General features: G+C 41.7%; 1 protein-coding gene across 3 annotated transcripts; it reads right to left on the bottom strand.

Annotated features, from left to right (window-relative positions):
- Positions 1 to 65,871: 65,871 nt before the first annotated feature.
- Positions 65,872 to 131,913, bottom strand: tmod2 (tropomodulin 2). 3 transcript variants are annotated; one of them, XM_048562896.2, is made up of 11 exons: positions 131,800 to 131,913; positions 105,244 to 105,449; positions 103,438 to 103,594; positions 92,385 to 92,408; positions 76,438 to 76,560; positions 75,015 to 75,089; positions 72,705 to 72,835; positions 71,334 to 71,441; positions 70,269 to 70,412; positions 69,513 to 69,657; positions 65,872 to 67,638 (listed from the first exon to the last, which is right to left on the bottom strand). In XM_048562896.2, exons 2-11 carry the CDS (start codon positions 105,367 to 105,369, stop codon positions 67,604 to 67,606), a joined length of 1,068 nt encoding a protein of 355 aa, XP_048418853.1. In that variant the 5' UTR covers positions 105,370 to 105,449; positions 131,800 to 131,913; the 3' UTR covers positions 65,872 to 67,603. The 3 variants fall into 3 exon arrangements, with proteins under 3 accessions (XP_048418853.1, XP_048418854.1, XP_048418856.1); XM_048562897.2 differs by having other exon boundaries at positions 105,244 to 105,446; XM_048562899.2 differs by lacking the exon at positions 92,385 to 92,408.
- Positions 131,914 to 144,179: the final 12,266 nt, after the last annotated feature.

Raw genomic sequence — 144,179 nt, 5'->3', positions numbered from 1 at the left:
TGCTGAGGAGTTCCACTCCTTTCCTCTACATTGTCACAGATCTTCTCTTCCCCAACCAGGTTTCTCCTAGCATTTCTCTCCCCCACCCACCCACCCCCAGCACCCAGCACACGTTTTTCAAGCCCTCAAAATGGTATCACAGAGGGAAGCATTTCAGGAAGCATCATCAATCCATCAGAGATGAACTAAGGCAGCACAAACAAAAACGGTTGATCCTGGGTTGCAGATCATTGCACCTTACTTAGTAAGCTTACTGAGTAAACTGGCTGGGCCCATTTTAGGGGGATAGGTTAGCACAGTGCAAGAGGACTTTGGTGAGTGATTGAAGGGAGCAGTCAGCCTCAATCACAGACCCAAGGGAATTTTTCCCAGCTGTCAAGTGACTGCTTAAGAGGGGAGTTGGGAGTACATCATGGTCACAGGACGAAGATGAAATCCTGGACCTGCGAGAATCTCCTTGATCCCTACAGAGACAGGAAAGATGAAGCATTCTCTGAGGGTCTTTTGCCACCCACTGGATCTGCTTACCATTTAAAACTATTGGAAAGCCCAAATTTAATGTTTAGAAAAAATGGGATCCGAATCCCAGTTGTTTTGTAAGACTGTACCGTTAGTAGAGTTAGAATGTCTTGATCAGCTCTGAAAAGTAGGCAGTTAAAGTTATGTCAGGGGAGGGGTATGTCAGGAATATACCTCAAAAGCCAATCACACACCTGCCTGATTCCGCTTGGGTGGACAGGGCTAAAATGGAAGTAAAGATGTAGACCTTTTAGTTTGCCTTCATTCATGAGCAACCTTTTGTTGGCACTAATCACCGGCCCTTTTTATTGCAATCTCCAAAAAAGAACAGAATCCAAAGTTAAAGCAAAATACTTCAGATGCAAGAATTCCAAGGTGAAAAAAGCCAGCACTGAAAGTACTCTGCAGGTCTGGCATCATCTGTGGAGAGAGAAACAGATTGAATATTTTGAGTCAAATATGTCTGGTGTTTTGAAGAAGCATCATATTCAACTTGTAACATTAACTGTTCCTCTCTCCACAGATATTGCCAGAGCTGCTGAGAAATTGCTTTGAGAATAGACAACACCATTGCATATTTAGCTTACAACTGATGCCTTGGAGCAAACCTATCACAAGGGAAAGAAGAGCTGTCTTAAAATCCCGAATATGGTTTCAATTGCTAAATCATATCAGAGGCTGTTTCCATTGGTGTAAAGAATGTCAAAGATCAGAGTTGATAGCTGATCTTTCCTAATGCATTGGTGACAACACTTACATGAAAATGTAATTCTAAATGTGTCAATGTAATCATCACTTTGTCATGGTCACATTGTAAATTGGCAGGTTTTTCGAAGAGCTCACTGCCAAAAAGTGCAAACATCTCTACAGAAAGATGGCGATGGAACCACATGTTAATAGAATTGTGCAGAAAATAAATACTAGATTATACATCAGAGCCTATTAAACTACAATGGCATGCAATCAGATGGAGAGTGCTTTTGTGCTTGTACAACTTCTAATTCTTCTTACGCACAAAAATAAGGCTGATTGAAACAGTACTGCAAAGTAAAAAACAACTAAATGCATTTTACAATGTCCAATTAGTTTTGTTAGAATATCAAATATTATGTTTATGTAGAAAACGCTAACCTTAACACAATCATTTCAATGTGCACATGTTGTTGGATGGGGAGGGGAAAGGGACTGCACAACTCAATGAGATTCCCAACATGCTAATATTTGCCAACACCCAACTTTTCAGCAGCCTCCAGTTTGGACAATTCCCCACTTATATGCATCATCTAAAACTGGAATGTGCCAATTGACACATTCTTCCCACAACATTCATTACAACATATTGTTCCTAGAATAAGAGCTACTTTTGGAAAGGATTATGGAGGTGCCCATTTAACCCCTCAAGAATGTACTATCCAATTAGATCTTTGAGGCAACTCATTGTGGCTGTCTTTGGCCATATTTCTTTGTAGCATTATTTAGTCTGCTAGTTAAAGTCTCTCCAACTTCAGTTCTTCTTGAAGTAACCAATTGACAATATTACTTTTGTATTTGCCCTTCTCAACAATAGAGAACTGAGCTGATGCCCAGATTTCAGCCACTGGAGCCATGAAATGAGCAGAAATTCAATCCCATCACACTTCCACTGGCAGATGGCAGAGATTTTACTGCTTGGATTTTCATATTTCAAATAGCACAAAGGTGGAGAAGACTTCTATAAACCTTAATTCTGCAGGTGGGGGTGGCTGAAAGCAATTTATGTTTATTTAAAACTAAAGGTAAAATCACCATAGTCTTACAGACAATAGGGCTGCTCTCTCATTAGAGACAGATGACTGATGGGGGTTTAACCTGAGGGTCACCATGCCTTAGGCGAGGGGAGTGTTAAGAAGGAGAGTCATTTAGAGTAACCTCAGCGGGTGTGGGATTCAACCCATTCATCACAAACCTGCTGTCCAGCCAACTGAGCTAATCCTTATTTAAAAGTCAGACCAATTAAAATCAAAAATAGCAAAATATTGGAAATGTTCAGAAGGTCATGTAGCATTTGCAGAGAACGAAACAGTGTTAATATTTGAGACTGATGATTTTTCATTATTATTCGGTTTTTCTCTTTCTGCAAATGCTGCCTGATCTGCTGAGAATTTCCTGCAATTTCATTTCTTTTCCTCCGTATTTCTTGAATCTGCAGTTTGTTTTCATTTTGCATGTTTCATAAAGATGTTGTTTGTGGAGACCACAGAAGATAGCGTTCCTGTGTTACAGGTACATGACAACTAAAGTTGGGGAACATTATTCTTCGTTCTTTCTATCATAACTAGTCTAACACAATGTACAATACAGTGCGGTTAAGGAACAGGCCCTTTTCCAAGACTGTGCCAATTCCTAAACTTTATTAAGATCTTCTACTAATTCCCCATACATGATTTCTAGCCCTCAGTTCATGTCCCATTCAGGTGTCTATCAAGATACTCCTAAACATTGCTAACATGCCTGCTTCCATCACCTCCTCTGCCAGTATGTTCCAGGCACCAACAAACTCTGTGTGAAAAATTTTCCCTGCACTTCTCCTGTAAAATTTCCTCCTCTCACCGTTAACCTGTGCCTTCTTGTAGTGGACCTTTCCACCTTGGGAAAAAGCCTCTGACTATCCTCCCTATCTATGCCTCTGATCATTTTTCTAGGCCTCTGTCAGGTCACCCCCTCAGCCTCTATCTTTCCAGTAATATCAATCTGAGTTTATACAACGTCTCCTCATTACTAAAACCCTCCATACCAGGCAAGAAACTGGTACACCTTCTCTGTACCATCTCTAAAGCATTCATGTTCTTCAGGTAGCACGGCAACCAGAACTGCACACAATATTCCAAATATGGTCTAACTAACGTTTTATACAGCTGTAACATAATTTGACAACTTTTATAATTGATGCCCCAGCCAATGAAGGCAGGTGTGCTGGATGGTTTCGTGACCATCTTATCCACCTTTGTTGCCACTTTCAGACACCTGTGGACCTGTGCACCCAGATCCCTCTGCATGTCAATGCTCATTAGGATTCTGCCATTTATTGTATAATTTGCACCTGAATTTGATCTTCCAAAATGCATCACATTGCATTTGTCTGGATTAAACTCCACCCAATACTTGTCTGCCCAAATCTGCAACCCATCTATATTCCGCAATCCCTGCGATCCTCGTCACCAATTTTGGTGTCATCCACCAGTTTACTAATTAGACCACCTACATTTTCCTCCACATCATTTATATATATTATGAACATCAAAGGTCCCAGCACTGATCCCAATGGAACACCACTAGTTACTGATCTCCATTCCAAAATGCCCCCTTCCACTGCTACTCTCTGTTACCTAAAACCAAGCCAGGTTTGTGTCCATCTAGCCAGCACACAATGGGTCCTAAGAGATTCTGCCACAAGGTACCTTATCAATGCCTTACTAAAGTCCATGTAGATAACATCCATTGTTCTTCCTTCCTCAATCATTCTTGTCACTTCCTCAAAAATCTCAATCAAGTTGGTGAGACACTCATATGTCAGATATAGATTTACTCTCAAATAGTCGCACCCAATCTGCAATCTCCAATTCTTGCCGAATTTGGTTATGGTTGACCTTCCCCCAATTTAATGCCTTCATCTAAGGGCCACTTTTGTCCTTAGCCATAAGTATCTTAAAACTTACAGAATTATGGTCATTATGGTCTGGAATTATAAAATAATGAATTGTCTTGTCTTCTGTAGGCGTTTCCTCAAAAGTGAAATTCTCAGCAAGTTCTATTCCAGCGACAAAATCTTCCATATATGTCTTTTTAACATGAAGTAGACAAGATGCAATTACAACAATATTTGTATACCCAATGATGAGGTAGGTTTAGCAAACAAAATGTGTCAATGTTAGTTCCATGTCAGAATTGACAAAGCTATGACAGTACATGAGGCCTTCAAAGTAACATAATATATCATTCATGAAGAACTGGCAAAGATTAAAGTGCATTCGAGTTTTGGAATTCCAAAAGGTTAGTTATCTCTAATCACCAGGCAAGGGAAACCTTAGCAGGATAAGAAACCTTAACAAGTATAGTGCTATGATATCTGGATGAATGGGTCAATAGCAATACAATGATGTCAGCAGCAACCAGCAGCAGTCAGGCACATATCTGTCAGTTGATGCGTGGGAAACATAATATGAATCATACTTAATCCTTTATGTTGCAGAGCAAGTCTGCCTGCTGTTTTATATTTAATAGTATTATACTTTCCGTTTTTTCCATTGTCACAGAAAGGCAACCTTAGATAATTAATGCTTATCCGACCAACACGTGAATTTAGGCAATCGTTGGAGAGGTGAACTTAGCTTGAAGATGAATCTAATAAAGCTCAATATGGTCTACTACTTTTACAAACTAAAATTCAATCATTTCAGAAGGTTGGGACCACCTAAACAAGCATCGATTAGATAGGAAGTAAATAAAATAGATATCATTTTGGTGGCAAATGTGAATTGAGAAAGCAATGAAAATATTCAATCTATTTGACGAGTTCAAACAAAATCCTTCCAGAATTAAACAAATTGCCAATTCACCTTTGTGCTGGTATGTGATCAGTTACTTTCTGAAACATGTGTACATAGAATATGTGTTACTTAATTACTCTGTGTTTGTCCAACTGGGAATTTTTCTTAATTGTATCAATTGAAGTTGATTGAGGTTGAGGACATTGGTTAGATTGTTACTCGATCACAGCTAATAGCCTGTGGCACGGTATTGGGGCCTTACATCTGGGTAGGCTGTAAGCATTCAAGTCCCATCTGCCTGGAGAAAAGCCACAACATTTACAAACAGGTTGATTAAATAAATACAACGTGTGCAATCAGGTTGATTAAATTATAGTTCTCCTATTATACGATAGTTACATTCTCGTGTGACCTCATGCTATAGAAAATTGTCCCAGAGAAATTCGCGTTATAGGGAAATTGCTATTGAAATTCGTTATATTGTACAGTAGAAAGTTTGCGTTATCCTGACAGCAACCATTATTCATCAATCGAATTACGGCTAATTTGCGTTAGCAAAACACGTGGTATAGTAAGTAAATGCATACACACAACAGACTCTGGTGCAGTGTTAGAAGCAGCAATAAACACCAGAGTGTGAAGCATTTGTAACGTTGTTGTGACATCTGATAGTGATCAATGTGGTGGTGAGAAGCAGCTTAAAGTTGTCTGATTAATATCTGGTGTACCACCAAGTTGGTCATTCACCACCTACTCACTGTGGAGGAGTTAAATGCCCCTCTGGACGCATTTATGAGAAGAGATTCGGGCATACTGGAGGATTTGTTGGAAAATATTATAAAGAATTCAGTCACTGACACTGAACATGCTAAATACAAGTCCATTATTGCTGTGAATATGGTTTACACCCTCAAATGTAAAGTGTGACTGACTATGGATTTGATGAGTGAAAACTCTTAAAGACGGGAGCTAAAAGAGTATAAAGGGGCACTTGCTGAAACGAGAATTGAGTGGACTCAGGAAGAATTCCTTGGTAATGTTCATTGCACTCTGTAAATTAATCTTAAGTAAAGTCTGGCTTTGTTTCTTCTTTCACAAACTGGCTCTCAAGAAAAAACAGTTATTGCTAAGAAAAATATCTTAAGTGACACAAAGGGCTGGCAGTAATGGGTCTGAATTTGACAATGGAACTTAAATAGAATTACATGGACTCAACAGCACAGAAGCAGGTCATTCAGCCCACCATTCCGTGCTTTCCTATGTAATTCTGTCACCCCAAACTGCCATTTCCTTCTCCCTCATTGCTTCTCCAGCTAACTGTTAAATGCATCAAAACTATTCACCTCAAGTACTCATGTCTTCAAGTTCAAAAAGAGGAACATAGATCAAAACAGGATCTCACACATCCTCCAAATATCCCAAAGAATTTTAGATTTATTGAATTAGATTTGAAGAGGATTTATTGTCTCAATATAAAGGAACTGCCTATATCAAGTTGTGTACAGCAAGATTTGGAGAATGGTGCTGAGAAAAATGATCAATTAATGTGCTTTTGTTCGGGGTCGGTTGAGAGAGGACTATTAACAAGGACAATGTGAGAACCTTGTACTCATCTGATATTGTCTTTTGGCATCCTTAATGTCCATGTAGACAAGATAAATTTCCTCAGTTTTTTCTCTCATTCAAAAGCGCTTCCAATATTCAATGTTCCCTCAATTACTCTGCTGAAATTCTATCACTTGATGAGTCCATGTTATATTATGATCAATACTGGAGTAGAAAAGATACCTACAGTGCACAGAATTGACTGCATTCTGTCGGCTTTTGTTTGGCTATTGCTAATATCTCTGAAACAACCTGAGACTTGCTGTGAGGTTAAATGTTATGACGACGACTTGATAATGAAACATTAAAAGCAGTGTACAATGTTATGAAGCTTCATTGTGTATGTGTGGTTATGACCAGACCCTGGGTGATGTTCTCCAAGTTATTACTGTTCCAGACAAATACCCCAAATTAGGCTGTCAGAAGGAGGGGTGAACTGGCTCTCCTTCTTCAGGTAGCTACCCCCTTGGTTAGTTGCATTCAGACTAATTTGAAATAACTTCCATCACTTGCAAATACCTGTTTATGAGACAAAATCAATTTACATTTTAAAAGGATCGAGCTTAACTAGGCTTCTTTAAGTTGACCGAAGACTGATTTAATTAATTACTACAAATGAAAAAAATTAATGATGCAATGCACATACATACAGATTAGGAATAAGAAGTGAGTCCAAATAAAAGTTATAAATGAAAAGATGTAGAGGTCAGTCCCTCTAGGTCATTTGTGAAGAGTCCAGAGTAGAATGTTGATAATTGAACAGTCAACTTCAGGAATCTTGACTTTTTCAGTCAATTGAAATCTTTTTGTCCTTTAATGGGGTTGAATGACAGCAGCCAGAGTGAGAGAGACTTTTGATTATCTTGTTTCTTGCTGACTGGCCTGTTAACCAGCTGGCATCTGCCACCAAGAGTAAATGATTCCTTTTACCTGCAACACAGAAGTGATTAATGTTCTTCAACTGTGACCTTCACAGCACATTAGTACTCAACCCAAAACATACAGACCTCAGTACACAAGTTTATCTTGCCCCACTAGTGCACATAGACTGGGTTGCATTTTGTTTTTAGCCCCGTTATTTTTATATTCTTGGAAGGGCAAAGCACAAAAAAATGCCTACATGAGGTGGCTTCCTGCTGTGAGATAGCCAGGCCCCTTACTTTCACTTCCTGTTGTGCTTCTCTGTCTGAAGATTCACTGACACTCTGCAGGTGTATCGCTCAATGGGACATGCACAGGACTTTGCCAGACAGCACTACATTTACACCTGCAGTCTTCCTTAAACTAACTCATTCTGAATTTACTAAGTGTTCACTGTAACTTATTCTCAGGACTTATTGAATTAAAAAGTGATGACAATTGAATACTGAGAGCTATTTGTAACATTGAATTGTGTAGTCACAGTGAGATGTAGAATTAGAAAAGCAATTTGTTTATGACTATTGAGAGAATTAAAGGTTGCAAAAGAAAATATTATGGTTTATGTTCTATGAGCTGAGACACTGATCTACAAAATATTTTTTTTAAAAATAGCAGAACTTTAATCAGGACATATCAGTCAGTTCAACAGAACTGGCAACCAACTAATGCTTCAATATATTGGAGGCATAAAACTAAAAAATATTGGCAATATTAGGCTTTCTTCACTTCTCTAAATGTTTGACTTGTCTGAGTATTTCAAGCTTTGCCTACTTTTAAGCATCCTGCAGAGCTTTGTTTCACAGGTACTGAGTAAAGTTCCCACAGTCCAGGGGACTCCTTGCTCTCTAACCTGAGGGACACCACAGGTAAGAGGTGAAATTGTGAAGGCAGGACCTACAGAGTCAGGAAAAGAACCCACACAAATGGCATTACTCTGCTTTGTAAACCAACATAGGAGCAACAGAGTGAACTGACACAAGTATTAGCTTGATGCCAGTATTTGTTCTTAAGTGCTCTACATGTCAGCTGCATTGAATGATACTGTTGAGGCTGTACTAATTTTGGGTGTGAGAAAAGTACCTGAGCCTATGTCCCTGAATCAGTCATCTTTGGAGATCTCAATCCATTTAGATAGTGGAGCAAAGTAATTTCACTTCACATTTGCCATAATATAGCTACAAATCCTAAATGAAAGTAGCTTCAAGTTCTAATGTCAGTAAAGAGCACTGTTGCACCTAATGTTTTTGCTAAAACAGGAAGGTAATTTTAGGTAAGTGTAGTGTCATGACATTGATAGGGTACATATTATTCCTCCGTCATAGATTCTCAGTGACATGGTTTTAGGAAATTGCCCTGTGAATATGATTTTAGTGTAGCTGCATTAACGAAAATCAATTTGAAGATTTGGGTGAAATGGAGATTCGGTTTTCCTTAGTTAGATTTGTGCAAGTGTCCCTTGCCTCAATCATTTCTTCCAAAAGTATCTGTATTAGCTATCCAATCCCCTTACCATTCATTCAGCAATTGAAATTGAGGCATTAATGAAAACAATCTGAAAGACACAGACAGCATTAATATTCACAGTACAACCATTATTCAGAACAGCTGGCAGGTATTGATGAATAGGCAGATTCCTAAGAAAACAGTAATAAAGGTACTTATTAAAATATAGATAGTATATTAGCCTCACTGGCACATACAAAAAGAGTATGGATCATTATCCATTTATATCTACATCATTCTCCATTGGTCATTCGTGCTAAGAGAATAAGCAGCAGAAATGCAGAAAGGTTGAGTTCTTCCTTTATGTGAATTTGGTGAAAGAGCTACAAAATGCTAGGCAGAATTCTTTTATAAATCACTATGAATCAGGGATCACATCCCAGTATATCATCATTTCCATCCAAGAAAGGTGATAATTCCTCCTTAAAATCAAGCTGAACAAGCACTGGATATCTTTGCAAATGTGCAATGTTCTTTGGATCCGTAATCTGTAATCAAAGAGGCAAAGTTGTGAAGTTTGATGAAGAAACATTTCTGCCTTTCAGTGCCAGATATCCCAAACTGCAATACAACCAATGGAATACATCCTTGAATTGGAATCCCAGTTGTAATACCGCAAAAATTATAGTCAATTCTGTGCACACCAAGCTCCCATAAACATCAATTGACAATGGTCAGACAATTAGTGTTTATAATGTTGAGGAATAAATATCGGTTAGAATAAGGGGGATAGTTCTCCTGCTCCTGCTCATGAGCAGATAATGCTGCAGAATTTTTGTTTACACCTTGAAGAACAGATGGAGTCTCAGCTTAATTTTCAGCTGAAAGACAATGCCTCCAGCAGTGTAATGTTCCCTCAATACTGTGTTGGATTAGTGATGTCATGCTCAAGTCTGGTTCTCTAAACAACAATCCTCTCATAGGTTTGGGTGCGTTACAAATTTTTAGTTTGAAATGTGACATTATAATGCATGTTACAAACAAAGTTTACACCCTAATGAACATAGAGGCTGTCTTTTAGAAGGAAATTTTTTTTCTAACATGGCAAGTAGTGAATGTGACTGAAATGATAGTGATAATTTCAACCGGGTTAAGGTAGGTTGTTGTCATTATGGAAATTAGAATTTGCGTATATACATTTGGGGATTACATACAACTCAAACCTTCGACACCTGGCAACATCCTGGTAAATCTCTCCTGGACCCTGTCCAGCTTAATAATGTGTCTACATCAACTTTAATGACGTCTTCAACAAGGTTGTGCTTGGTAGGCTGGTTAGTAAAGTTAGATCATATGGGACAAAAACAAAGTTGCTGGAAAAGCTCCGCAGGTCCGGCAGCATCTGAGAAGGAGAAAACAGAGTTAACGTTTCAGGTCCGGTGACCCTTCCTCAGAACCGGTCGCTGGGCCTGAAACGTTAACTCTGTTTTCTCCTTCACAGATGCTGCCGGACCTGCGGAGCTTTTCCAGCAACTTTGCTTTTGTTCCTGATTTAGAGAATCCGCAGTTCTTTTGGTTTTTAGATCATAGGGGATCCATGGACAATCAATTGGATTTAAAGTTGGCTTGACGATAGGAGACAGAGGATGGTGGTACGGGGTCATTGTTCAGATTGGAGGCCTACAACCAGTGGTGTGCCGCAAGATTTGGTATTGGGTCCACAGTTGTTCATCAGATATATTAGCAATTTGGGTGAGAATACAAGAAACATGTTTAGTAAGTTGTGGATGACACTAAAATTGTTAGAATAACAGACAGTGAAGACGGTTATCTGACAATACGGTGATCAGCTGGGCCAATGGGCTGAGAAATGACAGATGGAGTTTAACTTAGATAAATGCAAACCAGGGTGGGACTTATACATTTAATGGTATGGCCCTGGGGAGTATTGTTGAGCAAAAAGGCCTAGGGTTGAAGGTACATGTTTCCTTGAAGGTAGACAGGGTGGTGAAAAAAATGTTTGACTTTCTTCCTTTCATCAGTCAGAAAATTGAGTTAGGAGTTGGGACATCATGCGACGACTGTACAAGATATTGGTAAGGCCACATTTGGAATACTGTGTACAATTCCGGTTGCCCTGTTATAGGAAGAATGTTACTAAACAAGAGTGTGAAAAAGGTTGACAAGGATGTTATTGAGACTGCAAAGTTTGAATTATAAGGATTAGCTGGGACTTTTTTCCCTGGAGCATAGGAAGCCAAGGGGTGACCTTACTGAGGTTTCTAAAATCATGAGGGGTATAGATGAGGTGAATAGCCAAGGTCTTTTCTCCAGTGTAGAGGATTCCAAAACTAGTGGGCAGAGATTTAAGGTAAGAAAGGAAAGATTTAAAAGGGATCTGAGGGACAACTTTTTCCCAAACAGAGTGTGGTGCATATGTGAAACAAGCTGCCAGAGAAAGTGGCAGAGGTGGGTACAATTATAACATTTAAAAGACAGGAGCATGGATAGGAAAGATTTAGAGTGAAATTGGCCAATGCAGGCAAACGGGAGTGGTAGGATTTAGGAAATCTGGCCAGCATAGGCATGTTGGGCTGAAGAATCCGTTTCTGTATTCTATGACTCTACGGCTCATTGTGTAAGATATCATAATACATTGGGCAATGTGACACCAGTCTGCAAAAGGAACATTCATCCACCATTTAACAAATGAGTATGTTACAGTATAAAGTATTGAAAGCAGCATTCCTGCTATTATGTTTAACTGTTGAATCGCCGTCACATTCTGCCTTAAATGTAAAGGTTTTGCTCCAGACCTCTGAGCATTTACTTGAATTCACAGTTGTTTATCTAGTCCTTTACTAGTAGCTTGCCAGTTTTGAAAGGTTTGCACCCACACAACCCATGACCATTTCTTCCTCAGTGAACCTTCTTCAATGTTTTTGGCCAATGTTCAGTTTCAGTTACATTAGTGATTCATGAAACAGGGTAGTTCACAAGCTGTTTTGTGCAAGATTCTGAAGCAGGATTAATTATGGGCATTGTCAGGAATGCTGTCAGTATTGCATGCAGCCCCGACGGATGGGTTGTCCCAATGGAGTGCTGCCGGGGTTACTTATCCATGTACAGCACTCTAGCTGAACTAGGTAAACCACTGGTCCTGTAGGCAGATTGTCAGGCAGCTTCTATATCTGCAGCTATCACAGAACCAGACTCAAATCACAGTGATCTCGGCCATTGTCCACGTGACCCAAACATGTTGTGATGATACAGTGCCTTGAAGAGATATATTCTGTCCTGTTTCTCTTGCAGAGTAGTATTGTCACAGTGTTTCCAACACACCTCCTTCAGACAGGCTGCTGGCAAACAACTTTGAGTTCTCCCTGGTGCTTTTTTTCAGTAATCATGAGTGGGCGGGGTCAGGCTCACAAAGACCCAAAAGGACTTTAGATTTGACAGATATGTACAAGATTCTGACAGCTTAAATAAAATAGTTTTAAAAATGCTGTTCTCATTAGGTGACAATGCAAGGATTAGCGATACAGATTCGACATTTTGGGCAAAAGGTGCAGACGAGAATGTGAGGAAAATCTTTTTTATGCAGTTTCTGGTAATAACTTTGAATTTGCTGTCTGCAAGGATAGTGCAAATGGAAATGATGAATGATATCACAAGGAAATTGACAGGCATTTTGAGGAATATAACCACACAGGGCTCTTGGAGCAAGAGTTTGAGACTATTTGGATTGCTCTACCAAGAGCGGGCATGGACTCAATGGGCAAAATGGCCTTTTTATGTGATGTAATGATTCAATGACTGCCGGTTTGGAAATAATGGGAGCAGGTAGTCAGAAAGCAGGGTTTTTTTAAGAAGTTATCTTTGGGACATTTTAAGCATGGGTTTCGATGAGGAGAAAGGAGTGCAGATGTGGGCAATGTTGCAGAACTGTAAGAAAAGAATTTTACTGTCAAATCAGAACTGTAGGAAGAATGTGAATTCAAGTCTAAATAATACACCAGCATCTATATGTTTAAACTGAATTTGTGGTGCCTGCCTGTGAGAAATTTAGTATGTGTGTTACGCTGAAAACATTGAATTCAATCCCTTTACTGCTTCACTGGTTCACAGGTAGGTACTAGCGTGTTAAAGTTGGATCATCTTTTAAAAATACTTACAAAAAGAATATTCACTGAACCATTGAACCAATCTTATACTATTTGACATGATGACAATCATAAAACCTGCCTTAAATTTTCCAAAAACAATTTTCATATACATGGTTTAAAATACATTTCAGTTTACTTCCATCTTGAATGTCATTCAATTTGCTAGTTGATTAATTCATCAAATATTTATCACAATTTGCAGCATTTAGTAAAATAGAAAATATTTTTCTTTAGACATAAAAAAGGATACATCAAGCCTGAGTTTCAAAGACTGCAATTGTTCCATTACATTGGAAATCAATTTCAATGTTCTTGTATTGTCACGTATAGGAGTAGTGAAAAGCTTTTACAATGTCTGCCTTCTTATGGTAACGTTTCAGCTATAAGTACCTAGGTATAATTCCTGGGTACAGCAGAAGATTAAAAGTAGTTGCATTACTTACACACTTGAAAAGCAAATTAAAAATAGGACAACATTAAAGGGTTGATGTTACAGTAAGATAGGAAATTTCAAATGGACATTACGGTGTAACAGCTGAGTGCAGAGCCTCTGCATGTGGTCTGATTGCCCACTCCAGACTCTAGCCCAACAGCCGGCCCCGCTCCACACCAAGCCCTAAACTGGTCCATACCAGCACTCCACTGCTCTGAGGTAAGTGCCAGGCCTGTCTCCCCTATGCCGGCCTCCACCTGGGACTCACTGCCTGCGCAATACTCCAGGGCTGCTTTCCTGCACTGCTCTGAGGCTCGTAGCCATATGTGCTGCTCCAGGGCTGGTGTAGATATATGGCTTAGATGCATGCCATTTGGCCCAAAAAGCCCATGCTGGCAATTATGCTTTCTTGCACAGGGGTTAGCACTGCTGCATAAAAGAGGCAGGCACCCAGGTTGATTCCACCCTGGGACAGCTGTCTGTGTGGAGTTTGCACATTCTCCCCACGTCTGCGTGGGTTTCCTCCCACAGTCTAAAGCTGTGCAGGTTAGACTAGTTGACCATGTGAAATTGTTCATAGTGTCCAGACTAGACATGAAAATACAGGGTTACAGGGATAAGGTAGAGGGTTGGGTCCAGCTGAGATAGTTTTCGGAAGGTCAGTATAGACTGAATGGGCTGAATGGCCTGCTTCCACGCTTTAGGGATTGTATGATTCTAGTCTCCTCTAAATTTATTATCTCCCTCATCTGCTTGTCTAGTTTCTCCTTAAATGCATCTATATTGGTCAGTTCAACCATTCCCTGTGGAATGAGTTGATTCACTCCTCCAATTTACCTCTCAAGCAGCAAAGGCAAAATTTACCCACATGAGACATCACATCAAAGTGGCGACTGTTGACGCTGTAGCCTGCATTGCTAATTGAGCATTGGTACAAATCTGAAATTGCTCAGCATTCAAGTTTCGGTCGAAATGCAATCCTACTCATTACATTTAAATTCCAATATAGGCAAAAACATCACGTCTATATCACAATAGACTGATGATGCTATATCCATATCCATACAGGTTGTGGTCACTAATTGATGTAGCAATGATAATAGAACATTTTCCTGTGTACAACAGACCCAGTTTTCCTTTCTAAACACAATTTTCCAGCCATCACCTTTCATCAAATCTCCTGGACACCTTATAGCTGAACACATTTACTGAAGAAAAAGAAACACCTGTGTGCTGGAGGTGACAACAGTTCCAATAACATTTAATAAAATGCTCCTTGATGACTTGATTATAGGGGAGAAAGGGCAGCTGCAGTGGCACACTGAAAAATCACAAACTCTCAATTCTGAAAAAGCAGCCACGATTTTTCAAATCTCAAATTTAACAAAAGAGCACTTAGCAAAACATTTGCCTCTGCCACACAGGCTTCTAAATCTGGCTTCCATCTGTCAAACAGCAACATCATGCCAAGCTCCTGACAACACTAATCACTTCAGAAGATGTAAACCCACACCCAGCTGTCAGCCAGGTGATATCCACAGGTCTGTAACTAATGCCCACCTTTCACTCTCACCCTCAAGGCACAAAGGAGCAAGCTCTAAAACTGAGAGTGGATGGAGAGATAAAATATAGTTTGAAGTTGCTAAAGATGTACGTGCTTAAGATTTACTCGGTAACGAGATTGAAGATTTGACCTATTTGATTCTTCTGTGCATCAGAACTAGTTGTCAAGAAGAAAGATTATGTTTGCCAAATGGTTTTACTATCGCTTTACCAACAGCAAACATTTATTATGTTCTTAAAATATTTTACTGTCCTGTTTTCTTACTGGAGTATATCCACGACTGTAACAACAAGTTAAATAATTTACATCAAGTCCCAAGTTGATCCCATTGTTACTTGTACTCTGTTGTGACTATGAGGTGCACTTCTACAATATGGTCAGTGAATTGCAGTAATACCTCTGAGGAGGAGCCTGATCAGATTCAAAATGTTTACTCTGTTTCTCTCTCCATTGATGCTGCCTGAACTGCTGAGTTTCTCCATGTTGTTTCAGATTTCCCATGCCTGCAGTATTTGATTTCAATTAACTTGATTAATATAGCTAATACAGCCCTTAATTTGCAATGATTCATGTTAAAGCAAATCAGAAGTCATGTTTCTCCTTAAGCAAGTTAAAGGTTAGTTTATTACAAGATTTTATTGAAAGTCACTTCGTGATAATATAAAGTTATTGATAAGAAAGTAAAGATGTCAAGAATAAAACAAATACTGAAAAAAAAGCATATTTATAAGAAAACAAATGGACTGCAGTCGTTCTGGAAAGGACCTCACCACCACCTTCTCAAGGGGCAATTAGAGAAGGACAATGAATGCTGGTCCAGCCAGTGACACCACATCTCATGAAAGAGTTAGTTCCAATACGGATCTGTGGTGTCCTGTTGAAGCCCATTCCTCAATTTTATTGTTGCAGACACATTGCGGATGCTTGGCCTGCTGTGTTCATCCAGCCCCACACTTTGTTAGTTTGGATTCTCCAGCATCTGCAGTTCCCATTATCTCTGGATAAATCAGTTGCGTTGGCTTCTGCGGCTCAATATTTGCTATTTCTTAAGGTGAACACAGCAGAACAACATATTTCAGGAGACAGGGAAAGAAGATCCCTGGCTCCCAGCTCTACTGGTGTGGTATTTTTAGTTGCAGTTATGTTACAGCAGACCACTAGACATTTAGTGGTGAGAGGAAAAAATGTAACATTTGGAAATGAATGTACTGGTCATATTGGAGTACTGTTCTGAGGTATACAAAACAAGGTGAATCAGTGTTCATCATTCTCAAGTTTTACTGGTTTTCCTTTGGGGCTGTCATACCCTCTCAGCCTGGAGGGCTGTTTATTCTGCATGGTTCAAACTGCAATCTCTCTTTATCTAGGCAGTTTGCCTTTCTGAATCATACATAGCTGCAAGCTAAATGACTACAATACTGCACAACAGAAAGAAAAGCCAAATTAAGTTCCATACACGGCATGGGCATTCCAGAGACAGTTCTTCTGTGATTCTTAGTTTTTGTCCTGAACAAAGCCTAACTTACATTCTCACAATGCCTCATAAAGGATATTGTTTTCTCCCAGACAGTCAAGAGTCGATATATACCTCGATACATCTCACTGTGCACCACATAGCACATAGCCAAATGACTTGTGGGAACCATGTTTTACTTCTGAGATAACAAAGTGTAGAGCTGGATCAACACAGCAGGCCAAGCAGCATCAGAGGAGCAGGAAAGCTGACGTTTCGGGTCTGGACTCTTCTTCAGTAAAGCTTCTTTTTTCCAGTTATGATCAGATTAATTTTTTAAAAATAAATCACCAGCTTTCAGTTTTATCCCAAGAATGACTGGACCACAACTACACCGTCATGACAATGGTCTCATGTGAATTGGAGCCATGTAAATGAGGGAAGCCCCAGGCTCAATCAATTCTCCTCTGCCTAACCCTAGGCAGAATAGTAATGAGCATGCTGGAATTGGCCCCAGTGCACTGTGTTAGAACAGACAAAATAATCAGCCATCACTTCGAAGTAACATTATAAACACAGTAACATGGCACAGCGGGTAGTGACCCTGTTCAAGTCCCACCCCGGTACCTGATGGCCAAGGAAGGTGTGTCATACCATGGTCAAACAAGCCAACCATAAATCCTTCCAAGGGCTAATAGCTGGAGGTAAAAGTGGGAGATGTTTCTGGTCAACCCTTTATGGGAAGAAATTGGAGACTCCATAATCACTACACTTTGCTCCTGGCTAAAACAAATATGCTAAAAGCAACCTGGTGCTGAGGATGGCAGTGGCGGCTGCTTGGCTGGATATCAGGTGTGAATCTGATTAATGATAACAGCATTGAGTCAATCCCCACTCAGGTAGGAGGAATTAAGGACCTACTGCCTTACCTTACCCCTGGTAGAAGTTGCAGACCTGTATTCAGGCAAAGAACTCAAGAAGAACATAGGGTGGAAACACCATAAACAACATTAATTCCAGTTGTGGATACGCATCTCAGGAAGGATACATTGACCCTGACATGCATCGGAATGATACCAGGGTTTAAGGGGTTATGTTGCCATCTAGTTGCATAATTGCAGTTTGTATTCACATAGCTTAGAATTTCAAGGGTGATCCAAACAAGGAGTTTAAAAAGATTCAACAGTGTAAGAATCTAGAAAACAATTTCCTCTGTTTGGGTTTGGCTTACAGTTATAAGTAAGCCATCCAGCAGTGAAATTAAGGTTTAACACAACCTCAACTGAAGTCTTGAACTGTCACCTTCATTGACCACCCCTTCTCTGTCTCCAAATGCCGCTCAACGAAGGGATCTAAACTAAAGGATAGAAAAGATAGACTGGAGGATTAAGCAAAATACAGATTCCTGGAGAGAAAGAAGTCTTGTTAGAGTTATGGCTCCAATATGTACCTCCTCTCAGTGCATTCTCATTTTAGACTCGGCCAGTTTACTCCATAAATGCTGCCAGACCTATTGGGTTTCTTCAGCACTTTCTATGTCTATTTCAGAATGGAGGGCTTGGGGTCTCAAATTACTGTAGATAATGAAAGAACAGGAAATGTTGGTGAACAAGAGTTGATAGAGGATGGGACACAGACAATGGTGTTTTGAATGGGCTGCAGTATAGAGGTAGGAAATTGAAAGGTCATCCCAGATAACATTGGAATTGTTGAGACCAGAGGCGATACCGTCCAATGAACAACGCATCAACATCAAGTCTATTAGCAGAATGATCACTTTGATGAAGAACACCCAGCATGCATAAACATCTTTTGGAGAGGAAAGATGAGAAGACGTACACAGTGGAAAGGCATTTATAACAAGACTATTTTTTTCTCTACAGGAATCTCATTTTTACAACAAATAGTCTGCTTCTTCATCCATAACAGTAATATTGCATTGCACTTCCCTGATAGATGTGAAATAATGCAATTCATCATTGAATTGCCTGTGTACTTTTACCACTGCTCATCAGATATAACACCAAGCCTTCAAGGGAATTATTTGAATTATTCAAGGGAAGTATTTGTCTTGTCTGGATGGACGTAAGATTTATGAGATTACATGTCACAACATTTCTGAAAAAAATCTTTAAGGGATTTTGTACCTGCAAGTCTTTTGCTCAAGAAATCTGGCCTGAGACATGGTTAACTACATACACAAGCATACTTAATTTAATGTGATCATCACACTCCTGGTCTCTCTTTAATACTTCAGACTGTGCACTAACTGAATACTAATGAGAATTAGTAACTTGTTTGCTGATATGGTGCTAAGTTCAGCCCTGACTCTCCACTTCAAGGAGCTGAAAGAGAAGCTTTGATCTAATGGAAAATTTATAAGTCCATGAACAAGCGCCAATCTTCTATGTTATTGTTTCCCAACAAATCTCCCAGCTCTTACTTCAGTGTGCAATTGATAACACCCACAATTCTCTGACATGTAAGCTTTACTGTAGGAAAAAGGAGCTAGTGAAATCAGGGCACAATCACTCAATGAAAAGCATTAAAATACAGGGTACGGCAGGCTCCAATCATGATTGCATAGATTTAAGATCCGAGTTCTGGATCCCAAAGCCAATCTGCCTCTTTTTGTTTCAATCAGTCGTTGCGACTAGTGCAGGTCATTCAGTTGGTCAAGGACACAAAACATTTACCATTCTTTTGATATCATCTACTCCTTAAGTAAGGACATTAATTTAAGAAATTGATTTGCTCCCATTCAGTTTATTACTAGCATAATATGTCTGGTTGTTAATGTGATGAAAATAAAGAGTAACATAACTACTGAATCATTTACTATCCATAACGTACCATTAGCCTACCTTAAGTGCTGTCTGTCAGACCATCATTGGAAACAAGAACAGAAGTTGCTGGAAAAGCTCAGCAGGTCTGGCAGCTTCTGTGAAGAGAAATCAGAGTTAATGTTTTGGGTCCGGTGACAAACCGGGTCACCAGGCCCGAAAGGTTAACTCTGATTTCTCTTCATAGAAGCTGGCAGACCTGCTAGGATTTTCCAGCAACTTTCTGTGCTTGTTTCTGATTTACAGCATCCGCAGTTCTTTCGGTTTTTATTCATCGTTGGAAACAGTTCATTTTGAGATGCTTCAACTTGAAGATGGCACAAAGATTCTTCAAACTGAAGTAGGTAAGAAAAATTGTATTCCCTTTCCACTTCAAAAAAAACCACGCAAATTTCTTTAAACTAAGGCAACTTTATAAAACATTATAGTGAGTTCCTGGTCATTGAGTTGAGATGATTCAAAAGCAACTATGAAATTTAGTATTAAGTGCTTCTAGTTTAGGAATAGTTAACCTCACTTAATATAGCCCCAACAATCCAACACTGTTTCACACACACCTTTCAGCAATTGCAGTTATTTTTAGGAATCACTATTTCAGTCACAGTTGCATTGCTAATTGCAAGCATATCTGACATGTTGTCTCATAATGATTCTATACTGACATATTTTGTTAATTACTAGCAAATTACTTTATCAGTGAAGATCACGGTCAACTGTACAATTTTCCCTTTTTACTAGTGGTACATTATGACAGTATTTGTTAGATATTGAAGAAAAACACAAGATAAAAATATATCATTGATGGTTAAAAATACATCTCTGCTAACATTAGTCACACACTCACTATGACTCTGGGATAAATTATGTAATTTACAACCATGAGTGTGGGGAAACTTTGCATGTGATTGGTGACTAAGCTGGTCTGCTTTTCCATATGTTGAAATAAATCACTGTGGAAACATTTCAAATATTGCAGATGATGTGTGGAGATCAACTGTCAACTTGGAGTCAACTGGATATGAAACAGATCTTTCATAACAGAGGAACAGAAGAGAGGTGTGTTGCATAATAAACAGTTCTGGTGAACTTAAACTATTTTCTTTATTATTATGTAATTTACAGTATGTGGGCATCCATGACAAGAACAACATTTATTGCCCTTTGGAGATAGTAGGAACTGCCAATGCTGGAATCTGAGATAACAAGGTGTGGAGCTGGAGGAACACAGCAGCCCAGGCAGCATCTGAGGAGCAGGAAAGCTGATGTTTCGAGTCGGCAGCCTTCTTCAGAAAAGTATTATTTATTGCCTTTCTGCGCCCAGTTAAGTGGCTTGCTGGGTCATATCAAAGATAATAAAATGTGAGGCTGGATGAACACAGCAGGCCCAGCAGCATCTCAGGAGCACCCTGAGATGCTGCTGGGCCTGCTGTGTTCATCCAGCCTCACATTTTATTATCTTGGATTCTCCAGCATCTGCAGTTCCCATTATCACTGGGTCATATCAAAGGCTGGTTGAGAGTCAACTACGTTGCCATGGGTCTGAAGTCAGATACAAATCAGACCAGGTAAGGACAGCAAATTATCTTCCCTCAAGTCACTGGGCAACTAGGTTGAGGCTGACCAAGCCTATTCACCTTGAGCTTTTACAACCAGCTATCAAAAAGAGAAAACTATGGCATGAAGACTGTGTGGTAACTTGACAGCTTGTGAATGAAGAAAACCATAAATAAGTCATTCTCTGCAATATGGTCGAAATACAAACCATTCCTTATGGATCTCTGTGAGCTGATCTGTTTTATAACAAAAACTAATAAGATTAATCAGTCAATAAAGTGAAAAGAAGCAACAGATTTAACAGTGCACAGAATTTCCATTGTGCTTTTGTTTCGGCTGGTTTGCTGTGAGTTTTGCCATTGTTGCTGTGTCTGTGAACACACAAACAAGGAGCAGGCTCATCCCCTCGAGCAAACTTTGCCATTCAGCAGACTGAGGTCCAGTTAGCTGGGCAGCTGGTTTGTGATGTAGAGCGATGCCTACAGTTTGGGTTCAACTCCCACAGGTTAGTTACCATGAAGGACTTGCCTTCTCAACCACTCCCCTCACCTGATGTGTGGTGACCCTTAGGTCAAACCACCACCAGTTGTCTCTCTCTAATGAGAAAGCAGCAGGACTACGGTGACTTTTCACTCAACAAGATCATGATTGATCTGATTGTAACTTCCAATTCACACTCCCAACTATCCCTGATAATTTTTCACTTCCTGTTTGAGAAGAATCTATTTACATCCACATTAAATATATTCAAGGACTCCGTTTCCACCAGCTCTTCAAGAGTTCCAAATAATCATGACCCTCTGAGAAAAATGGGCGACCCCCAAGGGGATGAGCCTGCTCCTGCATTTTAAACAGTGGCCTCTCCTTTTAGATTCTTACATAAGAGGTAACATCCTCTGTTAAGACCCCTCAAGGATCTTATATGTGATGTTAATGATTTACATTATCTCTCCTCATTGTATCTGTGCAGAGATAATGGTCAGCCACAGCAAGTTACACATCTGTTGCAAATTATCTTTTATAAAAGGTAATTCCAGAAATTAATATGATGCCAATCACCAGTGATGTTAAATTTTAAAAATATCATAGAAGTGCTATCACTTACATAGTGAAGCCCGACCTATGCTGGCCCTGTAAGGCTGAATTTTAACTAAGGTCATAGTAAAAAGGGACTACATTCAGTTGTCACTAGTTACACCTGACCTTCTCAGTGTAACTTTGCTGTAGATTGGCAGAAATCCCAGAGAAATGGCTCAAAGCCACCAGGATATAGAAAGAACAACAGTGGAAGTTCAGTGTAAACAAATAGAGCTTTATAGAGAAATATCCTATTGGGTAGCATTGTTGAAATGCTTACTTGACCATGTTTTTAGGATATCGTATTTTCTTTCTTCCAAATTCACTGAAGATCCCTCCTAATTAGTCATATTCCTTAAAGCATTAGGTAGATATGAACCAGTGGTTTGATATTTAACATCAACAGTAAAAAATCATAGTGGTTGACCTTTATTTCTATGTAGAATACAATAATGAAAGGTCATAATGGAAACATAACATTCATGTCTAGCAAACAAGCTCCATTCTTGAATACTTATTATCCACAAGTTAGACACAGATATTTGCTTGATGTTTTGACAAATTTATCCAGCAGCTGTACAGGACAGAAGTTCGAAGGTCTGCAGCAGAGGGAGTTAGCTGATCTCAACTACACTGCAAATGGCTTTAGTATCCAATGACCTATATAATTCAGTCATGCTATGATGGTTTTGCTGTTATGTGACATATAAAAAGAGGCTTTTACTTTGGTTTTAAATAGCTGCATTCTTAAAGCAGAGATTCATTATTTTGTTGGGGTAAACAATTAAATCTATTTTGAGCAAATCAGGAAATGATTGCCTATTACGGAAGTATATAAAAGTATAAAATTATGCTTTTAGAGCCATGGTTGTCATAGCAACCCCCACTGCTCTGAGTCATCTTCTATTCCTGCTCTCTATAATGATATCCACTTACCTAATGACAGCTTGGCAACTGTGTCCGAAGATTAATTTGTTGGCTTTGCATTTGCTTGTTTTGTATTTTACTTGGAATTGGACACCACTGTTAGAAAAGGGATAGGATATATTCTTAGGTCATGGTGCTGTGTGCTCTGTGGAATATTCACTCGTGGGACGGACCAGCATTTATTGCCCATCTCTTATTATTTTAGTTAGTGGTGTTAGTTACTTGAGTTACTTTCATTTGGTCGATTCTGACTCTTCCTTTATTTCTAGAATATCCTTTATCTTTTATTATCAGGTGTACTCAAGTAACAAGTACAGAAGTACAAGAGTACAGTGGAGAGTTAGTGGTGCGTTGCCTTCTCAAATCCAACTGCAGCTCATTTAGTCTCACAATGCTGTCAGGGAGGGAGTTCTAGGATTTTGTCCCAGCAATACTGAAAGAACAGGAATATAATTCCAAGTCAAGATGGCTCCATGAGGAACATGCTTCTTCCACCCCACATGAATGTCAAACAACATTTTTTACAATCTCCATTAACTTATTCACTTTTCCCTAAGAACATCTTCCATCTCTAATTTATTGGCATATGTGTTAAATCCTTAGTTGTTGTTAAACGCTTGCAACTTCCTTCTATTCCTTTTGTTTCTATTTGATATTGAACTTTTGGACTTTGCTTTTGATTTTAATGTCATGGTTTGTGGAAAATCTATGTCATGCATTTTGTTCGCTGACACCACACCAGAACTATAAAGAGGAAAAGAAGCAGCATTCTGTCTTTAATATTAACAACAAAAAATACTCTTGCATTATAGTAATGATCCAAAACTTTGTTCATCCCTTTCAAAATCACTGAGGAATCATTGGGATAAATAAAATTTGTCCAAGAAAATAACTAAACCCTCCATGATTCTGAGAAGCTTCCACTTCTGAGATACCATCCATCACTCTGACAGCTTCTAATTTCTGGCCTCCCTGTCTCCTTGTCAGAATGGACACTCTGGCTGTCTACACTCCAATCCCTTAATACAACAGTCTGAAGGTCCTCCATTTACCCCTTGAAGTGTTTTCCAAACAGAGTTCCATTGCCCTCCTCCACTTGTTCAACTTGTTCTCTCATTGAACAGCTTCTCTTTCAATTTTTATCACATCCTCGAAATAAAGGCTATACTTTGGGTACACACAAGTGTGCTAATTATACCTGTCTTTGGTAGGAAATCTGGACCATTCCTTTATCCCGTCTGACCCCTGTCCCCTCCTGCAACTCTTTTTTCCACTACCTTGTGGACTGTGCCATTCTTGCCCTGGATTAGAAAAGGTCACCTACTTATTTTCCAAACTTTTATCCTTCTCTCACTTTCACTTGGTCTGCTCTGACTCTTCCTTTACTTCTCGAATATCCTTTATCCTTTATTATCAGGTGTATTCAAGTATAAAAGTACAGGAGTACAGTGAAAAAATTACACCATCACTTTTTATTGTGTCATCTTAGGGTACAAAGTACCCAGGCACAAATCTTAGATACAAAAGAGGAATAAAAAAGAAAAAGTAGCTGCGCTATTTTACACTGATTCATAGTATAAAATTAGAAATAAGGCGTAGTTAAAAGTATGGACTGTACAGTCAGATAAACAAATTACAAATAAACATTACATTGCAGTAACTCAGCACAAGGACGTCCACACAGGGTCTCACCGCCTGTGCCAGACCCAAGGCCCACAACCACCCCCACCTCGCTCCGAGCCACCAGTCTGCTCCCCACTGGCGCTCAGCTGCTCCAAAGTAAGTTTTCTCTGGGACCCAGTTCCCTGTGCCGGTCTCCGCTCCAAGACCCGATTCCCCCGTGTCAATCTCCACTCCGGGATCCAATTCCCCATGCTGGTCTCCACTCTGGCACCTGGTTTCCCGTGCCAATCTCCACTCCGGGATCCAATTCCCCATGCTGGTCGCTGGTCTCCACTCTGGCACCTGGTTTCCCGTGCCAATCTCCACTCCGGGATCCAATTCCCCATGCTGGTCGCTGGTCTCCACTCTGGCACCTGGTTTCCCGTGCCAATCTCCACTCCAGGATCCGATTTCACATACTGGTCTCTGCTCCGAGACACGCTTCCCCGTGCCGGTATCCGCTCGAGGATAACTTGCCTCAAGGACTCACCAGGAGAGACCTCCAGTCTGGAGTTGCCTCCTCCATCCCCTCCAGATAAGTCAAACATGAAAAACAAACTATAGAAAAGGAGAAAAAAGAGAAGAAAGAAAGGAAAAGAATGGACGGAGCAGAGGAGCGCCGATTGGAACATCTTACTCTGCCACCAACTTGTCGGAAGTATCCTTCTCTCTCCTTTTCTGCTGACAGGCTGTCGTCTAATATTCAATTATAAGCTGATTCCTTCGCACCTTGCAAGGATTCTACTGTACTCCCACAGTTCCTTTTGCTTCATCACATCCATCCCAATTATGCAATCTTCGACATTAGTGCTGTTGAGATATCTTCTCCTTTCCACCACCACGAAATCCCCTCCCCAGTCTATTGTTGATAAACACCATCAACCCCGTATATTACATTTCCCCACTTCTGTTCCTTCCCAAAACCTACAATAATATTCCCCTTTTCTCCACTTCCCATCCCGCCATACTTAGCAGATCATTTTCCATCACTTCTGCCATCTCTAATGCAATGTCACTCCCACACAATGTTTTCTCTCTCATCGGCATTTTGAAGGGATTGAATTGTATTGAATTGAATTAGCTTTATTGTCAACATGTACTCAAATGAGTAACAGTGAAAAGTTTATAAGTCAGCACTTATGGCACCATCTTAGATACAAAGGTACCTTATTTACAGAATAGAGAATTGAAGAAAAAAGAAGCTACATTACAGCTATACATGGTCAGAAAAACAAGATGCAAAGTTAAAAGACAAACAACACAGTCTCTCTCCAAAGCTTCTCTGCAGTAATCCAGCACAGGTGGTCCCCATGTGGTCTAAACGCTGGCTTCCACCACACTCCATACTGGACCATTGCTGATTGTTCCCTCAGTGACACCTTATCCACTCCTCATAAGCTCTAACACCCACTCCCTTCCCACAGCACCTTCCCACATAAGCACCGATGTAACACATCATCTTACCTCCACTCCACAATATCCAAGGTCTCAAACATTCCAAGCGAAGCAGTGATGTATATCTACTTATTTCAATTTACCACAGTGTATTTACTGCTTACCATACTCTCTTTTACATGCCTCTTCTTTGTATGTTTTAGGTTATCTATTTTTTAAATTTTTTTTATCCCCATGGCCAGTTCCTTTGGTCCTGAAAGACTAATGTTGCAATCATTGAATCTTGCCTTTTTTCTACCCTATTTCTTTTGATTTTGACTTCCCTACCTCAAAATTCAAAACATCTGTAACTTCTCCCATTTCTGATGAAAAATCACCAGTTAGAAATGTTAATTATGTATCCTTCTCTTCAGACACTGTCAGACCAGAGTACTTGCCAAATTTTCTATTTTTAATTCGGATTTACAGCATGCACAACATTCTCCTTTTTGATTACTGTCTGTAAAACATTGTTGATAGTTCAAATTTGAGCCCCACTTGGAAAGTAGGTGGATTGGGTGGCTGCATTACAAAAGATTAATTTGCAGCATCTATTATTATATTCTGTACTATGTTGCCCTCTGGAGGTTCTAAAATGTAATACATCATACTCGCTGGTAAATAAATCACACTTCTCGCAGAAAGCTGGTTAAAATTGTGGTGAATTCTTAGTTTTGAAAAGTCTTTTTTTTGTAGAAATCAGAAATATGTCAATTGTAGCAGTCAGAGTGCACACAGATTCCAAGAGTTGCTAAGTGACTACTCAAATCTGCCTGGCAAAAGGGACAGTGTTTTGGTTGTAATGAAATCAACCAGGTGAACCTCATAGAATATAAATTCCCTGATTGGGACTATTAATCCGGTTCAATCAGGGAGCTCTCGCAGACAGATATGAACAAGAACAAAGAACAATACAGTCCAGAAACAGAGCTTCGGCCCTTAAAGCCCACGCCAACACATTTCTCCTTTCCATTTTAAAATTGTCTCTACTTACAGGATCCATATCCCTCTATTCCCTTCCTATTCATGTTTTCAACCAGGTGTTTCTTGAATGCTGGCATTATGTCTGCTTCCACCACCTCCCCTGGCGGTGCGTTCCAGGTACTCACCATCTTTTGTGTGAAAAATGTGCCTCGCACATTTCCCCCCTTGCATTTTGAACTTGTGTCCCCGAGTAATTGACCTCTCCACTCTGAGAAAAAGCCTCATACTTCCCACTCTATCCATGACATTCACAATCTTATAAACTTCTACCAGATCACCCCTCAACCTCCTGCATTCCTGTAAAAATAAACCCAGTCTATCCAACCTTTCTTCATAGCCAAAATCCCTCACACCAGGCAACATCCTGGTAAACCTGTTCTCTACCTTTTGCATGACAGTTCCCATCCTCCTGTCATGCTTCCTTCTTCTTTTTGACCAAGGTCATAACATCCCTGGTTATCCAAGGTTCACTTAACTTGCCCATACCTATCCTTCATTCTCTCAAGAACATACCTCTCTTGAACTCTCATCAACTGCCATTTGAAATACTCCCATGTGTCCAATGTGGATTTACTCTCAAACAGTTACCTCCAATCAACACTTTCTAGTTCTGCCTAATATTGTTGTAGTTCATCTTCCCCCAATTTAACACCTTCACCCGATAACTGCTGTTATCCCTATCCATGAGTAACTTAAAACTCATGGTATTATGGTCACTACTCCCAAAATGCTCCCCCGCTGAAACTTCATTCACCTGGCCAGGCACATTTTCCAAAACTAGGTTCAGTATTACTCCTTTCCTGGTTGGACTGTTTACATACTGTTTCAAGAAACCCTCCTGAATGGTACTTACAAATTCTGCTCAAAGTAAGTCCCAATCAATACAGGCAAAGTTAAAATCACCCACTCCAACAACCCTGCTGTTCTTGCTTCTTTTTAAAATCTGTCTACATATTCTTACCTTGATCTCCCACTGGCTGTTGGGAGGCCTGTAGTATAACCCCAGCATTGTACCTTTCCTATTCCTGAGTTCTACCCATACTGCCTTGCTGCACGAGTCCTCTGAAGTATCCTCCCTCAGTACAGCTGAGAGATACTCCTTCACCAGTAATGCAACTCCGCCACCCCTTTTACATCCCTTTCTACCACACACAAACATGTAAATCCTGGGACATTCAGCTGCCACTCCTGTCCGTCTTTCAGCCAAGTCTCCATAATCACAATAATGTCATAGTTCCAAGTACTAACCAACACTTCAAGTTCATCTACTTAGTCATTTATACTTGTTGAATTGAAGCACAAGTATTTCAGACCACCTCTCCTGCTCTTTTCAACAGCATTTCCCTGCCAGTACTTAGTCTTGCTTGCCCTAGTTTCTACCTGTCCTTCATATTCTGCATCTAATGCTCTACTCCTCAGGCACCCATCCCGTGCCACATGAGTTTAAACCCTCCCCAACCACACAGAAGTCAGCGTCATAAGTTCTGTTCACACGAGAGCTGGCTCTGAAGAAGCTGGATTAGTGTCAAGGACTTTCCATGTGTAAGTAAAGGTTTACTCAGTGACAGGATACCTGCCTGATTTATTTCAGTGGCAATGAGAGAAAAGCACACTCCTGAAGAAATTCACTCACGACAGTCATTTTTGAGCTGGAGAAAGCATTTCTGGCATCATGCCATTATTTGGAAAGCCTGACTCATTCGATCCTGCCATCAAAGATTGAAAGTATGTGGAAAGAATGTGTTATTTTTTTGGGCAAATGACACTGGGACAGATGAAAAGCAATAAGTAATTCTGCTGATAGCTTGTTGACCCGCAGCTTTTTCAGTTATTCGGAGCCAAACTTACCCTGAGGCAAGGATTCTGCAAGGCCCACCCAGTGTCATTTGCGTTACGGGCAAAAGTAGGGTCAGAAATCAGAAGGCTGGAAAGTGAAGGAATCATCAAACCTGTCTAGTTTGCAGAATGGGCAGCACCTGTTGTATCAATTGTGGAGCCTAATGTGTTGGTTCACTCTTGTGGGGATTTTAAACAAATGGTAAGCTACTTTTTACAGCTGGACAAATACCTAATCCCTCACGTAGAGGACTTATACACAAATCTAGCGATGGGGGTCCTTCATGAAGCTGGGCATGGGCCATGCGTGCTTGTAATTGCAGTTAGATGAGAATTCCTGGAAGTATGCAACAATTAATACCCATAGGGTTTGTATCAGTATACCAGACTGCCATTTGGAGTATTGTCAGCCCATGCAATTTTTCAGTGGACAATGGAGAACATTTTACAAGGTCTGCCCCAGGTCACTCTTTATCTAGATGATGTGCTAATAACAGGGAAGACCAATAAGGAGTACTCAGGGATCTTGGACATAGTACTTAGACATTTTTCCTAGGTGGGTGTATGCCTTAGAAGGGAAACATGTGTGTTCCAGGCACCCCAAGTGACCTACTTGGGCAACGGAGCTGACAAGACTGGGTTACATCCGTTGGATGATAAAGTGAGGCCAATCAAAGTGCCCTGGTTCACACATCTATGTCAGAGCTTAGGACCTTCCTTGGGCTGGTGAACTATTATGGAAAGTTTATCCATAGCCTGGCCTGTATTTTGGCACCTTTGCATCAACTCTTAAAAAAGAGTCAGCCTTGGACATGGTCACATAGCCAAGCCATGGCATTCAGGGAAGTGAAGAAACAGTTATAATCCACTAAAGTGTAGACACACTATAATCGCAAGCAAGGTCTGCCATTGACAAGCCATGTCCCCCTGTCAGCATTGAGCTAGTATTAGCTCACAGGTGGCCCAATGGACAGGAATGCCCAATAGCGTGTGCATCCAGGACTTTGGCCAATGTAACACTTCAAAGCCCAGATAGAGAAGGAGGGTTTGGCAGTCATATTTGGAGTCAGGAAGTTACACCAATTCCGTTACAGATGTAAATCTGTAACAGTAACAGACCCCAAACTCCTGCTAGGTCGATTTAAAAAGGACAAGACAGTGCTGCCCATAATTTCAGGCCAAATTCTGCAGTGGGCTCTGATAATAACCGAGTACAGCTAGAAATTGGAACACCATCTGGGAGACCAAGCAGCGAATGTGGATGCACTGAGTCACCTCCTGCTGGCAGATAAATCTCTGGGGGCACCGCCACTGGGAGAGCCAACTGTCTCAAGGCCAAAGTCCATTTCCACTTTTTGGAAAAACAGACCACATGTGTGATCAGTGATGCAGCTTCAGGATTGGGCTTATCAGCTACACAAGAACCTACTGAACCAATGACCAGTGATGCAGGATTTCCCATGTAGGCAATTATATTCATTAGCAAGTGATTGCTAATGACAATAATCCAACATTAAACACTGAAAACATTTAGTTCATGGAACCATATTAGAGTAGAGTTAAGTGGAGGAACAATCATTTGGGCCAAGATGAAATTAAATTTAAATGCAGATGCATATGAAGCAAAACAAATGGTCCATGCATTGACTATAGTTGAGATGCCAAGTTGCGCTGTACAGGGCATTGGCTAGGCCATTTTTGTAATACTGTGTTCAGTTCTGGTCTCCCTGCTATAGCAAAGATGTGGTTAAACTTGGAAGGATGCAGAATAGATTTACAAGGATGTTGCTGGTATTGGAGGGTTTGAGCTATAGCGGGACACTGAATAGACTGGGGCTATTTTCTCTGGAGCATCAGAGGCTGAGGGATGACCTTACAGCAGTTTATTAAATCCTGGAAGATGAATAGGCAAGGAATTTTTCCCAGGGTAGGATAGTCCAATCGGTTTAGGTTAAGAGGCAAAAGATTTAAAAGGGACCTAAGGGGCAACTTTTTCACGCAGAAAAAGTGGTGTGTGTATGGAACGAACTACCAGAGAAAGTGGTGGAGGTTTGTACAATTACACATTTAAAAGGCATGTGGATGGATGTATGAATAGGAACAGTTGTAGAGGGTTATGGGCCACATGCTGGCAAATTGCACTTGATTAATTTAGGATGTCTGGGTCAGCATGGATGAGTTGGACCAAAAGATCAATTTCTGAGCTGTACATCTCTATAACTAAAATAACTTTGATTTACAAAATGCTTTTTATGTAATATGCCCTAAGACACTTCTCAGGAGCAACATTAAACAAAATTTAATGTTCAGCCAAACAAGGAAGTTAGGCCAAAAGACCAAAAGCTCGGCAAAATGTAAGTATTTAAAATGCCTCTTAAAAGTGTAGAATGAGGAAACTTTGCTGAACAAGTCAATCTCGGGCAGATCAGTGATGATGTACTAGTTAACTGCAAGACTCAAAAAGAAGGATGGGTCAGATTATCTGCTCCTCCCACATTCCGGCATACCAACACATGCACAAGAGTGACTGAGAAACATTGACACAGTGTATACATAGGAAGGTCCTCTATCCCAACTTCCAATACCTAAGGGAGACAATGCAATAACTGCAACCACAAAAAAGCCCCACATACATAACACAAGTAAGTCAACAAATCCAGAAATCTGATAAAATAGGTAAGAAATCTGATGGTTTTGGCCATGGGCCAAACTACAGGAATGAATGATGGAAAGCCTGCTTTTTTGTTGATGTAGTTTGCTAATGTCAAATGGCTGTAGTTTGTTTCATGCCATGACCCCATTAGTTGATTGTAATGAAAAAGATCTTTGTGGAGATTAGTCAGTGAAGTTTATATCCCATCTAAAATAAGCAAAATGTCAAGTCCATCAGGATTATGTTTGTGTGCATTCTCAATTGTAATATCCAAATTAGATTTAAAGGACTTCTACAATGTGTAGTTGCAAAATGTTGCCTGGGGCCATCAATTAGAGCAATATATTCAAGAAATGTGTACAAGAATAACACTACCACAGCCCTGATTCTTACCCACAGCTCAGCAGCAAATTAAAAACAGAAACATTCATGTGAGTTCTTCAGTTTGTTTCACTAATTCTTTATACATTTTGGAAGCTGTTTAAAAATTACTGCAATTGTGTTCTCATGACATACATTTCTATTTTAAAATTGGTCACAGCATAATCTGTTTAAGATGTATGTGTTCTTTGCATTTCACATCCAAAATCCTGTTATTTGTAATGGTTTACATCACAATTGCTAAAGTAATCAGAATTTCAAAGGAATGGTGGGAATTTACATGGCAATGTGCCAATAATGGAGCTAAGACATGGCATTGGGCTGCAAATAATCATTACCAAATTCAAATCATCCTTCAAGGCAAAGCTGGTCTGCATGAAAGCTCACAGGCCTCAATACAGTTCCTAGGAAACAGGTAGGCGAAATTCCACTGCATCCGGAAAATTGTCAGTTTCTCCCTTTAATTATTTTCTCTACAAATAACTGAAAATAAAAACAGACTACTTTTGTGCCCCTTACCAACATGTGAATGTGTGTGTGTGTGTGTGTGTGTGTGTGTGCTGTTGAGCTGGTCGGGGAGAGAGCAAGAAGAGGTAGGAATGGGAGAGAGAGACAGAGGGAGGGAGGGAAAGTGAGCAAGGGAGGGACAGACAGAGAGAGAGGGAGAAAACAAGGGGTCACCAGGTCGTACTGGTTTGATACCTGGATTGATTCTGATAAGGAAAGGCTGGACAGACTGGACTTGTTTCTTTGGGAGTTTGGAAGAATAAGGGGTGGCTTGATTTAAGTGTACAAAATCTTAAATAATCTTGACAAAGTGGATAAAAGTGTGAACACTAACTGGATCATAGAATCCCTACAGTGTGAAAACAGGCCATTCAGCCCAGCAGGTCCACACCACCTCTCTGAAGAGCATCCCACCCTAACTCATTCTCCTACCCCTATATTTCCCCATGTCTAACCCAAACATCCCTGGACACTACAGGCAACTTAGTATGGCCAGTCCACCTAGCCTACATATCTTTGGACTGTGGGAGGAAACCAGAGCAAACCCACGCAGACACAGTGGGAATGTGCAAACTCCACTTGAGGCTGGAATGGAACCTGGGTGCCTGGTGCTGTGAGGTAGCAGTGCTAACCACCATGTCACCCTAAACCCTGGATTCATCCAGGAGTTGAACCTGGGACCTCTCACACATCAACACTGTATAGCATCCTAAGCGAGAATCAGATCCCTAGACCAAAGAGCCATTCCCTGGACATGGAAAGTCCACACTTTTGGGAGGGGCTCACTGCTTAAAAATTAGGGTTGACACTTTTAAGACTGATGAGGAGAATTTTGTTTTTCTCAGAGGGTTATACAATTTTAAAACTGCCTCAGGTGCCAGTGAAGGTGGAATCATCCCATGTTTTTAAGATGGAGGTAGATGAGTGAACAACAGCATTGTTATGGTGTAGGGGCAGCATTCAGCACATCATGCCTGCTATGGTTAAGTATTTTAATCCATAATCTATCTCCTTTTCCCATAACCATGCACATCGGATGGAGATAGTAGGAACTGCTGATGCTGGAGAATCTGAGATAACAAGATGTACAGGTGGATGAACACAGCAGGCCAGACAGGATCAGAGGAGCAGGAAAGCTGACGTTTTGGGTCTGGACACTTCTTCAGAAATGGTGGGGGGGGAGAAGAGGACTCTAAATAGATAAAAGGGGGAGGAGATGATGGAGGCCGATAAAGGAGCAGATGGGTAGAGAGAAGATGGACCAGTCAAGGAGGCAGGGATGGAGCCAGTAAAGATGAGTGGGTAGGGAGTTGTGATGAGGGTTGATCAATTGAGGGAAGACGGGAAGGTCAAGGAGGTGGGAATATTGTTGGGCTAGATTTGGGATGAGGTCGAGGTGGGGAGATTTTGAAGCTTGTGAAGACAGAATACCCTTCGTCCTCATGTACCACCCCACCATCCTCCAGATTCATCCTTCACCAGTTCTGCCACCTGCAATCTGATCCCACTGCCAGGAACATATTTCCCTGCCCACCCTTATCTGCCTTCTGGAGGGACTGCTCTCTCCATGACTCCCTTGTCTGCTCCACACTCCCCACCAGCCGCACCACACCCGGCACTTTTCCCTGCAACTGCAGGAAATGCTGCACCTGCCCCTACACCTCCCCACTCTTCCCCATCTCAGGCCCCAAGAAAACCTTCCACATCAAACAGATGTTCACCTGCATATCCGCTAATGTGGTATACTGTATCTGCTGTTCCCGATGTGGCCTCCTCTACATCGGGGAAATCAAGCGGAGGATCGGAGAGCGCTTTGTGGAGCACCTACGCTTGTTCATGACAAACGACAGTACCTCCCAGTTGCGAGCCACTTCAACTCCCCCTCCCATTCCTCAGACGACATGTCCATCCTGAGCCTCCTTCAGTGTCACAACACTGCCACCCAAAGGTTGCAGGAACAGCACCTCATATTTCACTTCGGAACCCTGCAGCTCAATGGTCTCAATGTGGACTTCACAAGCTTCAAAATCTCCCCACCCCCGATCTCATCCCAAAACCAGCCCAGCTCGTCCCTGCCTCCTTGGCCTGTCTATCTTTTCTTCCATCGATCTGCTCCTCCCACCTCACTGACCAACCCTCAACCCCTTGTCCTACCTACCAGCCTCATACCCGTCTCCTTGACCTGTCCATCTTCCCTCAATTGACCAACCCCCACCCCACCTCCCTACCTACAGTCACCTTTACTGCTCCATCCCTGCCTCCTTGACTGGTCCATTTTCTCTCCACATATCTGCTCTTTTACCCACCTTCCATCATCGCCTCCCCTCTTCTCTCTATTTATTTCAAAGCCCCCTTCCCCTCCCCCATTTCTGAAATAGGGTCCAGACCCGAAACGTCAGCTTTCCCGCTCCTCTGATGTTGTCTGGCCTGCTGTATTCATTTAGTTTCACACCGTGTTATCTCATACACATTGTTTCTATTTAAATGATCACCCAATGACCCTTTGAATGCATCAGTTGAACCCGACTCTACCACACGTTGCAGTAGTACATGCAAGCATTAAGGGTCCAGAGGTAGAAGATAACAAGGGAACACGGATACAATAAGCAACATTAGCGGATGTGCAGGTAAACATCTGTATAATGTGGAAGGTTTTCTTGGGGCCTGGGATGGAAGTGAGAGGGGAGGCGTAGGGGCAGATGTAGCACCTCCTGCAGGTGCAGGGAAAGGTGTCGGGATTGGTGGGCCTAATGGGGAGCGTGGAGCAGACAAGGGAGTCACAGAGAGAGCAGTCCCTCCAGAAGGCAGATAAGGTTGGGGAGGGAAGTATATCCTTTGTCATGGGGTCAGATTACAGGTGGCAGAAGTGACAAAGAATGATGCGTTGAATCTGGAGGTTAATGGGGTGATACATGAGGACAAGGGGAATTCTGTCTTTGTCTTTACTGTGGGGAGGGGGTGTGAGGGCTGAGGTTCGGGGAAACGCAAGAGATGCAGTCGATGGCATTTTTGACCACTGAGGTGGTGGGGGGGTAATCATTTTTCAAGGACCGCCAATCAGAGACTGAGTTCTGTAGAAGGGTCACTCGACGTGAAAGGTTCACTCTGATTTCTCTCCACAGATGCTGCCAGACCTACTGAGATTTTCCAGCAGCTTCTCTTTTTGTCTCTGCTGCATTACGTGTTTACATTTCAGTGGAAGGTCACTACAGTAAATTAGAAGAACAAAATATAATCTGTCAAGCCAAAATGTCAGTCTGACATCTGACATTTCCAGTAGAAACATCAGCTAGGTTCCGAAGAGCCTTTTCTATTGTTTCTCCATGTTCTTTGTACCAAAGTGTATCACCTCGTATGTCTCTGCATTAAACTTCAATTGCAACCGCTGCTCACATCATGAACTCATCTTTGCCTTTTGAAGTTCTACACTGTCCCCCTTTCAGTTTACAATGCCGGGGGGTTTTGTGTCATTCACAAACTTTGAAACTGTCCCCTGCTCATTGAGATCTAGATAATTTATATATCAAGAAAAACTAGAGTTCCAAAACTGACACCTAGACTACTTCACTACAAATCTTCCCCAGGCTGAAAATTAATCATTACTCAAAGTTTTCTATTTCACAGCCAATGATGGATTTTTGTTCTTGCTATCCCTTTTATTTCATGACTGTAACTTTCCTCAGAAGTCTATTGCCTGGCACTGTTGAATGTCCACATACACCACATCAGTAGCTTGCTCTTATTAATCCTCTACCACCTCTTCAAAAATCTTGAAGTTAGACACAACGTACCGTCAACAAATTCATGCTGACTCTTCCAAAACAACCACATTTTTTCCATATGATGACTAATTGTCCCTCGAATAACCATTTCTAGAAGTTGCCCCATAATCTCTATCCAGGCATCTCAGTATTCCACAAGTATGTCTTAAACAAGGGGGAAAGTAAATACATTTTGAAGGCTTCCAGTATTGCCTTTAAAGACTACCAATTACGCTTCTCGATGCTTGGAGAAAATATGACAAGCTTTTGTTGTACACATTGTGCCTAATTCCTATTTAGATCTTAATTAGTTTCTGACAATGAGCATCCCACTTAGGGCTACCTGGATCTGGGTGTTGACTTAAATGTGGTCAGAAAAATGACCTCGGGCCAACTTTTAAATGTTTATCTTTTTTTTTCAAGAAAGAAATTGTGACAACCATTTGAAAAGCTTCTAAACCTTGTTCCTGGAATTAACTGTTATAAAGTTGGCTTTGGTTTTCCAACCAGCAACTCCGGGGAAATCATAGTTTATATAAATAAATTATCTTCCACAAATGTGCTTACCAAAGCTTTGAAGTGCTTAATTACATTAAAGGGAGGAGATTAAGGCAGATTGCTATTTAATACAATACTCAAACATGAACTCTGTCAACGTGCAACATGTGAAATTAAGCAACTCAATTCTATCATGCAGACAACAACAGGATTGTGACAGTTCCAAAAATAATCTAAATAAATCTGCTCGGAATGGTACATTTTGGCCTAATATTTTCAGAGTAAAGAGCATTAGGGTATTCTAACAGTCCTAATTATTTTGTTTGAAACATATATTTACTTTTTAATAAATTTATATATTTTTACCAACAGCTTTTCCAGGTCTCTTTACTACATGAAGGTACCCGTCCTATACAATCCTGATTTGCCTCAAATATACCCTCACTTTCAGTCATTCCTCTTCAATTCTCAAACCTTCAAACTTATTTCTCAAAGAGAGAGTTCACCAAGATCCCAGTTATTTGGTTGCTTTCACTATTCTGATATGAACTCACACTTACACTAAATTTGCCCCTTTTTTTGAGTCAAAGGATGTAGGATAAAGGCTAACCAAGCACATATACTACATGGCACCCTCAAGTTCTGCCTCATTATCTTCATTAATTCCTACTTAACAGGTATGTGTGCCATATTATCTTGTCAAGAAAGCAGAACAGATATTTGCTACACAAAATACAAATGATGTCCTTCTCAGACTACAACACTGTCTCCTGACTGATTTGAACAGAGTTGGCAAATTTCTAACATCAAGCATGCCTTCCCCTAATCAGAACAGTTCTCAATCAACCCTTTGACTATGGAGTTTGACGAATGAGTTCAAATTGTTTAAGATACTTGTTCTTTTACATATTTTACCCTTTTCTGGCAAAAAGAAAGAATTATCTTTGATACTCTCACTTTTGGAGCAATTTCAACCAGCGTAACTGGGAGTACACATAACGAGAGCTCAGAAAAGGTGATCAATAAAATTGGAGTAGAGAAATGCCATACTTGGAGAAGAAAGTAAAGAACTTGAAATGGTACGTACAATTACACACACAAATCAAATAAGACTCTGTTCATATTGTGCAAGTATAATAAATCATGTTATGACTTGCTGAGTTTATAAGTCATTGCCCATGCAGTTACCTCACTGTCAGAGAATTTAGCAACCTCTGTGAAACAGAATCCAAAATGAGGTCAAACAAATGAGTTAACAAGCCATATAAGGAACTGTTGAATGTTTATCTTTTCATCAGTGCTAGGAACAAGGTCAATCCATATTATAAAATACATATAGAATATATAAGCTCATAATAACTTGAGTGGGAGCATGAGATCCCAGAGTGAAATCATAGCCAAGCCAGTAAATGATTGGCTGTTTGAAGGCTGAGTGTAACTCTGTTTTTCTTACTCTAATCAAATAACCTATTGAAATTACTATACTTACTCTTTAATGGTTAGGTTTTTTTTTAAGTGGGTAATTTTTTTGGATTAATTAAAGGGATGGCAGGCCAGCTCCTTCAATTGGGTAATGCTCCATCTGGAACACGTGGGAGTTCTTGGATGCTGACTGCATCGATGAGCAACACGCATGCAGGGAGGTGCTGAGAGTGCCTCCCACTCAAGTTCTGGGTTACTGAGCTTGAGCAAGATCTGGAGACACTGAGCAGCATTGGGAGAATGACAATTATGTGGATAGCGCGTGAAAGACGATGGTCACCCACCAGTGTAAAAGGGTGCAGGAGGACACGGGATGGGTGTTCATCATATGCAAGCGTAAAACAAGGCAGGTAGTGCAGGAGTCCCGTAAGTCCATCACAATAGCCAACTGGTGCTCTGTGCTGAGTTCTGGCAATGGTAATAATGCCTCAGGGAATTGCAGTCAAAGCAAAACCACAACACCACGGGTTGCTCAGCTGCACAGGATGGGGAGAAAAAAGCAGTTAGGTCTGTAGTAATGGGGGACTCAATAATTAGGGGAACAGAGAGACATCTCTGCAGCTGTTCTAGTGACAACAGGATGGTGTAGTGTCTCTCTGGTGCAAAGATTCTACATGTTACCAAATAGCTGCACGTCATTTCGGGAGGGGGGGATCCAGACAGTGGTCATGGTACATGTTAGTAAAAACGACATAGGGAAGAAGAGGGATAAGATTTCGAAGGTTGAATTCAGGGAGTTAGGTGCCAGATTGAAAGCCAGGCCCTTAAATGGTAGTAATCACTGGATATTTATCTGTGCCACACGTTAGTGAGGCTAGGAATTAGCAGATTAGGCAGTTTAATACTTGGCTGGAAGAGTGGTGTAGAAGGGAGGGCTTTAAATTTCTGATTAATTGGGGCCTGTTCAAGAGGGATGGTCTTCACCCAAACAGAGACGGGACCAATATTCTTGCAGATGGTTTTGCTATCACTGTTGAGCGTACTTTAAATTAGTTTGGCAGGGGGACGGGAACCAAAAGGGAGGGTCCGAGTTAACTAGGCTGGATGAGGGCTTGCAGAAAGGGAGAATCAAGACAGTAATTAAAAAGCAGAAAGTAGCTGAGCAGTGTAGTACTAAAATGAGTGGAAAGCAGGTCGTGACAGAAATGGAGAGAATGTATAAAAACAAAGCTTCTTCTGGTAGAAGTGTTAAGATTCAAAAAGAAGGTATAAAAATTAGCATAAGGGTACTTTACCTGAATGTCCATAGAATTCAAAACAAAGTGAATTAGTTGATGGTGCAAACCAATGTGGATGGGTATGATTTAGCGGCCATCACAGAGACATGGTTGCAGGGCGATCATGACTATGAGCTAAATATCCAGTGGTATTGGACTATTCAGAAAAACAGACAAAAAGGAAAGGGAAGTGGTGTGGCTCTGATATTTAAGGATGACATCAGGGCGGTAGTGAGTGATGACATTGATTCGATCGTTTTCTCCATAGAACCCATGTGGGTGGAAATTAGAAATAGTAAGGGAAAAATGTCACTGATAGGTGTTGTCTATAGGCACCAAATAATATCAACAGAGAAATAATGTTATGGGGGATTTTGATCTACATATTAATTGCTCAAAACAAGTCAGTCAAGACAGCCTTGAGGAGTTCATAGAACATATCCATGATCGTTGCCTCAAACATTATGTAATGGCACCTATGAGGGAGCAAGCTTTCCAATATCTGGTCCTGTGTGATAAGACAGGAATAACTAATGATCTCATAGTTAGCAAACCTCTCAGATAGAGCATCACAGAATAGTTGAATTTAAAATACAGATGGAGGGTGAGAAATTAAAATCCAATGCCAGAGTCTTGTGCTTAAACAAGGGAGATTACAATGCGATGAGGGAGGAATTGGCTAAGCTAGACTGGGAGCAAAGACTATAGGGTTGGACAGTTGAGAAACAGCGGAGGACTTTCAAAGCAATTTTTCACAGTGGTCAGCAAAAGTATATACCAGTGCAAAAGGAAAGGTTTCAGAAAAAGGGATACTCAGCCACGGATGACGAAGGAAAATAAAGGAGAGTAGCATATTGAAAGCTAGGGCATACAAAGTGGCAAAGATTTGTGGGAAACTGGAGGACTCGGAAATCTGTAAAGGTCAACAGAAAGTCACAAAAAAGAATCAATAAAGGCAGGCAAATGGATTATGAGAGTAAACTAGCTCAGAATATAAAAACAGATAGAAAATGATTCTAAAAATATACGAAATGAAAAGAGTGTCTAAGTGACATTGGTCCTTTAGAGGATGAGGAAGGGTATTTAAAAAGTTGGAAATGAGGAAATCATCAATGTGTTGAACAGGTATTTTGGGTCAATTTTCACAGGTAGAATATACAAATGACATGCCAATAACTGATGACGAGGAGGCTCTGGCAGGTGAGGATCTAGAAACAACCAATATCATTAAAGTAGTGTTGGGCAAGTTAATGGGGCTACAGGTAGGCATGTGTCCTGGCTCTGACAGAATGCATCCCATGGTATTAAAAGTGATGGCAGGAGAAGTAGCAAATGTGCTTGTGGCAACTAAGCAAAATTTGCTGTACTTTGGGGTGGTTCTGGCAGATTTGAAAACGGCAAATGTGACACCACTGTTTAAAAAAGGAGGTAGACAGAAGGCAGAAAACAAATTGGCCTGTTAGCTTAATTTCTGTAGTGGGGAAAATGCTTGAATCCATAATGAAGGAAGAAAGAACGAGACTCTGGATAGAAATTGACCTATCGGGCTGACACAGCATGGGTTCATGAAAAGCAGGTCATGTTTAATTCACTAGAATTTTTTGAGGACATTACGAGGCTGGTTGACATCAGGGAACGATTGAATGTGCTTTATTTGGATTTCCAGAGTACATTCAACAAGGTGCCACACAAAGGCTGCTGGAAAAGATAAAAATGCATAGTGTTACCGGTAATACATTGGCATGGATAGGTGTCTGGTTAACTAATAGAAAGCAAGGAGTGAGGATAAATGGGTGTTTTTCTGGTTGGACATCAATGGCTACTGGTGTGCATCAGGGATCAATGTTGGGAGCCAAGTCTATTTAAAAAAAATCAGTCATGATCTTATTGAATGGTAGATCAGGCTCATGCAGTCAGAAGGCCAACTCCCGCTTCTACTTACACACAAAAGTGATCTCTATTTACAAATACTGTAAAACAAAATGAGAAGTTGTAGTATTCTGTGTTTAACATTTTAACCTATGTAGGCTTATTCCACATGAGATCAAAGAGAACTTTTTTTTAGTGATTATTCTTCAGATTAACAGGCAATTTATCAGGGAACACGTCATTATGAAGTACTAGTCTGTTCAAAAACTGATGAAAATTGCATCATCATTTATATACCACTTCCAATGAACATTCTGATACTATTTTACCAGCTAAGTAGTTCAAAAAGAAATTCAAAGAAAAAGCAAGAAAATAGTGTATCAGTAAAGAATAGAAACAATCTATTTAACCTCTCTACAGGAAGATTTGTTACTGTTGTACTTAAAGAATTTCTTAAATTTGTCATTTTGCTCTTGAACTCATGTAGTGCATATAGCTGTCATAGAATTCCTAGAAGCATGGCATTCCAACTGGAACTCCATCAACAAACACATTGGCTCCAAATCAATCTACCATCTCCTGAGAAAAAGAACAGGAAATGACATCACCAATGCAGGAAATGACATCACCAACCCAAGGAAACCTAAACAGATAAATAGAAAGCGGGACATAACACCAGCCCCTCATTGGAGGCTCACTGTTGATGTTACGTAGAATGGTGACAAAACATCTGGGAACAAACCTTCAAGCTCAGTGAACCAGCTTACATCTGGAACAAAATAAAGACCCACTCTCTTGTGGACTGAGAGGAGGAGAGCGCTATGTTGGAGGTGGAAGGAAGACGTCGGGTTGGCTGTGCACCCTTGCAACCAGTGGATCTTAATGCTGGCTTCGGCCTAACGCTGGTTCAGGGGAGCAGCCAACCTGCAACGATGGCTGCAGCAAGTGCTCGTGCCCCAGGTCAGGGGGTCCGGAACACCATCCGTGTTTCCGTGAAGAAGGTGGATGAAGGTGCACCTGTGGATCGCACCCTCTTCGTGAAGAGGGTCCTGTTGGACTGTTGTGGGTTCGCTGCTGCGGACATTTACTGCCTGCAGGATTTCCCCGGAGGAGGTTTTTACGACGTGACCTTCAGGAGTGCCAAGCTTTGCGAGCGCTTCCTGGAGGTTTTCAAGGAGAAAGGAGGTGAGGGCCCCCTCTCTGTATTGACCGCTGTCCCGCTGTTTGTGATGCCAGCGCAGAGGAGCCGTATGGTGACTGTACACATGTACAACCCGCATGTGCCAGCAGTTGATGTCCTGACCTTCCTTGGAAGGTACGTGAAGGTGGAAGGGGACCTAACCGACATCATGGACGCCTTTGGCATCTGGACCAGTAAGAGGTAGGTCAAGGTGACGCTGAAAATGGGCATGGACGGGAATGTCGTACACCCACCGTCCAGCTTCGCGATCGGCGGGAGCAAGGGCTACCTGACCTATGCAGGGCAACCTAAAGTCTGCCATGCCTGTGGTAGGTCAGGTCATGTGGCGGCCGACCGCAAAGCCACCATCTGCAGGAACTGCAGGGAGGAGGGACACCTTGCAAAGGATTGCCCACAAGAGAAAAGCTGCAACCTTTGTGGGGAAGCGGGCCACCTCTATAGGGCATGCCCGCAGCGGGGGACCACCTACGCCCAGGTCGCCGGCAAGGGCAATGCGGGGCCAGCCCGCCAGGAGGAGAAGGCGGCACCAGGGCCCTGCAAGGACCCCACTAATGTTCAGGAGGGCCAGGTCATGCAGGAGGGCCCAGCCCCGCAGGATGGGCCCGAGGCCAGCAAAGCGCCCCTGCAGGCTCCGCTCCCCCCCCGACAACCCGGAGTCGATGGAGACGGCGACAGGCGACCCAGGGGAGTGGACTACAGTCCGGAAAGCGAGGAGGAAGGTGCGTCGACGGGCCCAGGAACCGCAACAATCAGGAGGGAAGAGACAGCTACAGGGGGGCTATAAGAGCTCCTCTGACTAGGAGGATTCGGAGAGGCCCCACCCGAAGCAGAAGTTAAAGGTCTCGAGGGGGAAGGAAAGCAGCACCCCGCTTCCAGGTGACGGGAGGCGTCCTGAGGCTCACTCCGACACCCAGTCAAGTGCCGCTGGAGCACTGGAGGGCCCCCCGGAACTTCCAGGCGGGAAGGAGGAAACAGCACGTCCCCAGCCTGATCCGGAGCCGGACCCTCCTGCCTCCGCACCCCTGACGGGGGGATGCCACCCAGAAGGCAGCACAGACGGTTTCCTGAGCCCAGAGAGCGTCCAGCAGTTAGCCCGGGCAATGGGCATGAAGGGACAGATGGAGGGGTTGGACCTTGGTCTTGGGGAGGGTACTGCAGTCACTGCCCACAATGGGGGTATGAATTGCGAGCATTAATGTGCGCAGCGTCAAGTCAACCGCGAGATGTGTGTCCACGTTGGCCTACCTGACCACCATCAAGGCGGACCTCCTGTTTCTGCAGGAGTGCGGGATACCGCACCTCGGCAGGTACGGGAAATGGTCCGGCGCCTGGACCTGTGGGCCTTCGATCTGGTCGGGGGGTAACGACTGTCGCTCCTCGGGCCTGGCTATTCTGCTGCGGGGGCACAACTTCACCATCTCTCAAGTTCAGGAGGTGGTGGGGGAGGCGCCTCCTAGTGGCTGACATCACCTACAGGAATGCTCCCGAGGCTGATCACCGTGTACGCCCCAGCGGTACGGAATGAGCGGTTGGCCGTCCTGCAGCGGCTTCCACCCCTGCTGGCTACGTCCAGGCCGGTCATCCTAGGCGGAGACTTCAACTGCATCATTGATGCAGATGGAAGATCCGGCGTGGGGACAGCGGGTGGGGGGATTCAACTGGACGTCACGTCCAGATTCCTGATGGGCACAGTGAAGGACTCCAAGCTGCTCGACGTCTTCAGCACCCCTGCAGACGGAGCGCAGCAGAGGTACACCTGGTCGCGGCCAGGCGGGTCTATCCGCTCAAGGATAGACTTCCTGTTTGTGTCACGGACGTTCTCGGTCAGATCCACTGGTGTCGAGCCGGTGTTCTTCTCTGACCACTGCCTCCTGTTGGCCGACTGTCACTTACCGGACGACCAGCCGGCCGGCAAGGGGACGTGGAAGCTCAACACGACTCTGTTGACCCCAGAGAACGTCGTGGAGCTTAAGAGGGAGTACACCGGTTGGAGGACCATGAAACCCCTCTTTGAGTCTCCAGGTGACTGGTGGGAGACGGTGAAGGAGAACATCAAGAGGTTCTTTGTCCTCAAGGGTGTTCAGAAGGCAAGAGAGAGGCGGGGAAAGCTGTCGCGACTCCAGAAAAGGGTGCAGAACCTGCTCCTTCTGCAGTTGATGGGGGTCGATGTCACGGAGGACCTCCGCGAGGTGAGGGGCCAGCAAGCCTCGCTCTTCGCCGCGGAGGCCTCCAGGATAATCTTCCGGTCCAGGGTCCGCTCTGTGGAGCAGGACGAGACGTGCTCGCGTTTCTTCTTTCAGAAGGTGCACAAAGAGAGCTCTGTGCTTAGCCGGCTGAAGGAGGACGACGGCTCGGTGACATCGTCTCGGCCCGACGTTTTGAGGATCAGCAGATCCTTCTATGCCGGACTGTACGACACGAAGCCCACGGACAGCACGGCCTCCGAGTCGTTCCTGTCGTCTATCACGGAGGTCTTAGATGACGGCACAAGGGAGTGGCTGGACCGGCCGATATCCCTGGACGAGCTGGCCAGAGCGCTTAAGTCCTTGCAGAGGAAAAGGGCTCCCGGAAGTGATGGCTTACCGGTCGAGCTGTATTCTGCTCTGTGGGGCCTGGTCGGCCAGGACCTGCTGGAGGTGTACGATAGTGCGCTTCGGGCAGGGGAAATGTGCAAGTCCATGAGGAAGGGCATCATCACCCTCATTTACAAGAGGAAGGGGGAGAGGGAAGAAATTAAGAATTGGCGTCCCATTTCACTTTTGAACGTGGACTACAAAATCCTGGCCAAGGTCATTGCCAACCGGGTCAGGTCTGTCCTGGAGTCGGTGAATCACCCTGACCAAACCTGTGCTGTGCCGGGCAGGAAGATCGCTGAGAGCCGCGCGCTCATCAGGGATACGATCGCCTACGTACAGGACAGGCGGGTGGACACCTGCCTCGTCAGCCTGGACCAGGAGAAGGCCTTCGACAGGGTCTCTCATGCTTACATGAGGGACGTCCTCTCCAAATTGGGGTTCGGGGAGGGCATCCGCAATTGGATCCGGCTGCTCTACGCCAACATCGTTAGCGCAGTCTCGATCAACGGGTGGGAATCAGACAGTTTTCCTGTTAGATCTGGAGTCAGGCAGGGCTGCCCGCTCTCTCCTGCCTTGTTCGTGTGCTGTGTGGAGCCCTTCGCCGCCTCCATCAGGAAGGACGTGAGCCTGAAGGGCGTGACTATCCCAGGCAGCGGAGGCCTTCAGGTCAAGACCTCCCTGTACATGGATGATGTCGCCATCTTCTGCACAGATCGTTGGTCGGTGAGTAGGCTGTTGGACATCTGCGGCCAGTTTGAACTGGCCTCGGGTGCCAAAGTCAATAGGGGTAAGAGCGAGGTCATGTTCTTCGGGAACTGGGACGACCGCTCCTTCATCCCCTTCACCGTCAGGATAGACTACCTGAAGGTGCTGGGTGTTTGGTTTGGTGGAGCTGGGGCATGCACTAAGACTTGGGAGGAGCGTATCTCCAAATTTAAGCAGAAGCTGGGCAGGTGGACGCTCCGGTCCCTCTCCATTGCGGGTAAGAACCTGGTTGTCAGGTGCGAGGGGCTTTCGGCACTGTTGTATGTGGCGCAGGCCTGGCCTATTGCCTGGACCTGCGCCGCTGCGGTCACCCGGGCCATCTTCCACTTCATTTGGGGGTCAAGGATGGACCGGGTCCGCAGAGATACCATGTACAAAGACCTGGGAAATGGGGGAAAGGGCGTACCGAACGCCACCCTCGCCCTGACGGCTACCTTTGTGTGTGGCTGCATCAAGCTGTGCGTAGATCCTCAGTACGCAAACACCAAGTGTCACTACTTACTGAGGTTCTACCTGTCCCCGGTGTTGCGAAGGATGGGCCTGGCCTCGTTGCCGCGGAATGCTCCGAGTAGTTGGACCGTTCCGTACCACCTGTCCTTCGTGGAGAAATTTTTGAAAGGAAACACCTTTGACCACAAGGCCGTCAGGCAGTGGTCAGCACGTAGTATCCTCAGGACCCTTCGGGAAAAGGAGAGGTTGGATCCCGTCGTGTGGTTCCCCATGCAGACTGCCAAAGTCGTTTGGCAGAATGCCTCATCGCCAGAACTTTCAAACAAGCACAAGGACATTGCTTGGCTGGTGGTGAGAGGGGCTCTGCCAGTGAGATCCTTTATGCATGCCCGGAATCTCTGCGCCACCGCACGCTGCCCTCGAGGTGGCTGCGGGGGGGGACGAGACTGTCGATCACCTCCTTCTGGAGTGTGCCTATGCGCAGGAGGTCTGGAGGGGGATGCAGTGGTATTTGTCGAGGTTCGTCCCGAGCAGCTCCGTGACGCGGGACTCCGTGCTCTACGGGCTGTTTCCGGGGACGCACACCGAGAGCAACATCAACTGCGCCTGGAGGACCATCAATGCGGTGAAAGACGCTCTTTGGTCTGCCCGCAACTTGCTGGTCTGCCAGCTGAAAGAACTGACCCCGACCGAGTGTTGCAGACTGGCGCACTCCAAGGTCCAGGACTACGTGCTGAGGGACGCGCTAAAGCTTGGGGCAGCCGCCGCCAAGGCGCGGTGGGGAAAGACCACCGTATGAGCCCCCTCGTCCAGAAAAGGGAAAAGAATCCTATCTGGTAACTGGGCCCAGCTGGCGCCTTCCCCAACTGGTCAGGGGGCCAACTGGGACTGTGCGGGGTGACGACTGCCGGGGCGGTTTCTTTGCTTTGTTTTTTTTTCTCTGTTTTGTTTTTTTTTCCCTTTAGTTGGTGTACGTACCCCCGGGTAACCTGGAGTGGCTTGCATGACTGGGTAGGTGTATAAATGTTTTATTTTTTGTACATTCTATGAATAAAGTATATTTTTTCAAATAAAAAAAAAAGGTGACAAAACATCTGGGAACAAACCTTCAAGCTCAGTGAACCAGCTTACATCTGGAACAAAATAAAGCCCCACTCTCTTGTGGACTGAGAGGAGGAGAGCGCTATGTTGGAGGTGGAAGGAAGACGTCGGGTTGGCTGTGCACCCTTGCAACCAGTGGATCTTAATGCTGGCTTCGGCCTAACGCTGGTTCAGGGGAGCAGCCAACCTGCAACGATGGCTGCGGCAAGTGCTTGTGCCCCAGGTCAGGGGGTCCGGAACACCATCCGTGTTTCCGTGAAGAAGGTGGATGAAGGTGCACCTGTGGATCGCACCCTCTTCGTGAAGAGGGTCCTGTTGGACTGTTGTGGGTTCGCTGCTGCGGACATTTACTGCGTGCAGGATTTCCCCGGAGGAGGTTTTTACAATGTGACCTTCAGGAGTGCCAAGCTTTGCGAGCGCTTCCTGGAGGTTTTCAAGGAGAAAGGAGGTGAGGGCCCCCTCTCTGTATTGACCGCTGTCCCGCTGTTTGTGATGCCAGCGCAGAGGAGCCGTATGGTGACTGTACACATGTACAACCCGCATGTGCCAGCAGTTGATGTCCTGACCTTCCTTGGAAGGTACGTGAAGGTGGAAGGGGACCTAACCGACATCATGGACGCCTTTGGCATCTGGACCAGTAAGAGGTAGGTCAAGGTGACGCTGAAAATGGGCATGGACGGGAATGTCGTACACCCACCGTCCAGCTTCGCGATCGGCGGGAGCAAGGGCTACCTGACCTATGCAGGGCAACCTGAAGTTTGCCATGCCTGTGGTAGGTCAGGTCATGTGGCGGCCGACCGCAAAGCCACCATCTGCAGGAACTGCAGGGAGGAGGGACACCTTGCAAAGGATTGCCCACAAGAGAAAAGCTGCAACCTTTGTGGGGAAGCGGGCCACCTCTATAGGGCATGCCCGCAGCGGGGGACCACCTGCGCCCAGGTCGCCGGCAAGGGCAATGCGGGGCCAGCCCGCCAGGAGGAGAAGGCGGCACCAGGGCCCTGCAAGGACCCCACTAATGTTCAGGAGGGCCAGGTCATGCAGGAGGGCCCAGCCCCGCAGGATGGGCCCGAGGCCAGCAAAGCGCCCCTGCAGGCTCCGCTCCCCCCCCGACAACCCGGAGTCGATGGAGACGGCGACAGGCGGCCCAGGGGAGTGGACGATGGTCCGGAAAGCGAGGAGGAAGGTACATCAGCAGGCCCAGGAACCACAACCATCAGGCGGGAAGAGGCAGCTACGGAGAGCGCTATAAGAGCTCCTCTGACGAGGAGGATTTGGAGAGGGCCCGCCCAAAGCAGAAGTTAAAGATCTCAAGGGAGAAGGAAAGCAGCACCACGCTTCCAAGTGACGGGAGGCGTCCTGAGGCTCCCTCCGACACCCAGTCACGTGTCGCTGGGGCACTGGAGGGCCCCCCAGAACTTCCAGGCGGGAAGGTGGAAACAGCACGTCCCCAGCCTGACCCAGAGCCGGACTCTCCTGCCTCCGTACCCCCGATGGGAGATGCCACCCGGAAGGCAGCACGGACGGTTTCCTCAGCCCGGAGAGCGTCCAGCAGTTAGCCCGGGCAATGGGCATGAAGGGACAGATGGAGGGGTTGGACCTTGGACTTGGGGACGGTACTGCGGTCACTGCCCACAATGGGGGTACGGGTCGTGAGTATTAATGTGCGCAGTGTCAAGTCCACCGCAAGATGTGTATCCACGTTGGCCTACCTGACCACCATCAAGGCGGACCTCCTGTTTCTGCAGGAGTGCGGGATACCGCACCTCGGCAGGTACGGGAAATGGTCCGGCGCCTGGACCTGTGGGCCTTCGATCTGGTCGGGGGGGTAACGACTGTCGCTCCTCGGCCCTGGCTATTCTGCTGGGGGGGCGCGACTTCACCATCTCTCAAGTTCAGGAGGTGGTGGGGGGGCGCCTTCTAGTGGCTGACGTCACCTACAGGAACACTCCCCTGAGGCTGATCAACGTGTACACCCCAGCGGTACGGAGTGAGCGGTTGGCCGTCCTGCAGTGGCTTCCACCCCTGCTGGCTACATCCAGGCCGGTCATCCTGGGCGGAGACTTCAACTGCATCATTGATGCAGAAGGAAGATCCGGCGTGGGGACAGCGGGTGGGGGGAGTCAACTGGACGTCACGTCCAGATTCCTGATGGGCACGGTGAATGACGCCAAGCTGCTCGACGTCTTCAGCACCCCCGCAGACGGAGCGCAGCGGAGGTACACCTGGTCACGGCCAGACAGGTCTATTTGCTCAACAATAGTCACGGGCGTTCTCGGTCAGGTCCACTGGCGTCGAGACGGTGTTCTTCTCTGACCACTGCCTCCTGCTGGCCGATTGTCACTTACAGGACGACCAGCAGGCCGGCAAGGGGATGTGGAAGCTCAACACGACTCTGTTGACCCCAAAGAACGTCGAGGAGCTTAAGAGGGAGTACGCCGGTTGGAGAACCGTGAAACCCCTCTTTGAGGCTCCGGGCAACTGGTGGGAGACGGTGAAGGAGAACGTCAAGAGGTTCTTTGTCCTCAAGGGTGTTCGGAAGGCGAGAGAGAGAGGCGGGGAAAGCTGTCGCGACTCCAGAAAAGGGTGCAGAACCTGCTCCTTCTGCAGTTGATGGGGGTCGATATCACGGAGGACCTCCGCGAGGTGAGGGGCCAGCAAGCCTCGCTCTTCACCGCGGAGGCCTCCAGGATAATCTTCCCATCCGGGGTCCGCTCCATGGACCAGGACGAGACGTGCACCTTCTGAAAGAAGAAACGTGAGCACAAAGAGAGCTCTGTGCTTAGCCGGCTGAAGGAGGACGACGGCTCGGTGACATCGTCTCGGCACAACATTTTGAGGATCTGCAGATCCTTCTATGCCAGACTGTATGACACAAAGCCCACGGACAGCACGGCCTCAGAGTCGTTCCTGTCGTCTATCACGGAGGTCTTAGACGACGGCACGAGGGAGTGGCTGGACCGGCCGATATCCCTGGACGAGCTCACCAGAGCCCTCAAGTCCTTGGAGAGGAATAGGATCCCGGGAGCGACGGCTTACCAGTCAAGCTGTATTCCGCTCTGTGGGACCTGGTCGGCCAGGACCTGCTGGAGGTGTACGATAGTGCGCTTCGGGCAGGGGAAATGTGCAAGTCCATGAGGAAGGGCATCATCATCCTCATTTACAAGAGGAAGGGGGAGAGGGAAGAAATTAAGAATTGGCGTCCCATTTCACTTTTGAACGTGGACTACAAAATCCTGGCCAAGGTCATAGCCAACCAGGTCAGGTCTGTCCTGGAGTCAGTGATTCACCCTGACCAAACCTGTGCTGTGCCGGGCAGGAAGATGGCTGAGAGCCTCGCACTCATCAGGGATACGATCGCCTGCGTACAGGACAGGTGGGTGGACACCTGCCTCGTCAGCCTGGACCAGGAGAAGGCCTTCAACAGGGTCTCTCATGCTTACATGAGGGACATCCTCTCCAAATTGGGGTTTGGGGAGGGCATCCGCAATTGGATCCGGCTGCTCTACACCAACATAGTTAGCGCAGTCTCGATCAACGGGTGGGAATCGGACAGTTTTCCTGTCAGATCTGGAGTCAGGCAGGGCTGCCTGCTCTCTCCTGCCTTGTTCATGTGCTGTGTAGAGCCCTTCGCCGCATCCATCAGGAAGGACGTGAGCCTGAAGGGCATGACTATCCCAGGCAGCGGAGGCCTTTTAGGTCAAGACCTCCCCATACATGGACGATGTCGCCGTCTTCTGCACCGATCGGTCGGTGAGTAGACTATTGGACATCTGAGGCCAGTTTGAGCTGGCCTCGGGTGCCAAAGTCAATAGGGGTAAGAGCGAGGTCATGTTCTTCGGGAACTGGGACGACCGCTCTTTCATCCCCTTCACCGTCAGGACAGACTACCTGAAGGTGCTGGGTGTTTGGTTTGGTGGAGGTGGGGCGTGCACTAAGACTTGGGAGGAGCGTATCACCAAATTGAAGCAGAAGCTGGGCAGGTGGATGCTCCGGTCCCCCTCCGTCGCAGGTAAGAACCGAGTTGTCAGGTGCGAGGGGTATTCGGTACTGTTGTATGTGGCGCAGGCCTGGCCTCTTCCCTGGACCCGCGCCGCTGCGGTCACCCGGGCCATCTTCCACTTCATTTGGGGGTCGAGGATGGACCGGGTCCGCAGGGACACCATGTACAAAGACCTGGAAAATGGGGGAAAGGGCGTACCGAACGCCACCCTCGCCCTGACGGCTACCTTTGTGTGTGGCTGCATCAAGCTGTGCGTAGATCCTCAGTACGCAAATACCAAGTGTCACTACTTACTGAGGTTCTACCTGTCCCCGGTGTTGCGAAGGATGGGCCTGGCCTCCTTGCCGCGGAACGCTCAGAGTAGTTGGACCGTTCCGTACCACCTGTCCTTCATGGAGAAATTTTTGAAAGGAAACAGCTTTGACCACAAGGCCGTCAGGCAGTGGTCAGCACGTAGTATCCTCAAGACCCTTCGGGAAAAGGAGAGGGTGGATCCCGTCGTGTGGTTCCCCACGCAGACTGCTAAAGTCATTTGGCAGAATGCCTCATCGCCAGAACTTTCAAACAAGCACAAGGACATTGCTTGGCTGGCGGTGAGAGGGGCTCTGCCAGTGAGATCTTTTATGCATGCCCGGAATCTCTGCGCCACCGCACGCTGCCCTCCAAGGTGGCTGCGGGGGGGACGAGACTGACGATCACCTCCTTCTGGAGTGTGCCTATGCACAGGAGGTCTGGAGGGGGATGCAGTGGTATTTGTCGAGGTTCGTCCCGAGCAGCTCCGTGACGCGGGACTCCGTGCTCTAGGGGCTGTTTCCTGGGACGCACACTGAGACCAACATCAACTGCGCCTGGAGGTCCATCAATGCGGTGAAAGACGCTCTTTGGTCTGCCCGCAACTTGCTAGTCTGCCAGCTGAAAGAACTGACCCCGACCGAGTGTTGCAGACTGGCACATTCCAAGGTCCAGGACTACGTGCTGAGGGACGTACTAAAGCTTGGGGCAGCCGCCGCCAAGGCGCAGTGGGGAAAGACCACCGTATGAAACCCCTCATCCAGAATAGAAAAAAGGGCGCTATCTGGTAACCGGGCCCAGCTGGCGCCTTCCCCAACTGGTCAGGGGGCCGACGGGGACTGTGCGGGGTGACGACTGCCGGGGTGTTTTCTTTGCTTTGATTTTTTTCTTCTTTGTTTTTTTTTCCTTTAGTTGGTGTACGTACCCCCTGGGTAACCCGGAGCAGCTTGCATGACTGGGTAGGTGTATAAATATGTTTGTTTTTGTACATCTTATGAATAAAGTATATTTTTTCAAATAAAAAAAATGTGACGAAACGTCTGAAAACGAACCTTCCAGCTCAGCGAGCAAACTCACATCCACAACCTCAACCTGAGCTACAAATCTTCCCAAAACTCGCTGTCATAGAATACCGCCAGGTTTGGTAGCTATCCTGATAATGATATATTGAAAGCTGATACCAAAAGTCAGTCCTCAACACATTCTACTGCTTTGAAAACCAAGTCATCAAAACAAAAGTAACTTCAGCATAGAGTAGGGAAAGAATGGAAATATGTTTGAGAATTGCATTCGACTTAATGAGTTTTTGGAATTTTTGGAAAATATTTTTTGGAATATAGGACGAGTCAAGTCGAGCATTATTGTGTCTTAAGATAGTGAATCACCTACTAGTGGTGAAATGTCAGATCAAACGGAAAGCAGTAATCAACTAGAACAAGATAACAAAGTGTGGAGCTGGATGAACACAGCAGGTCAAGCAGCATCTCAGGAGCACAAAAGCTGACGTTTCGAGCCTAGACCCTTCATCATCGGTCTAGGCCCGAAATGTCAGCTTTTGTGCTCCTGAGATGCTGCTTGGCCTGCTGTGTTCATCCAGCTTCACACTTTGTTATCTTGGATTCTCCAGCATCTGCAGTTCCCATTATCTCTCATCAACTAGAACAAGTTGAGTTTTAGATAGTGAGATTATGTCAGCTTGTGATACAATTTTAATCCTGAAAGATGTAGAAACTAACAAATGAGAGATCCATTTCCAGTACTTGAGACACAAAATGTTACCTTGCTGAATGATGCATAGAAATATCCACCACACCTGCAATAACAGCTGGGTTTTTCTAACAAATTAAAGATATATTAAATAGGAGCAACTGTTTTGTAATTTTCAGACTGTATGCTCTCCTTATTACAAACTTAAAGACAGGTGGTTTCACAAAAAAAATTGCTTTTTTTTTGGAAGAAAATCCTAATAAATCTGGATTGAAAAAATAGAAGCCAGTCCAAAAAGCAAAGATAAACCTTTCAGGAAATCAATTAGCTAAATATTGCTCAAATTAAATCACAGCAACAATCATGCTTAATCAAAAAGAATAGAATGGGCAAGTACATAGTAAAAAGAATTTATCTGGAAATAAATGATTCTATGCTGATGATAGGTCAGCTGAGGTATTTCAAAATGTGAGTTTTGCACATGGTAATAATTGCAAAAACAAGAACATGTAAACCCTTACCTCAGGGAAATCTGTGCTGTATGAAAACATTTTACCTCCTGTTCCTTAAAGGTTGAGAATTGCTAATTAAAGTAATGCTGCTGAGACGTTCACTTCGTATTTAAACAGTACTAAGCTATTTTTAAAAAGTCACCTTCTCTTGCAAAATGTTTGGTTTTGTGTTAGCAACCACAGAATGATAAATGTAGACTATGTCAACATTTCTCCCTTAATTTTGTTGTAATACATACCAAAATGTAATGTCTCAGATTTCTTCTAATTCAGCAACTCATTATGCTTCAGTCATAAGCCTCAACAATTTAATAGCACCAAATAAAAGCCTTCAAAATTCAAAAATCAAGACTAATGCACCTCAATCTTTGCTCTCTCAAATTTACTTACTTTCCTCCCTTTCCTACAATACACCAACCAATTGTAATGTCAGGTACACTTTGCTAAAAGCTCTACCTTAATTGTCCAAAACATGAGATTGTGTCCTTGGGTTTTGTTTCCTTGAGGACTTTTTTTTGGCAGAATGATGAAATTCATCAGAGGCTCGTGATCAAAAATTGGTTACCCCAAAGGATTGGGAAAACATGCAACACTGCAAAAATGCGCAACTACAGTATGAATATGGGTAGCTATACTAGAAACACAGGTGGAGGGAGAAATAGAAAGATGATCAAATAGCTTAGCTTGCCTACTTAAACTTTCCAAAATTGTACCAATGGAAACATTAAAGAAAGCATTGCAATGAGGAAACATATTATAATTCACTGAGCCTCCTCACTCACACCCATCTAATTATGGACTCTCCGCTTAGGCTGCAAATCAATTCCCTTACACACAAGCAGGTCTGCCGAGAAACAGGTAGGAACAAGATGGCTTATGAGCACACTAGATATAATGTAACCAGTCAGGGCCTTCCAGCACATTTGTAAACACAATATGAAGAAATAAGAAATGGAAGCAGAATTAAATTTGCTTTGGCACAAATACTCTGTTGATCACAACTTAATTTGAAAGTTAACAATGAGACAGTTGTGGGATGATGTACATTCTTTATATTGAACAAAGAAACATATTTGAGAGGCATAGATAGAGTTGATAGCCAGAGACTATTTCCCAGGGCAGAAATGGCTAGCACGAGGGGTCATAGTTTTAAGCTGGTTGGTGGAAAGTACAGAGGGGATGTCAGAGGCGGGTTCTTTACAGAGAGTTGTGTGAGCATGGAATGCGTTGCCAGCAGCAGTTGTGGAAGCAAGGTCATTGGGGTCATTTGAGAGTGTGCTGGACATGCATATGGTCACAGAAATTTGAGGGTGCATACATGAGGATCAATGGTCGGCACAACATTGTGGGCTGAAGGGCCTGTTCTGTGCTGTACTGTTCTATGTTCTATATGCATCAGTCGATGGGTAAATGCGAGAGCCCATTATTAAGAAGTAAATGGCATGACATTTTTTTAAAATTCATTTACAGGATGAGGGCGTCACTGGTACAGGTGTTGCAGACGTTCCACTTAAAGAACTGTGTACAGTTCTGGTCCCTGTGTTTAAGAAAGGATTACTGGCATTGGAGGCACGTCAGAAGAGATTCACTCAACTGATTCCTTAGACGAAGGGATTGATTTGTCAAAAGTGGTTAAACTATTTGATCTTTACATATTAGTTTAGAAAAATGGGGGGTGATATTATAGACTCAGATTTGTACAGTACAGAAATAGACTGTTCGGTCCAACTCATCCAAGCTGACCAGATATCTTAAATTATTCTAGAGCAATTTGCCAGCATTTGGCACATATCCTTCAAAATCCTATTCATATACCCATCCAAATACCTCTTAAATGTTGTAATTTTACCAGCTTCCACCACTTCCTCTGGCAACTCATTTCATACAAGCACCATCCTCTGCATGAAAAGTTGCTCCTTAAATTCCGTTTAAATCTTTCCCCTTTCAGCTTAAAGCTACGCTGTCTAGTACTGGACTCCCGTACCTCAAGGAAAATGCCTCAGCTATTCACCCTATCCATGCCCCTCATGTTTTTATAAACCTTTAGAAGGTCACTTCACAGCCTCCAGCACTCTAGGGAAAAGTGCCCTGCCTATACCCTCTCCCCCGTAGCTCAAATCCTCCACCCCAGGCAATATCCATGTAATTTTTTGAACCCTTTCAAGTTTCACAACATCCTTCCCATAGCAGGGAGACAAGAACTGAATGCAGTATTCCAAAAGTGGCTTAACCAATGTTGTGTACAGCTGCTACATGACCTCCCAACTCCTAAATGCAGCGCACTGACGAATAAAGGCAAACATACCAAACACCATCTTCACTGTCCAATCTACCTGCGATTCTACTTTTAAGGAACTATGAAATTGAACTCCAAGGTCTCTCTGTTCAGCAACACTCCACAGGACATTAGTAGTGTATAAGTCCTTGCCCTGATTTGCCTTTCTAAAATGGAACATCCACATTTATCTAAATTGAACTCCATCTGCCACTCCTTGGCCCATCTGATCAAGATCCCATTGTACTCTTGAGGTAACCACCTTCACTGTCCACTACACATCCAATTCTGGTGTCATCTGCAAACTTACTAATCATACCTCTTATGTTCACATCCAAGTCATTTATATAAATGACAAAAAGCAATGGACCCAGCACCAATCCTTGTGGCACACCGCTTGTGGAAGTGTATAAGACATGAGGGGCTTGACAGGGTAGGCGCTGAGAAGAGTGAGGGAATCTCAGACTGAGGGGTACTTAGTTAAAACTGAAACGTGAAGAAATTTCTTTTCCTAGAGGCCAATGAATGTCTGGACTTCCCTATTCCACAAAACTGTATGGGTGAGATCACTGAAATTTAGAGGAGGTAGATAGATTTTTGAAATGGCAGGGCATTCAGGGCTATGATTGGCTGGTGGGAAGAGGACTTGAAGTCTTGGGTTGAACAGAATTAACTTGTTCAATGGCAGAATATGTTGATGAATCAAATGGCCAAATCCTGCTCCTATTCAGAGATAATGGGAACTGCAGATGCTGGAGAATCCGAGATAACAAAGTGTGGAGCTGGATGAACACAGCAGGCCAAGCAGCAACTCAGGAGCACAAAAGCTGACGTTTCGGGCCTAGAGGCTCTGACGAAGGGTCTAGGCGGGAACGTCAACTTTTGTGCTCCTGAAATGCTACTTGGCCTGCTGTGTTCATCCAACTTCACACTTTGTTATCCTGCTCCTATTCATGTTCTTTTATGAAAAACATCTAGTCATCCAAGAACCCAAGGCAAACTAGATTTTCTTTACAAAGCTACAGGAATCTACCTTTGATAAAATTGTACAATTGCAGTTCCCCAGAGAACCTAAAATTATACAACATTTTTAACCATACTTAAAAGCTTTCCAGCGATTTTACCAAATAAAAATTTAAAATCAGCCACATATTGAGGTGACTAAAAGGTTAGCCCAGGAGGTTGGTATTAAGGTGTGCCTTGAAGGACAGGTGGGTAGCAAGTTGGAAAGGGGGACTTTAAGAACTCAGGGCCTAGATACATGAAGGCACAGCCAGTAATGGTAAAGTAACTAATTTGCAGATATGCAGGAGGCCATAACTGTAGCAACACACAGATCTGAAAGGGTTACAGGCTAGAGGGGGTTACAGAGGGAGGGAGAGCTGAAGCTGTAAAAAAATTTGCAAAGAAGGAAAAAGTGGAAAAGTGTGCCAAATTGGGAGGCAACGTTCATCAGCGTGGTGACTACCCATTTAAGAGTTGATCCAATTTGTAGCTACTCTGAAACTAACTGCTGAATAACTTCAAGCTTAGATTCAAAAGCTTGATTGTAATTTAAATTTAAATTTGGAACACTAAAAATAACTGACCCAAGGGACACTGTCCAAAGAACAATGTGCAGAAGGTGCAGCTATATTCAAACAATTTCTAAATATAGTATACATTAGAATAGAGAAATATTTGCACAAGGCATTTGAATGCTCACAATTCCAAAATCATCTATTCCATTTCTTCACCATCATAATGCTTTTCTCAAAAAAAGGCAGAATTTACTAGTTTATTACATGTATTGATTTCACACAACTCTGTGGCCAATTCCATGTACAAATTATTTGCACAAAAACAAACTGACTCCAGATAATTCGGAGTGCATTGAACCATTTTTAAATTATTCAGATTACAGAGTGCTTGCAGACACCTGATCACATTCTCATAAAAGGACTCTTTCTCGTTTAGATAAATTCCATAGAACAGCACTGTTAACAATTTAGAATAGTTTCATAACATGTCCATATTCCAAATATTTCTCTTTCTTCTCAGTGGCATTTGTTCGAAGGCTCAGTTGTCGGCCACATGCGGATCTCTATTAAATCGAAGTGCTGGAAAAACTCAACAGATTTGACGGCATCCAAGGAGAATGAGTGTTAGTATTTTGAATATTAAATAACTCTTCATATTGGATTGGAAATGATAAATCTGCTCTCTCTCCACAGAGGCTGCCAGGTCTGTTAAGTTTCTCTAGCTTTTTATTTCAGATCTCCAGCATCCACAGGATTTTGCTTCTGTTTCTGTATGTCAGGCATAGCTCGGTATTACCAAACTCTTGCCAATAAGTCAAAGATCTGTGTGCTCACTCAAATCATTCAAAAACAATGTGTAATGACTTTGATGCCTATCAGATGACATGCTCAATTTATGTGCAATGTAAGATTTAAAATATAATAGGAATAATCAGTGTTAAATATCTATCCATGACGTTAGGACCTTAATACAAACGTAATCTTGAAGCAATTAATCTTGGTGCAATTAATTCATTACTTTCTCCAAAAGTAGAATGAGCAGTGAGACTTAGAAACCCAGGTGGAGATTCTAAACAAACAGAAGTATGGAATTTTAAAATGAAAACCATATGATACCAGCTATCCAGGATAAAATTAATTTTTGTTTACACTTGGCATAAGTAGGAAAGCATGAAAGTAATTACTTTATTTAACCTGCAATTTTTGCCTTTCTTGAATAAAACAACGTCAATGACAACAAAATTCAGTAGAAATTCAAAATTAGATTGACATTGAATACTTACTATATCAAAACTATTCGAAACGTTTAGTTGGCTAACAGCGTAATCTCAAATCATTTTTATACAGTGAATTATTCAGTCCAAAAGGGGTTATTGCCACAAATTATCCACTTAAAACTTTCATTCAAATATATTTTAATTCACAAGCAGGCTGTCTCTGTTCTCCCGATACAAAATCTTGCATTTTCCGTCGGAACTCTTCAGCTCCTGACTCAATATTGTCTTGGTCCAAGTTCAGACAAAACAGCTGAACTTAGGAGGGAAGGACAGTGGAACTGCTCAACATCAAGATGACATTTGACTGAGTTGTCACATCAAAATGCCTGAGCAACATTGAAATCAATGGTAATGAAAGAGAAGACATTCCACTGGTTGGAGTCATGTCTAGCATAAATGATACCGGTTCCGGTTGTTGGAGGTCAATCATCTCAGTTCAACAGCATTACTTCAGGACTTCCTCAGGCTGATGTTCTAACTATGATCCAGCAATAGATTTTCCTCCATCATAAGGTCAGAGGTGGAGACATTCGCTGATAATTTTGTAAAATGTTCAGCACTATTTGCCACTCCTCACATTGAAGCAGTATTCACACGCAGCAATACCAAGACAACTCAAGCTCATGCTGATAAGTGGCAAGCAATCTTTGACATGCAACTATCAAACAATGACTATCTCCAAGAACAGAGATTTTAATGACCTCACCATATCACTCAATGTTATTACCATCACTGAATCAACATCTCAAGGGATAATATTGACCAAAAACTGAACTAGGCCAGCCATAAATATTGCGACGACAACAGCAAGTCAAGAGGCTTGGAATTCTATGAGAAACTCACTTCCTGACTTCCAAAGCTTGTCCACTACCTACAAGGCACAAGTCAGGAGTATGATGAAATACTCTCCACTTAGTCAGATGGACGCAGCTCCAACAAGAGTTTGACATCCAGGACAAAGCAATTCACTTCAGTGGCATCCCATATGCCACCTTCAACATTAACATCCTCCAACAATAATTGTACAGTAGCAGAGTACACCATCAAAATGTACTTCAGCAATTCACAGAGTGTCCTTTGACAGCACCTTCCAAACATTTGAACTTTACTGCTTAGAAGGATAAGGATTGCAGATGCATGGAAACACCAATCACCGGCTCCCCACCAAGCCACACATTACACTCTCATGGCATTATTTTCTGCCCCTTCACTGTTTCTGAGTCAAGAAACTGGAACTTCTTTTCTAATATACTGTGGGTGCACCTACATGACATACGTGATAGCAGTTCAAGGTGGTGGCTCACCAATGTCAAATGGGGATGGACTAAAAATATAGGCCAAGCCATTGAGATCTACATAACCCGATATACATTCTTTTAAACAAAACACCTCAGAAGCAGTGAAATATCACATCAGTGTGAACAAAATTGGCACAGTGGCTCAGCAGTTAGTACTGCTGCCTCACACTGCCAGGGACCTGGGTTCAATTTCAGCTTTGAGTGACTGTGTGCTGGTTACACATTCTCCCCGTGTCTGCATGGGCTTCCTCTGGGTGCTCCGGTTTCCTCCCACAGTCCAAATATGTGCAGGTTATGCTAAATTGCCCATGGTGTCTAGGGTGGAGAAAGGGTCTGGGTGGGATGCTGTTTGGTGGGTCAGTGTGGATTTGATGGGGCTGAATGGCCTGCTTCCGCGCTGTAGGGATTCTATGATGAAAATTAGCACGACTGACCATATAGTCTTTGTCAAAGAGGTTGGTTTTATGCAGTATTGAAAAGAATCTAAAAATGCGGAGGATATTCCAGAACTTTGGGTCTGGATAGCTGGATGCACAGACACCAGTGGTGTAGTAACGAATATCATGGACATGCAAGAAGTCTGGGCTGAAGAAAATCAGACAAATTGGCAATGAGGCTCCCGAGGGATTTCAAAACAAGGAAGATTTAATTGCTTAAACTGACAAGAACACTTATTTAAATCAGTAGCTAACGAGGCTAAGATTAGAATACTAACTATTAAAAGGACTGTTCCAAGTACTCTTTCTGAAGATAGATAACACAATTAGCCCAAATCTAATGCACATATTTCATCTGATCCTGTCAACAACTTAAACTAACTGATCAAATAATGTATGGCAAAATTATAACTTAAAAGCAATTTCATGAACAAAGTGAAACAAGATCAGTCTTGAAGAAAAAATGCTCAACGAAACAATATTTCAAACAGAATTAGCAGTGAATGATAGTGTAAATAAGTGATTTTTATCAAAGTCAGATTTACTGGTTCTTAAGTGCAAGAATCATTATTTTCAGTTTGTAAATGCATTAATTAATATTTTAGACCAAAGGTCCATTTATTTATCTCACTGCACAAGCAAGTCTATTTGTTAAAAAAAGTATTTGCACAGGAAGACTTGTAACTGCATGACAGCGAGTAATTAGACATTTAAAATCAGAACTCCGTTGAGTGTCTCTGCCCTTTGAGCGGCTGAATGGTATCTGCTGTGCTTACAGCAGGTTGTTTCTAAAATGAAACTAAAGATAAAATAAAATTTGAATTCAATAAGAAAAGCTTTACTCATAATAATCAGATGTTGGATAACAAAAAGATGCCTACATCAGTGTCCTCCTTATTGACTACAGCTGTACCTTCAACACTAATTCTAACCAAACTAATCTCCAAAGTCTGAGACTTGGGTCTTTGCTTCATACTGTGCACCTGAATCCTCAGCAAGGATGCATACTCAGCCCCTTGCTTTACTCCCCGTACACTCGTGACTGTGTGGTCTAATTTCATCTTAACTCCATCTACAAGTTCTGCTGATGACACTGCTGTTATAAGCCAGATTTCAAACAATAACAAGACAGAATACAGGAAAAAAAAGTGTACACTTGGCGGAATGCTGCAAAGATAACAATCTCCCCCTCAATATCAGCAAAATGAAACACCTAGGTATTGACTTCAGGAAGGAAGGTGGAGGGCATGGTCCTATCTACACCAATGGAGCAAAGGTAAAGATATTTGAGGCCGTCGAGTTCCTAAGAGTGATGATTATCCACAATCTGCCTTGAGCCACCTACACTGATACAACGGTCAAGAAAGTTCAACACCTTTATTCCTCAGTAGGCTAAGGAAATTCAGCATGTCTGTAAAAACTCCTAGCAATTTTTATAGACACACCATAGAAACTTCTGTAAATGTAGAAACACGAGACAATTTACACCAGTCAAGGATGCCCTCCCACCCCACTGAAACCTGCTTGTGTTCCACCGCATTCTGTTCGGATGAATCGCAGCTTAGGATAGCAACTGCTCTGCCCAGGACTGCAAGGAACTAGAGTATTAAACACAGCCCAGACCGTCACGCAAGCCAACCTTCTATCCATTGACCTGATTATACTACTCACTGCCTTGGAAAGGCAGCCAACATAAATCAAAGACCCTTCCCACCCTGGAAATCTCTCTCTCTTCAACTTTGTACCAACATATTCGGAGCAGCTTCTTCACTGTTATTAGATGTCTGAAAAGGACTTCTCAAATTTTAAATTTAACGTTGACCTTGCTCTTTTGTGCCTTCTCTGCTGCCGTCACATTGTATTCCTCACGCTGTTGTATTACCCCTATGTACTTTGTATGGAATGCTCCACCTATACTGCACGCAAAACAAAACTTTTCACTGTATCTAGGTACGAGATAATAACAGTAAATAAAATCAAATAATAAATCAACTGCTGCATTTAAAATTGGTACTTAGCTCTATACTGGTCAAATCTTACACAAAATGGTCCTGCACTAGAGATAGTAGGAACTGCCACTGCTGGAGATTTTGAGATAACAAAGAGCTGGATGAACACAGCAGACTAAGAATCATCAGAAGAGGAGAAAAGCTGACGTTTTGGGTCTAGACCTTTCTTCAGAAATGGGGGAGGGCTAGGGGATTCTGAAATAAAATGGGAGAGGGTGGTGGATAGAAGATGGATAGAGGAGAAAACAGGTGGAGAGGAGACAGACAGGTCAAAGAGAGAGGGATGGAGGCAGTAAAGGTAAGGGTAGGTGGGGAGTTAGGGAGGGGATAGGTCTGTCCAGGGAGGACGGACAAGTCAAGGTGGTGGGATGAGGCTGGTAGGTAAGAGATGGGGGTGGGGCTTGAGGTAGGAGGAGTGGACAGGTTAGGGAGGCAGGGATGAGCTGGGCTGATTTTGGGATGTGGTTGGGAGGGGAGATTTTGAAGCTTGTGACGTCCACATTGATACCATTGGGCTGCAGGGTTTTCAAGCAAAATAGGAGGTGCTGTTCTTGCAATGTGGCACTGCAGGAGGTCCAGGATGGCCATGTCTTCCAAAGAGTGGGAGGTGCAGTCGTTTGTCACAAACCAAGCATAGCCATTTCACAAAGCAGTCCCCAAGCATCCACTTGGTTTCCTCGATGTAGAGGAGGCCACATCGGGAACAGCGGATACAGTATATCACATTAGCAGACGAACATCTGTTTGAAGTGCAAGGTCTTCTTGGGGCTTGGGATAGAGGTGAGGTGTAGGGGCAGGTGTAGCACTTCCTCCGGTTGCAGGGAAAAGTGCCAGGGGTGGTGGGGAGTGTGGAGCAGACAAGGAAGTCACAGAGTGATCTCTCTGGAAAGCAGACAAGGGTGGGGAAGGAAAAATGTCTTTGGTAGTGGGGTTAGACTGCCGGTGGCAGAAGAGCCGGAGAATGACGCGTCGGATCCGGAGGTTGGTGGGGCGGTATGTGAGGATGAGGGGGATTGTGTTTTGGTGGTTATTGCAGGTCGGGGATGTGAGGGATGAGTTGTGGGAAATGCGAGAGACACGGTCAAGGGCATTTTCAACCACTGTCATGGGGAAGTTGCAGTCCTTCAAAAACGAGGACATCTTGGATGTCCAGGAGTGGAATGCCTCCTCTCGAGAGCAGGTGAGGGGGAGGCAAAGGAATTGGGAATGGCATTTTTGCAGGAAAGTGGGTGAGAGGTGGTGTATTCCAGGTAGCTGTGGGAGTTGGTAGGCTTGAAATGGATATTGGTTTGCAGGTGTTTGCCAGAGATGGAGAGGGGGGTCCAGGAAGGAAAGAGGTATTGGAGATGGTCCAGGTGAACTTAATGTTTGGGTGGAAGGTGTTGGTGAAGTGGATGAACTGTTTGAGCTCCTTTTGGGAGCACAAAGCGGTGCCAATACAGTCATCAATATAACGGAGGAAGAGGTGGGGTTTAGGGCCAGCCCTAGCTACAGAACAGCGATTGTTCCACATATCCTACAAAGAGGCAGGCATAGCTTGGACCCATGCAAGTACCCATGGCCACCCCCTTTGTCTGTAGGAAGTGGGAGGAATTGAAAGAGTAGTTGTTAAGGGTGAGGACAAGTTCGGCTAAGTGGATGGGGGTGGTCAGTGGAGAGGGGCTGGTTGGGCCTCGAGGAATAGGAAGAAGCAGAGGACCTCTAGGTCATCTGCTTGGGGAATACAAGTGCATAGGGGCTGAACATCCATGATAAAGATGAGGTGTTGGGGACCAGGGAATCGGAAGTTTTGGAGGAGGTGGAGAGTGTGGGTGGTGTCACTGACATAGGTGAGGAGTTCCTGGGCCAAGGGGGAGAAAATGGAGTCGAGATAAATGGAGATAAGTTTGGTGGAGCAGGAGCAGGCAGAGACAACAGGTCGACCACAGCAGCCAGGTTTGTGGACTTTGGGAAGGAGATTGAAATGGGTGGTGGGGGTTTGGAGAATGATAAGGTTGGAGGCTGTGGGTGGGAGGTCACCTGAAGTGATGAGGCTGTGGATGGTTTGGGCGATGATATTTTGGTGGTCAGGGCTAGGGTAATGATCAAGGAGTCAGTAGAAGGAAGGATCAGACAGCTGGTGTCTGGTCTCAGTGATGTTCAGGCCAGTGTGCCATACTAAAACTGCACCTCCCTTGTCTGTGGGTTTTATGGTGAGGTTGGGATTGGAGCGGATGGAGCGAAGAGCTGCACATTCTGTTGGGGGGGGGGGGGGTTGGAGTGGGTGAGAGGGGTGGAGAAGTTGAGGCAATTGATGTCTCGACAACGGTTGGAGATGAAGAGGTTGAAGGAGTAGGAGGCCTTGGGATGGTGTCCAGGAGGGAGTGTGTTGGAGGTGGGAGAAAGTGTCAATAGAGGGAGGTTTAGGCTCACAATTAAAGTAGTAAGTGGGGAGGTGGCAGAAAAACTGTTCAACGTCCAAGCATAAGCGGTATTCATTGACGTTTTCCTTGTTCTTAGCACAGTGTTCAATTTACCGCAAATTGAAGCCTTGTTGGCATTATACTAATTTCCTGTGGGACAAAAAAGTGGAAAAAAATGCTTTATTTCAGATTCTTCTTTTCTTCATTTGTTTGAGTGTCCCAATGTAGCTGTTGTTAAGAAATACAATGCAGAGCTTTTGGGCACATCAAAGCATGGAAGAATTTACGCTAGACAAGACTGTCATCCCTAATACTGGAACCTGCTTTTGCGCTCCATTGTGTTATGATGTAACTGCAGCATTCATTCTGACATGGCTATAATTTTGGTAGTGGAGTTGGACAAAATTGGATATTTCTGCTATACACAACCACATTGCCCTCCACAGCACCACGGAATGATGCTAACAAGACTCCACAAATCCATGTACACACCATAGCATATATCACAGAATGCAAAACAACAATACAGCAAGCTTCATATTTCCATCATTAAAAATGAATGTTTTAGCCCAGTTAGTGTCACTAATAACAAATTGGATACCACACTTCTTTCAAATTCTTCCAAACGATCAGTATCATTACAAAAGCTGTGCAGCTTTATTATTAAACATCATTGTTTTGTCTGAGTCTTTCATTAAATTACCAGTTAAAACAATTAAATGAAAAAGACAAGCATTTAATTAAAAACTTTATTATCCCACAGGTTTCATTTTAAAATGCTGTACATGTTAAATATATACAGCACTTTTTACATAAACATACCTCAGATTAATTCTTATATGCACTTTACGTGATAGGTTGTTAGCCATTATTTATTACGACACAAAACAACCAAACACCTCTTGTAAGGAGTGATCTTTTTAGCCTGTTTAGTTACAAGGATAGGCTATACAAATAGTTTCAAAATCAAATTTTAATTTGTATTTATCACAAGTCAAATTTCCATTATGATTAAACAAGACTTTTTGTATAACGGAGGAGCTTAAACATTAACAATTGAACATTTATAACAATTTCTTTACATGATCCCATGATAATTGTTATGTTGAAAAAACAACTCAATGCAACATATTAGATTTGGAGCAGACAACAGACATGGGCTACAAACACTGACACAGCTTTTCATCATGTTATCATAATATTGCTTAACAGTACAAATACCCAAGTCTAGGACTTTCAGACAACATTCACAATAGTTTGGTCATTTAAGCATACTACACAAGATACTGGCATGCGCATGGATGTTTTAGTATCCAGAAAATTTCCTGCAATATTAGTCATGCTGCCACAAAATTTTCTAAGTAGGTGAAGTTAGACAAATTCCTAAAATAATCAGCAAATAAAATCTATTGAGGGGGCATTAAAAGTTTAGATACTTTTAACTAATGCACACAGCTTTATCAGTGTGTTGGCTTGGATTTTTCAAACCTTGATGACTTAGTGTAAGCAGATTTGTTTTCCCAATATTAGTACGTATAGCAAACCAACATACTCAACAGGAAAGGTCTACTTAATACGTTAGGTTAACAAAACTGCAAAGAATCCAGATCTGTAGATCTTTGGTTAAACAGTTACGACTATTGCCAACTAGTATATTCCTTCCAGAACAATCTACAAATGTGAAATTATAATGCTCTTGTAGAATTTTTATTGATACAAGTCATTTCAGTAATACATTGCAGATTTAGCAGGGACTGACTATGGCTGAATTTAAGTAGTACAAGTGGCTTTTTTGGCAGACAGTCTGAAGAAATATTCCTGTGTTAAGACTTGATTTGAACTGTTCTCATCACAAAGAGGTATGCAGAAGAGTGACAGCTACCTCGATGGCCACGGTTTAGTGCTATGCAACATGGCCAAATCAGCAAAATAAATCCAAGTCCCAAGACAAACTTCATAGTTGCTTCTTTTTCAGTTAATACAAAATTTGTTTTTAAAAAAAGTTTTAAGTTTTCCTGTCTTGGTCCTGATACACTGGAACATTAACTGCAGCATAAAAATGACGCTCCACTGCACAACACACTGCTACTTAGCACGATTTTCATTACAATATATAAAAAAGGTTAAAAAAATACTTGACGTGGGCACAGTGCAAATTTCAAGTCAAACATTTTCTCCTGTCTTGGATACTTTAATATCTAACATTTTCAAATAACAATATGGGTTGGTGCTAGTCATGAGATCCCCTGAAAAATTAAAAAGAAATGTGATTTTTATGGGCGAGTTATTACTAAATTTCAGTTTCTGCTACAACAGTGGAGGGGTTAAATTCCAGTCTTCTCCCTTCTACCCAGACAGAAAATGTGAGAATGCCTTGAGCTAGGCTTGGCAACGTGCCCAATGCACTGTAGTGGGTCTTCCATAGGATGAAATACAGCACCAGGCAGGCATAGACTCCAAATTCTCATTAGTATGCATCTCTTTCGACTCGCTTTTTGCGGACTGTATGAAAACAGCAGGAAGATAAATAGTTAAGAATGATATGGCCAACAGGTAGTTTAGAATACATGTCACAGATCCATATCTCCCCACTTCTGGAGATCTAACCTATAGATTCTTATAAATTCTGGACATGCATTCAAACAGCTTTAAAATAGAGGAAAAGGAGTGCAGTAAGTTAGATGAAGACAAACTCTGAAAATAGCAGTTAGTGAAATGCAGAAAACTTTTAGTAATTAGTTCAACACTTCCAATTCTCCATTCTCGGCATGCTAAGTACCATTTGAAACTTCATGGCTGGACAGCTGGCAAGGTCTATGAAGAATTTACTCATATTCCAGACTGAAGAAGCAAGATGATAGCAATTAGCAGGAATTAAAAATAAACACATGTAACATTGAAACTGAGCAACAATTATTCATCTCAAAGCTTTGTAGATGTCCAGCGGTTGCAAGTTTGGTTTCAAGGCCAGATGCGTCATTTTTGCAAAATCTTTGCTGATATTAAAAGTCTGTAAAAAATATTCAGCACAAGGAAAACCTACAATTTAATTAGACCCAAGATCTGAAAGGAAGATGGATAGCATCAGCAGATATACAATAACCAATATTTTTCATAATGGCAAAGAATCATTAGCAAAACTTCCCAGAGAAGGAATCAGAATTACATTTCTGTACCAATAAAATATGAAATTTACATTAACAATTAAAATATAATGCAAGACAACAGTACTTCTATTTTTCATTTCAGGTATGGCAAGAAAGTGGACTTTGAATAGAGCAACAAGTTTAATTTTCAGGAATCACACAGTGCCAAATATTCTACTCTTGCTGATTAGAAGCACTGGGTCAGCAGTGATTACATGAAGTAAATGCTCCTCATTTCCTATTGGCCCTCAGTGGGGCTGCTGAAGCTGACTTTTTTTTCCAGCTCATAACTACAAGGTGGTAATATCTTGGAGATCTGTTGTAGTACTACTATTTGCCACTGTCTTGTTAGCATATACTACAGTGGATGAATACTGTATATTGCAGCCAAATCAAAGCCACAGGGTCAATCTGTTGACAGAACAAATGGCAAAAATAAACTACAAAACAGGGTCTCCCCTAAATGAAAATGTAAACAAAGTGAACATTTGGGAATGTCAAACTAAAGTCAAAACAGATGGGATGCAATAATCAGATGCTCCATTCCTGAAGGCATTGTATTACCTGCAAGTAAAAAGCAGGAACAATAGTCTAGTCAAAAAACCTTAGCAAAGTTTTGCCAGCCTGTAGGCTGTGGCTGATTGGAAAGAGGAGCAATAAATATCTTGTTTGCTGGCACCTTATGAACCAGTACTTTTAATAAACCAGCAAAACATGTATACCTGGAATACCATAAGTTTAATGTATTATCACAATCTCCACAATGTCAGTAGTCATTTGAGGGTGCAAGCGAGAAGCTTCTCTATCGTTAAGTTTTATCTAAGGCAAAGTTGTATTATTTGTTATTTATGACGTAAATAACATTAGTGATGTGTATACACCCTGCATTATGTTTCTATAACTTAGTGTGTTTTTACATTATGTAGACCTGCTGGAAACTGCTCAGCATGACAGGCAACATCTGTAGAGATTGGCACAACTGATGTTTCAGGTCAATGACTTGATGAAAACCCAAACCATTAAGTATTTTCAACATCCACAGTATATCGCTTCTGTGACACAAGAAAATATGCATTTAGGAAAATTTTAGAGGATGACTAGAGCCTTTGGAATTATATTCTCACGTCAGGAAGGGAATAAAATTGGGGATGGGGTGCAGGGTAAGAAAATCTAAATTCCCTTTGGAAACAGGATTTTTGGGATAATGTCAAAAGAAGTCACAAATCTTACCTAAATCGTTATTTTTGGTTATGGCTGCAGCTGCCCTCGTTCGTGGTCCTTGTTGCGTGAACTGATATCCAAACTTCAAGATTGAGGAGTTTGTCTCCAGCATTTGCGCTATTTCCATTTCAACTGTGGCACCTAATTGTTGGCGCTATGAGCAGAAATAGCCAAGGTAACTAATGTTGACTGATGACGGACAAGCCGCTAAGTAAACTCATTTTAAAATTGTCATCTTGAGAGAGTCATGCAGCTTGATCGAACATCTTTCGGGGTGGGTGCAGAGTGGCTTACAAAAACATTAGTAAAGCAATTCTAGCCCAATAGTTGTATATAATTATTGTTGTTTTTCAACTTTATAACAGATTAGGGGTTATCATTTCAGAACTCAATATTATAATCAATGTTGCAAATAATACATATTTTGTTCTTTCACATGAGACAACAGTTCAGAATAAGGCTGCAACTTCAACAATGTAATTCTTAAAAATGATACGAATAAATCTAACAACATGCATCTATCAATATCTTCAAAACTTTAAATGAGCTCGATTCAGAACAGGTTATCTTGTTAAACTGACTGACGAAAGGCAATACACTCAATAAGATGCAGTAACAATTCAGCTATGGTGCATGAAGCATCATGACATTTTAGTGTTGTGGCCTGAAGGCATTACATATTGAGAAAAAATAACAAACTGTCTTGGATTTGTGCCAAGGATACACAAGCAGAGATTTCAAATAATTTCAGGCTAAACAACTTACCTGATTATCAATCTTGATCTCCATTAATGTTTCATTCTCTTTCAGTGCATCTACAATTGCTTGCATACCAACACCAGTGATGAAGTTTGACTCAAGATTTAGGCTTCTAAGTGTTTTATTAACTCGTAGCATATCTGCAAAAGCCTTCGTGACAAAAATTTGGTTTGAGTGCAACAAGCAATTCAAAATTAAGTATCTTTAAAGCACTTTAATACAAATACGTACAATGCTGAGATAAAAATCAGAATTACTTTAAACAGAGTTAATGTTGTCATTCCTATTAGCCTAGTGACTGAAACACTTCTGTTCAGGTGAAGGATACTTTAGAGTCATACAGCAAGGAAACAGAACTTTTGGTTCAACTAAGATAACAAAGTGTGAAGCTGGATGAACACAGCAGGCCAAGCAGCATCTTAGGAGCACGAAGGCTGACATTTCGGGCCAAATGAAGGGTCTAGGCCCGAAACATCAGCTTTCGTGCTCCTAAGATGCTGCTTGGCCTGCTGTGTTCATCCAGCTCCACACTTTATTATCTTGGATTCTCCAGCATCTGCAGTTCCCATTATCTCTGATCACAATTTTTGGTTCAACTAGTTCAATTTTATAGGCCCACACACCATCAAAAATATACCATGATCCAAAATGTGTTTATGTACGTTTTGGTTTAATGATCACTAACCACTATTAACTTAACAGATTCAGAGATTACATTTACATTAACCAGCATACAGATTGTTCAGAGGAGCCCTCTATCTGAGAAGGGAAAATCATAAACAGTTGCTTAAAAGCATGTGACTTAAATTGCTGGCACGAAAGTGGTGAGTATTATGCTCCAAATGTTCAGGCCCACATATTTATAAATATAGGTTATTACAAGTGGGGCAGAATTTTGTATCATGTCTTATTACCACCATTTAGATGAGCGGGGAAGTTGGGCTAGGATGGATGCAGGGCTGTGTGCGGCTCACTAATTTGGAATTATGTATCGAGCAAAACATTAAGTTAACTCACTGGAGAGCAAAAGAACACTTCATGAAAACAATACCAAAGTAAAACTGAACTTACAAAAGCAATGGGATCATTGCTCCGAGTTGCTGCCAAACTAAATTTCTTCAGGTGAGTATTTTTCTTCAAGGTTTCCGCAAAGTCTTTTAATGTTGGAATTGGAATATTCTATGGACAAATGCAAATCCAGGATAATAATTAAAACAATGCAAACTGGAGCCCCAGCTAACCTGTTCCTTATGTTACCAAGGACTCCAAAGCAGTTACCAAGGACTCCAAAGCAGTTACCAATGCCCCATGTATATCACAGGCTGTTTTGCCTTTCTTCAAACAAATGCTTGAGTTACCAGATGAGGAACTGTCAGAAAGTGTGTCTTATTCATGCACTGCATCACTAGATGGCAATTAGGTCTTTGGTACATATCAATTTAATATATATTGCCCACTATTGTCCTTAGCTCCATTCTCCTTTTGAAGTATTTTATGATGTAGTATATGCCAAAAACTAGATGGTGCAAGACTGAGGACAGTTAATCCAATTGGACTAACTTGTGGAATGCAAAAATAGTAATTACCCCATGCCATAATTTTCTTTATTTCACATTACCAATCAACACCTTTATTAGCAATAGCTAAATAATTCTGACTTAAATCAAACCTCTCATGCAGGGATTCAGTCGCTGAAAACCTAGCTTTTGTAGCCACTACTCCAACTTCAGTAAAGTGAAAAAACTGTGGACGCTATAAATCAGAGAAAGACAGAAATTGCAGGAAAAGCTCAGCAGGTCTCGCATTATCTGTGGAGTGAAAGCTGAGTTAACATTCCAGGTCGAATTACTTTTTCTGAGAACTGACGTGAAACGTTAACTGTGCTTTCTCTCCACAAGTGCTGCTAGACCTGCTGAGCCTTGCCAGCAATTTCTCTTTTCTCTATTACTGAAATAGGAGATTAAAAAGTCCAATGTTGACAATGGTCAAAATACTGAAGGAATTGAAATATTAAAATTTAAATTAAAGCAGTGAACACTAGAGGTATCATCAAAATCAAGGAATAATGGAGGCAAAGAAGTCATTAACAATTTGGGATATCATTTTAGTAGCAGCTTTTTAACCATAAATCAAGTTACTGGTATATGTATAGTATTACTACAGTGTTGAATTTTTTAACAGCACAGTTCATGAGCAGAGTCTTGCACTTATCCTTCAGAAGTGGTAGAATTTCATGAGGTGGTATTAAAGGACTTTATTACATTAAGCAGTTACAGCCTTTTAAAATTTTGAAAATATGATGATTATGAAATTTAATCAATTGAATAAATGGAGACTTTCACTGTTAATTTAGTTACTGGTTACAGATGTCAGTTAGTTCCTTCAAAGTGCAAAAAGAAAGATGCATTCAAAAAAAAAGAAACGTAACCACAACAATCCTACCTTTATGTTATTCAGATTAACCTCTACAAGCCCTGGGTCATTGGCTTTTATTCGCTGTAAGCTTTCTTCTACATTTGTTGGATTGGGAGGTTCATCAAAAACTGGTTTAACCTTCTCACCTTTGACAACATCTGAAAATCATCATTTACAGCAGTTATCAACACCTTTTAATATTAAAGAGACATCTGTTAAGAAGCTGAAGTGTACATATGTGGGCAATTAACCCTCTTCAATAATGAAAGTTAATACATTAACCCAGCGTGGTTGCAACTGGTTGGTAAAGCAATCTCTGTACTGAATCAGTTTTACATTCAGAAGTCAATACATACACGAAATGGTATATAAGCAGGGCTGTAACACGTACTGGTTTTAGTCTTGCTTCACTGACGAATTGTATCTGTTTAACATTAAGTCCATAAGACCATAAGACATTGGCCTTACTTCCACTCCTTTCAGCCTGTCAAGTCCACTCCGCCATTTTAAAATCATGGCTGATGGGCATTTCAACTCCACTTCCCTGCACTCTCCCCGTAGCCCTTGATTCCTTCTGACATCAAGAATTTGTCAATCTCTGCCTTGAAGGCATCCAACGTCCTGGCCTCCACTGCACTCTGCGGCAATGAATTCCACAAGCCCATCACTCCCTGGCTGAAGAAATGTCGTCTCATTTCAGTTTTAAATTTACCCCCTCTAATTTTAAGGCTATGCCCACGGGTCCTAGTCTCCCAGCCTAATGGAAACAACTTCCTCGCATCCACCCTTCTAAACCATACATTATCTTGTAAGTTTCTATTAGATCTCCCCTCAACCTTCTAAACTCTAATGAGTACAATCCCAGGATCCTTAGCCATTCATCATACGCTAAACCTACCATTCCAGGGATCATCCGTAAGAATCTCTGCTGGACACGCTCCAGGGCTAGTATGTCCTTCCTGAGGTGTGGGGCCCAAAATTGGACACGGTATTCTAAATGGGGCCTAACTAGGGCCTTATAAAGCCTCAGAAGCACATCGCTGCTTTTATATTCCAACCCTCTTGAGATAAACGACATTACATTCGCTTTCTTAATTACAGACTCTACCCGCAAGTTAACCTTTAGAGAATCCTGGACCAACACTCCCAGATCCCTTTGCACTTCTGATTTGCGAATTTTCTCACTGTTTAGAAAATAGTCCATGCCTGTATTCTTTTTACCAAAGTGCAAAACCTCACATTTACTCACATTGAATTTCATCAGCCATTTCCTGGACCACTCTCCTAAACTGTCTAAATCTTTCTGCAGCTTCTCCACCTCCTCAGTACTACCTGCCTGTCCACGTTGAGGCATATACTAGGAAATAAATATTTTAACTGAAGTTTTACCCTACTAGCTCAGAATATTCTAATAAACAAATCAATGCAAAATAAGAATGATAACAGACCAAACTTTACTGAGTGAAATATGAAAGTTCACTATTAAAACAGTATTGGATCAACTGACTTTCTTGAAGGCACGAGGGAAGGGGAAGAAGAAAAGAATAGAAAGAAACAGCCAAGACAATTACTTCTGTTACCAGGATTCCAAAAAGAGCCTAAATGATGAACCAGTGAAATTTTTAAAGTGTGTCCAAAATATCTAGTACCAATTATATACTTTAAACACAAAGTGCTCCTGGAAAGAAAATTGAGCGGTGTGTTGCGCCAAGGTGAACTATTGGGGTGGTTACAGATGATGGAAAATTTTGCACAGAATTAAGTCTGTCATTCAAAAAAACTACACTGACTTCAAACAAATCATCTTTTCTACCCACTGTGCTGTTCCAACATTATACATTTGAGTAACTGGCACTTAATCATATGGTGTTAATCTGCTGAATGAACTATTGCAGTCCATGATCTGAATACTTTAGAGCATTTGAATTGTGGATTTTTAGAAAATCCAATTGAGAGGAACGTTTTAAATTGATAACAGCCAAAGTGATTTTTTTAAAATTACAACTATTAAACACTTACTGGCTAAATTATTTTACTCCATATTTGACTCCTTCACTGATATCTAATGTTTAAAGTACTGATATTTTACCCAGACAAATTGGCATCCTCATTCACCTCACTCCCAAGCCATGAAATGAATACTCAGTCAGAGAATTTCACTATTCCAGAAATGAAAATATGCCAAGATATATTTGAATGCCAAAACTTGGTTTCTTTTCTTAAAAAGAAAACACTACAAAACTGCTTCAACTCTGCGAAATATTGTCATACTTCTAACGTAAACAAAGTTGTACAAGTGAAACAGTTACTAAAAATAGTAACCTTTTGCCAACTTACTGTTCAAGCCTCCTTTGCTTCCAACAGAATCTAAGTAATGTGTGTTGCTCACCAAAGTGTGCATCCCTAAAATGGCTAAAAATAGGAAACGCAAATTAACGACACCTTAAAACCAGATTCACTGAATTCTCAGTCAAATATAATACGCAATAAATGTTACAAAATAAAAGGGACAGCAGGAACATGTTGAAACAAATTATTTAATTCAGTTACTGCAAAGATTTTCCCTTCGAATTCCTCCAAGTCTAAGAGGACAATCAAAATTACATATAATGAACAAAAATTTGACATTAATTGCGAATGGATAAACAAAGGTTTTACACATTTCCTGCTGTGCAATCAACATGGAATTTTCTAGAAATGCGTTACTGAACAGAAACACAACCATAGAAATTAGCAATAGCTTTCTAGATGAGAAACCGCTCATGTACAGTATTTGCAAGAAACTTGTAACCAGCACCAAGTTCCTCAAATGCCACAAACAAACACAATGAAACATTGCCAGAATGATGTTTTGGAACTGAGTTTCAAGTCAGTTCAAGGGAAGATACAAGAGAAAATATTTTAGGCAAACTACTTTAAGTATAGTGTGTTGACATCCTAAACCTGTCGGGAAAAAAAATGGCAGCTATAGTTACTGAACATCATTTTAAAGTTATGGTTTGAGGGCATATTGTCTGGTTTCCTTAATTTATTCATTTGTTGGTTTCCACTAGATAATGCAATTCCCATTTCATAGACAGAGCAGGGACATTCCCCCCATAAGACCATACGGTCCCAGTTTAGCTAAAAAGTCAGGTAAAAGTGCCTGTGAGATTCTCTTTCTCCACTCCTCAACTTGTCCCACTGGAAACTTCCATCAATAGCAGAATGATCAAGAGGAAGAATAAGTAGAATTTAGAGGATCAAAGTTATAACCTATTGCTCTACAAAATTGTTATTTTATTTGCACAAAGTTTACACAATACAATGGCTAGGAATCATGCTTAACACAGCTCACTGAGCTGTGCAGATATTCAATTTTGTGGAGGCAGCAAATTAATAAACTGTAACTGCAGATAACCAAGCTGCAAATCATAAATACCTAAAGACGAGAGTTGAGCCACAATAGCAGTGCTCAAATCACTAAATCATGGATAAAGATTTTAACTAAATTCCATAGGTGTGATTCTGGAAGCATCCGACTCCAAAATTTTCCGAATTTTGCTAGTATTATATAGTAGATCCTTAGTCATTCTTTCATGGCAAATTTTATTTCAGTTATTGTTCTTAATTAAAACGAAGTATAATTATAACAAAAACAAAATTCTCATTTTAAATATTTTGCACAATTCCATCTCCATCTCTATTCAAGACAAGAGCAAGTTAATTAAAAGTGTAATGAAATAGACATCAAGGGAATGCTCTGCTCACAATGGTTTACCTGCAAGGTCACAGAGTTCTGTATCTGTTGCACTGGTCAAGGCTTCTTCCAGTTCTGGATCCAGGGTCACTTTCTCTTCCACATGCTGCTCCACAGGTTTCTGCTTAGGTATCCACAACTTTCCTATAACCCCAAATGATTTATAAATTATGCTCTAATGTTTTTTTCAACCTATTTTGTCAAACTAGTTTCTAGTTTTAATAGCAGCTTATTGCAATAAATCAAGTTATTGGCATATGCATAGTGAAGAAGAATTTTTAAACAGCACAGTTCATGAGCAGAATCTTGCACTTATCTTTCAGAAGTGACAGAATTCCACGGGGTGGTGCTAAGTACTTTATTACACTAAGCACTTAGGTTTTTAAAAATTTTGAAAATAAGATGGTTATGAAATTTAATCAATCACTCAAACCAGTTTCTAGTTGATGTCTGTAACAAGGATAAAACAAATCAGCTAATATTGAAAAGAAAACTGAAACTGAAAAGCAATTCTATACTTCATTCCTGATAAAATTGGAGTTGATGCCATGTAAGCAAAATTAGCAGATATTTTCATGTTTACATTATACTAGTGCATTTGTTAAAAAAGCGCTAGAGTGATCCAATGCAGCAACACATCACTTGCTTCACACACAAAAACTTGAGGTTTTGTCACAGACAGCTTACATTCAAAATACCACCTATTTCAGCTAGTTCACGAGGTCAGTACTGGGTTGGTAAATGGAGGCATTTTACAATCCATATTACCAGCCATTCAGTTGTAAAAATTAAAGATTGCTTTCAAAAACAGGCAGCAGGGAAAAGAATAAGATGACCATCCAGCATTTACCTGTAATTAAGTAAAATGTTTTATTGTTCATGCCTTGGGAGAAAGTCAGACATATGGATCAGGAGAAATTAAAACAAATAAGCGAAGATTTGGTCAAAGAGATATGTTTTAAGAAGATTCACAAAGGAAATGAGATTATGGGAGGAATTTCAGATCTTGAGACCAAGGCAGCTGAAGACTCAACTACTGATGTTAAGTGATTAGGAATCGAGACCAGGAGCACAGGAATTTACCAACATGATCCCATACAAGGTTGTAATCTTAAAGACCTGACACGCTAACAGTTGCTTTCCATTGTTTCCAGCATTGTGTTTCAACTTGCATACAATTACACACAACTTGTGAATGGTCTCCAGAATGATGCTGCGAGTCTGCTCTGCATTTTAATTCTGTCTTCACTAATCTGCATATGCTCTATACACTTGCCCATGCCCTAAAACCCTTATTACATATGGATAACACAAACTACAAATCTCCAATCTAAAACTGATGACTGATTGAGCATCTTTTGCTGCTTGTTGCGTGCATAGAAGTTCCACAGTAGTAATGGCCTCTAGGCCACGAGATCAGGGTACATGACCCACCAGCCCAAGAGATGAGTCATAACACATCCAGACAAATTATGAAATAATTTAAGAATTTCTAAGCCATAGTTCTTTTTAGCATGTAGAGGCTCAAGTTTTTAGACTCTGCTTCAGAGATCCCCATTCAGCAGAAATAGCTTTGCTCAATCTATTCACCTTAACATCTTGGAAATTTCATCATATTATGTTTCAACCTCCTAAATTCTACAGAATATAACCTTAGCTTGTAAATTTTTTTCCCCACATGAAATCTAGCTCTTGGAGTCTTGGTATAATTCTATTAAATCCACATTGCATTTTGCCAAAAGTCAATACATCTTTTTTATGTCCGATGCCCAGAACTGCTTGTACAACCCAGCACTGTGCCCAGAACTAGACCACATGTGGACCATCACAAAAACGTTGTATAACTAAAGCACCGCTTCTTGCGCACATTATTAATTTTAATAGGGATATATCAGAATTGGAGGAGCACACAGCTGTGAGGGTTATGAAGCTGGAGCATATCACAGAAACAGGAAGGACCAAGACGATGAAAAGATGTGGAAAGAGGAGCTAGAAAGTGAAAAATCAGATGCGTGACTGACAACCAACATAAAAGGACAAAGCACAGATATGATTGGTGAGTAGGACTATGAAGATTCGATTCGAGGTTGTTCCCTCCAAGAATCCTAAAAATTCAGTGCAATCCAGCTCATCTTGATTTTACTGAATTATAATGCATTCATATTGTATTGACTGCAAGGTTTTCAACCAATCATTTCTAGTTCTAATGCCAAACTAAATTTGAAACACTGGAAATCCAATGTAGGCTAAAACAAACAGACAATAGACAATAGGTGCTGGCGTAGGCCATTCGGCCCTTTGAGCCAGCACCACCATTCATTATGATCATGGCTGATCATTCACCATCAGTATCCTGTTCCTGCCTTATCCCCAGAATCCCTGATTCCACTATATTTAAGGGCTCTATCCATCTCTTTCTTGAAAGTATCCAGAGAATTGGCCTCCACTGCCTTCTGGGGCAGAGCATTCCATATATCCACCACTCTCTGGGTGAAGAAGTTTTTCCTCAACTGTTTTAAATGGCCTACCCCTTATTTTTAAACTGTGTCCTCTGGTCCTAGACTCCCCATCAGCAAAAACATGCTTCCTGCCTCCAGTGTCCAATCCCTTAATAGTGTTATACATCTCAATCAGATCCCCTCTCATCCTCCTAAACTCAAGTGTAAACAAGCCCAGTCGCTCCAATCTTTCAACATTGATAGTCCCACCATTCTGGGAATTGACCTCATGAACCTATGCTGCACTCCCCCAATAGCAAGAACGTCCTTCCTCAAATGTGGAGACCAAAACTGCACGCAACACTTCAGGTGCGGTCTCACCAGGGTCCTGTACAGCTGCAGAAGGACCTCTTTGCTCCTATACTCAATTCCTCTTGTTATGAAGGCCAGCATGCTATTAGCTTTCTTCACTGCCTGCTGTACCTGCATGCTTGCTTTCATTGACTGATGTACAAGAACACCTAGATCTCGTTGTACTTCCCCTTTACCTAACTTGACTCCATTGAGACAGTAACCTGCCTTCCTGTTCTTGCCACCAAAATAGATTTATCCACATTAAACTGCATCTGCCATGCATCCATCCACTCACCTAGCCTGTCCAAGTCAACCTGTATTCTTGTAACATCATCCTCACATTTCACACTGCCACCCAGCTTTGTCTCATCAGCAAATTTGCTAATGTTACTTTTAATGCCTTCATCTATATCGTTTATGTATATTGCAAACCATTGCGGTCACAGCACCGAACCTTGCGGTACCGCACTGGTCACCGGCTGCCATTCCGAAAGGGACCCATTTATCACTACTCTTTGCGTCCTGTCAGCCAGCCAATTTTCGATCCAAGTCAGTATTTTGCCCCCAATACCATGTGCCCTAATTTTGCTCACCAATCACTCTTCCACTGAAAATACCTGGATTTCTTTTATAAAATTGCTGCTGGGCAGGAACAAAAGTTAGCGCTGGGCATATACAAAAACTCTTGAAATGCAAATTTGCACGTCCTAAACAAAAAAAAAAGTTAATTCAACATATTTAGATATAAAACAGTCCATGCCAATGCAGAGGGGTAAGGTGCATTTTATATTCTTTACTTTAGATCATAAATGAGTTTATCAGAAAATCCAAACAAAATACACTTAACATTGTAGTCAATAAAGTAGAAAATACTAAATTCAGCATCAAAGCCATTCAAATAAAATTTCCTACACTGTGGTTGGGTTAGGGTCCAAGAATACTTGACTGACAATAAGCCACTTTGGAACAACCTAACAGTTAGATATTAACTGGTCTAAATAAGGAAGAGTGATCAGGAAGCTCAGAGAAGACTGTAGCTGTTGTAATAAAGATACCAGGCAGAGGTTCATAATTCAGGAGAAACCCAAGTACAAGAGATGGTACTTAAATAACTGCAAAGACAAAGATTAAATGGCAAAAGCAATAAACTGAGAAGTTGAAATAAATGACACGCATAAACTGCAGCTTTAGAAAACTCATTCCGAAAGGTAGATGGTCATGTGCATTAGGTCAGTACTCCTTCTGATGGCATCAGGGATCGATGACACAGGGAATCATTGAGGGGCTTAAAAACTCAACATTAAACACTGTTCATAGAAAGGTTCGATGGTTCAGTTCCTGTCATTAGAAAAAGATGCTCCAGAAAATTGCGACAATGAGAGCAAGTAATTCTTTTTTTGAACTGAACTTTTTTGAACAATAAAGACTAGCACAAGAGAAATGGTCTGTACCTAATTACAGCAGAAACAATGCAAGATGCAAAGAATCTTTAATGAGATAGGTGTGAGAAAAAAAATTGGAAAAGGAAACTGGATACTAAACTACACTGATAATGTCCACAACATCTCCAAGACCCAGATATGTTACAGGCAAATAAGGGCCAACACAGAACAAATCTGCAATAGGGCTCTGTATACATGAATGCTTGAAGCACTCAGAATAATGTGGCTGTTGTAGTAACTATTATCGTGGTAGGGCATAAAGGGAGAAAAAGATTAGAATGCTACCAGTTAAATGATATGGAATACAGTCAATACGTAATGTACCTGGTAAAGCGTAAATATTTTTGAGGGACAGAGGTCCTAGTTAGTATATCCAAAAATGCACTGGCAAGACTGATTAGACACCCTATGTACCAAGAACAGCTTAGATAAATAAATTAGCTCTCATACCATTAATCAAAGGATGTCACCAAATGATAATCAGATAAATAATAACCCTAAACCAAAAGGAGATGGTCCACCGGTTCTAATTTACATTACTGACTAGATACAGTTGATTAAATTTGATAAACTTGCATTTGTATTGCACTTGTTACAGAACTAGTCACAAATCAAGTGGAAAATAATTGGATTCACAAGTGCCCCTGAAGATAAAATAGATAATTGTAACTTTAAAAATTTACAACAAGGACAAAGTGAGTACAAAAAAATTGAACGTTGAAAGTTGAAATTTGAATGCTGACAATAGCTACAGGAAATTTAAAGCAATTTCAGCACCAAAGATCAACAGGTGCAAACTTGAGGCATTAAGGTATGCAAAGAACAAACAACTAAGTACAGAACCTAGCATTAGAGTCTCTCAGCGCAAGAAAAAAGGCCCTTTCAGCTCATCGAGAATTATCTACACTAATCCCACTTTCCCACACTTGGCTCACAGCCTTTAACATTATGACGTTTAAGCACTCATCTATATACCTTTTAAAGATTGAGGTTTTCCATCTCTACTACCCCCAAGACAGGGTATTCCAGATTCCCATTATCCTCTTGGTTAAAATCTTTTTCTCAATCCTTTCTAATCTTCCTCCTCTTCGCCTTAAAATGATATACTTTCATTACTGACCCTTCAACCAAAGGGCACAGCTACTTCCTATCCAACCTGTCCACACCCCTCAGTCTTATACACCTCTATCAAGTCACCCCTCACCCATCTCTGCCATAAATAAAACCACCTGAGCCTATCCAACACACTTGACAGCTAAAACGCTCCATTCCAGGCAGCATACAGGTGAATCTCCAATCTGATCACATCCTTCCTATAGTGAGGTGACCAGATGTGCACACAGTACTTCAGCTATGGCCAAGCTAAAGTTTTGTACAGCTCCAACATAACCTCCCTGCTCTTACAATCAATGTCACAACTGCTAAAGGCATATGCATTCCTAACTACTCTAGTAATCTGTCATGCTGCCTTCGGGGATCTGTGGACGAACACCCCATGATCCCCCTGTTTATTCAAGCTCCCTAATACGACGTCATTCATCAAGCACACCATTATCTTGATGCTTCGTCCAAAGTGCATCACCTCATGTTTGTCAGGATTAAATTTCATCTGCCACGGATCTGCCCCTCTGACCAACCTCTCCATAGCTTCCTGTAACCCAAGACCTCCTCCTTCACTATTAACCATCCAGCGAATCTTCATGTAATCTACAAACTTACTCATCATCTCCCAGCACATTTTCATCTATATCATTTATATATATGTATCACAACTAATATTTCGCAACTGATGCGAAAATGACTTCATACAAAAAAATCCTTGCCTTAGGTTATTTCTACACCTTGCTCTGAGTTTTAGGTAGATCCCAGAAACAAATTACTCTTAACTCCTTCAACCGTCAAAACATTAACTTTGTTGCTCTCTCTACAGATGCTGCCAGACCTGCTAAGTTTCTGTAGCATGTTGTGTTTTATTTCAGATCTCCAACATTTTGTTTTTATTCCATCATTATGTTACTTTCAGAAAAGATGCTATAATTATTTACTATTTTTCCTCCTCACAAGCCAAACAAGTTTGTAGTTGTAAAAAAAAAATAACTATTCCTACTGAGATGTGCATTGGGAGAGGGAGAAAGAAGAAAGGTGAGTTTAAATGTGTCCTGAGAGGAAAGGGAACAGGTTAAATTTAAAGCATCTCCAAACAATTCCAAAAAAGTCACTTATTTTGCCTTATAAAAATTTGTGATTCCAGGCATATTTGCCTTCAAGAAAATATAATGTGCATTCTGGAGTCTTTTCACACAACAGTTAATAAGCAATCTAAGTACATCTTCCAAGTTACATAGACAGTTCAGTTGCAACTTAAATGTTTGCAGGTTCACAGACTAGAAATGGGCTTAAAAATGCATCAAAGAATGGAACATCGGATGAACTATTTTCCATGACTTTACTGTAGAACAAAAAGAAATCCCAAAATACTCCCATCTCAACTTGAGATAAATACTCTTCTGTTCAAACACATGGCATTGTGTAAAGCTGGTTGAAGGGCTTTAACACAGAAAAGATGTCTGAAGACGTCTATTTAAATAAACTAAGTAGTATAACTTATATTATTGGTTACAAGCTCTTGGTCAAATATTCCATGCAAGCATATTTAAAAAGCATTTCAGTATGCACCTGAGGTGTGGTGACAGCATTGAACCAATCCCCATACTGGTTGCGATAGTTCATGGGCAGCTACAACCTTAGCTTACCCCACACTTAACAGTGGTGACCCTCAATCTATTGAGGCACATGTCTCTAATGGAGAGAGATGGTATGATTCCCTTCACAGAATTAATAATCAAATCCAAAGTGATGGATTATGTATTCACCGTATGCTACTAAGAATTTATTCCAAGATGTGCTTTTGATTTTTGCTTGCTTTCCGTCCTGGCCACACTTACTGAAAAGTATCATATTGAGCATACTATATCTATCCAGATGGCTGCATAAACACACAATTTTTAATATAATCTGCTAACCTGCAATTTCAATAACTTTGGCCTTTCCTGCTTGAACTATTTCTGCAATAGTTTCCTGCTACCTATTGGTATTTTGTTTGTGAACAATTTTGAAAATATAACACAGTACAATCTATATAACTTAATTTGTTGCTACAAGAAAATCCAGAATTATATCCAAAAATTGAATTACTTGATAGGTATATTCCAAAATTTGTGTTTCAACAATCAAATTTTCAAGAGCAATAGCACAAAGTCTAACTTTTGAAATCTCAACATTTGGACTAACAAATGTGATGCAGCAGTGAAAACTAATTGCTAGCAAAGTGCAGCAAGTCAATGAGCACTTGAAACGGAAAAACAGGTTACACATTCAGTAGAATACTGTTTCTTGGGAATGCTTATGCATAATATTACACATTTATCTTGTTCAGCTTTACAAACGCACAATTAGATCATCATGTGTTTTCATTCACAGTGTGTATTTTAGGGGTCAAAATTTAGAAGTATGTTTCTCAAACTGACCTAATGGCCAAGTTAAAGTATTACTCCCTCTCGAGGCATAAACCTTAAGTGCACATATAGGGTTATCAAATGAATTATGCTGAAAACATTAAAATATTGACCAACTGTATGTTTCTAGCCAGAGTATTTTCTGTTGGATAAACGGCAAACATCAGAAAAGCAGTCCTTCCTAAACAGAGATAATGGGAGCTGCAGATGCTGGAGAATTCCAAGATAATAAAATGTGAGGCTGGATGAACACAGCAGGCCAAGCAGCATCTCAGGAGCACAAAAGCTGACGTTTCGGGCCTAGACCCTTCATCAGAGAGGGGGATGGGGAGAGGGAACTGGAATAAATAGGGAGAGAGGGGGAGGCGGACCGAAGATGGAGAGTAAAGAAGATAGGTGGAGAGAGTGTAGGTGGGGAGGTAGGGAGGGGATAGGTCAGTCCAGGGAAGACGGACAGGTCAAGGAGGTGGGATGAGGTTAGTAGGTAGCTGGGGGTGCGGCTTGGGGTGGGAGGAAGGGATGGGTGAGAGGAAGAACCGGTTAGGGAGGCAGAGACAGGTCGGACTGGTTTTGGGATGCAGTGGGTGGGGGGGGTGGGGTGGGTGGGGGGGGTGGAGAAGAGAGCTGGGCTGGTTGTGTGGTGCAGTGGGGGGAGGGGACGAACTGGGCTGGTTTAGGGATGCAGTTGGGGAAGGGGAGATTTTGAAACTGGTGACGTCCACATTGATACCATATGGCTGCAGGGTTCCCAGGCGGAATATGAGTTGCTGTTCCTGCAACCTTCGGGTGGCATCATTGTGGCAGTGCAGGAGGCCCATGATGGACATGTCATCTAGAGAGAATGGGAGGGGGAGTGGAAATGGTTTGCGACTGGGAGGTGCAGTTGTTTGTTGCGAACTGAGCGGAGGTGTTCTGCAAAGCGGTCCCCAAGCCTCCGCTTGGTTTCCCCAATGTAGAGGAAGCCGCACCTGGTACAGTGGATGCAGTATACCACATTGGCAGATGTGCAGGCGAACCTCTGCTTAATGTGGAATGTCATCTTGGGGCCTGGGATGGGGGTGAGGGAGGAGGTGTGGGGACAAGTGTAGCATTTCCTGCGGTTGCAGGGGAAGGTGCCGGGTGTGGTGGGGTTGGAGGGCAGTGTGGAGCGAACAAGGGAGTCACAGAGAGAGTGGTCTCTCCGGAAAGCAGACAGGGGAGGGGATGGAAAAATGTCTTGGGTGGTGGGGTCGGATTGTAAATGGCGGAAGTGTCGGAGGATGATGCGTTGTATCCGGAGGTTGGTAGGGTGGTGTGTGAGAACGAGGGGGATCCTCTTGGGGCGGTTGTGGCGGGGGCGGGGTGTGAGGGATGTGTTGTGGGGAATACGGGAGACGCGGTCAAGGGCGTTCTCGATCACTGTGGGGGGAAAGTTGCGGTCCTTAAAGAACTTGGACATCTGGGATGTGCGGGAGTGGAATGTCTTATCGTGGGAGCAGATGCGGCGGAGGCGGAGGAATTGGGAATAGGGGATGGAATCTTTGCAGGAGGGTGGGTGGGAGGAGGTGTATTCTAGGTAGCTGTGGGAGTCGGTGGGCTTGAAATGGACATCAGTTACAAGCTGGTTGCCTGAGATGAAGACTGAGAGGTCCAGGAAGGTGAGGGATGTGCTGGAGATGGCCCAGGTGAACTGAAGGTTGGGGTGGAAGGTGTTGGTGAAGTGGATGAACTGTTCAAGCTCCTCTGGGGAGCAAGAGGCAGCGCCGATACAGTCATCAATGTACCGGAGGAAGAGGTGGGGTTTGGGGCCTGTGTAGGTGCGGAAGAGGGACTGTTCCACGTAACCTACAAAGAGGCAGGCATAGCTGGGGCCCATGCGGGTACCCATGGCCACCCCCTTAGTCTGTAGGAAGTGGGAGGAGTCAAAAGAGAAGTTGTTGAGTGTGAGGACGAGTTCAGCTAGGCAGATGAGAGTGTCGGTGGAGGGGGACTGGTCGGGCCTGCGGGACAGGAAGAAGCGGAGGGCCTTGAGGCCATCTCCATGCGGAATGCAGGTGTACAGGGACTGGACGTCCATGGTGAATATGAGGTGTTGGGGGCCAGGGAATTGGAAGTCCTGGAGGAGGTGGAGGGCGTGGGTGGTGTCACGGACGTAGGTGGGGAGTTCCTGGACCAAAGGGGAGAAAATGGAGTCCAGGTAGGTGGAGATGAGTTCGGTGGGGCAGGAGCAGGCTGAGACGATGGATCGACCAGGGCAGGCAGGTTTGTGGATTTTGGGAAGGAGATAGAAACGGGCCGTGCGGGGTTGGGGAACAATGAGGTTGGACGCTGTGGGTGGGAGGTCCCCTGAGGTGATGAGATCGTGAATGGTGTTGGAGATGATGGTTTGGTGCTCGGGTGTGGGGTCATGATCGAGGAGGCGGTAGGAGGTGGTGTCGGAGAGTTGGCGTCTGGCCTCGGCGATGTAGAGGTCAGTGCGCCATACTACCACTGCGCCACCCTTGTCTGCGGGTTTGATGGTGAGGTTGGGGTTGGAGCGGAGGGCTGCCCGCTTTGCAGAACACCTCCGCTCAGTTCGCAACAAACAACTGCACCTCCCAGTCGCAAACCATTTCCACTCCCCCTCCCATTCTCTAGATGACATGTCCATCATGGGCCTCCTGCACTGCCACAATGATGCCACCCGAAGGTTGCAGGAACAGCAACTCATATTCCGCCTGGGAACCCTGCAGCCATATGGTATCAATGTGGACTTCACCAGTTTCAAAATCTCCCCTTCCCCTACTGCATCCCTAAACCAGCCCAGTTCGTCCCCTCCCCCCACTGCACCACACAACCAGCCCAGCTCTTCCCCCCAACCCACTGCATCCCAAAACCAGTCCAACCTGTCTCTGCCTCCCTAACCGGTTCTTCCTCTCACCCATCCCTTCCTCCCACCCCAAGCCGCACCCCCAGCTACCTACTAACCTCATCCCACCTCCTTGACCTGTCCGTCTTCCCTGGACTGACCTATCCCCTCCCTACCTCCCCACCTACACTCTCTCCACCTATCTTCTTTACTCTCCATCTTCGGTCCGCCTCCCCCTCTCTCCCTATTTATTCCAGTTCCCTCTCCCCACCCCCCTTCCTAAACAGGAAGTCTTGCATAGATTTGATTTCATATGATCAATAATTAAACCTCAAATGTACAGCTGCCAGTCACATTGTAGCCAAAATACTGAATTCCAATTTTATTTGCAACAGGATGCACCAGGCCCTTGCAACATCATTTAGTTCCATATCCCACCTCACAGGCTGCACTCCTTTGAAGCACCAATCACCAGAGTGAACTCAACACTTTTAGCTGCAAAATAAAAACCAAAAGAACTGTCGATGCTGTAAATCAGAAACAAAAACAAAGTTGCTGCAAAGCCCAGGAGGTCTGGCAGCATCTGTGAAGGAAAAAACAGTTAACATTTCCGGTCCGGTGACCCTTCCTCAGAACTTCTAGCTACTCCCTTACCTTTTTAATCTAATGGATCTCTACTAGTCTTCACTGAAATGTTTCAGCACACACACCACCAAAAACTGAAATCAAACTGCATTTTTTCCTTGAAGGTAGAAAGTCAAATTCTGCAGAATATTGCTTAAACATTATAGAACTGATCGGAATCTGCATTTTCCCATTCTAAACATTTTCCAACGTAAAATGAGGTTGAAATGCATATACACACCTTGTTGCTAGCCACTCGAAGAGTGTACAAGGGGTGCTGTGTTGATACTGAAAGTTTAATCTCATGTTTTCAAGTTCAAGCTATCTAAAATCATCTTTCTTCCTTCCTCTTGGCCTACAGCTCCCTAATCTTCCTTCTAATATCTGAAATACATTTTCATCCCTTAAAATACGGTCAGTGCAATCTAGTTTTAAAACAGGTATGCAAGCATCTTTCCTCCTTCAACATTCTGATATCTTCTTCACTGCTCCAGTGTTCTCGCTAATTAAACCATTCCACCCTTCCTCAAGAATCACATTTTACAGCTTCCTAAGCTTTGGATGTCATATTTTCACATGGCTTCACCCACGTATAACAGATTAGACCAAATGGCAACTTTGATCATTCTTTTAAGATTTCTACTCATTCTTGTCAGAGCAACCCCGACCCCCAACTGGGGACAAAAACTCTGGAGGTAAGCAGGATTCAGGCAAGTAGAAGAAATTTATTCAAGCAGAAACCAGTTGATGCAGAGTGAGGGCCAAAGAATCTGCCAAATCGGAAGGAGATTAATATCACACTCTGATTCTTACAGCAAAAGCACAGCATTTTATATATTTTGTTACAATGATCAAATACAGCATCGTCACTGTCCTTGCATCTTAATCCATACATCCAATCCCGTGGCTCACCTAATCAATGATGGGCATTCCTATGGACAGCCTCAGGTTCGCATGGCTTTATGGCATTTATAATCTCTATGCCTTGGGACTTTTCTATGCATCCTATTCATCCACATTCCAAATGTTTACTGGCTACACTCCTGTAGATTTGTCTCAGGCTTCTTATCTCCAAGGACAGTGTGAATTCTATTGTCCATTGTACATGTGTTTTATTTTATCAAATTCAGCCATTCTGCTAATATTTCCCACTGTCCCAATTACATAATATAAAAATAAAAAGTCAGTTAGTTTTAACAAATTGCTACAAGGTTAACTTCTGTTACAAAGCTAATTATATTGCTTAACATTATACAACAGCTTCTACTGTTAATATTTTGTAGTTTACAGGTTGTGAGTAATCTGTCTTGTTCAAATCATGTGAAGACTTTAAGGCTAGTCAACCTTCACATCTAGGCTTAAATACTTTTTTTAGTGCTTGTATTATATTCTGGTTATGTTCTGAAATCAACTTCTATGATTAAAGCATTTTTAACTAGAGATAATTTAATATGCAGGTAGATTCAAAGAAGCAACTATTTACTACAAAATAACTTCAGATGTCATCCCTGTAGCTGCGTAGGGACTTAATCAAGCACCTGACGTTAATCACTTACTGGGACATCCTTTCGTTATTAAGGCTAGATTTGGTCATTTATCTGTCTTAAGGCATTCTTTATCAGGATTGTCTCTGATTAGAACATACAGCATTCTTTTACTGACTTTCTTGCAGTTCTGTTCAAAGGTACCATTGTATTTCACTGTGTGAGCAGGCTGCTTAGTTTTGCTTAGCTTCTGTCTGCCATCCTTTTAAGCAGGCATGGGCTGCTGGTGTGGTCAGGTCCAGGTCACCCCTACTGTTCTAATGATGAGCAATTCTTAATACTTGAGCTAATTAATTATGGCAAGTCAGAAAAAAATAAGAAGCTGGTAATTCAGCTTACATTCCATGTGTAGATAGAAAGATATGCCAATGGTATGACTGAAAGGCCAAACAGACTCTAGGTGCTGAATGGCTTACTCTTGCACCAAAATAAATGAAATAAGTTCAGGCAGTGCTTGAAAGGAAAAGTCAACTGCAACATACATACAAATTAACAGCACTGCAGAAAACTGGCATTACCTCACCCATGATCAATAAGGATTGGCAAGAGTATACTATTCATATTCTTGCAAACTAAGCCCCTATCATATACTCAAAGTCCTTCAAACTGTTTGCAGTTAAGTGTCAATAACTCATAGTAGCCAATTTGAATGTCACAGTACTAAAACACAACTTTAATTGGTTTCTAGTTGAATTGGGGTCTCCCTATAATTGCCCATTTGTAGTCTAGATCAAGACATCAAAAATATACTATCAGCTTCAAATTTCCAACCCTTCAGAATTTTAAAATTTCTTCAGTTATGATCTATTTTTAAAATTTTTTTTTTTCAAAATATTTGCTGTTCCTCCAAGGCATAGGCATGGTTATTAGCAATCTCAAGCTAAGCTGTTATTCACTTCTGCAATAATCAATTTTGGCATTAAAATAATATTACTTAAATATTGCCCAAAAGTAATCAGGTTTGTGAAAAGAGAAGTGCAGTATATGCAGGCTACATCCTGTGGAATGCAAACCAAATATGAACTCCAAAACAGAGGTCATTCTATAGACATAAGCCAGACATCGATCAGTCATTCCAATCAGCTCAAATATTTGAACATTAAGAGTCATCATTTTCCTGACCCATGGCTGACTAGGATGAGACTATTTATGTTAATTTCTTTATCTCCCCCCAACCCCTATTGACAGTGCAACAATTTGCACTTCCCACTGACTAACATTTTTGTAGCTATTTTCCCCTCAATTTTTCTATATTTTACATTTTAAAAATGCCAGATATCAGCCTAACAGTCTGCATCACCTACTCATATGGAGTATTAATGCGTACATATATCACAAACTGAAAGCATATTTCTGCCTTACTAATAGGTGAAGAAAAATGAAGACTCCCCGGTGACATCTGTTATGAAAAGATAAGCAAGATAGAGATTAAAAACTAAAGAGGAGTGAGGTGTAACAGTAAAGCATGTTGAAAATGAGTATTCCCTACTTCTTTCAGTGGTTATTAATAACACCAACAACCTGGAATTTGTTGATTCAGTAGGGCTTTTTAATCAATGATTATTTATAAATTTTTCAGGTGGACACCAGAATCGTATCCGTTTTATTACATTCTGAATCTATTTAACCTTATAAAGATTAATCAAGTATCTAGATCTTTAAACCAGTTTGAAGATCTGATCAAGTCATCTGAAATCCTTGCACTGTGAATGTAATGGTCCTAAACTTTAATATTTGAAAGTTATAAAATGTATACAAGGACTATTCACAAAAAAGCTCAAAAATTTTCCCTACACTAATCGGCAAGAACTGATAACACCATCAACTTAATTACAAGGAATTCTCACTTCCAGCTTTCAACATAACCACTTTCGAACTAGTAATGTGCCTTCAAGGAATTTCAACCATAACCATCAGCTGAAATTGGGAGTCAAAATTCTATCATTTTAAAATGAAATCAAACCATGGCCAAGGAGGTAAGTGTTCAAAGACCATGAAGAATACTGTTTTTGCCAACACTAAAAAATACAATTGCCAACTTAACATTCATTCAAATCACATTAGGTTACATTACATTGAACTACAAAAATCCTGCTGAAACATGTGTCCCATATTCCAATATTAATTCATTTCCAGCTTGAAATTTAAGAGTCAATTCAAATCACTAGCATATTATGTTGATGACGCAAGACAAATTTCCTGTCAAATCCCATCAGCATTCTAACTACAAACATATGCGTCCGTTGAATAATTTTCCCATTCTAGTCTGGTTTAGACAGTAGATTAACAGTAAATGAGGCTGTAAAATTATATCCAGATTATTGGTAAGAGTAACAATTCAGATAAAGTACCACCCTCTTAACAACCCACGTAACAAAAGTCTGAAAAGAATGGCAAGGATTGGGGCAGGTGAGGGAGATAGGAAAATAAAAGACAAAACATCTCTCTCTGGGAACTTCCTGCACTATGAGAAATTATAAGCATTTTTAACAAATGAGAATGGGAGTTGAATCACTGAGCAACTCTAACAGCAGGAGGATACAATTCCAATCCTAACTAAATTTAGGAATCTTTAGTTAATGAATAGTCCCTACCAAATCTAACCAACTGCAATCGCAGACTTTCAACTTCAACAAACCAAGGGGAGGCAATGGCACATTTTATCAGTATACTATAAATCCAGAAACTCAGCGAATGTTTTGGGAATCCAGGTTCAAATCCTGACACGGCAGATGGAATTTGAATTCAATAAAAACACATGGAATTAAAAATCTACTAGTGGCCATGAAACCATTGTCAATTGTCAGAAAAACACATCTGGCTCACTAACATTCTTCAGGTAAGAAAATCTACCATCCTCACCTGGTATGGCCCAGTTGTGACTTCAGATCCATAGCAAGCGGATCCAGCACCCTTTGAAATGGCCTAGCAAGCCACTCAGCTCAATGGAAGCTAGGGACGGGCAATAAATGCTAGCCAGCCAGTGACACTATAGTGTCATGAGTAAATAAAAAAGCAAAACTCATGTCACAGACCTGGCAGTTTTCGCTTCATTTTAAAAAAAAGACTAAAAATAGTTTTAATGAAATGATTTAAGGAAAAATATTAATAAAAGAAGGGTCTTTTTTATTTAAGCTCAACTGTGTCACTAATAACCCCAATCACTGCCAAAAGCAATCAAAATAACAATCAGAAACAAAATTTTTCTACTGAACAAGTCTCACCTGAGGCAGCGGCAGCTGCTGCTCCTGTGGTTGGCGTAAGGACGAGCAGCAGAGAGCAAAGGTTAGCAAAATACAGAAATCCAGTAAAATAAGGACAACAGATAAGAGGAATAGCAGAGACATGCAAAGTATCCAAATTAAAGGCTGCTTTTAATCAATCAGAAACAGTAAATTTAAATACAACACTAGGTTAGCATTTAACAGTTCATGCTTCACCATCATAAATCATGAAAAATAATGCTACGATATCAATCTAACCAAGGCAAACAACATTATACCAAATAGATACTCCACACATGCCATGATCTCCTTTATTTAATACATGCAGCACAATTTCTGTAATTCAGGGAGGGTCTGTTAAGATTCTTTTTCCTGTGTATCACAATCTCAATGAAAATCTATTTATTTGTGCAACCTAGTTACTTTGTCCCACACAGAGGAAGAAAACACACGTAAGAGAAATGCTGCACTGATACTGGAAGGAAAAGCATGGTCTTTCCCATTAGTTAACTACTGTAGGTTAAAAAGAACAGATTGCTAGATAGTACTGTTTACATTCCAGTGGTAGAAGGAATTAAGATACAGATCGGCCAAGATCTAACTGAATGGAAAAACTTGAGGGGCTGAATGGTGCACTCTAATCCAAAATAATTAAATGGGAAAGTTTTACATGCAATGTTAAAATTCAGTTCTCTAAACAGCAGAAAAAAATGCTTTCTTCCCAGTAGCTACTTAACTCAAAAATCAGATATTTGATCATTAGATACATGGCATACCTATAAAATTAGTGGTCTAAAAGAAAAATACCACATTTTGTTTGAATATGAAGGAAAACTGAGAAATATAAAGATTTGTATTCATGATAAAACAATAAAAGGTCAAAGCTATGGAATTAAAATTAGCAAGGGGTCATCCAAAACACTGCTCGATGAGCCAAAGTAGGAAAGCATAGGTACAAATTCAGAAATAGCAGAAAATATATCTTCAGGAGTAATCCTGAAAAACATTTAGGACAAACCATACATTTATGATAATGCAGGTAAGAGGAAGTCAAGCTGGAAACTACAGCGGGGAGACAATACTCTTTCCTTCTTGACAGAGCTTCTCATCCATGTCTGTATCATGAATTTTAAGGGCAACTAATAAATGACCAGCAATGCCAAATCTGTGAAAGGATAAAATAATAAGGAATCACTTGAACAAATGTCAGGCTCATAATTAGAAAGACTGGTTGCTTCTGTTTTTGAATATCCCAAAGTACTAGACAGTTAATCAACAATTTTAAAACGCAGTCGCTGTTACATAGATAACTGCTGCAGCTAAATTGTACACAGCAGAATGATGGTATTGGTTGAGATTTTAATAGCTGGCTGGGACACCAGAGGAGGAAAAAAAAATCAACTGCTCTTGTAATCTTTTACATTAACTTGAACTGATAGATTTGAATGCTTGGTTTAACACCGCCAAGAGAAAACACCAGCTATGCCCTGCGCATGAAGAGCTGGATAAATTCAATCTGGTCAACTACCACCTCATTAATCCAATCTTGTAAAGAGATAGGGGATGTCAACAGTACTACCAAGTGGCACCTGCTCACTGATGTTGATCTTGGATTGAGGCAGAGCCACTCAACTCCTGATCTCCTCCACAGCCTTAATTCAAACATGAACAAAGGAGCAGAATTCCAGCAATGAGGTGAGAGAGTACCCTCGGCACCAAGGCCTCATTGGATCAGATACGGCATGGAAGAACTCTTTGACAAAACAGGAATCAATGGGAATCAAGCCTTCCACGGACTGGAGTCATACCAGGCACAAAGGAAGATGGTTACAGCTGTTGGGGGTCAGTCATTTCTGTTCCAGAACATTGCTGCAGGAGTTCCTCCAGGTAGATGGATTAGAAAACTCTCTGTTCAGAGATGTTATAACACACCTCTGGAAATAGATGGGTCTCGAACTTGACTTTCTGGATCAGAGGGAGAGATCATACTATTGTGTAAGAAGAGTTCTAGTTCCTAAGCCCAATGCTTCACTAACGTCCTTGCCACCATCATAAGGTCAGAGGTGAGAGTGTTCGCTGACAGAAGTGCAATGTTCAGCACCCCTCGCCACTTCTCAGACACTGAAGCAGCACTTGGAAAACAAGGGAAAGATCAAACACAGGTTAGCACAGATTTACAAAAAGGGAAATCATGCTTGACAAATCTACCAGAATTCTTCAAACATGTAACTAGTTGACTTGATGATACTGAGCCCATAGATGTGGCTTATTTGACTTTCAAAAGGCTTTTGACAGAAGTCCCACAAAAGAGAGTAGTGCATGAAGCTGAAGTACATGGGACTGGGGTAGAATTGAAATGGACCGAAACCAAAGAATAGGAATAAGCAGAGATTACAAAGTGTGGAGCTGGACGAACACAGCAGGCCAAGCAGCAAACGGGTCGTTTTCTGAAGGCAGGTGTTTGTTGATACCAATTGTGGGCAGTTACAAATATGCACTCATTCAAGAACACGCATGTGCATGGTTCAAAATTACATCACACAGCGTGCACATGTGTGATGTAATGCTCAAGTGCCAGAGGCCTTCTCCACCCATCTCTTTTCCACACACCCCTGCAGCTCTGCCCCAACTCATCCCTTGCATCCCTTCCAGATCCCACCCTCCCAAACCTGTCCTGAACGCTCATTCCCCAATGGCAATTTCTCCTGAAAGTCTGCACATGTACAACTTAAAATGGTAAAAGCTATGCGCAATGCGCTAAGTGGCAGCAAGTGACTAGTAGGGTAGTGCAGGAATCAGGGCTAGGTCCCCCGTTACATTTATATTTGGGATGAGACAAAGCTGGGTGGGTGACCTGCAATTATGACGCAGAGATGCTTTAGTATGATTTGGAAAAGTTGAGAAGGTGGGCAAATGCATGGCAGGTACAGTATAATGTAGGTAAATGTGAGGTTATTCACTTTGGTAGCAAGAACAGGAAGGCAGATTATCTGAATGGCTATAAATTGCAAGAGGGAAATTTGTAACAAGACCTAGATGTCTCTGTACACCAGTTGTTGAAGGTTAAGTGCTCAGGGGGTGACGGTAGCAAATGATATGGTGGTCTTCATTGCAAGAGGGTTCAAGTGCGGGAGCAGGGATGTTTTGCTGCAATTATACAGCACCGTAGAGAGACAAAATGAGAAATATTGCATGCAGTTTTGGTCTGAGGGAGGATATTGTTGGTATACAGGGAGTGCAGTTGAGGTTTACCAGACTGATTCCCTGGTATGGTGCGACTGAAGGTTGCATCTGCAAGGATAATATTCACTGAAATTCAAAAGAGTCAGGGGAATCTCTATCAAACCTATAAAATTCTCACACGAAGCTACAGGAAGGCTGTTCCCGATATTGGGGAATCTAGAACCAGGGGTCTCCATCCAAGGATGCAAAATAAACCATATAGGTCAGCGATGAGGAGAATTTCTTCACCCAGGTGAGCTGGTGGAACTTGCTACCAGAGGAATAAAGTTGAGGCCAAAGCATTGTATGATTTCAAGGAGGAAGTGGATATAGCACTTGGGGCTAAAGGACATGAGGGGAAAAAGTTGAAACAAGCTACTGAGTTGGTTGATCAGCCACCATGTAAATGGCAGAGCAGGCTTGAATGGCCTGCTCCTGTTCCATGTTATGTCCAAATACACCAAGATCTGGACAATATCCAAATTGGCACTGAGAAATGACAAGTAATATTAGAGCCACACAAGTGCCACATAATGACCATCTGCAACAGGAAAGAAACTGACCATCATCTTCAACATTCAATGGCATCATCAACGTACCCTCTAATATTAACATGCTGGCTGTTACCACTGACCAAAAACGAATCAACTAGCTATTAAGTACTGTGACTAGGAATCTTGAGGCAACTAACTCATCTCCTGAGCAACATTTCCTATAAGCTGTGATGTTTTGTGCACGCCAATTAACATGCCATCACACCGCTTCAGCTCACAGACCTCTATTTTCTCTGTGCAGACCTGAGGGAACATTGGTCCTGACTCTGAAACCTGAACACCATCTACAAAACACAGGTCTACAGTGTGGTGTAATATCCCCACTTGCCTGGATGGGTGCAGGGCCAACAGTCAAGAAGCTTTACACCATCCAGAAAAAAAACAGCCTACTTGATTGGCACCACATCCATAAACATTCACTCCCTGCACCACTATCGACAGAGCACCAGCAGTGTGTACTACTTACAAGGTACACTGTAGAAATTCACCAAGTCTCCATAGACTCAAAACCCCTGACCATGACCATCTAGAAAGACAAGGGCAGCAAACACATGGTAAAACTTCCGCCTGCAAGTTTGTCTCCAAGCCCCTCACCATCCAGATTTGGAAATAAATCACTGTTCCTTCAGATTTATACCTACAGTATAAATCCCTTATGGTACTGTGGCTCCATCAACAAATAAACTGTAGCAGTTCAACAAGGCAGCTCACCACCACCTTCTCAAGGGCAACCAGGGATGAGCAATACATGCTGGCTCAGCCAGTGCCCAAATCCCATGAAATTAAGAAGAATGAAATGAACTCAAAAAGGACAGAGTGCTGTGAATGTATTAAGTTAATAGAAATGAACATTTAAGTACCTGGATCAACTTTGTAACGTCCCATTTTGAATACCCAGAAGATTGGGGGACAGGGTGGGGTAAATGGAAGAAGAAATCATGCAGCTTTAAAACGCTGGCTACTGATATTTTATTCACTTGCCAGCATTCCTGTAGTCAGAAATTCCATAACTAGTTTTTTTTCAGCAGTACATATATGGCAAATAGAGCTATTTGGCATTTTGAATCAAGTAAGGAGGTGCTGCCTTACCTGGGTTAGGTACAATAATTTCCAAAACAAAATAAACCTAAAGAACTGCCGATGCTGAAAATCAGAAGCAAAAACAGAAATTGCTGGAAAAATTCAGCAGGTCTGGCAACATTTGTAGAGACAGAGCAAGTTAACATTGAGCTCAGTGACCCTTCTGTAGCACAATGTCTCTTATTGTATGAAGTGGCAAGGTAAGTTGGAAGTATAGTACATTAAGGTGACTGAGGTTTAATTCTTGAAGATGGGCTAGGTTAGGAAGTCAGGGAGAAAAGGAGACAGTTTACAAAGAGGGCAAAGACATATGTGCTGAATCATTGTCTAAGGTAATATTTTTGTAAAAATCTTTTACTGATTAGAAGGCCAGTGGTAGGTTAGCCCAAAAAAACCCCATTGTATATAAGGTTATTAATGGAAAAAAGGCAGATGTTAAAGGAGGCCTGCTTTCACAGCAGAGGAAAAAGGACAAAATACTTCAGTAAAAGGAAACTTAAAAATACATCAAGCAGAATGACATTGATTTTTCAATTTAATAATGTTAATGGATTTTGAAAGGGAAGCTGAGGATATCACAGGTAATAGCCTACGTATAAACATTTCCTTATCCTTTCAACCTGTCTGCAGTCATACAAGGTTGGCTTCTCAATGCTGCTCCAACATTCTTTGCTAACCACACTTCATGTCAATCCAATTATAAACCAGAGAACCACAAGTAACAGCTACTCTTCCCATTAGTTCTCATGCCTAAGGATTCATACCTAACCTCCTTCTATTTCTCAACAACATACCACCCCTGAGGCAATACCATCCAAAAGAGAAACTCTGCTTCCATAATTATGCGAACAGCACCCAGCTCTACATTGCTACCACCTCTAGGTTGTCAGATTTCTTCCTCAGATGAGATAATCAAGAATCTTCTCTAACCGAGTGATAATAGCCCCAAGCTATTGCCTTCAAGTTTCTCTACAAACTCTGCACTTTAGCAAAACTCGGCTCTTCCTGCCAATTGCCGGATGACGAGTCAAATTGTTTGCAATGCAAGTTATCATATTTGAGTCTGAGATTCTGACCATATTACCCTACCCACAATATTATAACCATATAGTCATCAATAGGACCACCTTTTTTGATCCAACATCACTGGACTTAGCTCATCATGGCTTTGATGAGAGGTATCTAGTATCATGGAAGAAAACGAGATTCAATCAAATTCAATGTTTAGGTCTTGGAAGGTGACAGCGCATTCACTTGAAATTGGGGAACTTACCTTATACAAAAAAAATCATTCACAGGATGTGGGCATCTTTGCCTGGGCCAGCATTTATTGCCAATCCCTGACTGCCCAATGTACAATTAAGAGCCAAACACATTGCTATGGGTCTAGAATCACATGTAGGCCAGACTAGGTAAGGACGGAAATGTCCTTCCCTGAAGGGATGAGTGAACCAGATGGGTTTTCCTGACAATCAACAATAGATTCATGGTCATTGCTGGTCTCTTAATTCCAGATTTTTACTGAATTCATCATCTGTCATAGCAGGATTTGAATCCAGGTGCCAAGAACATTATATCTGGGTCTCTGAATTCACAGCTCAACTTTTAGGCAACTGTCTCTCCACTTGGAGATTGAGCAACAGCTTGCAACACTGGCAGGGGCAAGGATTGGTTTTACAAGAAAGGGGCAGTTATAGGAGAATTTGTGGAGAGGGTACATCACTCGAGAGAGATAAATTAACAAAATCAGCTAAGATGGGTGCTAAGACATAAATCAAGTGGTCTGCAATTTAGTGGCAATCAAGTTTCATGGGCAAGCTGAGACTGAAAATGGCATGACTGAAGATAGAGGAAATTGTGCAAATTAGAGTTAATGGCAAGGGCAGAGGTGTACTTTGGAGAAAGTTTGGCCTGGTAGCTAGCCAAACAGAGGAAAGCAGCTGGTTCTGATTTCAATTTTGATGATAAAAATCCACACACTTGAATTTGAGAAAGGAGGAGATAGTGGAGAGGAATCCTCTAGAAATCTATAAGGGGTCTCAGGTTTTTAAATAACAATTAATGGTTATACTTGAAAAATACAATTAGAATATTTTCTTAGCAATGAGTAACTAGGAGGTGTGGAAGAGCAAAGAATTTGTGCGTCCTTGTACTCAATGTAGTATTTGTTAGTATTGAGAAAAGTTAATAGTATGCTGATCTTTACCTCAAGGCGGCAGGAAATCAAAAATGACAAAGTGATGCTTCAATTGAGCAGGTCTCATTTGCAATAGTGCATTCAGTTTTGGGCATCTCTCAGGAAATCTCAGAATACATCAATCTTGGAAAGTGCACTATGTAAATTCACTTGATTCGAACAACAGTTAAAGGATTAAATCCTCACAACAGATTAGGAACTAAAATTGTGTGGAAGGAAGCTCAAATTTGGATAAGAAATTTTATATCAGTGCCTTTGGCCATGATATTAGATCATGTAGTTTTCTCCACATGTATGGAAGCTTGTATTGTCAATGTGATGAACATGATAGCCCATAGTCTTTTCCCCAGCACAGTTTGCAAATCTGGTTGAAGTACTTTTCTTGTATTGAATGGCACTGGTATTAGATCACTATCTTTGCAAAAAAAAAATTGAGGTGCTAATTTGACCTTAGCACAGAAAAATAATTTCCATTCACTGCAGTATTGAGAAGCATTCAGGCCCTTAAGTATACTTGGCCTCAATGTTCATTATGGGCAAAATTTTTCATCTTCAGCTTAACACTTATATGTAGAACTCAATAATTGTCAAAAGGATTTAAACCACTTGTCAGCTGCAATTTCAAAAGGAAACATTTATACCACGACTGCTGTTTCAGCACTTAACTCTGCAATGCTTTATAAAAGAATATTAATTAGCTCAAGTATAATAATATGGAAGCCTGTCTGAAGTAACCAGTGTAAAACAGTGACAATGTAGAGCCACACCAACTTTGTTATCTCACTTACACAAATTTGTTCCAATCTCTTCAGATTTCAGAAAAGCGAATGGCCTTACATAAAATAGTAATTAGTAATAAGGACAGGTTAGATTTATTTTTGCTAGAGCTAAGGCTGAGCGACAGCCTGATAAAAATATGTAAAATTATGAAATGCCTTTTTAGGGTGAAGAGTCTTTTTTCTCCAGCTCGGAAGTGCCAAATACTAAGTGACATAGGTTTAAAGTGAGAGGGGGAAAAGTTTAAGGAAATGTGCAAGACAAGTTTTTTTTTTAAAATACAGAGGGTGATAGGTGCCTGGAACACACTACTGCGGAAGTGGTAGAAGCAGACACAGAGGAGTTTAAGAGGCATTTAGACAGGCACGTAAGCCAGCAGTGAAGAGGGGAATCTGAACCATCTGCAGGCAAATGGGATTGGTTTAGAATGGTACAGCAGCCAGCATAGACATACTGGGCTGAAGGGCCTGTTCCTGTATTGCACTGTTCTATATGTCCGATACAATAATTCAGAAAAGGCAACAAGAGTATGCTCGATTGCTTACAAAAGATGCATTTTTAATTCAATGTGAAGCTTTGAAGGAAACAGCCTGATTTTTGTAGCAGATACCATATACCAATAAAAAGAGATCCGAGTCGGTCTTGTATGGGTGCAGGATATCGCTCCGGCAGTTCTGCTCACGTGGAAACCTTCAAGGCACCCATACAACGTGAGAGCTAAATCACTAAAGTGTCATGATTTGGCATTTTAAAATTTCATTCCAATTCCATCTTGTGATGGATTCTACAGTTTCAAGGTTTGTTTTCTTTTGAGAAAGACTCTAATTAGAAGAGAAATTGAGAGCAAAGCAGAGAAAGGAAACTCACCCTTCCGGTTTCTAAGGAAACAAAAATGGACTGAGATTAGAAATCAAAACTCCTGGGAGATAAATTGGCTTCTGCATTTGGAAAGGAAAAGTATAGCCTTCAAAGTTCAGTAGAAATTGAGAATTCAGTGGTACTGTAGGCGAGCAGAAAAGAAGGCAATTCATAATCTAAGAGCATACAAAGGTGCAGCGGCTGCAACCATTTCTGTTGCTCAAAATTAACAATGGTGGGCTTATACCTTCAGACCAAGTTGAGGAAGTCTTGCATGCGTGGCTGTTTTTAGCATAGATGATGCCTGTGGAATTTTGTTGCATGCTGCTGTTGACTGCAAAACACACCAGGTCCTTATACAGGAGATGTATTTTCTTGATGAGATTGAGTTAAGGATTTTGTGACTGAGCTTGATGACTAATATACTGGTGGACTTTTGAGCAAATTAGTGAGATTTTTTAAGTTGTATTTGCCATTTAATGCGTAATTTATAGTTTAAAATGAACCACAATTTGCTAATTAATTCATATTTAACTAATGTGGACTTTGGGTTTTTTAGTAAAGGTGATTAACTAAAACAGTATTTAGTGTAATCTAAACTGTAGAATTAAGTGGCTTTATTTTGCTAGAAAATAACTGTCATTTTGGATTTCTTTTACTGTTTAAAATACGTACCAGCCTCTACTTCAGACATTAAAGTACTGTTTTCAGGAATAATAGATCAGTTAAAAGGATCAGAAATCCCAAGAAAAGTTGTTACAATAAATAACTGTGCTCATCTGCCAGACATTAAAAGAAACAAGAATTCCATTCAAACAAAAGCCCTTTGTGTCTCAATACTATTGGAATTTAGTTTGGGGTCAGACGTGGGTGGTGAAGATACACGTATAACTACATGTGTTTGAAAAGATTTTTATATAATTAGAGTGCTTCCACCTTTTAGCTTTGATGTGCTGCAACAAGTTATCAAGGAGGTCTTCAGACATGTTTATATTTTTGTAAAAATCTATTCTGCACTTAGAAATCAAGACTTAGAAATCATGAGTGTACAACACACCATACATCCCTTTTCAGGAACCAAATATTATGTAAAAACATAAGCATTTTAATCGCTGCTCAGTAAAAGCATTGATTTGATTTCAAACTTGGGGATTTACCAATCTAGACAAATGATTGTTATAAGCATTTAATTAAGTGTTCAAAAATCAAAACAAAAGTAGCTTAGATCTAATACCATACAGCAGCTTTGTAATGACAGAGCTTTTGAACTTTTAAGCATTTGGGAATGTTATTTCCCACTTTTGGGATCTGACAGCTCAGCCTTTAAAATCTATACTTGTTTACAAACTCAAAAAACTAACTATTGTCACGGAAAGCTTATTCTCAACATTACTCACAACTGACAGAAATATTTACAATTTGGCACAGCTGCTAGTTGGAAATGCCAATACTGTGAAGTCGTCAAGAAGAATTACTTAGAATCAGAGATTAACGAGTATTGTATGTGCATTTGATACTGTGATGTTTTGGCATTTCCCACTTCTAATGAGGTTAATGTTACTTCTGCATAAGCTCATCTTGGGGCTAAATGCATGCCTCCAACCAATGCTAGCACTCCTTGTCAGCGAAAAAATATGTACATATGGTAACCACACCAAATCTTACTACGCAACTTTTAAAAAATTTCTTCTCAATGACAAAATGTTTCACTAGTGTAATTAGCATTTCTGATGTCTGGTAGGAATGGTTCAAGCCCTCTTACGTGAATATTACATTGTAATCGAAACTTTGACAAAGTTTGACAATCGGCAAGTGGCTACACAATTCCTATTATTGCAAAATATTTCACGGTAGTGTTACCCTTCCTGTAATCAAACCGCATATTAAATGTGCTTCAAGGGATTCCTCTGAATGCTAACTGACCTAACAACTGCACATTTTTCATTTACCAGCTAAAACCAATGCTTATTTAATACACAGAATCTTACTGAAGATGGAGGGAAACTTGTTCAACTTACATTGAATCACTTACTTTGTAAGGTACTGAACCTTGGCAGACTACTTTAAAATGGTCAAGAAATTTTAATATTTGAAGTGTTGTCATAAAAAGACCAAATGATACTGGAAATTTTTCAGTTATCAAATATGCTGAACACAAACGTTAATAAACCTCTTTTTAACGTAAAAGTCACAATGAAGATAAATAAAACTGCAGTGTTTGATTATGGTTTCATCTTTTGCTTAATTTACAAGTGGAAGGTAAGTTTATAACGTTTTTTAAAAATTCATGAAGTTCCTCCCCGAAGACAGAAATGTGCAAGAAAACAAGGAGAGCCTGCAGCATCAATTAAAGCTAGTACAGTACCTTTTTTCTCCCCTGTGAAAGGCACATAATCTTCCCTGTCTTTATACTCCAAGGCCTGTTTCTCCAAAAACGCTAAGAGTTGATCTCTATCAAAGGGGCCTGTAGGGCTTTTGACAGTCTGGTCCTTCTGACGAAAGCCTGCTGGCAGGAGTGAATGCTAGCACATCGGAGAAAACGCACTATTTTAGATGTCTGAACAAAATAGTCCATCAAGCACCTCTAAGCATGTACGTACACACAAAAAGCATACAGAATTCAAAATTCACAACCCTTACAGAGTATATGCTGTACATTTAAACGTACTTTAACTTGTAGAAGTAACAATAAATACAATAAAACATCTACTTCTATCCAGAATATTAAAGGAAATGTGATTCCCACTCAACACCTGGAGGTCAGAACAAATTGAATGATGATTAAAAATATAACACGTACAAATGTAGAAGCATGTTTGGTTCTAATTTGCAGCTTTCTACCTTGTCCTTACAGTGATTAACTTGTCAGAATGTACATTTCAATACTGCAGTGCAGATATTCAAATCTTTATGAATTGGTGAGGGTTTGGCAGAGCAAGTGCATGGGCAGGGGGCAGAGAGCACGCTGGTGTGGGGGTACAAAGTGCACACGTGCGGATGGAAACAGAGCTGATGCGTGCAAGCCAAAAAGCTTTGGCAGCATCTCCCGTTATTGTGCGATAGCTACTTTTGAACTGTTCATCATTAAGACTCCTCTATGAATTACTAAAGTATTCAATGTTTCCCTAGTAGTGCATCATTGAGAAATTAATTGCACATTCATTGACAATAACATCAAGGAGTACCAACTCCTGTCAATTTTCTCTTTTCTTCAGGACATTCTCCACATTAGAGGTGCCACATACATCATTTGCTTCAAAAAGCTTAAATACACATGTACTTTGTTGCATCTTTCCTCATTTACCCTAAATATCAATTTTCTATCCCATTCCAACACCCCAAGTTGTTAATTATAGATCTTCTAATGAACAAAAATGTTTTTAAAAATCAATAAAAAGCTTTACTTTTTCTTTTATTGTATAATAGGCTAATTTGAGGCTAATTGTCAGAATTGCCAAAACCCTCATGTTAACTTTCATGCCCAAAAGCTTCAGGGTGCGTTACATCCCAATTTTCCTCTCTGGTGGTCTCTCCCCATTTGAAAACTTAATCCAACTCCTCACATATTTAAACGGACAGGAGAGGCACAAGCAATTTTTGAACAGTGAATATTCACAGGAAATGGATTTTCTGTAGGTACTGGTAAAATGACCAAAATTTAAACTATACAAATCTCAGAACAGAAAAGATTTCAAGATTTGGTCAAGAATGAGACATTAACTTTGAAAGTAAGGACTTGAACTTGTATTAATCCTCAAAATGCTAAAATTACAGCCAACAAATTCAAGACTGCAGTTGTAACAAATCATATAAATTCATTTTGAGCAAAAACAGTGAGGTGTGGCATCACTAATTGGTAGGTGGTGAAAGGTGGAACACTAGTTCAACTTTCCATGGCAATGAATTACTGAACAGTTACATGTCTATGGTGAAAAAGCCAAACATTAAAGATTGGGGACGAACATTACACTATGGACTGGCTGAACGATGCTTGGAAAATGCACAAAACAAGTTCCGACCTCTTAATTTCTAACAACCAATCTCAGATAATTACTACCTATTTAATTTCTCCAAAAATAGATGTTAAATAACTTAGTTTGAAGTTATACCATTTCCCAAATTAAAGTACATTATTCCTGGGGGTTGGTGGATAAAGAATTTCAAACCCCACCTCTGGATCCAGCTCCTCAAGGGCAGTTTCCAGCTGTTTCAATTCTTCCTCACTAAGTTTGCCAAGAAGCTCGTCTTCATCAATATCCTTGTACTTCTCAAGGTCCTTCTTGAATGGCAGCGCCATCTCTTCAGCAACAGTAACTTGTGGTCGCTAATTCGTAGAAATCTAAAAATTCAGTCCTTAACCAGGTGCGTAGTTTTCTACTAAGAAAAATATAAACCAAGATTTTAAAACCAGTGTGCAAAGCTAACCAGAATACACCCTGAAACTGGAAAAGGAGGGTTCAAACTCCCAAAACAGCTTTGAAAGGAAGTATCAACATTTTCCCCCCAAACATACAATACATCAAAACAAAATCCCTCAAGTATTGTACTTGCTTTGTTGATAGCTTGCGGAGCTACACAATCCAAACGATGGAGCCTCATCCATCAGCCTTAATTCAAAGGCATCTCTTACCTCACATCCAGAAGGATATAGGTCGAAAATTTACTCAAGCGAATAAAAAGAATTTTAAAGAGGTTTAAATACAATTGAGGCCAATACTTCATGACAATATTAAAAGGAGGAGGCTGCAGAGAAATTTACTATCTTTCAAAGAAAGCATTAAACTGAGACTGTGCTTCTGTCTCAGGTATTGAATATTTCAACCACTCAAAGAATCAAAATTCTTATATCCTGATCAACATTATCCTACAATCAATATCACTAAATCTAATTTTGAATTGCATCAGCACTGTTCATAGAACCTTACGTGCAAATTGCTTACCACATTTCTCAACATTTGAACAATTTGTTTGCTTATTGATATCATTCCTTTCCCAGATATTTGACTGTCACAGATCTCCACCTGCCTGTCCTTGTGCTGCACTTATGCATTTCACATCAGTCAAGTGCATTCATTTTACCATTAACTTCTCCTTCGACTAATTTTCTCCACCTACCATCCAGCCCAAAAAATCTGACTAAGATATTGTTTCTTTCTCTCGTTGCTGATATGCACTAATTTCCTCTTTCTTCCAGCCAGCCATATCCAGCACTTCATTAGTCTATTTGTGTACAATATGCTACCCATCTCCTTTATGTTCACAAATTGAATGCATTCAACTTACCAGTATTCTTTCTTTGTTGATGGACAGGTGTATGGACGAAAGAATAAATGATCTTTCGTCCCATACATCTTGAAGATACAGAAAAATGTTTTGTCACCACAATCCAGCGCCAATTTGAGTTACGAGGAGAAAAAGACATTATTTAAAGAGTTTATCTTCCATTCAAATTTGATCTCAAGCATAACTTCAGGGCTTCAGCAAAGTGGTCCTGTCCTCAAACAGTCTTGTTCTGGCAACAGCAACAGTGATACCATTGCCCCAGAGGCCCCAGCTCTGCTGCCGCCATCTCACCAACACTGACACCAGTCCAGACTCTGGGCCTACTGTTGCCAAAAGCCCAGACCCTAGGCGCTGCTGATGCCAGGAATCCTAGTCCATGCCACAGATGCTGCAACTACCACCTCACTGACACCTCTCAGGCCCCAAAAGATGAAGAAAGGAGAAAAAAAAAGCAAAAACGATGAAAAGTACGTGGAGAGAAGATGCCTCCAGCACAAACACTACCTACCGTGCCGACACCATCTTGAATTTTATGCTATACATGTAGTTCATGCCTCAAAGGCATATTGACATAGATGGCAAAATGTAGCACACCCACATTGTTTTCCCCAGGTTCAGTTTCTATTGCAACTACGCCTGAAAATAGATTCATTGCCAGCAAAGCACTTTGAGACATCCTTAGGTTGTGAAAGGCACAAAGTTTTTTTTAAAAAAGCTAATGACTTCATTAAGTGGATTCTTTAATGGGAAAAAAAGTGAACTTTACAGTGCTTTTTGCGTTCTACCACAGTGCTTTTACTGACAAGACTTACTGCAGAATTGATTTCTGTCAATTTATGTTAAGAAGAGCAGTAAATGTACTGTTGGATGCAAATAGGGTCAAAATACCACATATAATGCTGTCATACAGGAAAAATCAATTAGCACTTTGGCTCAAAAGGAGAAGTACTTTTACAGGATTTACAGAGTGCCAATTCAGTCTCTCACTACGAGTTAGAAATTGAAGAACTGCCAGTACCTGAATAATGTGCTGAACAGGGCTATGCCTGTAAACAATTAAATCTTTCTACTGCCCAACCCCAGCATCTGGCATTCCACGAGACACACCATAAGCAACTCCCTCTTTTTCTTGATCAAAAATAAGCACGCAGCAAGTTGCAAGTGAAAACAAATTAAATACTGTTATTCGAAGTTCACAATGATGTCTCAAGGCCCATCCCTAGCAGTGCATTTTGTGCATATAATGATCTGGACGTGGCAATCTAGGTTAAAGTCTGCAGGTGACAGAAAAATGTCAAAATAGAGAAAAAAACCAACAAACTTCAAGAAGAGATAACAGATAATGGGAACTGCAGATGCTGGAGAATCCAAGATAACAAAGCGTGGAGCTAGATGAACACAGCAGGCCAAGCAGCATCTCAGGAGCACAAAAGCTGATGTTTCAGGCCTAGACCCTTCATCAGAAAAGGGGCAGGGGTAGAGAATTCTGAAATAAATATGGAGAGAGGGGGAGGCAGACTGAAGTTGGATAGAGGAGAGGATGGGTGGGGAGGAAGGGAGGGGATAGGTCAGTCCAGGGAGAATGGAGAGGTCAAGGGGGCGGGATGAGGTTCATAGGTAGGAAATTGAGGTGCGGCTTGAGGTGGGAGGAGGGGATAGGAGAGAGGAAGAACAGGTTAGGCAGGCTGGGACGAGCTGGGCTGGCTTTGGGATGCAGTGGGGGGGGGGGGGGGGGGGGGGAGATTTTGAAGCTGGTGAAATCCACATTGGACTGCAGGTTTCCCAAGCGGAATATGAGTTGCTGTTCCTGCAACCTAACGGTGGCATCATTATGGCATGGCAGGAGGCCCAGGATGGACATGTCATCTCCACACTTTGTTAACTTCAAGAGGATACTGACAAACTGGTGAAATTAGCAGAAAACAGATGTACTTTGTTTGGAAAAATGAAAGGAAATATAAACAAAATAATACAATTTTAAGGTGAACATAAGGCACCTTTGGCTGGACATAAACAACTGATTGAAGGTCAAGTTGAGAATCCGTTCAGAGGAGGAGACTTCTTTTAAAGTGTGAGGTCATTGTCTTTGGTAGGAAGGAACAAACTGCATACTCTGGTTTAAATGAAGAGAGACACCAAAAATGTGCAGTACAGACAAATCTGTGCTGTTGCACACGACAGAAAGTTTGCACATAGATGTTGCAAGTAACTAAGAAGCCAAGTGGAATTTTTGCCTTTAGTGATAAGAATTGAGAGTCTAAAAATAGAGAACTATTTTCACAACTGTACAGGGTATTGGTGAGACCAGGCCCAGAAGGGTCTAGGCCCGAAACGTCAGAAGGGTCTAGGCCCGAAACGTCAGCTTTTGTGCTCCTGAGATGCTGCTTGGCCTGCTGTGTTCATCCAGCCTCACATTTTATTATCTTGGAATCTCCAGCATCTGCAGTTCCCATTATCCCAGAGTTCTTCATGCAGTTTTGGACATGCATTTAAGAAAGGATGCATTGGCACTGGAGGCAGTTCAAAACAGATTCATTAAGATGATTCCTGGGATTAAGGGGATGACATATCAAATGACTAAAAAAAACTTAGCCTTATTCATTTGAGCTTAAAAGAATAAGGTATGATCTTATTGAAACGTACAAGGTTTTAAGGAGGTTTGATTGTGTAGATATTGAGAAATGTTTCCACTAGTGGAGAAAATTGCAATTTAGGGAATATAATTATTGAATAAAGGAGGCATTCGTTTAAAACTGAGTTAACAAAAGAACTTTGCTTACAGGATAGTGAATATCTGGAATTTCTCTACCCCAGAATTGTGAAGGCTAGGTCACTGAAAGTATTTAAAGTGGAAATGCGTAGATTTTTGGAATATCAAAAGAGGGCTACGAGGAGCTGGTACAGAAGAGGAGTGAGACCTTGGACACAGCAGCCATGATCTTACAGGAGAGAACAGTGGGCTTAAAAGAGTTGGACAGCCTACTCCTGCTCCTATTACTTACATTCTTGCATAGCTTCATATAAGGTACTGAGATCAAAGTTATAGATATTAAGTTTCACTCACTTACATAAAGCACGTGTACCACTGTCTATTTGTTGCTGTGCATGCAGTGTTTGGATACACTAAATTATTTGTAGGCCCAAATATAACATGTTTGAATTGTCCAGGTTTAAACAAAAATTATTGTAAAGATAGATGTTGCTGGGAGGCTTGCCAGCCTTCAAGCACAACTTTAGACTCAAAATTATCTAGAGTATCTAAAAATGCAACAAGACTCTGATTTGGTATACTCCCAAAATGAAATAATTTCTCTCTTCTTTCCCCGTCCTCCAAAAAAAAAAGCACTGTCAATTCTACAAGTTACTTTACAGAAATTTACCTTGTTTTTCTTTTGTCCCTCCAATAACCCAGCAACATTTTCATGTTTAAGTGGGTACACAGCAAACTTTGTTTTAATCAGCACCTTATAAACTGGCATTCATGATAAACTGGCAAAAATTATACGCCTCAAATATGGAAGGTTTTTTTCTGACTAGTGGCCTGGGACCAGCAGTGGATCCACTTTTGGTTATCATTTATATAAGTGATTCTGATGAGAATATGGAAGGCATGGTTAGTAAGTTTGAAGACAACACCAAAGTTGGTGGTAGAGTGGGCAGTGAAGAAGGTCATCTAAGATTACGAAGAGATCGTGACCATTTGGGTCAATGGGCTGAAGAGTGGCACATGGAGTTTAATTTGGATAAATGTAAGATATTGCATTTTGGTAAAACAAAAGGGCAGGACTTATACAATTAATGTAAGGGTGGTGTTGTACAACAGAGAGACCTAGGGGTTCAGGTACATAGTTCTTTGAAGGTTGCATCTCATACAGATAGAGTGGTTAAGACGACATTAGTACGCTTGCATTCGTTGCTCAGACCTTTGACCATAAGAGTTGGGGCGTAACGTTGACAGCGTCCAAGACATTGGTAAGGCCCGTTCTGGAGTACTGTGTCCAGTTCTGGTCACCCTGTTATAGGAAGATATTAAGCTGAAGAGAGTTCAGAAGAGATTTACTGGAATGTTGCTTGACACGAAAGGTTTGAGTTATAAGAAGGTGGACAGGCTGGGACCTTTTTTTCACTGGACCTGAGAAGGTTGAGCGTGTCCTTAAAGAAGTTTAAGATCATCAGGAGCACAGATAAGGTGAATGGCAGGTGTCTATTCCCTAAGGTGAGGTATTTCAAAACTAGGGGACATATTTTAGAGAGTGAGAGGAGAAAGATTTTAAAAAGATACGAAGGACTTTGTCTTTTTACAGAGCGTTTCATGTGTAGAATGAAGTCCCAGAGAAAGTGGAGGATATAGATATTGTTACAACGCTTAAAAAGGTATTTAGATAAATACATGAATAAAAAAATGTTTGGACGGATATGGGCCATATGTAGGCCATATTAGTTTAGGGTCATGGTCGGCATGGACTGGTTGGACTGAAGGGTCTGTTTCCATGCTTTATGACTGTGTTGCAATCTACGGTGAAGTCTGAAATTTATTTATGCTTTATTATAAATAAAGTATAACAGCAATGTGTATATTCGCCACATAACATTTCTATTACTTACTGAGAGTTTTTAACATTGATTTCAGGAGGCGTATTGATATTTTTAAAAAGATGTTGAGGGAAATTGATGTCTCAAAGCTTTGCTTGGTCAGGTTTTACTGTGGTTATGCGTACCTCTTGATTACCTGAAACATCAGATCAACTGACACACTCCTGGTGCTATAGGTGCCAGTTAAGAAAAAGTTTGCTATATCGATATTTTATTCCTCTCTATTCATCTATGATATTTGGTGTTGCTGGGTCAGCCAGCACTGCTTACCCATCTGGCAGTTAAGATTCAACAACATTGTTGAGTGCCTGGAATAACATGTAGGCCAGACTGGGTAAGGGAGGCAGAGTTCCTTTCCTGAAGGACACTACTGAATCAGATGGACTTTTCTAACAATTGTCAATGCTTATTACACAGTCACCATTAGGCTAGCTTTTTATTCCAGAATTTTATTGAATTCAAGTTTCCCCATTTGTGATGGTGGAAATTTGAACTCTTGTCACATTGGTCTGGGATTTCGGATTAACAATTGTTACTACCCGCAACAATTAATCTAAATGAGACAAATCTGAAAATGCACTTAGCTGAGTAACAGGCTAACATAAGCTCACCAGCAGCAAGCCTGGTACTGGTTTTTAACAACCATTGTAAATGCTGATCAATATTTGGCTCAAATGCAAAGCAATTAGGATTCTTTCTGTTTCACAATTATAGTCACCAAAGTGACTGCAGTCAATAAAGAACTTCAGTACATCAAACTCTTGGAAATGCTCAATTTACAACATTAAAACTAGATTCACTCATCCCTTGAATCACATGCATTTTATTAGAATAGCTATCTACAATGTCAGAAACAGATCACAAAGCAAAGCAGGAACACTCAAACAAACTTAGAATAGCTCATGTGTACGCTATGAATAAAAAAGAAATGCAAAAGCAATGGAATACAATATGCCGCAGATGCTAAACTGAAAATAGAAAATGCTAAATATACCCAGGTCTGGAAATCTCTGTGGCAAGGAAAAGTCAATATGGCAGGTCTGTGATAATTTCTGATAAAAGGCTCAAAATTTCTGGCATTTTCCGTTTACTTTAAACGTAATGAGATATTATAATGAAAACACATTCCTATCCAACCCTGTCAGTATCAACATATAAATCAAGGTAACAGCTCCACGGATAGTATAATGGCAATCTCTGCCTGAAAACCATCAGTCTTTCTGCGTTTAAAGATTTTAGTGTCACATCTCACGTTTAACTTTATCATCTCCTTTTTGTCGGCTTTGACCATTTCTCAATACAATTCATATTTCTCTAGCGCAAAACAAAAGCAGATGTTCCAAGATTTTAAAACACAAACCACAAAATTTGGGGCTTGGTTAATTTAAAACCAAGTTCCATATTCCAGCAATACAATTCCCAAAAAAGCATACATAATAGATTCACAGATGTTATTAATAGAGCACAACTTGTGAATTACGCAGACATCCTAGAACAGAGCTATTTAACATTAATTCCAACAGTTTTGTATATCAAATTAAATTAGAAAAATGAAAATTGTGTCTTAATAGTAAGAAATGTTGAGATGATCCTTCCATTAGTGGGGAAATCTCAAACTAGATTTCAAACCACAGTTACAGAATAAAAAGAGTCACTAATTTAAAAAGAGCGAGGTGTGAAGATTTTTTTTTCTTTGAGGGTCCTGAAAGTCTGAAATTCAAGTGTTGTGCAGGCTAGATCATAAATTGCTTAAAGAGGACGTAGACAGTTTTCAACTCTTATTTTCACAAATCTATGAGCAGCTGGCACAAGAGACAAGTTGAGGACAATAACAGATCAGCAACGATCTAACAGAAGGGCAGGGACAGGCTTAAGGGGCTGAATAGCTGCCTCCTGTTCCTGTTTCTTCCGATCACTGGAACTGCACAATTAAATGAGCTGAACTTTGCATTTCTGCACAATAGTTATGCACAGGTTCCAAAAACATTTAAAAAGCTTTAACAACTTGAAACACCAGGAAACACTGGAGGCTGTAAATGATTTCACCTTAGTACGCATATATTGCTTTCCATTATAAACTAGCAGGACAATCGGAGAATTTAGAACCTAAAAAGTTAAATATCAGGTTAAGTTAAATATTCAACAATATTGTACGAGTTCACCATATGGCATGTTTACCAAACTACAGCTCAAGGGCTCTGGAGAAAAGCATTAATTGGAAGTGCACATGAATAAATCAAAATAACCAATAGCGCTATATGCAGAAATGAATACATCTAAATGCTAATATCTCCTAGAGGTAGCAATTGGCTGAGTATCTTGGAAAAGGACAGGTAAGGCAAGAACAGTCCAGACTAAATGACAAACTGAATAGCTGCACAAATTTGTTATGATATGCACAGCACATTATTATATTTAAGCTAAAGGCATCCAGCACATGGCCTTATATCTAAATCTATTTCAAAAACTCCTATCACCTTGACACCTGATCTCACATTAACCATGCAACCAAAGGTGTCGAGGAGAGGAAGTGGGTGGGTGTGTGCGTGCATTAGCAGACACTAGGGCTGCAGTGTAAGCACGTATGGAGGATTTGCACTGCTTTTGTCTGTGGGGGTCTCAATTTCTGCACATCTGACTTTTGATAACACAGTCCACTCAGATTTCATGCACATTTTGACACAAGGATCCAAAAAGATAGGTGCTCCTGATTCAAGGTGGGTACCCATTTAACTGCATCACAAATGTGTCGGCTTTCCAAGTATGACAGAAAAAAATTAGATTTCACTTCATGGGTTGACTTGATACTTTTGATCAAGGAAATCATTACTGCTGTATTTAGAGAGGATGTTTCTCAGGAATTATCCAGTGAAGCTACATGGTCGGAACTCAGAAATAAGAAGGGAGTGATCACCTACTGTAGGCACCCCAATAATTGGCAGGAAACTGAGGAGCAAATAAGCAGAGAGATCTCTGATATTATTCTTACAAATATCAGAGTATAGAGATGTCACAGTTGGAGATTTTAACTTTCCATACATAGACTGGGACTGCCATAGTGTTAAGGGCTTGATGGTGAAGAATTTGTTGCATGTGTTCTTGAAAATTCTCTCTATCAATACATAAACATACGTACTACAGAAGGAGCAAAACTTGACCTTCCTTTGGGAAATAAAGCAGAGCAAGTGACTGAAGTATTAGTGGGGGAGCACTTTGGGACCAGTGATCATAACTCTGTTAATTTTTAAATAGTAACGGAAAAGGAAATGCCTTGATTCACAGTTCAAGTTCTTAATTGGAATAAGGCAAATTTTAATGGTACGACACAGGAACTTTCAAACGTTTATTGCAGTAGACTGCTTGCAGGTAAAGGGACGACTGGCAAGTAGGGCTTTTGAAACTGAGATAACGACAGTTCAGAGGCATTATGTGGAAGTAAAGGATAAGGCTGGGAAGAGATGGGAATAATGGATGAATAAAAATATTGAGACTCTGGTCAAGGAGGTGGTATATATTAGGTACAGACAACCGGGATCCAGTTAATCTTAAGGAGGAAGTCAGGATGGCAAAAAGGGGATTTGACGTAGCCTTGGCAGATAAGTTCAAGGCGAATCCAAATAAGATTCTGCAAGTACATCAAGAGCAAAATATCAACTATGGAGAGATTAGTGCCCCTTAAAGATCAACAAGGTTACTGAAGTGCAGAACCACAACAGTTAGGAGAGACACAAAGTGAATATTTCACATCAATTTTTGTTGTGGAGAAAGAACTGGAGGCTAGGGAATTCAGGGAAATAAATATTGTTGTCTTACAATCAGTCTACATTACAGAAGAGATGTTGGGCATCTCAAAAAACAAAGGTGAATACATTTGATTGTCACCTCTTCAAAAAAGTTCAAAGATTGACAAAGGCAGAACCTTAGATGTCATCTGTATGGACTTCAGTAAGGCATTCAAAGATCCACATGGTAGACTGATTAGGAACATTAGATCACATGAGACTCAGACAGGGTGGTGTCAGCAGGTTGTTTTTCTGACTGGAGGGCTATGACCAGCAGTGTGCCACAAGGATCGGTGCTGGATTCACTGTTTTTCATCACTTACATAAACGATTTCAATGAGAATTTAGGAGGCATGGTTAGTACGTTTGCAGATGGCAGCAAAACTGGTGGTCTAGTTGACAGTGAAAATGGTTATCTAAGATTACAAAGCAACATTTGATCAGTTGGGCCAATAGGCTTAGGAGTAGCAGATGGAGTTTAATTTGGATAAATGCAAGGTATTACATTTTGGTATAACAAACAAAGACAGGACTTACGCAGTGAATGGTCGGGCCCTGGATAGTGTTGTCAAATAGGGAGACCCAGCGTCTCAGGTACATAGTTCCTTGAAAATTGCATCACGGGTAGATAGGGTGGTTACAAAGGCATTTAGCATCCATGCCTTCATTTGCTCAGACTTTTGAGTACAGGAGTTAGGCCTTCATGTTGATGTTGGTGAGGCCACTTTTGGAGTACTGTGTACAGCTCTGATCATTTACTATAGGAGCGACATTAGTAAATTGGAGAGGGTTCAGAAACAATTTACCAGGATATTGCCGGAACTGTAGTGTTCGAGTTCTAAGGAGAAGTTGGAAGGCTGAGACATTTTCTTCACTGGAGTGTAGGTGGTTGCGAGGTAACCCTGTCGACATTTATAGACTCAGGAGGGGCATAGATAAGTGATTGGCAAAGGTCTTTTCTAGGGAGGTGGAGGGCATATTTTTAAGGTGAGTGAGTAAACATTAAGAGGGAGCAGAGAGTCAACCTTTCCACGTAGGTGGTTCATACATGGAATAAACTGCCAATTAAGTGGTAGATGCAGATGCAGCTACAATGTTGGGACAGGTACATGAAAAATTGAGGGATATGGGCCACTCACAGGCACGTAGGACTAGTTTAGCTGGGTCGGTATAGACAAGTTGGACCAAAAAGTCTGTTTCCATGCTGTGTGGTTATGAAAAACACTACAAAGCATTTTGACTTTAACACGACAGGATTTGCAACAAAATTTAACCTGCCCGTAAGCATGCTCCACTGAATATGATTGTAATAATCCTAATAATTACAAAGTACATTCATTGTCAGCAATACAGCCAAAAGTCAAAAATCTGATGAAATTAGAAACTGCAAGAGATCCAAAGTCCTCCATACAGTGTGGACTAGATTTTCCAAGGAATGGCAATCTCACACAAAAAGGCAGCAACCCGACATTTGAGAGCAAATTCCAATCAGGGCTCCTTCAGAAACACTGACCCATACTTCCATTCCGACAGTACTAAGTTAAAGCAGAACTGTCAGAGGAACACAAATGTTACCCCCTTTTCACAGCAGCCAGCTGCCATATTCTTGAATTTTAAAGATTTAACAACCACATTGACAGCTACTGTCAAACTGCAAGACCAAAAGACAAGTGTAGTTAGGATGCAAACCAAAAGGGTGGAAGCTAGACACCAAGTAGAATTTCAGGATGCCAAGTAGGTTGCCAAAATTAGGATGGCAGAGTAGGCTGCCAGTTAAGTACTGCTCCAGCTGAGTAGCAGGTAAAGTGCCAAGTGGGAAGGAGACAGGCTGCCAGAATGGCAAGTACCAGTGTTTAGGGTAGGTTGGGGTGGGTGTGAGAACTTGACTGGCCAGTAGTGAGACACAGAACGTTAGGTTTGGGGGTGTTTGAGTTTTGGGTCTGGGTGTTGGTGGTGGGGCAACCACGACGACTGGTGGAGGGTTCTAAGGGTAGAGGAATTGGCTACCAGAAAAAGTTAATTTCCTAGGCAATCCCTTCATAAAGTGCCCATTGCAACTCCCAACTACAGTGGAATAACAACTATCTAGCGACTGGAAAGTCCACAGCAATGTTTCACTCTGGAGGTGCCTCAATACATTTAAGACTCTTGACTCACAAATCATGCTCTTTGCAATGATTCTGCAGTTGCCAGTCCTTCAGTCTATAATGGCTGAAAAGTCTGAGACAATGTCTTTTTCCCATTGCAAGGGCTGATCCAAGCTTTCATGCATTCCTCAGCTTGTAGTCTGAACCTTGGAATGTGCCAGCCGAGGGCAATTCTTTGCATTAGATCAGCTAGTTTTGGTATGACATGGTCTAGTTATTGAAATGTTCCAATTAGGGGTATGCAGTAGCACAGTGGTACAGTCACTCAAACAATTCTCCAGACACCCAAGTAATGCTCTGGGGATCAAGGTCTGAATCCTACGTTTGCAGATGGTGAAATGTGAATTTTTAAAAATCTAAAATTTAAAAAAAAATCCTAACATGACTATTTAACTATTATCAACTGTCATTTTAAAACAAAAGTGGTTTACCTATGTCCTTCAGGGCAGGGAAAGCAGCTGTCCTTTCCTGGTCAGGCCTGTATGTAACTCCAGACCAACAACAGTGTGGCTGGCCCTTAACTGCCCACTGGAAATGGTCTTGCAAACCATACAGTCATATCAAACCATAAAGCTCTCAACAGGAATGAAACTAGACTGACCACCTGGCATTTCCATAGGCACCAGAAACAATGGTAAATTCAGCCCAGTCAACACTAATATCTTCCATAGATGGATCTAGGGACTGGTGCCAAAATTGGGAGAGTTATCTCCAGACCAATCAAGCAACAGCCTGACAAATCATATTCGTGGAACTGAACCAATGTCCCTCAAGCACCATCACCACCCTTGGTATGGTCTACTCCACAAGTAAGAGAGAAACAGAAGAGATGGTGGCATCGCAATATACAGTCAGGAGGGTGTTGCCCTAGGAGTCAACATTGACACTGGACCCCATGGATCTTTATGATATTAGGTCAAACATGAGTAAGGAAAGCTCCATGTGCAGCATCCTCTCAGCCAATGAAACAGCACTCCTCCACTCTGGACACTACTTAAAAGAAGCAGAGGGTAACAAGAATGTAGAATGCACTCTGGGTGGGCGCTTTAACATTCAGCAGCAAGAACAGCATAGCAGCAACTGAGGTAGTCAAGTCCAGCAGGATACAGCTGCTAGACTCAGTCTATAGCAGGTGGTGATGGAACCAGCAAGGGGGAAAGGCATGTTTGGACCTCATCCTCACAAATCTACTAGCTACAGATGCATCTGTCCATGAAGTATCAGTCGGAGTGACCACCACACAGTCCTTGTGAAGACGGGATTTTGCATGCACACTGAGGATATCCTCCATGTTGTGTGTACCAAACAAGCTGCAGTCTTTCAAACAAAATCTTTTGCAACAAACTTACCCAACCAAATTTGGGACAAAAAGCTACACTTGAAGAAAGGTATAGAAACATGCCAGATTTGATGGCAGGAGCAGACTCTGATGCTTCTACAAATCAATTCCAGGTATACGGAGGTGTCGGCAGTGGCTCAATGTAGCACTCTCACAACAGCCACATAACTATGGGTTAAAGTCAAACACACGATCTGGTAATGAAGGAGTGCTGTACTTTTGTTGTGGTCTTCTTTTGGATGGAGACATCCACATTTTAACATGAACATGAAAGATACCATGTTGTTGTTTCAAAGCAAGGCAAGGAAATTATTCTTCAAGTCTTGGTCAATACTGAAGCCTCAATCAGCAACACTAGAACAGACTACTGATCAAGAACACAGTTTTTTTAGGAGCTTTTATATAAATTGACTGACCCCATTTCCACTGCACTTAAAGTAGTACTGCAATGGCTGCAAAGTACACCTCCAAACTTCAATCATTTCATTTAACTTCAATCAAAATTAACAAAATAACAAAGCATGCCAGAGGAGTAAGGATGATCCTTCCAAATGTTCATTATAGCTTTAAAAATACCCTTCTCCTTTCAAATATATTAGCTATTGAGTAAATCTAGTAACTATATTGGAGTTAATAAAATGTGAGGCTGGATGAACACAGCAGGCCCAGCAGCATCTCAGGAGCACAAAAGCTGACGTTTCGGACCTAGACCCTTCATCAGAGAGGGGGATGGGGTGAGGGTTCTGGAATAAATAGGGAGAGAGGGAGAGGCGGACCGAAGATGGAGAGAAAAGGAGATAGGTGGAGAGGAGAGTATAGGTGGGGAGGTAGGGAGGGGATAGGTCAGTCCAGGGAAGACGGACAGGACAAGGAGGTGGGATGAGGTTAGTAGGTAGGAGATGGACGTGCGGCTTGGGGTGGGAGGAAGGGATGGGTGAGAGGAAGAACAGATTAGGGAGGCAGAGACAGGTTGGACTGGTTTTGGGATGCAGTGGGTGATTGGGGCGAACTGGGCTGGTTTTGGGACGCGGTGGGGGAAGGGGAGATTTTGAAGCTGGTGAAGTCCACATTGATACCATTGGGCTGCAGGGTTCCCAAGCGGAACATGAGTTGCTGTTCCTACAACCTTCGGGTGGCATTATTGTGGCACTAACCTGTTCTTCCTCTCACCCATCCCTTCCTCCCACCCCAAGCCGCACGTCCATCTCCTACCTACTAACCTCATCCCACCTCCTTGACCTGTCCGTCTTCCCTGGGCTGACCTATCCCCTCCATACCTCCTCACCCATACTCTCCTCCCCACCTATCTTCTTTTCTCTCCATCTTCGGTCCACCTCCCGCTCTCTCCCTATTTATTCTAGAACCCTCACCCCATCCCCCTCTCTGATGAGGGGTCTAGGCCCGAAACGTCAGCTTTTGTGCTCCTGAGATGCTGCTGGACCTGCTGTGTTCATCCAGCCTCACATTTTATTATCTTGGATTCTCCAGCATCTGCAGTTCCCATTATCAACTATATTGGAGTGATAGTAGGAAGTGCCAATGCTGGAGAAGCTGAGATAACAAGGTGTAGAGCTGAATGAATGCAGCAGTCCAGACAGCAGAGGAGCAGTAAAGCCGACGTTTCAGGTCTGGGCCTTTCTTCAGAAATGTCAGCTTTCCTGCTCCTCTGCTGCCTGTCCTGCTGTGTTCATCCAGTTCTACACCTTGTTATCTCAACTACACTGGAGTCACTAGTTTTAAACCAATGACAACAAATAACAGCACAGGAGTATTGGTGATACTGTCTCTCTACTTTCAAGCATTCAAGTGAGTTCTTTATCAGCATCAAAATTATGGTTAAGTTTGAAAGTTACTGAACAAATTGGCCCATTGGCTTTAACATTAAAAAGGTGAGTTTAAAAAGTTTGAGTCCATTGTGTTGCCTGGGAACGTCCTTCACACCATCTGTTACTACATATTCAAATCCAAATCAATGCAAAGCTGAAACCAATTCCTGTCAACAGCTGTACAACATAACTACTTTTTCTTATTATTCATAACAGAGACTAGTTGCAACTGCACATAATATAAAATGAAACAAAATATTTCTACCATGAAATCAGGATACTTGAATGCCAAATTCATAAATACACTACAGCTCACGTTTTTCAATGTTAAAATGTAGGGTCATTTGCTTTCAAGCCTTCTCCAATTTACATAAATTGTTTCTCTATGTTCAAAGGAACTTGAAGTACTTAAAATTTATCAGGACATCCATCTGGTGGTGAGCCATTGCCAGATTGTAAACTGTTACTGGTGCTCTGGACCCCATGACTTTCACTGTTCATATGTACAATTCCACCTGAAATAAGTTACATTGCAATAACAGTATACACAGTACTACATTTAGTTTAAAAAAGGGCATTTTAAACAGTTCCAAAGCAGCCATGACAATTTTAGCAGTGATAACTTGATGATGTTTGGTCTTTTTTGGGTTCAGTACACATAGCTGCAGCCACTCCCTCAACTGATTACTCTACTTAATCAGATGCCAAATAAAAGCAGAACAATCATGATCCCAAGACTATTTAGTTTATAACAATCAGACCATGAACACTTTGATTAATCACAGATGAAGATGCAAACATTTAATGCAACTTCTAGATAGTTCTTCTAATGCTAAGCCCTTCCCCTCTCCTGCTCCTACAAACACAATCTACTCCATGCAGGTTAGCTTAATAACTACACAGAGTGCTGACATGCAACATTCTGGTCTGTACAAGTCAGCATGAGCATTGCACAAGGAAATGAATTATAATCCTGAAGAAGTTATCGGATATTTATTTACACAAAAAAATCAAAGCCATACTCTGTTGACTTCAAACTTGGAAAAATCAGAGGACACAGTTACATCAGTTGGCAGCTCAATGAGTTAACAATCGTTCACACACAAGAATGGCTACAGAATCGATTTTGATCAGCCATCTTAAGAAGATTGCTGGCCCACATTACTAAACTAACTCAAGCTTGTTAAATGCAGAATACCATTCCAATTTAGAACGTAAATGATCTTGCATGCTCGTGATCAACATCTCTTCCCTCCATTAAGAAAGGTGAAGGTATTGTGACTGAGGTGAAGACTTGAATTGAATGGAATCATTTATTGGCACGTGTAAAAAGTGAAAAAAAAGTGTGTACCCTTACTGTATGTACATGGCACCATTCACATTAACTTAGAATAAGATTAAGAAACAAGAGATAACTTAAGATAGTCCAACTCTCCTTTCCACTGCAACAGACCTGCTCCAGGCGTTTCAGCCCTCACCATGCCTCCGCCAGAGTTCCGCTAAGATTCAATTCTTCATTTGACCATCCTTGATGGCCATGCTACAGTTGTCTAGCACCCCAGCTTTGAAATACTCCCCCTACACCTCAGCCTCCCAAGCTCACATTCCTCCAAGTCACATGACGTGGTACTAAATAAGATGGCCAAAAACCCTCACCATCGTGTTTTGTTTTACAATGCTTCTATGAAGCATATGGGACATTATATAAATACAAATTCTTATTTAGCATCAAATAGGTTGGCTTTCCCAGACAAAATAAAGCACTAGACATATTTTTATTAAAGCAGCAAAACCTACTTAGGAGCCACTCCTGCACAGTTGGGCTTCAGTGCACAGCAAAAATGCATACCCATTAATGTAATATTCAAAGTTACTTGAAATACACAGTCTCATTGTTAATGAAGAACACGTCATCTCGTCATGAGAACTCAAAACATTTGTGCAAAGCACAGTGTTTATTGCCACCTGAATTCCTCCCATATTTGTCACTGATTGGTCATTAGATGACACTTACATTTAAAAAGTGCCAGCTGTGTCTCAGTTAATTTTATTTTAACCCACATCAAATGGTTCTGGTTCAAATTTTATTCCAGAAATTTAGCAAATAATTTATGCTCACACTCTTAAGACTGAGGGAGCTCAACATTAACAGAGGTCTTATCTTTCAGAGTTCCTGCGTAACCTGAGGTGGTCACATGAGCTCCACATGAAATAAAAAGATGACACTTCTCAGTCAGCCAATAGTTCTTGTTCATCCAGTCATTATCATACTGTCCCCATAAATAACAAGGGATCTGACCACAGCAATTAGGCTCACACTCCTGAAATACAGAAATTCTTCAGTACCATATTGAAGTGCTGCCTTCCAGAGGAGACACTGAACTGAGGCTTTATTTACTCACTGTAAACAAAAATCATTTTTTTCCAGCGGGGATGGGGACACAGTGCAGGAGAGTTAGATATCCCTACTGACCTAGCTAATATTTCCTCCTAAATCAGCAGCATGAAAGAAACGCGACGACTTGTCACCATTGCCATTTATGGGAGCTTTCTCGCATAAATTGGCTGTTGCATGTTACAATAGTGACTGCAAGCCAAAAAGCACAAAACTAGTTAAGTACTTTGGGATGTTGTGAATTTAATCATATATAAAAATACATGTTTCCTTCAGACACCAACCCACAGAACTAGTCAAATCAGAATTACTTTATGAGTTAAAAGGTGATTTTTACATTTGTAAAGTTAGATACTAATCATACAACTAAATGATAAAATTATTCTAGAAACCTACTATCCTAAAAATGTTATTGCATGATGAAGTTAATACAAACAAGAACTTCCTGAGAATAATTCAATTACAGTAAAGCACCATTGCACCTCTAGACTATGATAATACTGCACATGGGTAATAACTCCAGCAATAGAAACAATAAATAATAAGAAGATATCATTTCAAGAACACATTCTGCATTTTTAAATACAAAAGTTACACTACTAGAACACACAAAACTAATTTTCCTGAGTAAATTCACTCCCAGGACAACATCTATCTGGCAAAATCTACCAAAAAGATAAACATTTCAACAGAAAACTTTTAATGGTGTCATAATTCACGTCTAGATACATTACAGAACTGACAAAATAATCTAAGCTGCACAAAAACAAATTACCAATAAGTTGTTTTTGGCAACATGGCACTACCACGTTTGCACTCCTTAAACCAATGTATGTCAGTATTAGACTAATAAATTCTGCTCAGTCACTGCTTCCATAAATTACAAGTTATACCAATTGCCTGATAATATGGAAAAGCAGGTCTTGACTCTTCTCAGATCACAGCTCAAGTTACTACAAATTCTCCTCTCAAAATCCCTCTTGTACAAAATTTTAAGCTGGTCTATTAAAAATTTTCAAACACCCACTGTTAAAGTTTTTTTGTATTTAACATATTTTTCTATTCAAATTGTTTGTGGATGTTTTTACATATCTCTGGATCTGGTGGGATTTGAACCCAGGTCAGACATTACCACTGCACCACAGGAGGACCCACAAGACTTGTGATGGCCGGGAAACATACCCAGATCAACTTCTTCGCAGCTATGCTCACCCTTATGCCACCAGTGCAGAGCTAGTGTGACAGAAGTGGGACTGTTCCAACAAATTTCAAACAGTTATGATTTGTCTCATTAAATGGTTACTACAGGAACCAGATAAAGGGCAATGTCTCACACCTGTATTATGCCATGAGACTGAGGTTTATCTTGCAGCAACGAAGAGCATCTCAAGTTTAATTACAAAGCACAGGATTCAAGGTTTCTGCAAATAACTGTGCATCGATTGAAGCATGTTTCCACTTATCCTACAATTCACCATCATGAAACCAGGTCTATGAACGTATGTACTGAATGCTTAAGAATAATGCTTTGAAAAGATATACAAGCAGAACTTAACACTTATAATAAAGCCATGGAAAATGGCAGAGATAACACTGAATGTTTCAGTAGCTTACAGACAAAGGAGGATGCTCCAACTGTACAATTTACTGGGGCTCCTTTATATCACCTCTCCACTGACATTTTGAAATGGTGATAATTGACTGGGTTGGATTTGTTCTAGATATCACTGTTGTCGGTGTACTAGAACAGCATGAATGATGATGCTGATAATTCTGCAGAATAAATGTTCAGTATTAACATTCAAAGGGGAGGGGAGGCAATGGCCAAGTGGTATTATTGCTGAACTGTTAATCCAGACACCCCAATAATGTTCGGAGATCTGGGTTCAAATCCCACTGCAGCCGATGGAGGAATGTGAATTCAGTAAGATGTCTGGAATTAAGAATCTAATGACGACCACAAATAGATTGTCAAATGTCGGAAAAACCCATCTGGTTCACTAATGTCCTTTAAAGAAAAGGACCTCCATCCTTATTTGGTCTGGCCTTCATGTGACTCCTGACCCACAGCAACGTGGTTAACTCTGAGCTACCTCCAGGCAATTAGGGATGGTCAATAAATACTGCATAGGCAGCAAGCACCCTCACCCATTAATGAGTAAAACAAAGAATGGTGTAAGGACTGTCAAAGCCTTCAGCGATTTCTTGATATGATGTGGAGTGAATCAAATTGTTTGAGGTCCGGCATCTGTGATGCTGGGCTCTTCAAGATGTGGCCAGGATCAATCATCTGTTTGGTACTTCTGGCTGAAGATGAATAAATTCTCCAGTGTTCTCTTGTACAGACATGCTGGCTTCCACATCATTGCAGAAATTTCATCCATCCTCAGTCTACTCCTATTTATTGTTAATTATCCACCACTATTCACAACTCTATCAGTTGTGGTGCTGCTGAGCCACTCTTCAGCAGTGAAATCGGTGCATATCTCGTGTTCCTATCGCCTGCAGTGCTTCTAAGTGATGTTCAACATAAAGAGTGCTGATTTATTAGGCAAAGTAAGGCAGTAAGTGGTAATCAGCCAGAGATTTTCTTGCCCATGTTTGAACTGGTACCATGAGACTCCGTGGGGTCCAGATCAAGCAGCACTGCAGATACCAGCTAATATTAAACAACCTTGAGAAGTCTTACTGTATTTGGATTCTCAAAGGGTCAAACTTTGGAACTCTTCCTCAACCACCTTTGAGAAAGAGAGTCCTTGATTATTTTTGGGTCAGGTAAGCGGTTGATAACTTTTCACCTAATGCTTATCAGGGGAGGTGAAAATGTGGAGTAATCAGATCAGCTGTAACCTTACTAAGCAGCAGGCTCAAGGGGCCCGACGCTTATTGTTATTCCTAATTTGTATGGATGTGCAAATCATCTAAAGCTCTGCTATTTCCAACACAAAACTGCACTTCATCATTCCAACCCTTGTTAATCCACATTCCCTCTCTTCCCACTGCTTGAAATTAAAAATTCTCATTCTCTTGTTTTTTTCTCCCCCTATCATGGCAGGGTTCTTGTGGTGCTCCTGAGCTGACAGTCCTGGGATCTACACCTACTTGCTCCAGCCCTATATAACAACATCTCAGAAGAGGTTGGTTAGAAAATATTCAACCCATTGTTCCTTAACTTTCCTGTTCTGTAGAACCTCTTCCTGCCTCAACACCCAGCCAGATTTTCCCAGTCCCCAACTTCTGCATCGCCCACTTCCTTGAACCCAACCATCCATGCCTTCAGCCAAAGCCCACTTTTTGGAATTATCTATCTCCATCATGCTCCCCACCATTAAAATTCTTTACAACCTACATTTTTGGCCATGACTGCAGTCAACCTTCCTAATAACTTCATTGATTCAGCACCCACTTTTGCACAGTTATAAAATTAGGAAGTATTTTGAGGCTATATCCCCGGTGAAAGCATAATATAATTACAGACCTCTGTTGTAATGACTCTTCATACGTAATCCTCTGCAGGCGATTAAAAGATGGAATTTCATACTAGAGCTCATTACAAAAGCAAAGACTCATATGAGCAGATTAGGGGGAGGCCATTTGTCCTCTCAAGTCTGCTGCACTATTTAACCAAATTATGGCAGATCTGGTTGTAACCTCAAATCCAAATTCCTGCCTTCATCCGATAACCTCTTACCCTGCTGCTTACAAAAAATCTATCAATGGCTGCTTCAAAAGTATTCAAAAACTCTGATCCCAGGGCTTTTCAGGAAAAGAGATCAAAGACACATGGCCTTCTTGAGAAAATAAAGTCTCATCTTTGTCCAAAATGGGCAGCTTATTTAAGAAGTGTCCCTTAGTTCTAGATTCTCTGATTAGGAGAAATAGCCTGCCAACGTCTATCCTGTTAATACCCCTCAGAATCTTCTGTAACATTTCAATCAAGTTGCCTCTTACCATTCTAAACTCTAACAGTTCCAAGCATTCCCTATGCAAACTTTCCTGCAATCTCCCATAACTTGGATATTTCTGTATTCTTCCTGCCAAAATGGACAACTTCACAATTTCCCATATTTTGCTTCAATCACCAGATTGTCACCCACTCATTATAATTATTTCTTGCTGCATTCATATTGAGAACCACCTTATCATAACTAAAAAAACTGAAGTCCTTCACAAATAAATCAAGTACTTGGTAATCAGTATCTTAACTGCTACTCAAGTTCAATAGCATAGGGTCAGAAACTTTTAATAAGAATGATCAAGTTTCCATTGACAGAAGTAGGACAATTTAAAACCCAACCACTATCAGTCAATTCTGCCTCATTTAAAATACCCAAATTTAAGAAAGTTGAACAAGCACACCATGCTCATGGCCAGTTATCACCAACTTCCACATAACTCTGTCATTCACCACAGCTACAAGTTGTACCACAAACTTTGTGGTGAAACCTAACAGAAAGCGTTAACCACTTGCTGTAAGCCCATCAAGGAAACAGTTATTTAGCTTGGTGACTGGTAGATGTAACAAAAGAAAACCGTTCCTTGGCCTTTAATGCAAGCAAGACTGTCATAGCTCCTTTCGCACAGCAGCAGTTTACTTTCCTAACAAATATCCTGTAATTCTTTGCTACAGTTAATGGGTCTTAAATTTTAAAAAATGACATCTTCAAATAAATCAAAAACAGGCACTTAAATAAGAAAACAAAAACAACCAAGTGGAGGAAAGATAACCATTGTACAGATGTCACAAACTTCACAAATGGTTTTAGTATTGTTTAAATTCACTGCACTGGCAAAATTAAACAGAAAATGGTCTAATTCAACAGATCAAAAGTATTTTGTAAAATGTTGAATAAATATATGAAGTATTTTGGGAAACTGACCCCAACCACCATGCCCTCAAATTTCTGTCAGAGTATTTACTTTACCATGTATTCTGTGGTTGAGGCTGTGCATTAAACTGTGATATTCCCAAGCACTTGAATAACAAGGTGCAGTTACTATACTGTAATCAGCTCGTACAGTAAACAACTTCCATTTACACAGCATTGGAACTTGACCTAGTTCAAGATATAATGTACTATCAAACAAAATTATTCACAAAGTCCACTGATGTGCTCAAAAAGGAAAGCTTCAACAAAATGTGTCTTTATTCAGCAATTCTCAAGTTTTTCCACTACCAAATGATATGTTCATTTGCAAACTGATTTTTAAACATAGTCAATTTAAGAACGCTCACATAAAATCACTGTCAGCAGCAATGCAATAATGAACAAAAATAATACAGCAGAGCAACTGGGAATTTTATACATGAATTGTAGATCCTGGACCAGAGTTTAGTTCAAAAGTGCATAGTAGGAATCCGTTTTTGGAATGGAACAATCTAGCTTACCGCCAATGTAAAGCTGAAAAATTAAGTCTATTTGGAAGAAATGATATATCAAAAATCAACTGGGGGCAAATTACTTTTGGTTCACTTTGTTAAGTACAAATAAACATTGTTAAACAAAGACTTACTAAACGAGGGGCAAAAGTATTGTGGTTAATTACTGACTACAGCTTAAAATTTTTATCAGGAATACCGTATGCACTTATCATGTTGATGCTGATTTAAGAGACCAATAAAGGATAAAATGAGTCATGCAAGAGTCACATACTCAACAATCTCCATTTTTATCTATTCAATCCTATTACACCAATGACTGTGAATAATTTGAATATTGAATAAAACAGCTCACATTTCTTCGCCTGATTTCTTGAACTGCAACTAAGTCACATAATCAAAAACAACAGGAAATAAACAATCAATTCTTTCCATAATGAAAATGCAAATTCATGCCAATCAAACAAAAATCAAATGTATTTCAAGGATCATCTTGAAAATTATTTTCCAAAAATTTGTTTAAAAATCTCAAGTGAAAACACATAATAGTTAAAACTTATTGTATGTGCAGCATACATTTGAAACAAAATTTTTGGACAACCAGCATCAAGTTTTAGAAAAAAGTTACAAGTGTTCCTCCATATGCAACAAATCAATAACACAGACCAATGTTAATGGAGAGTTAAACATAACAAAGACAGATTTATACATCAGATTTGTAAAGAACCACATTCAACCTAACCATCATGAAGCAGATGCCACAGAATAACATAGTAGTAAGATTACCACGCAGCTAGCAAATTCAGTAGCCTCGAAAATACCATTACCGGTCATAAGCACTTAGTGACAGGAAGGAAATGTCTATCAAATGTGGTTGTTACATTTCAGCAACTAATTGAACGAAAAATACAATAAAAAGGGCCTGAATTCCAACATTGTCCTTTCACTTCTGTTTCGAAGCCCAACCCAGACCTACTGAAGGATTTTTTTTTCTCTGTTGGTTGGAAGCCATCTCACTAAACAATAACAGGGAGTTAACCAAGATAATTAACACCAATGCAGCATGCAGACATTGCATGAGTGAATGACAGACACAGACAGCTTCCTAGTTAATGCAAGATAATGAAATGTGAGGCTGGATTAACACAGCGGGCCCAGCAGCATCTCAGGAGCACAAAAGCTGACGTTTCGGGCCTAAACCCTTCTAGGCCCGAAACGTCAGCTTTTGTGCTCCTGAGATGCTGCTGGGCCTGCTGTGTTCATCCAGCCTCACATTTCATTATCTTGGATTCTCCAGCATCTGCAGTTCCCATTATCACTCACACATTCCTAGTTAATGCAGCTTGTTGGGCCAAAGATGAATAATGTGATCATTTGTTCAATATTTTCTGGAATTTAAAATGCAATAGAGAGCTGAACTTTGAGCAATTAACAGTTTCATCATTCTAAGTTTATTTATTTAGGGATGTTAGTTGCAGGTTTTGCATACCCAAATAACCAAAGAATTAATCTAATCTGAAGAGGTCTAACCGAAGATCATGCAGTTGAACAAAAACAAGCCTTCAATATTACAGTCTTTCAACTATAGTATAGACTAATAATATTCAGCAAATCAGTCTTAAAAACTTTGCACAAGCAACTAATCATACTTCAAACGAAATCAGTACCTCATACTAGAAATGTTCAGAGAGTCATGTTATGACACTGTGAACAATCACCTCAAACTTCACACACCTGCGACAGGGTTAGGGTTAAAACATACTTTTATTATGTCATTATAGGGGCATGTTTTGCAAGTTAGATATCTAGTCGACAAGATGAAAATTTTACCAATTATAAGTTTGCCATACCACACAAATGTCAAGAAAAATCCTGGCAAATGTGACTAGAAGATGAATAGCTTGAGCAAAAGGTTAGCACTGCTTTTTCACAGGACCAGGGACCTGAATACCTGTGTGGAGTTTGCACGTTCTCCCCATATCGGCATGGATTTCCTCCCACAGTTTAAAGATGTGCAGGTTAGGTGGTCTGGCCATGCTAAAACTGTCCAGTGTCCAAGGATGTGCAAGCTAGGTGGATTAGCTGTGGGAAAATGCAGGGTTACAGGGACGTAGTAGGATGGTGAGTCTGGGTGGGATGCTCTTCGAGGGGTTGATGTGGATCTGATGGGGCAATTGGCCTGCTTCTGCACTGTAGGGATTCTGTGAAAGGCACAAATTTAAATGCTATCAGTATCTGGAATGGGGACACCCATTTCAGGATATACAGTACTGACATTCTTACAAATATTCAAGTTGAACCATTCATTTCCAATTGGTGTTCTACAGGCATCCATTGTCACCTTCACTACATTCTCAAAGCTCCATGCTCAATCCCTTCCTTGCACTAGATTATAAGCAACCCATCACCAACAGTATTTAAAAGCAGAGAATCAGGTTCCATGCAAAGGACAACAATCCGTTCCTGGTTCAAATCCTCCTCCAAGACAATTGCCAAGTGAGACGTGCTTGTAAACCAACCAAACAAGTTAATCACCAACCTGTAAATCTTTCGAACACAAGTGGCAGGCCATAAATTCCTGGTCAGCCACATGATGGAAAGTAAGTTGGAGCCACTACCATCACCATTTGTAGCACCAGTCTACAACATGGATGTGACAAGCCCCTAAATATTTGCCCTTCTTGTAAAGAATAAGATTATTTTATTCCTGTGTATACACCTTCATCAGTTCTTATGCAACCTTTGCTTGAGAACAATTCTATAGAATAGCCCTGCTTCATCACCTCCCATCTAGTTTCCTAAAGATTCCCAAAATTCTCTTTGCTTACACTCTTAATTCTCCAAATTTAAATTTCTTTTTTTTCCACTTTGTAAAAACCTGTGTATATAAATTGTAGTTCATTACCTTAATTTTGCAATGAAGCAGTCACTATACAGCACAAACGAGACAGGTGAAAATGCCTGCTATTAAAGCAACATTAAAATATGAAACTCGATGTTCATACACAGTCAAGAACGACATAAGTTCAAAGCTCTGGAAGGATATTATCTTAAAACTCCAATTTACCGTTTTAAAATTCGAAGTGACATTCTACAGGACTAATTTGTAGCCTTGCACCTTATGATCTTCTACAAATACATTAACTAATCATTTTATTCTGTTATCAACCCAGCTGCGAACAGAAAACAATCAATATACGAGGAAAACGATCGTGTCTCGGTGGGATTTTATTCAAACCACGTCAGTCGATCCACAATCTCCAAAAGACACCGTTAATGATAGACAGTAGGAACTACAGATGCTGGAGAATCTCATACAGCTCTACGCCTTCAATAAATTGTTTTTCACGTTTTCTGCTTGTCACAACGGCAGCTCAATTCGGGACCCTGGCGTATTATTTAACGGGAAACCACGGTTTTGTTTGTGTTGTTGCTGCCACCGCCAACACGACTGGATTGGGAAACAGGACCCACCATCACAAAGATTATCAGTGACTTGTTTTAAATGCCGCAATTCACGCCACGGCCTCGCCTGTCCGAACTAAGCTCGGTGTCGGCGATCAGAGGGTCTGACCACTGAGATGAAAGGGAGCACCAGTCAGACTCCCCGCTGAGGGTGACAGCCGCTGGGGATGGGGGAAGAGTGGGGGTGGGGGTTGTTGAGCCTCACACCGGGAAGGTTGCAAAGGACGGTCGGGACTAGAGCCGCCCTACTCACTGACAGTGGGCGACACGAACGGAGGAGGATCTTTACCACCACCGGCAGAGCCCGATCTGAGAGATCGGGGAAGGGGAGGGGGTGGGGGGGACCAAGCAACGGCTGCTCATCAAACACCACCCGCCCCGCCAGAAGAAAGGGTGGGTGACGGTGCTTGTGAGGAGGAAAGCTAACCCATCTCAGCGGCAACTTTTGAGTTTATCTTTCATCAGATTCCGGAGGAAGTAGGGTGGTTTTTGCCGGGGAGGGGGAACAGACACTTACCGCTTCTCCTCAGCTGCTGCCCGATTCACGTTCGTCAACTCCCGCTTCTCCCACCCTGTCTCCGGTAGCCTCGCCCTGGCCCGGTCTTCAAGGAGGCGTGGCCAATGCCGCCCACTCGAGCTCCACTCCAACCGCCGCCCACGGCTGCGTTGCGTCATCCGATTGACATCCGTTCTCACCAATTACACCGCCGTTTCCCCGTCCCGCCCGCCCCGTGGCCCAAAGGAATCCAATCGGCGGTGACTAGGTAGGGCAAGGGGGGGTAGCTGTGCGGGGGGACTAGTACGCAGTCGCACTGCGGCTGTTTTGTCGCGGCCAACGTTAGTGTCTGCTCGAGGAGGGCGGGGCATGCTCTCAGGGGCGCCCTCTGTAGGCTACGTAAAGATGCCATTGGAACCTTTGCGCCAATGCCGCACTTTGGTAGAACTATTTACCCGGTTCGAATCCCCCCCGTCGTTTTACTCTCCCTAGGGTGTGTTGTTTTTCTGTCAAGTGTTGAACCTGGTTCTTTGTAAGACGTGTTATTACCATCTGTACAGGCAACCCGTCCAAGGTCATAGCAGACTCGTGGTGCAAAGCCTGCTTTTCAAAATTTCATTCCAGGGATGTGGGCCTTGCTGACATTTATTGCCTATCCCCAATTGCCCTTGAGATGGTGATGTTTAACTATCTTCATGAACTGCTGCTGTCAAATTGTTGCAATGATGTTAGAGAGGACTCTCTATGATTTTGGTGCAGCAACAGTGAAGGAATGACCAGTATATTTCCAAGTCAGGGTATTAAGTGACTTGGAGGGGAACACAGCTGGTGGTGGTCCCCTGTATCTGCTGCACTCGACCTACTAAGTGGTATTGGAATCAGAGATGATGGGAACTGCAGATGCTGGAGAATCCGAGATAACAAAGTGTGGAGAGATAATGGGAACTGCAGATGCTGGAGATTCCAAGATAATAAAATGTGAGGCTGGATGAACACAGCAGGCCAAGCAGCATCTCAGGAGCACAAAAGCTGACGTTTCGGGCCTAGACCCTTCATCAGAGAGGGGGATGGGGGGAGGGAACTGGAATAAATAGGGAGAGAGGGGGAGGCGGACCGAAGATGGAGAGTAAAGAAGATAGGTGGAGAGGGTGTAGGTGGGGAGGTAGGGAGGGGATAGGTCAGTCCAGGGAAGACGGACAGGTCAAGGAGGTGGGATGAGGTTAGTAGGTAGCTGGGGGTGCGGCTTGGGGTGGGAGGAAGGGATGGGTGAGAGGAAGAACCGGTTAGGGAGGCAGAGACAGGTTGGACTGGTTTTGGGATGCAGTGGGTGGGGGGGAAGAGCTGGGCTGGTTGTGTGGTGCAGTGGGGGGAGGGGATGAACTGGGCTGGTTTAGGGATGCAGTGGGGGAAGGGGAGATTTTGAAACTGGTGAAGTCCACATTGATACCATATGGCTGCAGGGTTCCCAGGCGGAATATGAGTTGCTGTTCCTGCAACCTTCGGGTGGCATCATTGTGGCAGTGCAGGAGGCCCATGATGGACATGTCATCAAGAGAATGGGAGGGGGTGTGGAAATGGTTTGCGACTGGGAGGTGCAGTTGTTTGTTGCGAACACCTCCGCTCAGTTCGCAACAAACAACTGCACCTCCCAGTCGCAAACCATTTCCACTCCCCCTCCCATTCTCTTGATGACATGTCCATCATGGGCCTCCTGCACTGCCACAATGATGTCACCCGAAGGTTGCAGGAACAGCAACTCATATTCCGCCTGGGAACCCTGCAGCCATATGGTATCAATGTGGACTTCACCAGTTTCAAAATCTCCCCTTCCCCCACTGCATCCCTAAACCAGCCCAGTTCATCCCCTCCCCCCACTGCACCACACAACCAGCCCAGCTCTTCCCCCCCACCTACTGCATCCCAAAACCAGTCCAACCTGTCTCTGCCTCCCTAACCGGTTCTTCCTCTCACCCATCCCTTCCTCCCACCCCAAGCCGCACCCCCAGCTACCTACTAACCTCATCCCACCTCCTTGACCTGTCCGTCTTCCCTGGACTGACCTATCCCCTCCCTACCTCCCCACCTACACCCTCTCCACCTATCTTCTTTACTCTCCATCTTCGGTCCGCCTCCCCCTCTCTCCCTATTTATTCCAGTTCCCTCCCCCCATCCCCCTCTCTGATGAAGGGTCTAGGCCCGAAACGTCAGCTTTTGTGCTCCTGAGATGCTGCTTGGCCTGCTGTGTTCATCCAGCCTCACATTTTATTAACAAAGTGTGGAGCTGGATGAACGCAACAGGCCAAGCAGCATCTTAGGAGCACAAGACCTGACGTTTCGGGCCTAGACCCTTCATCAGATAAGGGGGGTTGGGAAGAGGGTTCTGAAATAAATAGGGAGAGAGGGGGAGGCGGATCGAAGGTGGATAGAGGAGAAGATAGGTGGAGAGGTCCGGAGGGTAACTTCTTCAGGTTAGGCATCCCTGGAAGAGGCTTCGCAGTGAGGTTAAGATTGTATCAGAGATAATGGGAACTGCCTCTCCACCTATCTTCTCTATCCACCTTCGATCTGTGAGTACTTACCTCTCTGCCACCAGAAATTATTTCTCCTTGTTCAATCTGCCTAGCCCATTATCATTCTAAATACCTATGTGAAATCTGCTATTAGCTTGCTGAATAACAGCAACCCCAGCTTCTTTGGTCTCTCCAAATTGTTAAAGTCCCTCATCCCTGGAACAATTCCAATAAATCCTATCCGTGATCTCCCTAGGGCCTTGATACATTTGCCAGAATTGGAACAGTTCTCCAGCTGGTGCTGAAGCAGTCTCTTGCACTCGGTATACATTTCTCACTAATCTCTGGTACTATTAATAAAGCCATGGAACCGAAATGCTTTTGTCAGAACCCAGCCAACTCATCTTATCACCTTCAAAGATAAATCCAGGCTTTTGTTTGTTTCTGCATCTCCTTTAAAGTCATGTAATTCAGCTTATACTTCTTGTCCGCATATTGTTCTGACTAAAATGTTTGTCTTTGCATTGAAGAACTCCATTAAAGAATGCATATTATGCTCTACCATTCAATAAGATAATGACTGATTTGTTTACTCCACTTTCACACCTACTTCCAACAATCTTTAAAGCCCTTGTTTGTCAAGAATCTATATACTTCTGCGTTGAGTGCTCAAATACTCTGCCTCTACTGCTTTTGAGGAAGACAGATCCTAGGAATCAGAAACAAAAGTTCTTTGTCCTAAAATGGTAACTGCTGATTTTTAAACCATGACACTAATTCTAGATTCTAACACAATTGGAAACACTCTTTCAACATCCACATTGAAAGATATAACATCCAGGTTGATTTTGACAATCACATCATCTTTTACCCTTCAAACTCCAGCAGATGGAAGCCTAGCCTGTCCAACCTTTCCACATAACTGAATGTGCCCATTCGCGCTATGAATCTAGTTAGCCTTCTCTGAACTTCTTTTAACACATTTATATCCTTCTTAAATAAGGATACCAACATTGTACACAGTGCTTCAGATGTGGTCTCATTAATGCTCTGTACAACTGAAGCATAATCCCTTAATTTTTCTATTCAATTTCACTCTCAATAAACAATGATGTTTTCTTAGTTATCTGAATTACTTGCTGTGCCTTTATGCAAATCTCTTGTAATTCATACATGAGAACACCCAGATCCCTCTGCATCCTGGCATCTGCAATGTCTCATTATTTGAATAGTATGCTTCCTTTCTATTCTTCCTACCATAAGAGACAATTTCACATTTTCCCATATTTTACTGCGTTTGTCAGATCTCTGCCCTCTCACTTGACCTGTTTTATCCCTTTGTAACCTCTTTATGTCTTTTTGCAACTTACTATTCTATTTGTTGTTTCATTAACAGCAAATGTAGCAACCATACCTTTGGTTCACTCACATATAAACTATAAAAGTTGAGGTGTAAGAACTGTGGCGCATCACTTGTTACATTTTGCCATGTCTCATATGCCATGCTCTCTGTTTCTTGTTGCAGAGTCAATCTTCTATACATGTCAACATGTTACTCCCTACACTATATGCACTTAATCTTTTCTTAGTGACTGTGTGGAATTTTCATTTCTTGAGATATAGTGTGGAGGCAGATTTTTTAAAATTTCCCTGGCACTATGTTTAAAACGCACCTGGCCAGCACTTCACTTTGCAGTCTAGGAACATCCGCCAACCTCTGCTCATTACCCCCACCCATCCCTGGAGATGTAAGAGACCAGACAAATGCCAGTGTCATGCATACTTCCAAAGAGGTTCTCCTGAGCTCTAGCAGGAGTTAAGGGAAGCTCCTTTCACTGTGGATGGCAACAAGAGGCCATCCTGACAACATCTGCAGTCGCTGCAAGGGCCATGAGCTGAGGGCAGTTGAAGAGAACAGGCTTCATTGCCACAAGAGAATGAACGATATGTTGTACTCTGCTAGGGTACACACCACTGCCTTGCTTCACTATCCAATGAGTGTGAGTTAGCACTGTAAATTTGCCACTGCAGAGGTCACACAGAAAGTTGGCTACATCATTTGCAATCAATGCACTTTATTGCAGGCTACTAATGTAGCACCACCGGTATTGCAGTGGTACTGCCTCTCACACATCTGCCATGGTTCATACTTACAGTGTAAAAGGAGCTAAAAACACTCAGTAGCTCACACACCAACATGTCACTGATGATTCATCACAATTAGGAGACTGTACAAATCATTAGCTTTATACCAAAGATTTGCATGGGCAAAAACAGAACAACAAAAGATGGCCTTTTGAATTCTGCCCACTTTCCCGTCCTGGTCAGGTTTGCTGTTGTCAGGCAGACTGCCTCCAGTGGGCAGAGGTAGTAGGAACTGCCAATGCTGGAAAATCTGACTTAACATGGTGTGAAGCTGAATGAACACAGCGGGCCAAGCAGCATCAGAGGAGCAGGAAAGCTTGACGTTTGGGTTGGGACCCTTCTTCCTGCTCCTCTGATGCTGCTTGGCCTGCTGTGTTCATCCAGCTTCACACCTTGTTGTCTCCAGTGGGCGGTCTTGTTGGCCCAGTCAGGCTGTAACAATAAGCCAGGTTACATGTGACTTTTCATGAGATGATCAACATGGAGAGACTTCACCCCTGACACTGTCAACATTCAAACAAAGAAATACCAAGGTTTTGAAGGAACCAAGTAACTGAAGAAGTTTCTGCCCCCTGAAAGTTGGCATTTATGACATACTGATGAATGCAAATCAGGTTTCATTTGATGGAGGTTGGGAAAGGGAACCAGCCTTTTAGAAATTAATAGCGAAACTTTAACCTGCCATCAGGATCATGTATTTATGCTTTCTTCCCAACTAAGTTCCTGCCTGCCTTTCTAGTAGAGTTTTTCTTTTCCACACATTATTTCAATGAGTAAGTGTTGGCCGCTCTTCAAAGCAATATCATGGAATTTTATACATTCACCTGATAGGGTCGATGGTGCAGTGATTGGAACAAGGTAGGTCAAATGGATATCATAGAATATTTGTTCCACAATTAGGGCTGTTAACCTGGTCTAATCAGGGACCCCTGGCTGACAGATGTGTCAGGGGTTCTGCTCACGCTCGGAGCCAGCTCTGTGCCAGCTGGTTCAGTGCCATGTACTACACACGTGTAAATAAAGGGTGACTTGATGATGGGATACTGGCCTTCATGAAGTTGTTTCAGATGGGTCATTAGTTTAAAATGTCATCTAAAAAGCAGATCCTGCCATGGCTGTCCCTCAGTATTTTGTTGGCCTAAGTTTTGTGCTCAAGTCTCTGGAGTGGATCCTCGGATCCATAATGTTTTCTCACTCAGAAGCAAAGGAGTTACCACTGAGACTCAATTTACAATAGGTAGGGTTAAGGACAATTTTCCAACCATGCTAACTGGAAGGAGGGAGAAAAACTGCAGTCTGATGCTGTTTCCCCAGAGATCCCAACAGACCTTGCTGAGTATTCTCCACAGTTTTCAACTTTGATTTTAAACAAATACTTCCAAAACTTTTTCTGAGTGGTGAGTCACTGGGAATATAAACATATTGTAGGCTAGCCTTTGCATTAGGAATGTTGTGGAACTTCTGTCAAGGTCAATAGCAAGCAATCCCTAGGGAAATTCAACCTGATACTGTTTGTTTCCGAAGGAAAATCATTGCGACCACTAGAGATTATTGTTTTATGGATATACACATGCAAGAACAGTAATAATGTCAGGCATAAATCAATGTTACAGCACTGAAACATAGTGAAGACTTAGGTGTGTCTCAGCCAATATCATAACAGTTGAACAGGGCATTCACAAATGGCTACATCACTTGTTAATGTAACAATAATCTATTGTGAAACTTTAGGATCTTGTGTGGGATCTGATAAAGTACTCTGTAAATATAAGGTTTTTGAAAGGATGTGAGTATGACTCATTTTAATGACTCAAAAGGAAGGCGGAAACTTTGGGTAAAGATACAGTATGTAAAATCAAAAGAGAAGTTAAACGGGTCAAAAAAACTAGTCATAATGTCGATGAAACACAGACCCTCCTTCCTCTTCATTTAAAAAGTAGTGTTCTCCTTGTTTTATATATCCCTGTCATTCACTTTCATGTATTGAAACAAACAACTGATGACAAGAGTACAAAAACACAGGGGTTTATAAAAGACGCACCTCATGTTTGTTGTATATTTTGAACTACATTCCACAATGTCTTAGGGTAAATACATAATTGATGGCTTTTGCTGCAACACAAACAAAAACCCAGCTGAAGCCCAATCAGGAGTCATGTGATCACCAGGCAGAAAGTTTTGTGTGTACAAGTTGGTTCCATCAGCTTTCAAACCATATCTGAAGCCACTGCCTGAGGAAGCTAGTTAACACCAAGAAGAATGATAAGAGAGAAGAGGTAATGATGGTCAGTATTAAATAAACATAGCAAACTGACATTTGAAGGATGATATGCTCCCTCCATAGGAAATGTCAAACAAAAATATCAGTCCTCAAGGCAGTCCTTGACTAATCAGTTCCACCATAAATTGGTATTCAGGAAATTTCTCATCAACCTGTTCAGAGATGTTATGGCACATCTCTAGAGGAGGTGGGATTTGAATCCAGGCATCCCACCTCAGAGTTAGGGACGCCGCCACTGCACTATGAGACCCCTACAACACAGCTTGTACCTTACTATCTATTATTCCAACAATGAGTACCTGATTCATAATAATGTGGCTCTTACCAGACTTCCAATAGCAAAGACAAAATGGTGTGAGCTAAAACTCAGTGTGCCTGAGCAAGTTCCTGCTTGTTCAGCTCATTTTTGCCGTTGCCTGTCTGAATAAATATTGGGCAAATTTTTCAAAATAAATCTATTGCTTTCAACATCCAGATACTCAAACTTGTAATGAGGAAAAAAGTTTGAAACTTTTTTTTTGCATATTTAATATTTATTTTGGTGTTTTATATTTGTGCTTCTCCTCTGCCCTTCTTTGATTTTCAGAGAACATAATCCATACTTTTACTCATGTTTCTCTGCAGATATGTGTTTCAAATAATATGGTTTCACTTAATGCTGTAATTTTCACGAATGTAAGTACTGCGTTAATTGAGGTCTACACTCGCTGTAACTGAAAGTATTGGAATACCCCCACCCCCAACTAAGTCTTTATGGGAGAAGAAGGATGACATACAAAAAGCCTATGCATTGGAGAATCCTGCAATTTGAAAATTTTTCATGTCCCTCTCATTTTGCAGCTAAGTTTCCAGCATGATTTTGCTGATTAATTTGGAAAAAACCCAAAGTGTAAAGGTTCAGAGCCAAGGTGACTATCACGATCCATTTGTTGGCACTTGTCTGCAGGTCAGGTTCCAACACACAGCACAGTCCTGTCAGTTACCAACCAGTAAAGCAAAAATTCAGATAGGTGTGCTTTTTCCTTACACTTCCCGGGATCTGTGTGTCACTGGCAAGGCTAATGTTTGTTCCCTACAGTACTTGCCCTTGAACTGTGATGTTTACAAGACAATAATTTTGTTAACAGCCATCAACATTAAAGTGTGTCTGAAATCATAGTGGATTTCATTCTCTCAAAAAGCATTAGTGAATCAGCTGGGTTTTTATGACAATCAACAATGGTTTTATGTCATCGCTTACCGAGATTAGCTTTTGATTCCAGATTTATTTTTTGTTGCGTGAATTTAAATTCCACCAGCTGCCATTCAAACATATGTCCCCTGAACATTTGTTTGGAATTGTGAATTATTAGTCCAGTCACATTACCAGCATGTCACCAGCTCCTCTGGGTCATTTGAGCCATTTAGTGAGGTCATTCAGCTCATTGTGTTTGTACATGTTCTTCACAAAAGAAATCAAAACTTAGTTCTTTAAAGCTGCATTTACTGAGGATTATCCTGCTCCCTGATTCTTGCTATATGGAGTCACAGAGTGATACAGCACAGCAACAGACTTTTGGTCCAAATCGTCAATATCGAACATAATCCCTGTTGTATCTTTGATTGCTAGCCATAGTTCATAAGTAAACATAGGCATCTAATAGAGAAAAACACATTGACACAGTTTGAGGGGCATCATTCTCCAAGTGTGGGGCAAGGTGAGGAAGCACTAGAGCTGGTACAGCGATTAAAACAGTGCCAATGACAGCATTCGATACCATACTTAGTAGTAGAGTCTATAACAAGGGGGCATAGTTTAAAGTGCAAGGCAGAGGTTTAGAGGTGATTTGAGGAATGGCTTTTTCACCCAGAGAGCAGTGGTAGTCTGGAATGCATTGCCTGGGAGGATAGTATAGGTGGGAAACCTCACACCTTTAAAAAGTACTCAGATGAGCACTTTAAGTGTCGTAATATTCAAGGCTGTGGGTCCACCGCAGGAAAATGGGACTTGTGTAAATAGTATTTTTGGCAGTACAGACTCAATAGGCAAAAGGCCCTCTGATGTACAGTGTGATTCTAGGATTTATGCTATTACTATTTAGCCAACTAATGAAACAACTCCCCTACATCCCAAAAATGTCATGCAATGAACTACTTTCAGAGTACTATGATAGTAATGTAGATAAATGCACATAATTTTCCTTTCAAATACAGAAATTCCTGTAGAATGGGAATGTCTTTATCTTTCTTTCTCTATGTTTTGCTGTGTTTCCCTGTGTGTGCACTTTTCTGGTTTCATATAATATCCCATCTCTATATTCATGGTTTTGTATTTGCATATTTGTTATTTAACTGTATTCGACTGTACAGATAGAGTACTTCAATTCTGAAAACTGGCAGTGTTGTGAAACTGGGAAACTTTTCTCATTACCAATTTATTAATTTTAATTGGATAAAAAAAAATTTAAATTGTATTTGGTCGATTTGCTTAAATCCTGTGTTGGAGTGGTGTGACTCCAGAACTGTGTTGGCTTCACTGTCCCTGGACTGCCCATGGCCAAATTCCCGGTGCTGAAATCCAGAATATGCAAGTTCTGGCATGGTCTTAGTTCTGACGATGCCGGATTATAGATACTGCACCTATACTTCTTTTTTCTACTGTTTCATGTGGTGTTCTGCAAGGCTTAGTGTTGGGATCTCAGTTGTTTGCTTTATATATTAACTATTTGGATTTGAACATGGTTGGTTGGGGGGGGAGGGGGGGCATAAGTGGGAAATTTGCAAAAATTGGCCCTGTAGTGGAAAGTGTACAGGATAGCTGTAAGTTCCAAAATAATATAGATGGGCTGGTGGAGTGGGCAAGAAAGTGGAAGATGGAATTCAATTCTACAAGCATGAAGTTATGCATTAAGGGAGGTCAAACAGTAAAAGGGAATACACAGTAAACAGGAATATACTGAGTGGGGTCGATGAAGTGAAAGATCTTGGTGTACGAGTGCACAGGAACCTAAAGGTAGCAGTACAGGTAGATAAAGTTGTAAAGAAGATGTATGGAATGCCTTCCGCAGGCAAAGATATAGAATACAAAAGTAGGAATATAATGGTGAAACTGTAAGAGACTGGTGAGGCCGCAACTAGAGTATTATGAGCAGTTCTGGTCACCATATTACAGGAAGGACATAACTGCTCTAGAAAGACTTAAGAGAATGTTGCCAGCGCTGGAGCATTGTAGCTACAATAAGAGATTGGAGAAGTTGGGGTTGCTTTCCTTGGAACAGAGGAGGCTGAAGGATGACAAAAATTGTGAGGGGTATAGGTAGAGTAGACAGGAGGAACCGGTTTTCCTTGGCAGAGAGTTCCAAAGCCAGGGATCTTAGATTCAAGCTAAGAGGCAAAAGGCTGAGAGGGTCTGTGAGGAAAAATGTTTTCATGCAGAGGATGGTGAATGTCTGGAATTCGCTGCCTGAGTTGGTGGTGGAAGCAGAGACCGTAAACTCTTTTAAAAGTACCTGAATCTACACCTTAAGCTTTGTAAACTGCAGGACTATGGGCCATGTGGAGGAATGTGGGATTAGAAAGGGCAGTGGCATGAGTATATCATGGAAAAAGTGAGCTGAATGTCCACATTCTGTCCTGTATCATTTTATGGTTCCAAGGTTCTCTCTTTCTGCCTTCCAATGCATCAGTCAATCTCTGGTATATTTTGTTGTGTGTATCTTTCCTCCTTGTTTTGCTTTACTCCTGTGTACTGTCTCACTGAGAAGCTGTTCATTCTACCAGTCCTCATGCCCACACCCACAACTACTTTACCACTTATTAAATTTGAGGACAGTTTCCCATGAAAACAGTGGTCTCCCTGAGGTTTCCTGTAATTCTTTTCCAAACAATTTAATGTTTAATGGCACAGTACCTTCTGACCCCGCCACTCTGAAGGGGTGCACTTGCTGTGGTCACCGTTAAATTTTAATTACACTTTACAAACTTTAACGCCAAACCTTGTGCTATGTTGGATTACATCACATTTCCTGAAAGTCACTTTTATTTGTTTGTTGCAAAATCATAAAATTGGCATCACTTCAGTTGGTGAAATCATGCTGTAAGGATGTTGAGCCTTGAGTGCAACTTGTCAACAGCTCTAGAAAGCTGTTGCCTAGCAACTATAGTGGGCATAGTGAAAAATGTGGAGAGAACAATAATAGCACTGACAAAAACTGGTGCCATACCCAGTGCTTTTTAGTCCTCCCCGCAGACACAAGCATATTTAATGCGAGCATTGTGAAAACAGTCAAAATAAATTGAATTTCGCTCTGGTTTTCCCATCCTTTCCTGAGAGGAAACAACTCTCTTTAACTTTGCAATTCATCAGCTGACATGGAGAGCTCAATGGCCTAAAACTGGTTTGCACTGAGCTTGTTTTAAAGGTGTGAAGTAGGCATGAGACACATTTGGCAGGCAACATGCACATGCTCATTACGTTCAAGAAACACATCCCCTATTGCATCAATAGACAATAGGTGCAGGAGTAGACCATTCAGCCCTTCGAGCCAGCACCACCATTCATTATGATCATAACTGATCATCCACAATCAGCATCCTGTTCCTGCCTTATCCCCATAACCCTTGATTCCACTATCTTTAAGAGCTCTATCTATCTCTTTCTTGAAAGTATCCAGAGACTTGGCCTTCACTGCCTTCTGGGGCAGAGCATTCCATATATCCACCACTCTCTGAGTGAAGAAGTTTCTCCTCAACTCTGTTCTAAATGGCCTACCCCTTATTTTTAAACTGTGTCCTCTGGTCCTGGACTCCCCCATCAGCAGAAACATGCTTCCTGCCTCCAGAGTGTCCAACCCTTTAATTATCTTATATATCTCAATCAGATATCAGTGAGGGATCCTCCATAATCATCCAGGATATCATGGAAATATATAGCCATTCCTTCACTGTCACGTGGTCAAAATCCTGGAATTACCTTTGTAAAGGCATTGTGGGTCTAACCCATAGTACATGAACTGCAGCAATTTAAGAAGGCGGCTCAGCACCACCTTCGGGCATCTAGGAACAGGCAATAATAGCTGGTCAGCCAGCAACACCCATGTCCATTGAGTGAAGGAAAAGAATGTCCTCCTGAAACAGGTCTTAGCTCCTTTGCAGCTGCAAAGAAGGTGCCTATCACTTTTTCAGCAATCTATTTTTGTGCCTATTACTTGTTGGGGTCCCATTTGCTTGTGTGTGACTAAAGTAAAGGTTGTGAGTTGCAATCTGTTTCTTCAAACACTTGGCAGCTAAAATAGTGGTACTTGAAGCTAATTATTTATTTGCATTATAATGGAGCTGGGAATGCTAAATTGTACCACGCACACTCACATACATACAGACATTTTTCGTTACAACCCCTCAACTGCCGGTGTCTGACCTGACCAGTATGGCTGCCATGGAACTGGACAGTTTTTTCTGTCACTGTGTCTGGCTGTAGTAGCCTACCA

This window comes from Stegostoma tigrinum, chromosome 33 (genome assembly GCF_030684315.1).
Source record: "Stegostoma tigrinum isolate sSteTig4 chromosome 33, sSteTig4.hap1, whole genome shotgun sequence".
Classification (NCBI taxonomy): domain Eukaryota; kingdom Metazoa; phylum Chordata; class Chondrichthyes; order Orectolobiformes; family Stegostomatidae; genus Stegostoma; species Stegostoma tigrinum.
The sequence above is the reverse complement of the archived record's forward strand: the minus strand, read 5'-3'. Positions and strand labels throughout refer to the sequence as shown.

What these genes read in the sequence shown, in the direction of transcription:
- tmod2 (XM_048562896.2), bottom strand. Translation starts at nt 105,369, where the DNA reads ATGGCGCTGCCATTCAAGAAGGACCTTGAGAAGTACAAGGATATTGAT. An exon ending in TTGAGGAGCTGGATCCAGAG is followed by an intron (nt 103,595 to 105,243) that starts GTGGGGTTTGAA and finishes CCGATGTGCTAG; the next exon opens with CATTCACTCCTGCCAGCAGG. An exon ending in AACCAAAAATAACGATTTAG is followed by an intron (nt 67,639 to 69,512) that starts GTAAGATTTGTG and finishes GTTTTCATACAG; the next exon opens with TCCGCAAAAAGCGAGTCGAA.